Source organism: Oryctolagus cuniculus, chromosome 1, assembly GCF_964237555.1.
Source record: "Oryctolagus cuniculus chromosome 1, mOryCun1.1, whole genome shotgun sequence".
Taxonomy (NCBI): domain Eukaryota; kingdom Metazoa; phylum Chordata; class Mammalia; order Lagomorpha; family Leporidae; genus Oryctolagus; species Oryctolagus cuniculus.
The window spans coordinates 169,753,686-169,881,305 of NC_091432.1; the positions used below are offsets into that span (position 1 = coordinate 169,753,686).

Sequence of the window (127,620 nt, forward strand, 5' to 3'; positions counted from 1 at the left end):
TGGTTCACCCTCCAATGGCCGCCGCTGCCAGCGCACTGCAGCCAGCGCACCGCGCTGATCCGATGGCAGGAGCCAGGAGCCAGGTGCTTTTCCTGGTCTCCCGTGGGGTGCAGGGCCCAAGCACCTGGGCCATCTTCCACTGCACTCCCTGGCCACAGCAGAGGGCTGGCCTGGAAGAGGGGCAACTGGGACAGAATCCGGCGCCCCAACCGGGACTAGAACCCGGTGTGCCGGCGCCGCTAGGCGGAGGATTAGCCTAGTGAGCCGCTGCGCCGGCCGGATTTCAATTTTTTTGTACCACTATTTTTAATTTTCATGAACTTTCTGAAGTACCCTCCTATGATGTATATAAAGGTTATACCCCAGATCATTATTTAAGCCACAAGCTCTAATTGCTAAGATTACCCCAGTTCCACTTTGATATTTATCTACATCAGAACTATTTTAAATGTGTACCCTGTCCTGTTCCCTAAAGAAAATCTTATCAGTACATATGAACGAATCTAATCAGGTCCTTTGCTGTCTTCAATGTCCTGGAGACATGGCAGAGCAATTATTTGGTGGAAGCACTAAATACGTTTCACATTCCTCGGAGAAATCTGGTTTGTTTTTTTTATTAGCTCATATACCTATGGCATCAGAAACTGGTGGTAGGAATGATTTTTTCCTCTGACTACAAACTCTAACCCACATGATGTGAGTATCAGGTGTGAATGCTGCTGAGAAGAATCATCATGAAGGGCAGTGTGTGGCCAGTGTTACTGCCTATCGAGGAACTGGTTTCTGTAAGCCTTGGGAATTTGTTAACTACAACTGTTGTAAGGTACTGTTGGTGGTTTTTTAGCTATAAAAATCAAATTTAGAATATCCTAAATTTGTACCATCCTAAACTGTTTATTTTTTATGTATGACATAAAAATCATTCCTTACGAAGCTTCATGTTTTAATAAAGAAAGTTATATTCCTTTATTTATTATAAAGTTGATTATTACAAATCATTTCACAAAGCCAACAAATGAGGACCCTTTAATACAGGCTGGCCTATCCATGTTTGAGAATAAATTTGGTAGGCATTAAAATGCTTACATTAGGACTATGTGAGTGGAGAATATTTGGAGCAGTAGAGAATAACATTCTTTTACCACCAGAAAATTTCTTTCCCTGCTTAAGTACTGTCTCTCCCCCATTCGTGGAGGAACGACACTAGACCCTGCGTTGTTCTTTTATCTGCTCGGCTCTTCCCAGGTTAGCTGCCGGTCCCTCATTCGTGGAGGAACGACGCTGTCCCGGGTTAGCTGCCAGCCCCTCCCCCTCCGTGGAGGCGCCCCCCCCCCTCCATGGAGGCGCCCCCCCCCTCCCCCCTTTCCCCGCGGAGGAGCGGCACACTGCCAGCCGGCTCTCTCGGGGGGCTGCTCAGGTGTTCCTTCAGGTGTTACTTCAGGTGTTCCTTCAGATGTTCCTGGTGCATGTTGTCTCTCTCCTCCTTTATAGTCCTCTTCCACCAATCCCAACTCTGCTGCCCACACGCCGAGCACACTGCTGTCCTCCAATCAGGAGCAGGATCAGCTCCTGCAGCTTATCAGTCAAACTGATGAGGCAGCTGCGTAGAGGTTGTTTAGTCTCTCTCTCAGCGCCATATTGTGGGAGAGCAGATGCATAGAATAAGTCTTAATTCCAGTAACTTAGTCTAGTCTCAGTTGCTCCCCACAAGTACTTTATGTATGTGGTAGCCAGAAAATGTTCAAAAGTTCTCCCTCAACAATGTACCTGTAGAATGATGGGATATTTTGATGGGAGTGAAAGTTGCCCATCTCCAAGGAATTCCCTGACGATAGAAATTCCAGGGCTTCTTCTTAGCCTTTTTGCAAACCCTTACACAACCCTACTGATACTGGAGTAATGATTGCTTCCTTTCGTTCACACTTTGAACACATCTCAAGATAGAAGGATGGTAGGTAGCAGATTGTTCAAGGGCCAGCACTGGGCTTGAGAAGACAAACATAATCATCTAGAAAGTTGACAGCAAGAGTCCATCACTGAAATTTCCATGAGGACTGGATGTAATTTTCAGCCTCTGTTGAAAAGTGAAGATGGCATGAAAATAATATTCTTAATTATCTGGGGATGAATAGCAATGGCCTTTAGTTTTTGGCGGCTCCAGATACAAATTAAAGTTCTTAGAGAGCTCTTTTTTCCCCTCAGTTTTAGGCAATCAGCTTAAACCGTCCAACCTGCTGTTTTTTCCTCTCTCTAAAAAGGAAATTGTAATTTCCACCTTTAAGGATTGTTGAAAGGAGTGTGTGAACTGAACACCTTACCAATAGTAGGCACAAAATTAGTTTTTAAAGGATAGTTAATCTGTAAAACTATTTTTTTCTTTTCCCTCCCTGTCTAGTTTATGTTGCTCTTTTCTGGTCATGATGAAATTTTAAGTTAGAATATGTGTGTCTTCAACACTTTGTTCCTGCTAGTTAGATTAGAGGGGGCCTGCCTGTGGCTCTGCTGACCACAGGAATCATGGCGGCAGGAGACATCCTTGTTGAAAGTTGAGATCCACCTCAGTGCCCTCCATGGGCTGTCCCTGCTGACCTTGAGCTGGGTCATGGCCTCCGTGGATGGGGAGATGCGCCTTGGACATGGCCTGTGTGTGGAAAGCAGTGCTGAAGTTGGGGCTGGTCTACTGCTTCTGTATTGGCATCGCTTTCTAGAATAAATGGCTGACCAAGGTACCTAAAGGCCATGCCACTGTGCAGGGTGGGGTGTGAGGAAGTGTCTCCCCAGGTCAGCTTATTGTTTCACTTGCTGTAAAATAGTCCTAACATCTTTTAGACTTTACAGTAATCTAGCTCTCTACATTCATGATTATACTTCTGAGTGCTAAAAGTGTTGTTTCAAAGACTTTTCATAACAAACCCTGATCCTGCTCATTTCACAGGTCTGATAGTTTCCAGATAATAAAAAAGCATCTACCAAAATAGAAGGTGATAGAGTTAGATCCAGATTGCTTGGTGCCTTCCTACTTTTTGGCAGCAGTTTTTCAGGAAGTCTACTCTTGGTGGCTTAGAATACCTATGGTAGATGACATTGTGTCTCCCTTGAGTCACAGTCAACATCTAGTCAACCTAGTGTGGAAGCTTCTCAGTGCTCAGTACCCTGCAAGCTCTTACCTGGCAAGCATAGGTGTAGTGCAGTCACTTGCTTGGAGTGGTGCCCTTGCTTATGTGTCTCAACTGTGGAGCTGGAATTTACTGAGAAGAAAGACTTTACCAGTTTCCTCCATGGGACACCTTTTGTATGTGAAAGTGACTACCTTTTACTGCTTTAATTTTAATGAATATTCAATTTACATTTACTTTTCTAAGACTGTAAATTCAGCTGACAAAATTTATTTGTAACTATATAAATTTTCATAAAATAAGAACAAATTCATTTGTTCCTTAAGTTCATATAATACATAAATGTGGCAGATTAAATCTTAACCATTTTACATTCAAATAACCAGAAGTCTATTAATATTTTAAGTGATTATAAATTTAATATATACATTTCTTACAAATCCCACAATTTAATCCCCATAACTTTAATAAACCAGACATTAGTTTTGTAGTTCAGGTTCTTCTAAGTATTTCACACGTTTTCAAAAACAAGCCATTATTGTGGGGCAGTGGATTGATAGGCTGCTTGTGATGTTTGCATTCCATATCAGAGTACCGATTTGAGTCCTGGCTGCTCCACTTCCAGTCCAGCCTCCTGTTAATACACCTGGGCCCCTGCCATACACATAGCTAGGCTGGGATGGAGTTCTAGGCTCCTGGCTTCAGCCTCACCCAGCCCTGGCCATTGCAGCCATTTGGGGAGTGACTAGCACTTGGAATATCTGTATCAACCAGCTAGCTACCACCCCTGCCTCTCAAATAAATATGTAAATCTTTTAAAGATGTTTTTTAAATGAAGCAGTATTGCATCTACAAAACACATTATAAACACAGATTATATCAGGTTGATAAGAAAGTAAAAATTTTAACCAAAGAGAAACAATATTACCATATCACCTGTGAGGTTATTAAAAAAATAACAAAAGAACTTCAAGGCCTTTTAGAGAGATAGAATCTGGTGAAACCTCTGCAGACTAAACCCACAGTTTTTGGGTAGCGGCTCCTAATTAAGATTAGTTTTCATCTGATTTTCTAACTCTGAAGGCTGTGGCCTTCACTGAGACTCCAGTCAATCTCATAGGTTTTATGAGCTGTCTCTCAGGTTTATAGGGGTGAGTACGTTCCAGGCCATGGGATTTTTTTCTCATTTATGTAACCCTTGGTGTTTTTGTTTTGTTTTGTTTATTTTTGTGTTTTTGTGTTTTTGTTTTTTATATTAAAGCCTGGGGCATATTAATGAAATGCTGGATCCCTTACTTGAGTTACATTGTACCCCTTTTCTCTTTTATAAATTGTATGTATCTCACTGTTCTGTAGGTGTCATAGTGACAGTTTCTGTTTAGCGCTAATGATCTTCTGAAGAAAAATATCTCATTGCTCTGCTGTCCCATGCAGGAGATTAACTAGTTGCCATGAAGATACACTGTCAGTTACGTTTTTCATCAAATATTTATCTCACTCACTCTTATTTCTCTTTTGGTAATTATCTCAAAGTGATTGGTTTTGGGAACTTATTCCCAGGGCACAGGCTTCTAACTCCCCCCTTCCCCCCATCTTTTTCTTTCCAAGGGGACTCAAGGTATAGCATCTTATTTTCAGCCTAACAAAATCAAAATAACTATCTTGAACTTGAGGGCAGTGTTATTAATTTCCAGGACTTCATCATTTCTTCTCAGTGTAGAGCTTATACCTAAGGGTAACAGTTACCATGAACTAAATCACACTCTGTGTTTGAAACTATCCAATGACATCATCATTTCTGAGCTATATGTTGAGTATACTGTATTAGGCATCATGGGGGAGTCAATGATGCATAAGCATAGCTGTTGGAATGCAGGTGTTGTGGAGGCAAAAGAAAATACCCACATGGGTTTAGAAGACTCAGAAGCTTATACCCTGAAACATTCTGTTCTATGATATTCTTTACTATTTTTGGAACCCTGTTGGCTCCTAGACTTTGAGGTGCCTTGGCTTATCAAGTCAAATGGCCATGCAGACCTTTTTGTGGCAGATACTAGGTTGACAAGAGATAGCCCCTGTCAGTGGGGTACCATAACTTCTAGAAATCATATCTCATCCAGTCCATTTGTTATTCTGCTTCCCGTTGATGCCACTTACATCCCCATTCCTCCAACTGGAGCTGATCGGAAAGATTTTACACTAAAAGATACTCTGAAAGTTTATTAACAGTATATTCATAGATGGAAATAGTGTGGTAAATGAAAGTTTTTAAGGAAGTCATATTGAGGAAGAGAGAGATGAGTTGGACTACCCATATATATTCTGTCTACTTATATCTTAAATTTTTCTCTCCCACTCTGAAAAACATTCCACTGTAGTAATATTTTGTGTATCCATTTATCAGTTGATGGACGTTTGCATTGTTTCCTGCTCTGGTCTGTCATGAATAATACTGCCATGAACATTTGCTTTCAAGTCTTTGTGTAGACATGTGTTTTCATTTCTCTTGGGTAAATACCTAGGAGTGAGATTACTGAGCTATATAATAAGTATATGTTTGGCTTTATAAGAAACTGTCAAACTGTTTTTTCAAAAGTGGTCCCACCAGCAATGTTTGTGTTATAGTTTCTTCACATCTTCACCAACATCTCTACTGTCTTTTTGAGAATAATGAATGTGTAGTGGTATCTCAGCATTTTTAATTTGTATTTCCCTAATTACTGATGATTTTCAGCATCTTTTCAAGAACTTATTAGTCATTCATGTATCTTTGTTGAAAAGCCTACCCAGATCAGAAAAATTTTTAATTTAATTAGCTGTGTTATCTTATATTAAGTTCCAGTAGTTTTATAGTCTGTACATGAGTCTTTTAGCACATACATGATTTACAAATATTTTCTCCTAGTTTTCATTTTCTTATTAGTATCTGGAGAGTAAATTAAGTTTTCATCAGTTTATGTATCACTCTTTTGGTATCATATCTTAAGAAATCTTGTCTAACAAAATCACAAAGACTTTGTTGTATATTCTTTTCTGAAAGTTCTATAGTTTTAGATCTTACATTAAGCTCTTTGATCCATGTTGCATTAATTTTTGTATATACTATGAAGTCAAAGCCTAAGCTTTATAAATTAAAATTGTACATCTTAGTTTACTTGTTATAAAAGTTGAGTGAATATCTATCCTCGTAGTGCAGCACTTCACACATAGACATCCTCAGAAAAATGTGGTTTCTTTCTGCTCCTTGTGTGCTTTCTCCAAATGGGACAGCAAAAAGGCAAAAATCCGTAAAAGCTTTTTCTCTTAATATTCTGAGCTTGCAGAAAGCACAAGGACAGCTTATTTTCAGATCTAGTATCCCGACTACTTTGGAAATGTGTGTGATAAGTCTTCAAACTTTTATCTCAATGTTAGAATTTCTATGCTTTAGAGAGGCAGGAATAAGAAATATCAGATGAAACAGTGACTCCTTCTGCTATTACATGGTGAATGTAATTAGAGTTAATTTTTAAAACTGGAACATGTTTTGCTTTTCAAAACAAGAAGGGAGGAAAAATGAAAGAAAAATGTTTCATTATCAGTGCAGCAGAAATTAATGAAAAGGTACTTACAAAGAAATTAAACTTCCAATTTTCCATTTTAAGTTGAATTTTCTGTCATAGTTCTTATCCTAGTTGGTATCCACTAAATTTTGTGCTTTTTGAAAACAGCCAGCCGGCGCCGCGGCTCAATAGGCTAATCTTCCGCCTGCGGCGCCGGCATACCAGGTTCTAGTCCCGGTCTGGACGCTGGATTCTGTCCCGGTTGCTCCTCTTCCAGTCCACCTCTCTGCTGTGGCCCGGGAGGGCAGTGGAGGATGGCCCAAGTGCTTGGGCCCTGCACCCACGTGGGAGACCAGGAGGAAGCACCTGGCTCCTGGCTTCGGATCAGCGCGATGCGCCAGCTGCAGCATTCTGGCCACAGTGGCCATTGGAGGGTGAACCAATGGCAAAAAGGAAGACCTTTCTCTCTGTCTCTCTCACTGTCCACTCTGCCTGTAAAAAAAAAAAAAAAAAGGGAAAACAGAGCCAGAGCCATGTCTGTTTGAAGTACAATTACATAATTTGTTCTCAATATAGGGCCTTACCTACACTAAGCAGATATTAAATGGTTGTTGATTTAAAGACTAAATAAATTATTATCAATAGCCATCACTCTCAGGCATTAAATCTGTAAACAATAGACTGTTGTTTGCTTTTAATTTTGTAGTCACCATCAAATATTGCTTTTAAATTTGAATTCCAGTTCATATTTAAGTTTCATGTCCTTTCCAGGCAAAGATTATTAGTCTTTAGAGCAAGGCTGTGCTCCAGCAAGTAGTTCTTGGGAATATTTCAGCCTTCAGTGTTTTAGCTTCCATGTGAGATTTCTTTCAACAACAAGGTCTCTAGATCTGAAAAGAAAAAAAAATTGAAACTACTGTTTCGGGTGAAGTGAATTGTTATTTACTGCCCCATTGCCATGAGAGTGAGAAATCTGTCATGAGAGAGGGCTGAGGGACCCACGGTGTTAATGCAGCTGCTGGCCAAGAGCAGGACTGTTGGGAGCAGCAGCAGTGGTCTTTGGCTCCCCCATGAATATTTAGCAAGAAGCTGAATTTCGGTGACAACATTTCTAAATCTCCGTGTAGACCTGAGTCAACTTCCGTATAATAGAAAATACAAGCATAATGAAATTTCCTTATTCATCTAATAAATACATGGGCAGATGTCACTGTCCCTTCACCTCATAATAGCAGAATGTCAGCATGCATTACTGACTGTTCTCTTTCTCTTTACATTAAAATAGAACACTGGCTGTCTATGATGCAGGTTTCAGAATTTTAAATCTTTCCAGGCTGTAACTTCACTTTGATCTGAAACCCAGATACTGTAACCCTGAGTGTGTTGTAATCAGGTTGCTACATGCATGTTTTGTAAATGCTTGCAATTTTCCAGCACTGACCCTTCCCGTGGCACATTTATAAGCATAGCTTTCCGCATACAATTTCTGAAATATATAGCTCACAGCAAGAGCTTCCTGAGGTGAATAGTCAACCAGGAGCTGCCTGTGTACAAGCCATTTTACATTATCTTTCACCTCTATCCAATCCCAGGTGCTAACACATCAGGTTATAGCATAGAAATTGGTGATGCATCCCTGAAGATATGGGGGCCATAAATCAATGATGAGTTTATATCCCTACTTGACCATGGGGTTTAAACTATTCTGGTAATAACATGAGCTTAGATTATTACTTTATTGATCGATCCAGCATTGGTCCCTACTGTCCATTCTGAACAATAGTGCCTTCATTTTAGTATTTACTTTTTGCACTTATTTTGAAAGAAGTTACCTGATTTTCATGGGTAAGAGAAAACTAGTTTTCAATTTTGCCTTTTGTATTTTGAAGTAAATTATATTTTTAGGTCAGAGTATGTGGGCAAAGGGAGGAGAGTAGTGATTTAGGGAAGTATGGAGAGAAGATGCAGTGAATTTGTTTTTTGTTTTTTTTTTTTCCAATTTCTAACTGTTTCCCGTAGTCAGGGTGTTCTAGGCTAACTATTGAATGAAAAGAAGCTGTGGATTTGCTCTGTTCTTTGTCAGTTATGTGTGTTTCCAAAAATCAGTGTCCCTGCACCATCTGATTTCTTGCCTTCCATAAAGTGGAGGATATGACTGCAGTCTCTAGAAGTTTTAGATCCAGTGAAATTCAAGAACTTTATAATTGTACATTGTTTAACATCTAAATTTCATGGTAGTACAATGTTTTGAGTGATTTCATAGATGCATTTTTCAGATCAAATTAGGGCTTTCCACCAGTAATGAAAGCTAATGTGATCTCTGCCTGAAAAAGATTGCCTTTGATAGATTCATGGCTAATAACTCAGCAAAAAGGAAGGGGTAATTAAAATTATATTTCTAGTAGTATAGATAAAGGATATATTTATAGGTTATTATTTCTGGAGATGTATCCTATTTGCCCTTTTGTGCCTTTAATAAAGGAAAATCTGACCTAGTGATTCCTTTGTCTATTATATTATCTTTTAATTTCTTTTTAAGATTTTATTTATTTGAAAGAGAGAAGTAGAGCTTCTGTCTGCTGTTTTTCTCCCTTAAATGACTGCAACAGCCAGGTCTCCCAAGTGAGTGGCAGGGACCCAAGTAGTTGAGTGCCTTCCATGCAGGAATTTAGAATGAGAGGTGGAACAGGGACTTGAACCAGGCACTTTGATATGAGATACGGGCATCTCCAGTAGCATTTTAGCAATCTTTTTCTTTTGGAGTAACAGATAAAATAGATTATTTTAAATCATCTTGTCTGATGTATAGCATGAAAGAAAATGACACACAAAAAAGCAGGCTTTGTCTTTATATTCCAAGCAGCCAACACCTACAGCCCTGTGAAAACAGGAATTAAAAGAGAACTACTGAAGGAGTGTGATGTGAATGCCATTGACACTGGCTGAGATCCTATAAGAATATAAGATGTGTGTTTTATACCAGTCATCTGGCTACACTAGACCCTGTAATTTTACTGCTGCTTCTTACTAGTCCCCTTCCTTGTCCCCTACATAATCAAGGAATTCTGAAATTATTTTTATATAAGAAATTTTATTTACAGTTTTTAAATCTATTTCAGTACACACGTTTTCCTTCAGTGTTAGCACACATACTTAGATCTGGTCTTACTGTATAGCTCATTGTAATCTTCCGTAATCCCTGACTTTCCTCAGCACTTATTTATTTGATGTTATTTCTCTCTCCCGTTCTCTGCACTTGTCACCTGAGTGCTCTCCCCTGAACTTTGACTTTCTCTTTCTGTTCAGTGGCTCACTACCTCCAGGGCTCCCTCCTCATAAAACAATGTAGAGGTTAATACATTTGCTGAGAAGAGCCTTCATTTTTTCTGAAGGAGGTGGACTGTGTGACTATACAGAGTCTAGAACATTCCTCATTTTTGAGACTGAGCATTTTTAAAGGGAAAGACTTTGGTAGACAAATGTGTCTGGTTAGGAGTAGTAATTTAATAATCATGTATATACAACTGGTTACATAATGTGCCCCTGATTGGCTAAACTTCTAGAGATAGAGAAGGATATAAGACAAAAAGGATGAGTTCCTGTACCACCTGCATCTGGAAATCCCAGCTCTGCCTGTTTCTTGTATGTCCTCCCAGGATTTAAAAATATGTATATAAGCTTTGTGTGTGTCAGTGCATGTACACACAAATATTTATTTGAATGCACCTGGCATCATATTTGCATGATAAAAGCTAGGAGTCACATCCTGTGAGTTGTTAATGTTATTGTAATTGATTGGTAATTATTTGCAGGGTTGGGGTTGCAGTGGACGCTTGGACTCGCAGTTAAAATGCTCCATGGGATGCCTTAATCCCACATAAGAGTGCCTGTGTTTGCGTCCCTCCTCACTACTGATCTGTTTCACCATCTTCCTGCTAATGTGCACTCTGCAAGGCAGCAGGTGATGGTTCAAGTTGGGTCTCTGCCACCCTCATGAGAGATATGAATTGAGTTCCATGTTCCTGGCTTTGTCCTGGCATTTGGGGAGTGAACCAGCAGATGGGAGTGCTGTTTATCTCTCTGCTTTTCAAATAAATAATACAGGTAAAAATGTAAAGCTGTTTGCTGGCAGGTGCATCTCCTTTACCCTTTGTTTTCCTCTGTCTCATCATTTTATCCCTAAAATGCTGCTGTCTCCCCTCCCAATTTAACCTAAAAAGCCAGTTTCAGCTGTTCTAGTTCTGGAATTGCCTCCTCCCCTTCTTATTTTTGGGTGCTTGCGTGTCCTGGAACCTCTCCCTTTGGTGTGTTTTGGTTCCCAGTTTCCAGGATATGCAAATCTTCCTCTGTTCAGAACTATTGGCGTCCGTTTCATAGAAAACAACTAAGGATGCTAACAAACCTGTTACCTTTTTGGTAGATTGAAAAAATGTAACAGAAAAATTAATTGACTACTCACTGTTCATTAAGGATGTCAGTATTAGCAAGAATCAGGATTCAAATAAAGACTAATATACAGTATGAAAAGAACAGAGACACTCCTACTTCAAAGGTTCATTACCTATCAGAAAAGGGCATGCCATGTCCTCCGTGTAATTCTGAGCCAGGCATTCCAGGCTTGAGAGCATCAGTAAAGCTAAATTCACCGCCCTCCTTTCATGTGGTTTTAAGCCTTTGTGGATTAAAAGCTCTTGTTTGGGTAAATCTCACAATGGTGTGTTATCTGCATATCATTTTCATTCTCATTTTGTAAGACTCTACAAACACCAAAATTCTCTTTAATTTCACATTAAGATTATTTGGATTTCGCAGCTTTTTAGCAACAGAAGAATCATTTGGGGAAATTCTGAGTTCCCTTAAAGGGTAAAAGTGTTGAATTATAGATTGATGTGTTGCCCTCTCCTCACCCATCCTATTTATCTGTCTAGCACTTAGCCAGACTAGTCTCTCTTGGCGATATACTGGTAATAATTACACTCGTCCTGTTCTTCATAGACATCTGTTGTAAGTCAGAGTTAGAGGGAGGGAGAGACAGAGGAGATAGCCATCTGCTGGCTCACTTCTCGCATGACTGCGATGGACAGTGCTGGGCAAGGGCAAACCCAGGAGCCAGAAGCTTCTTCCAGATCTCCCACGTGGGTGGCAGGAGCCCAAACACTTGGGCCATGTTCCGCTGCTTTTCCCAGTCTGTTAGCAGGGAGCTGGATAGAAGTGGAACAGCCAGGACACAAACCAGAGCCCTAATGGGATGCCGGTGTCACAGACAGCAGCTTTACCAGCTGTGGCACACTGTTGGCCCCTACTTATTTGCATTTAGTCTGAAAGGAAGGACATGTTGAACTAAGAGTTGAAGCAGTAGCTTTCATGGAAGGTATTTATAGAATGGAGTTGCTCTCATTTTTTGCTGTGCTCACGAACATATTTGCAGCCTTGAGGACATTCTGGGTTATTTTCTTTGTACACATACACTCAGGATGCCTCCTTCTGAATTTTCACTTTATTCAAGCTGACAGTTTTCAACAACTCCCACTCTCATAAAATCTCTAGTTTGTCTTCACCCTTCCTGACGCTCCTTTTTAATCTCCTATTAAAAATCCTTTCCAGGTGTGCCTCATTTGTTCCAAACTTCACACTGCTGGGCCATGAAAACCTAAATCATATAAACCCAGGTCTTGGTGAGTTGTCATTTTGTCCAAGACATTTTCATTTTTTCAGTCCTTCTCTTTTAAAATTGGGACATTGGCCTGCAGGAACCCTCAGGTTTCTGCCTGTCCTGGCAGGAGAGAAAACCAGTGAGTGACCGTAGTCATTTCTGCCTGTAAGCATGGGAATGTAGGCTCAGCCAAGTTGTCCACTCCTTTGCACACATGCACTCCGCTTTCTGGATTCCCAGCCTTGATGACTACTTGCATGGTCAGTGTGAGGGAGGGAGCCCTTTGTGATCAGCTTGGCGGAGGCGGAGAGCTGAACATCAGTTGTTTAAGCACACAGCCGCCCACTATGAGACATAGAGTGTTACTGGAGTGTTGCACTATTGTTTGGTGGCTAGCAGTTTTTCTTAGGTGTCAGTTCGAGAGTATTAATTCTTGACATTTTTACATAGCTTGAAATCTTTTTGCAGTTGTCCATTTTACCACGGAAATTTTATAAAAGCCTTTTTGCACAGCAGTACGTTGAGACCCACACACCCATCTGTTTCATCCTTTCCTCTGCTTTTTGCTTTACCTGTTTGCATGTCATTGGATTGATTAAGCTAACACAGGCCTTCTGCGGGCCCACCCAATACCAAGGTGGTGCTGTATCAAACAGGGCTCCCTGGGGTGTTGAGGGAAAGGGTGCTCCATTTGTTTAACCATAGAGGAAGTTGATATTATAAAGAGCTCAAGGAATGGAGCCAGAGAGCAACTACAATTAGATCATGGGAAAATACAACCATGTGTATGTCTGATTTTTCTTGCTGTTCTTTTCCACACTGTGTTCCAAGGGCTTTGGTGAAGGAAGATGGGCACTAGAGTAGCACTTGAGAAGTTCAAGACTAGTAGTCACAGCTTTGCCCATACTGTCAATAAGTCTTCTCCTGGCCATTAAATGAGAGATTCTTGAACCAGGGGGCCTTGGCTAGAAATTCTGAGTCACCATGGCTAAGTTCAGGGTTGTTATATAGGTAAGACAAACTAAAATGGTAGTGTACAGTCCTCTCCCATGTTGGCTCTTAATGCTGCTTTCCCTTCCACTGACCCTGATCTGCGACTCCCTTGAACTTCCCCCTACGGCATGAAGTCTGCCCTACCATTGCCCTGGTGAATGGTCTTCAGGCCCATTCCAGAACACTGCTCACTGTTAGCTTTCTATGTAAGTGTTAGAAGGCATTAGTTACTTTACGTAGAATGTGAATGGTGGTTCTTGGAAACACCCAAGAGCTGGTTCTGGTCCTTGACTCTTAGAGCCAAAATGAATAACCCCATTCTCTCTTGCATATTTTTTAGGGAGCTTTCGGGTCCCTTCTCCTAAATCCTTGCAAGTCTAAACAAAACAGATCTCATTCCCCAGTCAGGGGAAGGAATGAATGCTCTAATAAACACAGTGGTTGCAGAATGCTCTTTCTTACACAGTGTCCCACTGAGAATGTTGCCCTCGGGTGTGAGAACATCCTGCCCTAAGTGCAATCTGCAACTGGACAACTCTGTTTCTCTGACCTGGACACTAAGCACTCACCAGTGCCGCTAGAAGGAAGGTTAAATGAATTATTTATGCAGGTTTTAAAAATCACAGTTTCAAAGGGTATTTAGTGGCACAGTATAATACATGGAAAAACCAGGTGCAAAATTGTATATACTGAATGATCCCAATTATGTAGAAAAATATAAATATGCAAAGGAAAAATCCTCAAAGAAAATACATTAAAATGTTACTGATTATCTTTAGAGAGTGTAATCATAGGTGATTATGATTTTCAACTTTTTCACCTTATAGTTTCCATATGAGCAGGTTTTAGTTTTATAATCAGAAAAAAAAGTTATTTCTTAAAAAGATATAAACTCCTCTGAGAACTCCTTGTATCCTTGCTCTTTTGCACTGGTTTCACTTATCTGGATCCTTTCAGATTGCTTTGTCAGTATTTCATTTTAGATCTCTCCTCTCTTGAGGCATCTTGAAGGTCTCTGTGATATAATGACCATATAGCGTTAAATACTTCTGCCCTATGCTATAGTTCCCTTATGGAGAAGTTCATAAACTTATTTAAAACCTTTTATTTTAAAAAAATTAATGGCTGTGTTTTCCACTAAAGAGTCGCATAAAGTAAAAGCCACATCTGTTTTACTCACTACTCATCCCATTGTTCCAGATATACAAGAAATGCAAAAAAGCAATGCTCAAAAATGCTGTGTTCAGTGAATAACTCCCTCCTCCCCATCTAGTTATTAGCTGTGTGCCCTGGGGTGAATCATCTTGCTCCTTTTTAGGGGATGCTGACACTTGCCCCCCTGCCTTGCCTTGGTGTTTAGTTTTACATGAGGATTACATATATGCTCATCTTTTGCAGTTCTGTGTGCTATTTAAGTTGCTCATTTTTAACATCCCTTGTCCCAAAGTCTATATCCTTGGCTTCTCAGTCTTGGCTTCACTGTTTTTAATCCCAAGGATCTCTTTCTTCTGAGGATTTTGTCCCCTCCCTACCATCCTGTGGGTGTTCCCTTTTGATAGAAATTAAATCCAATCCCGGTTCACTCAAAACTCAGCAACTGCCTTACTTTTCTATTCTTCTTTTCTTTAATTAGGTATTAGCTCTAGTTCTCCCAGTAGCTCTGCAAGATAGCATCAATATCTCAATTTTATGTATTTTATTCATTTGAACAGAGAGAGAGAGAGAGAGAGACATATGGAAAGAGATCTCCCATCCTCTGGTTCATACCCCAAAGCTGGCAATAGTCATGGCTGGGCCAGGCCAAAGCCAGGAGCCATGAGGCGAGAACTCAATCCAGTATGGGTGGCAAAGACCCGAGTACTTGAAACATCACTGCTGCCTCCCATGGTGTACATTAGCAGGAAGCTGTAATCAGAAGCAGAGCCAGCTTTTGAGCCTAGGCTGTCTAATATGGGATGTAAGTATTCCAAGCAGTGGCTTAACTTCGATGCCAAAAGCCTGCCCAGTATCCGCTTTTATCATTAAGGAAACAAGTCTTCTGACTCCAGGCAGGCAGCCTGACTATAGACCTCAGAAGCACTACCCTTCAGTGACAGACCCCAGATAAAGAAGGCACTGCAGGGCAGAGTGGGGACTGTAGATACATGGCCTGGCATGGCCTGGAACCACAGGACCGTCTTCTCTCCCCTCAGCGTTTATCTGTATCTTTCCTTTCTTCTTTCCTTTTTTAGCTTTTGGAACTGACGTTTATTTTTAGAAACCACCATGGAGAAATTCACCTCAAGCCTGTCTGTCTTCGTTTTGCAACATAAATTTTTATTGATACAATAAAATATTTTATTCCCCTCATGCATTTTCGCCCCTGCCAACCACTATAAAATGTGGGGGTGGGGAAGAATCAGTCCTGTATAAATGGAATTTTTTTCCCCTTATTTGAGTATGTGGACTTACAGTCCTGGGGTGCTTTTGTGTTAGTGTCTGCAGAGAAAAACTGCAGGAGGATGCAGCTAGCTCTGGGACATTCATCAGCACTGGTATTGGCTCTCCCCCAAGGAAGGAAGAGCTGCCGAAGTGGCAAAAAGATCTTGTGTGCATTTTTCCTCTGCTAGCTAACTCTGTGACCCTGGGCAAGGCAGTTAACACCAGTTCCCTTGTCCATATAATGGAGATAATAATAAATGCAGTCAACCCTTTGTATCCCTGGGTTTTGCATCTATGGATCCAAGTAATTGTGGATAGAAAATACTCACAAAAAGTTACATGTGTACTGTACATGTACATATTTCTCCTTTGTCATTATTCCCTAGATCAGAGTAATAACTATTTACATATTATTTCCTTGTGTTATATATTACAAATATTCCAGAGACAATTTAAAGTATATAGAAGGGTGTGTATAGGTTCTGTACAGGTATGTGCATTTATTTAATATAAGGAACTTGGGTATTCGCTCATTTTGGTGTCTGCAGGGGTAGGGCAGGGGTACCCTAACATCAGACCATCAAAAGATGCCAAGGGATAATGGGATTATTACTGAGATTCTTGAAATGCAAAGTATAAAGCAGTTAGTGTGGTGCCTAGCACAGGATAAATATGTAGGTGGAGTCTGTGGCTCTGGTGGGAGTGATACTGTTAGTGTTAGCAACCACTAATTTTTGGTCAACTCATTAGAGTTTTCTTAAGCACAAGACTTGTGTTAATACTTTTTTAATATTTATTTATTTGGGAAGTAGAGTTACAGACAGTGAGTGGGAGAGACAGAGACAAATGTCTTCCATCCACTGGTTCACTTCTTAAATGGCCGCATTGGCCGCAGCTGAGCTGAGCCTATCAGAAGCCAGGAGCCAGGAGCTTCTTCCAGATCTCCTACGTGGGTGCAGGGGCCCAAGGACTTGGGCCATTTTCTGCTGCTTTCCCAGGGCATAGCGGAGAGCTGCATCAGAAAAGGAGCAGCCAGGACTCAGTTGGCACTCATATGGGATGCCAAGGGTGCAGGCCGGGGCTTTAACCTGCACCACAGCGCCAGCCCCATTTCCTTAATACTTTCCAGTCATGTAGGTTCAATACCTTTTTTAAAAAGGACACGTTACTGAAAGAAGGCTCTAAGAGGAATTACCAGAACTTCTAATAAATTTCCCTGTTTGAGTAGCTTGTAAATCTCATGCTCCCCGTATGACTGGAGCTTCAACCCTGGAATCTTTGGAGGGATCCTTCGAGAATACTGCTAAGAGTTACGGGAAGGGACCAAGACTACAGTTCCGTCCTCCTGCTTGGTCTGATAGCCTGACCCACTGTAAGAGGCCAGCTAACATCAAATTGATGATGCCAGTGTCAGTGAGTCCCACAAACATTTCTGGCTTCTTCCTTTGACATCTGGTCTAGAGAATGGTTTAACCTGGAGAGGAGGCAAGAGAAATTGTGGTTAATCTGAAGAGGAGAAAGCCTTTGACACAGCTGATGTCATAGGAAGGTGAGGTGTGGACACGTAGAGTTCCCACCTCCCTGGCTGTCACCTTTGTTCACACAGCACCTCATACTATAGATCCTTGTGTGTATGGTGGAGTCCTCGGGGGGGGATCTGACTCCTTTGCAAACAAGGGTTCTGAAAGGACTAGGTCATTTTGTCTCTTTTCCCAGTTCCCCGTCAGTGCCAGGTCCACAGTGTACACTCCGTGTTTGCCAGAGAAGAAGGCAGTCTCTCAGAGCAAGGGAGTCAGTTTCCTCACTCTCTAGTTCCAAGAATGCATAGACTTGTCAGCACTATGGTGCCATCACCCTGTGTGCACAGGCTCAGTGCCTCTTGGGTCCCTTCTGGGGCAAGACAGTCCCCCATGCCAGCCTTGTTTCTCGTTATTAGCTTTTCTTAAATTTCCTCACTTCAAAGGATCCAGGAAGATAATTGCCAAAATAAGCTGCCTAACTTTGTACTTTCTGTGCCTTTTAAAGCTTTTTCATGCTGGAATCTCACCTGGTTCTAATATCATAAGGATGTGACTTATTTTATAAATATACCTTCTGAGGCTTCATGCTGTAATAACTTTCAGACTAATAAAATGAGCTCCATCTCTGGGCCTGCAGTACCTCTCCCAGGCATTATGTCCTCTCCTGGCTTGTAGCTGAAGGGAAAGTGCACACTAACAAATCAGCTGGGCTTCAGTTCAGTAGCTCAGTGTTAGTGCTACTCTTTCTGTGGGAGTAAAACTGTCGTGCAGAAGGAGAGTGTGGACATGTGTCAGGGCACTGGCCACCTGTGAACAGTGGGGGAGAGATTTTGGCTGCTTGAGGGAGCAAGGCAGGCATCTCTGTCTTAAAACACACAATCATAGCAGCTTGGGGTATAGAAATGTGTGTGTGTGTGTGTGTGTGTGTGTGTGTATCTTTAAACAGTCAAAGTATTAAAAAGGAAAACTGCAAATCAGACTCGGTGTTTTCCTGGAACGGTTAGGGTTTATGTGGAAGCAGCTTGGGTTGAAACCATTAACCCCAAACCTGAAATGTTCTGTAACCAGCGTGGATCACACTTAGACCCAGAAAGCTTGGGGCAGGGGCATTCCAGACGTTCTTTTAGGCATCTTAGAGGACTCTCACTGAAAAGGCATGGGAGGAAGGACTGTGGGATTGGCTGTGTCTTACACATGGAGCATGCAGTGTGCATGGTGAGAGGTCCTCCTAGAGCAGTGATTCCCAAGCTGACCACACATCAGACTGCCTGGAATGGCACCTCACACCAAATGATGCAGAAGCTTCTCTGGTGGTGAAGATGGGATTCACTGCACTGGAGAAGTGATCTGGTGTTGAATTTTTCAAAGCTGATGAAATTAACTTTTTTTTTTTTGAAGTTTTATATTTTTTTTGAGAGTTGTTAGAGTTATAGGCATATGAGAGGGAGGAACAGAAAGAAAGGTCTTTCATCTGCTGGTTCACTCCCCAAATCACCACAACAGCTAGAGCTGTGCCAATCTGAAGCCAAGAGCCAGGAGCTTCTTCCAGGTCTCCCACGAAGGTGCAGGGTCCCAAGCACGTGGGCCATCTTCTGCTGCTTTCCCAGGCCAAAGCAGGGAGCTGGGTCAGAAAAGGAGCAGCCAGGACTAGAACCAGCACCCATAAGGGATGACAGCACAGCAGCAGGATTAACCTACCACGTCGCAGCACCAGCACCAGCACCCCCAAGTAATTCTTAATCTAGGAGCTGTTTTAATATACTCAGGGGCCGGCGCCGCAGCTCAATAGGTTAATCCTCCGCCTGTGGTGCTGGCACACCAGGTTCTAGTCCTGGTTGGGGTGCCGGATTCTTTCCTGGTTGCCCCTCTTCCAGGCCAGCTCTCTGCTGTGGCCTGGGAGGGCAGTGAAGGATGGCCCAAGTGTTTGGGCCCTGCACCCCATGGGAGACCAGAAGCACCTGGCTCCTGGCTTCGGATCAGCGTGGTGCGCTGGCCGCAGCGGCCACTGGAAGTGAACCAACGGCAAAAGGAAGACCTTTCTCTCTGTCTCTCTCTCACTGTCCACTCTGCCTGTAAAAAAAAAAAAAAAAAAAGAATATACTCAGTAACTTAGATGAACATTTATTTAGAAATATATATGATAGGGAAAAATTGGAGGGACCTAAATATCTAACAAGAAGAGAATCACTAATTAATTTGTAGCATGTTCATATTGTTGCATATATTTGTGAATAAAATGCAGTTTTAAAAAGACAATAACTAAGAAAATGTTTATAATGTAATTGTAGGTGATAAATGGTAAGGTACCAAATTATAAATATCAACCAAGGGGGACAGCACCGTGGAGCAGTAGGTTAATCCTCCGCCTGTGGCGCCAGCATCCTGTATAGGCACCGGTTTGATTCCCAGCTGCCCCTCTTCCAATCCAGCTCTCTGCTGTGGCCTGGGAAAGCAGTAGATGAAGCACAGAACAAAATATTGTTAAGAAAAATGTTTTGTATCTTTGTTAATCTCTACCTAAACATGAGATATTTCCAAATAGTCTGGAGTGCTGTGTCTGACAAAGCAGCCCCCTTAATAGGCCATTTCTTAATGGCTCAAGGTGCGTGGAGACTTGCCTTAGGATCTGGAATATGTTTTACGGAGGTTTGCAGAGAGGATGTGGAGTCCCCTGCAAGTCCTTCGGGGCCAGGCCTTGTAAACATGTAGGTGCTTCCATCAGTGTGCTCCCTTCCTTTGGGGATAATTTTTCTCCTCAGCGTTTTGAACGAGGATCGGATGGTGTGGGAAGTTTTATATTCTGTCAGTAAATGAAACACTTCTTTTCCTCTTTATGAGAGGAGGGATGTGCCGTCACCCAACTCCTCAGTCAGGATAGCTGAATGGTAAGCAACAGAAACTGATGGAGATGTGCGCTCTGCAGAGATTTATCGGCAAGTTATCAGGAAGAGCTCGTGGAGTCTCTCGGAATGCAGCACAAGGGTCAGAAAATGAGGAGGCTGTTCAGTTGGAACTGTAGGCAGGATGAGGCCACAGGTGCTTTCCTTGTTGTGGAAGCAAGTGAAGCCCACAGCTGGCTTTTGATAGCATCTCGCTCTCTGTGTCTCTGATCACAGGTTCTAAATGCTGGCCAGACCCCTGTGAGTGTCTTTGCTTCTAGGGAAGCTGGGAAGGGGAGTTTCTGGCATTGTTCACAGTCTGTCATAGTAGGGCCAGCTCTGCCTCCCACTGAGACTCTGAAGAGAGAAGGGAGTTCAGATGCTGGGCCAACACACCCGTGACTGATTAGCACTGTGATTATTACATGGCTGCCAGTCAGTCTTGTTAATCCCTGCCAAAGCCCAGTAATGAGCAGGTGATTATCCCAGAATGCTTGCAGCTGTTGACATCATTTTGCTCCAGGTTACTTAAGCTTTTCCCACAGGGGCACCATCAGAGGCTCCACACTATATATAAGTCCATGAACTACTAGAAAGTCACATGCCATGTCATGTCTTCATCTGGTGTGGGTGAACTGATAGATGGGGCTGACTGTGGTTTACACCTATTAGGAGTATAGGAGGCAGTGGAATGTGAGGATAAAGCAGGCAAAATTTGAGGGTAGCTTCATGGGTCCCCTTTAAAAAGCCCAATAAGAGTTCAAGAGCAGAGTGACTTTAGAATCAAAATATTTAGGCTGTCAGTTGGGCTTTACTCTTTAGTTAGTCGAGGTTGCATAGGACCCTGGTTGAAATGGGAAATGACACAGTTCTCTTGCTGGGCTGATGCTGCAATCTTAATCTTGTAAGTAGCTGTCATAGGTAGACGTCCCCTCTTGCAGATGACTGTTATTTCAGTCTTTAATTTCCACGTCATCTGTTTAGTACTGTAGCTACAGGCTTGCTAGCAGCTCTAGACACCAATGTCCCTGTGACAAGGTTCGGGTAGATTTTAGGCAAGTTTACCCATCCCTAGAGGCAGTACAGTCAATGGCAAACAGCCATGTCATGTCAGGTGAATGCAATACCCTGCTTCAGAGGGTCCAGAAAGCAACTGAGAAAAATGGGTTAGTCACAGTCTTGATGCATTCAGTTTACCAGCAAAGGTAAACACACTAAGCACTGTATTAGGAAATATCTCTTCAGCATTTTATACCCTTTAAAATAATTGATCTTAAATTTTAAAATGCTTCAGAAAAGAAAATCATCCACATAACAGAGAGCTTGGGAGCCCTGGACTCTTCATATTTAAACTGTGCCCTCCTGCACTGGGGTCCCATGTTGAGATAGTAGTCCCTGGTTCCCCGTGGGCAGCCCCGGGAGACAGTAGCCTTGGGAGGCTTTGGAGAGAGGAAACAGAGCATTGAAACTTTGCTGAACCTTTTGTTCCAAAGGAAAATTTTTTCCCCTCAAATGTAATCTTCCTTAGAAACTCAGTCAAATCCAGGTTCTGCTCTGGTTGAAGTGATCGTGGGAAGAGTGTAGCTTCACTACACGTGAATCCCACTCCTCAGGAGGACCCTTGAGGCCCCTGCCTTGCAGAGCCGTGGGGCTCAGTGTGACGGGTCGCCAGGTGTCTGTAGGGTACCCTCTGCCTGTCTCTAGTTGAGGGAGCTAGGGGTTATTACCTTCAAAGTTTCAGACCCAGTAAGTGCCCACTAAATAGAGATGGAATTAGCAGTTGCAGCAATTCTGGGGACACCCAGCTTACCTCGTGACTCAGCAGCTCTGCTTTGGGAGGATCAGGGAAGCCTAATTATCAAACTTTGAACTCCAGTTCATCACTGCTCATGCTCCGACTTTGATTTTGGCTTCATGCTTTCTATCTCACTCGGTCTTAGAAAGTTTCTGGCAAATTCAAAATGTGAGACAGCTGATGAATTGACACCATTTTTTTTGGGTGTGTTTTTCTATAAGCTGCTTTAAATCTATTTGGAATATAGCTTGGTAGTAAATAACAAGATACACATGCTAAATAAAGCTGTATGAAAATGAAATATCCGCTTCTAACTAAATGACCTGGGAAGGTAGCCATCATGCCTAAGAGTGCCTTATGGTTGTGGAAGTGGGGGATTCACAGGATAATCTATCTTATTATGCAGTTGGTTGATTATTTTTCTATCAGTAAGGGAAAAGAGTTCTGAAAGCAAGAAGATTGATAAAATAAACTGAAGAAGTATATTTGCTAGGGTCTGATGTGAAAGATTATGAATTTGCTGTTTGTGGCTGATACAGAGCAACATTGGTGGTGAGTGAGCTACAAGGGGCTACTAGAGGTCAGGTCTTTCACTGCCAAGTTAAGATTTTTCATGAGTTAAGGGTTGACATTTAGTGAAAAAAGATACCAAACTGTATCTCAGATATTTACTTGAGTTTTGTTCAGTTATTAATAAAGCCATATTTTTATGGGAAGTTGATCAAGTATACAAGTATATATTACCTTGGTGATAATGGCGCTAAAATTGCTGGTCAGTGTTTATTGGGGAAGTTATATTTTAAAAGTTACTGAACTTCTATTGAAGGTCAAATCTGTAAAGTTAAATAGCTAAGTTATAAAGGAATGTCTTAAATCTGCCACTAAAAGTAAATGGAGAGGGGCCAGCACCATTGCATAGCGAGTAAAGCCACTTCCCGCAGTGCCAGCATTCCAATATAGGCTTGGGTTCAAGTCCCGGCTGCTCCACTTCTCATCCAGCTCTCTGATCTGGCCTGGGAAAGCAGTGGAAGTTCTTTGAGCTCCTGCTCCCACATGGGAGACCAAGAAGAAGCTCCTGCCTCCTGGCTTCAGATCGGCTCAGCTCGAGCCATTGCAGCCATGTGGGGAGTGAACCAGCAGATGAAAGACCTCTCTCTCTCTCTCTCTCTCTCTCTCTCTCTCTCTCTGCCTCTGCCTCTCTCTGTGACTCTGTCTTTCAAATAAATAAAATAAGTCTTTAAAAAAAAAAAAAAGTAAATGGAGAGTGTAGTTCCCCATTTTCCCCCGGGGTGCTGACTTGACTCTGTTGGGATTAAGGACTAAATAATGCTTCTCATCCTGCCCACAGAGAGACAAAGGAGTTAGGTTTTGGAGATGAACCATCCCCTTTATTACTAATAAAGGCAATATCGGAGAATGCAGCGTGTATCTGTGGACAAACGGGTTTCCTAGCACTGGGTCTTGGAATTAGACAGGCTTACCTAGTGACAGGTGGTATAGGAGACTGCAGGCTCCCCTGTGGAAGGAGCAGAATAAAGAGCATAGTCTCTGCCTACAGGGTGGCTTCAAAAAGAAGCGGTGAAGGACTGAACTAAAGGTCACTAAACTTCTTGACTCACAGCACTTTTAATATTTTACACATATTTTATAGTGTCCCTAGGTGAAAAGAAATACCCAACAGTATTGGATCCAAACAATGGAATGCTTTAGTAAGCTGGTCTCAGTCTCACAAGTGTCACCATGTTTACCCTGAAAGTAATCCACAGTAACCTCAGGGTACTATGGCACATAGTTTGAGAAACTTAGTCTCTTTCAGAATTCAGCAATAAAATTAAGGTCATTTTTAGTCCTCTTAAAGGAGTAAAGAAAGGCCAAGAGATTACTAGTGGAGCTCCCACCACCTGGAAGAAAACTTTAGCAGAAAGAAGCACCAAACTCCACCCCATTGCACCCACCTCTGCCTCTGTTAACAGAGCATCTGGGTTGTGGATCAGTAACCGGCAGAGCTGATAGGACTTCCAACCCTAGGCGACCAGACTCATGTATCCAGTATGAACTTAGAAGCTATGCCTACCATCATTTTCTGTATGTAGAGCTTTGGAAGGGAGATGGAAAGTGAGGTAATAAACCCATGGCCATGAACAGAACACAGTTCTACTGCCTGCCCTTTCAATTCTGCATGCCCTGAGGTCAAATGTTATGAAGGCCAAGTATAAACTTGTTTTACCTTTGACTCAGTTAGATGCACACTGTCAGTTCTACAGTGCTCCCAAGCACATGAATTTTTTCTTTGGCCATAGCTCTAAATAGAAAATAGTCTATGGTTAGAGAAATGAACAGCTGGGCTTTTCATGTATACTCAAATCAAATGGCCACTCCTTTATAATGCAGAATTTCTGTTAATAATAAAAAGTAATACATGGTAGATTTCTAGTCATAAACAACTAAATATTTGCTATGTGTGCCTCTCATTTAAACCACAGAATGTGCCAGGCTGCATTTAGAGCTTGATTGGTCAAGTGTGCATTTCAATCAGTTAGATTGGCCTCATCAGTAGAATGCTAGTATTAGCAAATCATGAATTGCTAAACATGCAAAAAATTTTTACCAAAGTAGTCAAGTATTTAATTCCTTTGTATTAGCATTATATTATGTGGTACTCAATACATACAAATTTGAGAGTTTTTAAACTAAGTCTACAGAAAAGTTTTTGTGACTTTACCTGCACCTCTACCCACCCTACTACGAAAAAAAAAAAAAAAAAACACAGCACCTTCTAGGATGAACTAACTGTGAACCTAGGGATTTGTGCTCTGTATTACTGCCCTTGGAGGTGGCAACTTGGAGCAAAAGACAAGAAGTGAGAGGTCTGTGGGTTACGGGTGCCACCATGATGACCTGTGTAAGGGAGCAGGCTGGTTGCTCAGTGGAATATTCCAGCAGACATGTGCCTGCCTGGGGAGGGCCAGGGGTCTTCGGGTGTCCTGGGCAAGGCACAGCACCCAACTTAGCATGTCCTGCTTCAGATGCATCCACTAGTCCACCTTTTTGTACTTTTGTACACCCTACCAGCCCTGATGGCACTCTACTACTTCCTCTCCCGTCTCCCACCTGGGTGTCCTTGTCTCTTTCCTGCTTAGCTTCACTTTTCCAGAGACCCTGATGACTTAAGGGAGCACCCCTCAGAGGGTCCATTTCCTTCTCAATATAATGGGAATAATTAATAATCTCTGCCAATTTCATGGAGTGATTATAAGGATCAAGTGAGATGTGTGCTAAAGCATTTCATTCACTGGGAAAAAAAAAATGCTATATAAATGTCAGGTGTTATAAATTATTAGCTGGTCTATTTCTCAGCTGAAGCAGTTTCAATGCATATTTTAGTTACCCCCCGAACAATTCTTTGTCAAATAGCAAATGTAAATGCTGCTATTTTTTCCTGCTTGGATTATGGTGGTTCCTTTGCAACTTTATGATGTAGACTGAATCTTTAAGTACCCTTTTGGCTCATATCTCTTCCCCTGAACACTCATGCGAGATCATTATCCATAAAACACAGAGGCAGTAACTCCTTCTAATTGCCAGGAGTTCATCATTTGCTAAGTTCTGAATTTAGGCACTTAGGCACTTGCCTTGAAAAGCCTGTCTTGTTTATTCCACAGAGCCGGGATTGCGTGAAGCTGGGCCCTCCTGCTGAGGGAGAAGTTGTCCAAGTCAAGTGGCCTGATGGCAAACTCTACGGGGCGAAATATCTTGGGTCAAATGTCGCCCACATGTACCAGGTGAGTTCTCCCTGTGACGGGCAGGAGGAGCCGCAGGAGACAAGTACCCAGCGTACTGCTGATCAGTAAGCCACATGGATGTGGGGCACTTCGTGTCCTACAAAGGAGACAGAGACTCAGTGTCTTATGACCCAGGCTCTGGAATTTTATTACCAAGTTGGACACTGGGAAACCCTAAGAACATTTCCTGAAGTGTTTAATTGATAAGAATACATCTTGACCAAAAAGATGATGGGCTTCCAGTATATGAGGAGAACCTAACTAACCAACTGGTTCCTCTCACCGTAAGCCAAGATAGAGATGGCTGTTCGTCAGCCAGCAGCCAAAATGCTGGCTTTTGCAGAGGGACAGATGCCTGCCAGGCATCTCATGGCACACTGGCACAGATGTGGGCAGTGTTCAGTGATTGTACACCCTCAGCCTTTCTGTTCATACCTGGCATTAAGCAGTATGCATACAATTAAAAAGTGAAATTATTTTATTTCTACCAGAAATAACAATGAGTTTAGCTCTAATAAGGGAAGCAACATGGATCGCACATGTGCATTTTTATTCATTCAGAAAGGCTTTTGAAAAAGGACACATTTATTAGAACCAGTACATGGTAGTATTTTCAGTCCCACTGTGGCAGAAATCAACATTCTCAAACTAAACAGAGGAGTGAAAACAGGAAGATTGAAGTAAAATGAGAAAAAGCAAGAAGGTTCAGGCCTGTTAAGTTGAAAAACAGCTCGAGAATGATAAGACTGCCAGTTTCAGCAGAGAAATTGTTGGAGGCCTGATAAGGAGCAAGTGCCTAAATGGAAGAGGACATTATAAGATGCTGCATCAGGAGCTGGAGCTCAGTGTAATTAAAGCTGTTCAAAGAAGTTTGAAAAACTTAGGGTAGAACATTTTTCATGTTCTAGAAATGCCTAAGGGAATGAACATTGTGTGTGTGTGTATAAGGGTTGTTTTCCTTTGCATGTGGTATTAGTGGCAGTGGTAAGTTGCATGTTCAAGTTATTTATAATGGGGTAAGTACTAGACTTTTTTGTGTCAGAATGTCAAGAATTAGACAAAAATCACAAGACAGGCTGGTAATGCTGGAGATTTTCTGGAAAAGAAGCATTACTACATTATTCAAAAGAGAATAATTACATTTAATGAAATAATAAGTACAAAAGTGAAGCTTCTTACATGTAGCAAAGCCATTTACTACATGAAAAATACCACATAATGAGGATATGTTGAAATTCAGACTAATTAGTAATCAGTGTGTTAACATCAGTTGAATTTATGATGGCCTGTCAACATAAAACTATGGGCATATTTATAGACTCAATGAAAAGTTAAGACAAATGTTAAAATTGTCTCTCAAGCACAAGTACTTTAAAAGTCCTCATTAAGCCAAGTGGCATTTTGAGATCATTTTGTGTTTTGTGTCTAATTATTCATGTTCACCATTGAATAAGTGAACACATTTATAAAAATAAATAGACCAAACACCTATCGCACAGTGCTAAATATTCTAAGTGTTTACATTTTCTGGCCTTTGCAGTACTCCTGCAAAACAGTAGTCATTGACTTCTATTTTATAAATGAAGAGAAAGAGATCAGTGAACATATTTTTGTTTTAATAAAAAGTAAAAATAAAAAAAATTAAAAAATAAAAAGTGAAAAAAAAGGGAGAAAATGATCCCGCGGAGGAAGCAGGACACACAGCAGACTCATAGAATGGCAAATTCCCAAAACAGCACTCTGGCCTCAGAATCAACCCTTGGGACATTCGGATCTGGCTAAAAGGTCCATGAGAGTCTCACAGGCATGGGAAGCCATGACACGGTGGCAAAACAACCTGAATGAAAGATCCTGGTGAACAAGACCCCAGCGGAAGGAACAGGCCATCAAGGAGGGAGGCGCCTTTCTCTGAAGGGAGGAAGGAACCTCCACTGTGAAATGGCCTTGACTAAACAAGTTCAGAGTCGGTGAACTCAAGGGGCTTCTCATAGCAAGAGTCTCAGGTGATTGCTGACATCATAAATAAGAGTGCCAATTGTTAAATCAACAACGGGAGTCACTGAGTACAGGCTCCCCATGTAGGATCTCTGTCCTTAATGTGTTTTACTATGAAACTTAAAAACAACACTACTAGTCGAACAATACCCTATACCTTGTGCGGTTGTGTGAGGGCAGCCTGTTGAAATCCTTGCTTAGTGTATACTAAGTTGATCTTCTGTATATGAAGGTAATTGAAAATGAAACTCGATGAAGGGCAGGATGGGAGAGGGAGTGGGAGAGGGGAGGGCCGCGGGAGGGAGGGAGGTTGGGGGGGAGCCACAACAATACAAAGTTGCACTTTTGTAAATTCACATTTATTAAATAAAAAAAAAAGTAAAAATTTTAATATTTGTTTAGGAGCATGCAGTGGTAAAGAGAAGGACCAGAACATACTCTCGGATCTTTCTCACCCAGGCACTGCTTGCCTTTGGGTAGCCCTGATTTTCTTACTGAAAGAGCTGCCTCTCAGTATCCCAGGCAAGCTAGGACATTTGCTCACGCCAGTCCTAGTGTAGCATACTCTCTCAGTTTTATGATTGCCTTTTTCTCTTTTAGAATTTTCAAATGATCAAAAACAAAAGGGTAGGCACGGTGGTTCTAGCTATGCTGTGCAATTGTATAAATGAGGTGACACCTTGGCCTAACCATTAAGAAGCCTTTCTGCCAAGACAAAGCCAGTCAGAGAACCCTTCCTACCCTGAGCATTCTGAGAAATGAGAGAGTTCTCCAGTGACAAAGACCTACTTCCAGCCTGTTGTTCAGTTTAGTCACATGTTATCAGTATGTGGGTAATAAGTTTAATTTTATCTTTTCAAAAGTTTTATTTAGTTGAGAGGCAGAACATGCTCACTAGAGAGATCTTCCATCTGTTGATTCACTTCCTAAATGCCTACAATAGCTGTGACTAGTCACTCCAAGCCTGTCACATAGGTGGAAAGTACCCCGTCACTTCAGCCATCACCTTCTCTGCTTCCCAGGTACACGTGCACAAAGCTGGAATTGTAAGTGGAGCAGGGACTTGAACCCAGGCACTCTGATGGGGTGTGGATGTCCTAAGTGGTTTCTTGACTGCTGTTCCAAAATTCTGCCCCAGAAGTTTAGTTTTATATTTTATCTTTATTTTAATATTTTTTTCAAATTCAAGCAGATTTTTTTTAAAAAAGCACAATTGCATGTTTTGAGCCACCTTGATTAGAAGTACAAGGATTTTTTTTTTAAAGATTCATTTATTTGAAAGAATTACAGAGAGAGGGAGAACTCTTCTATCCACAGGTTCACTCCCCAGATGGCTATAGTGGCCAGGGCTAGACCAGGCTGAAGCTAGGTCCAGGAGCTTCATCTGGGTCTCCCACGCATGTACAGAGACCCAACTCCTTGGGCCATCTTCCATTGTTTTTTTCAGGCTATTAGCAGGGAGCTTTATCAGAAGTTGAGTAGCTGGGAAACAAACCAGCTCTTCTGTGGGATGCTGGCGTCTCAGGCAGCAGCTTTACCTGTTAATGCCACCACGCCAGCCCCATATTTTCATTTCTTAAAGCGTGCAAACAGAACAGTTAAGGACTATAAAAGTATCATAATAGTTCCAAATTGATATACATATTCTACCTCACTACATTCCTTTTGTTTTCTCATAAAAGTGTTCATATTAAACAAACCTAAACTCATCTGCTCTGAATTTCTGTTACTGGCCAGTGTCATTTCCCTTTGCTCTGACAAAAATCTTCTAAAATGTTGAAAAAATTCATTATGAGATTATTTGTTCCCATTTGGTTGGTAACAAAAAAGTTTTAAACATTTTTGTTTTAAATGAGAATGTAATTTTCACACATTAATATGATTGACTTGTTATGAAGCTGAAAAGCTCATGTTTTCCTGGCCTGTTTGACTGAATTTGACAAAAGTGAGTTTGGGGAGTGTAAGTTGCATAATTTTATCTGAGAAGATTGTTATACAAGAGAAAGTATAGCATCTTTTGCGAAGAGGAGCAATTCTCCCTGTTACATTGTCAAATGTAAGAAGCAGGCAAATGGTGCTAGCTGGCCTAGCCTGTCTTGTTGCTAAATTTATCACAACCCCATATTCTGAGCCATCACTTGATCAACAGCTACTTTGTTTTTGCTTTGGAGGACAGGGTTTTCCCATCTACCTGGCCTGTTTCCAGTTCTTTGTGTGTAGTTTGTTTGACAAGGGAAGAGCACTTCCCACCGTCATGGATGCTCATTGGTCCTCTTGATCTGTGCTTAAGTCATTAATTGGAACCATTAAAGAATGGCCATTACCTGTCTGCTTTTCAATATATATATATATAATGATGTCTTTTTTCTCATTAGGTGGAATTTGAAGATGGGTCCCAAATAGCAATGAAGAGAGAGGACATCTACACCTTAGATGAAGAGTTACCCAAGAGAGTGAAAGCTCGTTTTGTAAGTGCTGGCAAATGCCACTCTATCTGCCAAGTGAATTCTTGTCTTCTCCCTTTATTTCCAAGCCCAGCAGGAAAGGTTCCTGGGCATTTAGATTAATTTGATGGACGCAATGCAACTTTTCCCATATTGAGACCTATTGTGCAATTCTCAAATTTGGCCAAAGCCAGAGAAACTAATGCAAGTGACTTTATTTTCCTTCCAGTGAAGTCAAATGTCACTTCATTGTGTTAACTTGCTGGCACACAGAAACAATGATTGAATAATACATCCTCTGTGCAGAGTTCCAGGAGCTTGTGAACAGGCCGCCTTTGCCATCTTTTCCATAGAAACAACATTAAAACAAAAGTATTCATTAGTATATTAAAGGGGGCTGGGTATTTCTGATATTTCTGTATCAGAAAAGGACTAAGATCTGTGTCAGTTTATAATTAAATGGTGCTTTCCTTTTTCATAATAAAAAGGATAAAATTCAAATACTGGTTGTGGGAATACAAAAGGAGTTTACAAAAAAATTAGTAGTTTCAAGCCCTATCTGTGCTTTAAAAGATAAATAAACACAGATACACAACCAAAATAGAAAGTGTTAAAAAGTATAATTCACAGTAATTTCAGTTTCATGTTATTGTATCATAAAATATTTAGTGGACCCTGAAATGAAATCAGTTTTACTCATTTAGAATTATATCTGCTGCATCTATGAAGTGATAAATGCCAAACGGAGAAATTTGAATGAATGGGATTTCTCTGACTAAAATGAAATTTTTTTCCAAGTAAATGATGCTCTTAGTTTTTATTGCATGCTTATGATACACTTTTCTGCAGTGATAGAGTTACAATAGATTACTTTGTTACTTTTATAAAACTAAGAGTTTTCTTAGATATTTGATTGTGTTCTTGAGTCTTTTCCTGTCAGGTGGGATTCTGGGAGCAGGGTCATGGCCTCAAGTGTGAACCTGCTGGAGAAAGTCCTTCTGAGGCAAATAGGGGCAAAGTGATAGAAGCAGGACTGCTCCCCACCCAGTGAGAAATGTAGCCGTAGGGGACCCACATCCCTGTGGATAGATTAGCACCAGACCGTACCTTCAAGGAAAGAGGAAATAAATATTCCTGTTGTAAAGACATTGACTAAGTCTTAACAAAGATCTAAAAACTCCTACATAACTTGTCAGCGTGCCAAGATCTTGAAATCCTGGGTGAAGATGTGTGAGCTGCTGGCTCTTATGCCATATTCTTATCTTTCAGGGAGTTGCTCTTCCTTATTTCCCACCTGGAGATTTAGAGGATGAGAAGCAGAGTAGGTGCCCTTTTGGAATCCTCTTAGGCCTTTGGTTAGCTAAGCTGTGTATGGCTGAGCTTCCTATTTGCTGAATCCTCTAGATTTCAAATCCTAATGCGTAATCGCATTAAAAGACATCTCTTTGCCTTCTACTCTGATCACAATCTTTCTGTTCCACAATTGATTTGGCCCTCACACCAACATGCCTTCCCATGTGGCTTTATCTGAACACAACTCCTGAGTTCTCTAGGATCCATTTTCCTGAACAGGCACACTAACATTCAACTTTTCCTTTTTAATTCTCAGGAAAAAAGTTAAATTAAGAAATAGTACCTGAAATATATAACTCACACACGTAGCGCCTGTGTCGTGCCGAACAGTCGAGCACAGATATTATGTAGAACGAAGCCCCCAGGCACCCGGTTCAGCTCGCCCTGGCTGTCGTCACCGGACTGCCGCCCCTGTGCTCCTGCTCCAGCTCGCTGCCTTGTCTTCAGCTTCTTGTAGAGCCTGTGGCCCTGGGGAGTCAGTTCACAATTGCTATTTTTTTACAGTTGGTGAAACAAATCTATTAGGGAAGCTCATGGATGGAAGCTATTTGATGGTTAGAGGAGTCTTTTTGTGTTTGAAGAGGGTAGGTTAGCAGTCCTCATCAGGAGGCTTGGGGCTTTAATGACTTCCGGCTGGCCCAGACACACACTGGTGGCGGGGGAGGGGGGCTTCGAATGTCAGCAGTCCCTCAGTTATTGTGCCTGGTTCTTCTCCACTCACTTCAGAAATGGCCCCATTACCTTTTATTGTCTCACGGAATAACCATAGCAACAGTGCGTAATTAACTAGAGCTCCTGGTAAATTGGTTTTATTATTGTATTCGAGAGGCTGACTTTTGCTGTTCCTGCACAGTGGCAACACTTGCAGAGATGTTTTATTTTCTCCTTTGATAACTTCAGTGCTTATGGAAGTAAAAGATTATTCAGAGGAGGTACTTTGCCAAGATGAATGAAACAGAATGTTTTCTCCTAGAGGCAGGGGTACCTAGCCAAGCCACAGCTTTTAGTTTTCTTCCGGAGTGAAGCCAGGTGGTGTCTGGGGGAACCCCTGGAGGGGGCTTTATCCCACAAACTGGCAGTGAACACACACTGCCCGATGAGGCCCCTGTCTCTCTCTCCTTCACACTGGAAGTTGTGTTTCATTATATGTTTGTAAAATTAGAGTTTAAATAAATATGCCCTGATGCATAGTTTTGAACTAATGTAACATGGTTTTTCCTTTTTATTTATTTATTTGAAAGGCAGATTTAGAGAGAGGGAGGGAGGTAGGCAGGCAGGCCTTCCATCTGCTAGTTCACTCCTCAAGTGGCCCAAGGGCCAGAGCTGGGCTGATTTGAAGCCTGGAGCCAAGAGCTTCTTCCAGGTCTCCCACACATGTATAGGGACTCAAGGACTTGGGCCATCTTCTACTGCTTTCCCAGGCCATAGCAGAGAGCTGGATCTGAGGTGGAGCAGCAGGACTTGAATCTGCGCCCATATGGTATGCCGGCACTGCAGGTGGCAGCTTTACCCACTGCGTCACAGCGGCGGCCCTAGTTTTTTCCTTTTTAAACATGTTTGTGTTTTCAAGTCCTAAAAGCCAGATGCTGCCTCTATTGTCTACCAGTGGGGAGAGTCTTGGTGACACATTAAGGTGCACTGTGTGTAGGTGTCATTTGAATTATTTCATTTAAGTGAAAACCATTTGGGAATGCAGTTAGGAGTCAAAATAGGGAAAGAAGAAGCAAAAATAGTGATTTGCTTTAGTCTTTAGGCTCTACCTGAGTATCACAGGAAAAGTCCCGCTGCCTTCACTACCCACTTAATGAGCAATGCCTTGATGTTAGACATGCAACTTAGTGATGGCAATGTGAAACTTGTTACATAGTCCCTAATACTGTTCCTCTTCGAAGAGTCCCTGATGGGGAGAGTCAGTGAATGATGGCCTGAGTGCTTAGGCCCCTGCCACCCATATGGGTGATCAGCATGGAGTACCTAGCTCCTGGCTTGGTCCTGGCCCAGCCTTGTATTATAGCCATTTGGAGAGTGAGCCAATCAGCAGATCTCGATCTCAATGTCAATCTCTTTCTCTCTCTTCCTCTCCCTTCCCCCTCTATTTAATGCTCTGCCTTTCAAATAAATAGATAAGTAAATCTTAAAAAAACAAAACAAAACAAAACAAAACAAAATAGAACAATTGCATGGGTGGGCTAGGGACCAAGGAATATGGGTGAATTAGAGATGACTGTGGACAAGTCTGTGAAAAAAACTTGGTTGGATAGAATCTGGGGTGATTTTTTTTTTTAAGATTTATTTATTTATTTATTTTGAAAGAGTTACAGAGAGGGAGAGACAGAGAGATCTTCCTTCCGTTGGTTCACTCCTTAGATGGCTGGAAGCCAGGAGCTTCATATGGATTTCCCACATGGGTAGCAGGGACCCAAGCAATTGGGCCGTCCTCTGCAGCTTTTCCCAGACGATTAACAGGGAACTGGATCAGAAGTGGAACAGCCAGGACTCCAGCCAGCACTCATGGATGCCAGCCCTGCAGGCCCAAGCTTAACCTGCTACACCATAAAGCTGGCCCTGGCTGGACAGAATCCCGAGGGGAGGTGTAGGGTGAAGAGATTTAATCCTGCTTTCTTTCAGGGGAGGTTCCTGGGGCTGAGAGGTGGGACGGTAGGTTGTATATCCTGGAGGAAGTGAGGCTAAACAAAGCCACCTGTCTCTGCTAGACTGCAGCAGATGGGGAGAGGCGAAGGAAACCCAGGGCCTTGGATGTGGACTTGCCACCCTAAGCAGGTGATCCTGGCCTCTGTAGCCTTCGCCTGGAAGATGGAGTCAGATCTCTGTCCATTCCTGTGATGACCAAACGCTGTGCCTTTCTGTGAGTAACGCTGAGTGCTTTCAGTCCACAGCCTCTGATATGCGGTTTGAAGACACGTTTTATGGAGCAGACATAATCCAAGGGGAGAGAAAGAGACAAAGAGTGCTGAGTTCCCGGTTTAAGAACGAGTACGTGGATGACCCTGTGTACCGCACCTTTTTGAAGAGCTCTTTCCAGAAGAAGTGTCAGAAGAGACAATAGTACACGCTGCAGGCAACAGTGCAGCTTGGGCCAGATGAGAAGAGATGAAGGGACGGCCTTGGGGCCGTGCTGTGTATTCCACTGGGGTAGGTGACGCCGTGTGTCTCTGTCAGTGGTAAATTGGGCTTCCAGAGTTCAGTCCCCAAGATTGCAAAATGCACATATCAGCAATCTGAAGCCATTCCCTGGTCTTGTTTTCACTTGTGAGCAATTTTCTTCTATGATCCCAAATAATTTTTCTGAGTGAATAGAAAAACACTGATTCCCCCACTTGAACAAAAAGCCACTGCCAGAGAGGACATGGGTCCCATGTGTGGCTCTGGCCCCTCAGCAGAAAACACATAGAGACTTCTCTCCGCAACTCCAGCAGGTGGGAGCCCTGTTACCCAGTTCAGGGGCGATGATTTATATCTTTTCCACAGTCAGGGAAGGACTCTCACTTACTTGTTTTAAATGGCAGTTTTTATAAAACATTTTTAAAACACAAATGGCATGTATGGTAATGAGATTTACCCATGTGCTATATCTGTATTTCCCTTGTACAGAACTTTTGCATTTTTTAATATTCCTATTACTTTTGATTGTGTCTGATGAGAACTGAGTTGGCCTTGTGAAATGAAACTTTTGGCTCTTGAAGAAGAATTCATATGAATTGTATGGGAATTTTATATATTTAAAGAGGGAGATCTGGGGCTGTTATTTTTAAACACTTTTTTTTCATAATGCCTATTCTGAGTAGATATTTATAAAAATATGTTTCTTTCATTATGTGTTTGTAAAATTAGAGTTTAAATAAATATGCCTTGATGCATAGTTTTGAACTAATGTAATATGGTTTTTCCTTTTTAAAACAGCCTGAAAATGTACTAGTGTTTAAAAATAAAGATTTCCATTTTCTCCAAACCTGTCTTCTGACTTGTTTGTTTATCTGGGTTTAGACCAATAGCAAAACAAGTCTTGCTGGGGAGCTGGTTCCACAGGTACTGCAGGGCAGATTGTTCAGCCTCTCCTTCTGGTGCTGACTCCCTTGTTGCACTGAGCACATTTATGGCAGGATCACTGAGGAGAAAGGCCTGCTACCTGCCACCACGCTGGTGGACGTGTGTTCCTCCACTTCGTCTACAAGTGGAATACTCTGAGGCCTCGAGTCTGGAGCACTTCTCAGCCCAGGTTTCCTGGTTCCCACCTGTCTTTGGAAGTTCCCTCCCTTCTTTCAGAGGTGAGGAGTGGGGGACAGGCAAGGAGATGGCTCGTGGGCTTACAGTCCTTAGCGCCTGCTTCAGTTAACTAGGGCCACAGTTACGCTGCATGACAAAACAACTGCAGCATCTGAGTAGCCTTGGGACAAGAAGCATTCGTTTTATACACGGCCCTGCAACTTGGCTTATCTAGGATGTGCTTGGCATGGGCTGACTCACTCATATGCCCCAGGAGTTTTCTCCTTATTCCCATGGATACAGTGGGCCAGACCTGATGCATTTCTCATGTCATTGGTAGAGGCAGGAAAGCAAGTGTGCCCAGCCATCTAAGTGTGTTCTTGTCCTCTGTGGATTAAGATCACATGGGCAAAAGCCCAGGACCAGGACTTGGGAGGACATTTCAGAGTGTCTTGGCAAAGGGTGTGGATGTATCCTCTAATTGGGTAGACAATGAAGAGCCAGAAGGACAGAGCCACAGTCAAAATTCTGTCGTCTAGACTGCCTGCTGGCTGGGTGCTTGTATTCCAGAGAGCCTGTGGCTGAACTCAGAGCTGGGGCAGATCCCACCATCCGTGTTTTCATAGAACCCAGGCACTCTACATTCTCTACCAATGTAGTCATATATTTTATCAAGTCATGAAGCTCGAGTTTCCTGTCGCTGGCTTTGAATGAAAATGACTTGCTCTCCTCATGAGAGACCAGGAAAGTGGACCTGTGTAAACCGTTAAGAGAAACTAATCTAAATAAGATCATTCATCCTGTACAAGTTTGCCTGTCAGCAAGATTTCTGATTGGCTGCCACAGGGAGAAAATGTCCAGAGCCCTTTGTGATTTCAAATACAGCTGCTCTTTATGGTCTCACTCAACTAATGTTCCTATAACCAAGTACAGCTGTGTATGGCCTCCACAGAACCGTGATGGTCACAAGTGCACTCTGGCTATCGAGAAAGGAATCTCAGTTTCACTGCCTTGTGCATAAAGTGGTTGTTAGCTCTGTGACCAGACTGACCATTAAAGCTTCTCCACTTAACTCTGTGACACTTCAATTGTAATTTTAATTTCTTTGCTTCACACTAACTGCATTTTTTGTCTGTATGTGTAGCATGAAATCAGTTAAAGTCCTTCTAGTATTTAAAAAAGAAATGCTAAGCTGTGACAATTCCAACTAATTGCAAGCGCTTTCTCTGGAGGTTAGGGGATTACTAATAAATGGCTGGCATCTTTCAATACATTGTAATTCCTTTATTTGTGTTTGAAATAAAGACAATGTGATTATTTATTTTATTAAGGAACTTTTTGTTTGTTTGTTTGAATTCCACTAGAGAAAAATTGGGAAGAAACATCTAGTGAAGTATCACTTGCATCTTGGAATGTGCTATAAACTTCTACTGGGTTATAGTAGTTATAGTATATGAAAACATGGAGATACCAGGTCAAAACCATGCCGAGTGAATGGCTCTTCTGCTTCTCCGCATGCCTATCAGATGTGAAACAAGGCTGCCCATGTTTGTGTTACTGTAAATGCCCCAGAGCTCTTATGAATAATCATTGGAGAAGTAGCTGCTGCGAGATAACATTGTGCTTTATTTTTGCCTTTAAGTAAAAGGAATCTGAAATGAAACAGTCTTCATTTCAGATATAAATCAGTGTCATAAACTTGAAGCTAACCAGAGATTCTGAAGCATTCTCATTACATGAAGTGCTTGATTGGTTACAAGACTCAATTGTACTACAGTTCTTTCTGAGAATTCAGATGAATCATCATCCCAAGCCTAGCGGGTCCTCTCACCCTGCAGGTTATAGGGCCATATAATAATAACCGTGGAGAAAATGATTTCTGCCCTCTACGGATGCCTAAACTCTCCAGCAAGTGGACTGAAGACTCAGAAACCCCCTGTTCCATCCTTAGAAAGTACAGGTCCCCTGTGGAGATTGTCAAGAACAGCTAATGCTAGTGAAGTATGGTATACCCAGACACCCAGCCTTATAGGATATTTAGTGGTGTTTATCTTATTTAACTCTCGGGATAAATAAGCCAAGTAAGTATCAGTACCTTAGGTTGTAAGATAAAGTCACTATTAAGCCATTCAACCTTTTCAATACATGAGGAAAATAGGATCCTAAACCTGACTCACACAAAAGACATTGAAAAGAAAAGTCTGAATCTCAAAAGGAAGATTACCACTAGTAGTGTGAACATGGAAGGCAGGCCTTGTCTTTATTGACAGGTCACTTGTTTTCAGAGCCATATCATACTCAGGATCTGCATTGTTTGTGTGTCTCCTGGACACCACTCTGAAAACCTGGGTGCTATTCTACGCCTTAGTTCAGTTCTCCATCCATGGACTAGTTAATGTGGGTCAGTTTCATGTGTGGGTGGGTCAGCGGGTTCCTCTGCCTATTTACAGAGTTCCTTTCTCTAGCTGCCTTCAAGATCCTCCTGTTCTCCAGCTGGGCTGGTGAGACGTCTTGCCTGATGCATTCTGGCAGGGAGGGAAATGCTGACCAGGACCTCCAGTTACAGTAAGTCAGGGGTCCTACCTGTGCTCACGGCTGGGGAGGGAACACTGCCAAGTACAGGACAGAGATCAAAGCTGCCCACTTGGCCTGCACTGACACTGTAGTGGGGACCTACTGTAATTGATTGGAGCGGGGACGTATTAGCAACAAGCTGTTCATGCGTGCTGCCCCTCTCCTGGTCCTTTGAGGAGGGACGGGCTTTTCCTGGGGCTTCTCACTCTGCTTCCACCACCACCCCCAGTTTTCTTTGCCTGTTGGTGGTTGTGGTTTACAGGTATCTCCAGTTCCGGGTCCAGGATGTATGGGAGATAAAAGAAAACCCAGAGAACTCACTCGGAATAGTTCCTTCAGTCCTGGTTTGCTTTCCTCTTTGAACGTTTCATGCTCCTCTTAGGATGGTTGGTTGTATTATGTCCAGAATCTTTAATTATACTTAGCCAGGGAGAAATAACTCTAATCCACATTGTTCAGAACAAAAAAGTCCCTGCTTTTTCTTTTTAGTGGGAGAAAATAACAAACTGCTAAGGGCAAGGGTCGAGATGAAAATCAGAGAGGGGAAATCTACAGAGAATAATTGATGGAGGAATCCTGAAGGAAGGGGAGAGAAGTACGGGCAGAGGTAGAAAATGAGGAGCTAGATGTGCCAACTACCTTGGTACTGTCATTACACACAGTTTGTACATGTACTGAATTATCACACTGTACCCTTAAGTAAGTTGTTTTTTTTTGTTTGTTTTTTTTTTTTTTTTTTTTTTTAGAACAGAGGTGGAATGATTGGTCTTATGCAGGAAAAGGGAGATTTTTATACAAAAAGACCAAATTCTAAGAGCAGTGAAGTTAACATTATGGAATTGTAGGTGGGTTTGATATAAGGAAAAGGAGAGAATTAAAGATGCTAGAGAAAACAGTTTCTTGCAACCTATTTTCGGGGTTGCATAAGGAATGTAGTTGATGTAGAGGAAACAGGGTTCTCTAGGAAGTGTGTGAATCATGACATCCAAAGGTGTCCACGTCACCTTACTGCCAAAGCGACTTCATGGAAGCCGTCTTGTGAAGGGTTTTGAGGTGGAGAGATTATTCTGGATGACTTGGCTGTACTCACTGTGGTTATAATGGTCCTTCCAAGGGGAGAGCAAAAGGCTCAGACACAGGTGCGATTGAAATGATCTGGGTTGAAGGGGCCAAGGAGTATAGGTGCTCCTGGAAGCTGGAAAAGGCAAGGAGAGGGAGTTCACCACAGCCTCAGTAAGGGTGTAGCCCTGTAGACTCCCTGCATTTGGCCTGGGAAACTGATGTCACACTTTGGCCCTCTAGAACCATAAAAGAATGCATTTGTGTTGTTTGATGCACTAAGCTTGTGGTGATTCATTACAGCCTCAGGAGGAAACTAAGGCAACTGCTAAGCAGCTGCAGTAGGAGGGAGACAGGCGGCTTTGGAGATGAGCAGCAGAGTCTGAGGGGAGATCTCTACGGGCAGATTCAAGTGGTGATAAGGTTCAGCATGCAGGCCTGGGAGTGGAGTGGAGCTGAAAGTCATTTCACGGAATTAATTTGTTTCTTTTGACTGTTTACTGTTTTTTAAATTGATAATTCACATACCACGAAGTTTACCCTCTTAAAATGTACTATTCATTGGTGTTTAGTGTTTTCACATGGTTATGTAGCCATCACCACTGTCTAACTTCACAATGAACTACTTCTCATTCTGTCTTCATATAGCCTTTTAAATGTATTTCATATGCTGCTGTAGCTTCCTGAGATTGAAGCATAAAGAGAATATTTTCATAGGAATTTATTCTTGAGAATGAGAAGTACTCCTGAATACATCATATTATTTTTATTTATTTATTTTTTTGAGAGGCAGAGATAGAACTCCTGTCTTCTTGTTCACTCCCCAAATGTCTGCAATGGTTGGGGCTGAGCTGGGGCCAGAGCCAGGAGCTAGGACGAGATCCAAGTCTCCCATGTGGGGCAGGAAACCAATTACTTGAGCATCCCAGGTCTGCATTAGCAGGAAGCTGAAGTCAGGAGCTGGGGTCTGAAATCCAACCCAGGTACTCCAATGTGGGATATAAGTGTCTTCAACCACTACACGTAAAGCCCGTTCCTGAATGTATTATTTAATACACTCAATCAGTTGAGAAGAATTCATAGCTGGCTGCCTGAGGACTTGCCTGCTGTTGGTCTGGCTCAGTTTGTGATTGTGCTGGTAGCTCTTGCTGGGTCTTCTCAGTGGGAAAAAGACTCCAGAGGAAAGAGGCACACCCTAGCCGGAGAGCTGCTCTTGAAGGTTGGCCTGGAGATAGAGGGATGGGGGAGTCTTCCTTGGCTCCAGTCTGGTCCCTAGCTCAGCCCCTGGGGACGTGGAGCACAGTTCTCTTGCAGCAGCTCTTCCAAGAAAGAGGAGACCCCCGACTGCTTTCTCCCCCCACTGCCACTAATGGGCCTCTAAACCCTCCGATACATGTTCCTTGGGTTCCGAGACATTGGTTTCTGTCACCTCACTGCACCTCTGTCCCTTCAGAGGGTGGGTCACACTGAGTTAGTCATCCACAACATTCCAGGTCAGAACCCACTTCCTTTCCCTCCTGGGTGGGTCTTCTTTTGCTGCCAGATTTTTCTTTCTTTCTTTTTTTTTTTTTTAAGATTTTTATTTATTTATTAGACAGGTAGAGTTACAGACAGTGAGAAAGAGAGAAAAGTCTTCCTTCCTTTGGTTCACTCCCCACATGGCCACAAAGAAGCCAGGAACCAGGAGCTTCTTCCTGGTCTCCCATGTGGGTGCAGGCACCCAAGCATTTGGGACATCCTCCACTGCCTTCCCATGCCATAGCAGAGAGCTGGACTGGAAGAGGAGCAACCGGGACTAGAACCCAGCGCTTATATGGGATGCCGCCGCTGCAGGCAGAGAATTAACCAAGTGAGCCATGGCGCCGGCCCCTACTGCCAGATTTTTCATTACTCAAGCTCATCTAGAAGTAAAATAACCTGACCTGCCTGAGATGCTGTGAGACTGTTTACAGTCTGTTTATCTAGTTAGTATGAATATTCAGACATATCACTACAGAATATTCATGTGGGTATTAGGTAACATATATTAGGTAGGAAATTGCCTTTTTAAAATCCTAAAAATTTTAATTTCACACAAAATAAATCTGGCCCCAGTGGTTTTAAGTAGGGATTATGGATCTGCATGCTTATTCTCCACACTCTACACACCTTCTGTGCTGCAGGACTTACTCATCTCTCTATCTCCTGTAATCCCTGCACACAACAGATCCTCAGGAACCTTGGTTGAATGCCAGCCACCTGCTTGGTCGAACGCTACTGGGGCAGACGTGTATTCTCACTGGGCATGGTGGTTAATTTTAGGCTTAACTTGGCTGGATTAATTTATGCCCAGATAGCTGAGTATGTCTGGAAGGATGATTCTAAAAGACATCCCTTACTCAGTGCACTTAGTAACCCTTAGTCCATGTGAGAGAAACCATCAACTCAGCTGAGGGTCTGTATAGAACAAAAATGCAAAGGAAAATTGAATTCATATTCTCTCTGTCTGTCTTTGTCCTGAAGTGGGGATATTCAGCTTCTCCTACTCCAGGAAAACCCAAGTTGCCCAGGCTTTTGTAATTGGGGACCAGAGGTCTCCCAGGCTCTCAACCTTGGACTAAGTAAGCCACATTATTGTCTTCCATGGTTCTCCAGCTTGCAAATGGGAATCATGGGACTTCTCAGGCTCCAAAATAGTGTGACTCAATTTCCTAAACAGCCCTCTTATCTATTTCTTCCTCTGTCTGTCCATCCATTCTGATGGTTGTTTCTCTGGAGAATTCTAATGTGCTGGGCTACTGATTGATGGCATTTGTCTTAGCCTTGGTCACTAAATTAACGTCACCGGCCTTGAGAGTCATGGCACTGTTGACTAGGGTCAACCTCTGCTGACTGAGGTTAACTGAGCACAGCAGGGCCCTTGGCAAGAAAATGCCAGCATCATGCCTTTCTGATGGCTGCCCACAGAAAGGGCCGAGTGTTGCTGTAGGCTGAGCAGGCTTGGCTGCCAAGGCAGACTCACCCTGTCTAGAGGGGCTGCTCCTTGCTTTTTTGACTCTGGAGAACAAACAGGCTCTTTCTGGGGGAAACAAAAAGGCAGGGGAATGGACCACCCAGGTAGGGAAAAACATTTTTTGTTTGTCCTGAAACAAAGAGTTTTGGAGTCTAGGGGAGAGACTGTCTGAGACTTGAAAGGCTGGAAATTGAAATAACTGTTCAGACCATAGAATGCCCTGCATTGAGGCTTGGAGGCCACCTACTGTGGACTTTCAGTGTGTGATTTCACTGAATATGAATATGAAGCTATTTATTTCATACTTTTCTCCCCCTGAAATCAAAGACATAAAGAGAAAAAAGACCTCCTAATCATTTCTGTGTATTTTGGTAGTAAAGGAAATGGCCGTTGATGATGACCATAAACAACTCTGTTCCTAAATTTGCACCCTTTGTTGCCATGTATGAAAGAAGCCTCGTGTTGTGAGCTCATTAGTAGTCAAACTTATTTTGTCAAAAGAAATGCAGTCAAGAGAGCTTATGTTTCATCTTTAATATGGCTGCTCAACAACAGTGCCATTATCCCAAATTTCAGATAAATTTAATTGAACCTTAATGAGCAAAATTAGTTGTTTTGTGCAATTAGAATCCCATTTAGAATGCGTTAGAAAATGAATAGAAGGTCAATGTGGCTGACTTGATTTTCCTCAAGACTGACTCTCTAGGCCTCTTTTTAACCCTAGAATTTCTCTCCCCAAGGAATAAATGATTAATATTTGTAAAATTACAGATGTTCAAGGTACCAGGTTTCCTGCCCCAAAGGCTGTAAAAATGGGGATGTCCAAGGAGTGGGGTGTGGAATGGAAAATGGAACTGACTGGTGGGAACCAGGTAACAGAGGAAGGTAGAGATGTCCTTCTAATCCACTGTGTCCAGCTTCTTGCACACACCTGATCTCCCTTCTTCCTGACAGGAGAACGTGGGTGATGAACAGTACCTGACACAGGGTAAGGAGGGTCGGCTTCAAGGCAGATTTGGGTGCAAATCTTCCTTCTGACATTTCATAGCATTGCGACTTGGGCTGCATCTCTTTTGAACCTTGGTGTCTTCATCAGTAAAATTGGAGTCACAAGGCCTGTTTCATAAGAGCGCTGGTGAGCATTCAGTGAGACAGTGCATATCAAGCGTGTGGCACGTGACTCAGAGCACAATGTGACAGCTACTCTGGTTATTACTATCATCACCATCCAGCATCTTCATCATCACCAATACTGCAACTTTTTGGAACCTTGATGTGCTAAAGAACATACAGCTTTCACATGCAGTTAAAAGAACTTAAGTTAGGCTGGAGTTTCTGGTCAATAATAGACTCTCTTGTGTATTGCCCAAAACACTCAACTGGAGGGGAAGGATGAGAGGAGAGCGCTGACTGCTCCGGGGACCGGCGTGGTTGGTACTCTTCTTGGGGAGACCAGTGGGACTTGGTGAGCCTTGAATGGGGAGAGGCCACGGTCATGTGAAATCCCTCAGAGGGTCACACAAGGCTTCCTAAGTTCCCTCACCAGGTAAGGAGCCGTGAGGGCACATCCCTGAGGATGCCGGCTCCAGGCACTTAGGATTCTCACTACTGCCGGCTCTCTTACCTCGGGGACCCCGTTCCAGGGAGCCAGCCCTTGCCAAGAAGTCCTTCCAGCTAGTGTCAGGACGGCCAGAGCTTCCTGCTCACTGTTTCATCCCAGCATCAGTGCTGACTCGGTGCTCCGGGCTGCGACTTCCTGAGACATAGCAGAGGTGAAAATGAGGACGAATGTGATTTGGCTCAGCTGTAATAGACCTAGCCTTCCCTGGGTAGTTCAGTATGGACTGAGGTGAGACAAAGGGCAAGGAAAATAATTATTCATGTTCCCCTCAGTCACAACAGCCTGAACATCCAAATGGCTTCTTGGTGAAAAAGCAAAACCATATTAGAAATAGTCCCAAACTTATTACAGACAGTCTCAGACTTAATTATGGTTCATTTTATGATTTTTCTACTTTATGATGGCACAAAAGCAAAATGTGTTATGTGAAAACCTACTTAAATTTTGATCTTTTCCCAGAGAGTGATACTCTGCAGCAGTGGCCACGGCTCTCAGTCAGACACATAATCAAGAGGGCAAACCACTGACACTCTATGCTGAGTCGCTAAGTTAGGATGTCCAGTAGGTTGGGTGTATTAAATGCGTTTCCACTTACGATATCTTCAACTTTGAGTGGGTTTATTGGGTGTAACCCCATCTTAAGTTGAGGAGCTTCTCTGTTTTCATTTTAACTACAAGGTACTTTTGTAGCACTATCAGATGTTCCTGGTTTCGTTATTGTTGTTGGTTCATTTTGTTTTGTTTTTTGTTGTTTTACTGAGAGTTCCCAAGGAGTATCTCAGATGTGCTCATCCATAAATTCTCTTGGTTTCCACCTAGTGGCCACTGTGTTTCTGTTTCTTCCCCACCCTAACTTCAGGAATGTCAACTTCCTGGGCTGCCCTCCAGGCTGAGGGAGAAGACCTTTCTTCTGTGCCCCGTTGATGAGGCAGAAGCTATCCGACACCATGCGCAGAATCCAATGTGGGTGATGCCACTGTGCTGTGTCTAAGATGCAGTGATGTGCCTCTGGCCCCTGTTGGCTGCAGATGGGGATTGTATGGTCGTCTCTGCCTCCCTACTGCCCCCACTGCTCTTCCTGGAACTGGGGTTAGCTGGGTTGATGCTCTCTGACTTTCCCTGCACCAGCCCTATGCTCCTCTGGAACAGGAAGAATTTTCATTCCATTCTGTGCCTCTCTCTGTGGCAGTGCTTGTCCCAGAGTGGTGCAATTTAATACTCTTCACCTTTCTAGGAGACTGTGCATGCTGGATTTTGTTTCTTGCAGTCCTTGCTCTCACTCTGGATTAGGGATTCATAGGGCTGGACATTGGAGGCTCGTAAGGATACAAGCAACAAAACTTCACTCACTTCAGTACTGGTGGTGGTTTTATTATTATTATTATTATTATTCATAAGAGGATGGAAAACCCAGTCACAAAGCTGGGCCTCACGGGGCTCTAGGAAGAAGCTGGACCTCGTGGAAATGGCAGAGCTGACACCAGAAATGTTCTTCATGCAGCTTGTTTATTCTTCTGGGTCCTCACCTTTAAAAGTTAAAGGTTCACTGATCTTTAACTTTTTCTATTTCAGCACACCTGCCCCGCCTCCCTGTTCTTTCCTCCTAAGGCCTCTGCTCCTGGCCTTCACTGGGATTATTTTTCACTTTCTGCTCCCAGAGTCAAATGGCTCTCTCTCCCAAGGTCCAGCCCAGAAATCATCAGTAGAAAGCGGATTTGAATACAGTGTGGATTTTTGTATTCTTTTTTGTTGTTTATGGATTTATCCCTAATACTTAAAAGAGTGGCTCTATTATTCGATAAATAATGAAATAATTCTTTTTGGGGCAAGTTATTTAGGCTGCCTGTATCTTAGGATTTTTTTTTTTACTTTCAAAATAATGATAGTAATAGCAGCTAACTTACAGTGTTGTTCTGAGAAGAAAATGAATGAATATTTGTAAAATATGTACATTGGTGTTTGGTGCAAAGTACACGCAATAGAAGGATTTGTTAAATTTGTTAAATAAGGTTTTCTGAAAGGGTCTACACAATGTTGGTGCCCATAAACACTTGCTGAGTAAATACATTCCTGTAGGAATCAGACTGGCCCACTCCGTTGCCCTTTCCCTCTCTAAGAACTTTTATTTTTTTCTGAAAGATTTATTTATGTATTTGAAAGGCAGAGGTAGAGAGAGGCAGAAAGAGAGAGAGAGAGAAAGAGAAAGAGAGAGATAGACAGAGACAGAGAGATATCATCCATCTGCTGCAAAAGCCAGGGCTGAGCCATGCTGAAACCAGGAGCCAGGATCTTCTGGGTCTCCCATGTGGGTGCAGGGGACCAAGTACTTGGGCCATCTTTCACTGCTCTCCCAGGCACATTAGCAGGGAGCTGGATCAGAAGTGGAGCAGCCAGGACTTGAACCAGTGCCCACAGTGGATGCTGACACTGCAGGCGGCAGCTTTACCTGCTATGCCACAGCTCTGGCCCCAGGTGAGAACTCATGTTTCTGGTCATCTCACATTCCCCTTTTGCCTCTTTTGGTTACCATTGGGTCAGTTTTCCATTCCAGGCCATTTGCTGGGTCAGATATTTGGGGTTTTGTGTTACCAGTAAAGTGACTTTAGAAAAAATACCTTTAAATGATGCCTCTGGAAGTTGTACGCACACTGGAGTGTGCCTGTGGATGAGGCACACTCCAGTGTGATGAAAACATTACATCACAAAGTCATCCGTTCCTGCCAGTGAGTAAGTTACTGTTTACAAACTCCCGCACCCACTCCTGCCTTAGCACAATGTTTCCCAGAGGATTCTCTGTCTGCTTTGTTAAGATATATGTCGTAGTCTCTCCCATTGTTCCTCTGGCAAGTTAAACACTGAGCCTCTTGCTATGCAGCTCTCTTCTTTCTCTCTGTCATCCTTTGATTTTCTTCAGCTCAGAATCTTCATATTTTAGAAAAAACAGAGCTTCTCTGCCATGTAGAATTGTGTGTTCATATACATGTGCCTGCACTTACATGCCAAAGCACGCCTTCTCTCACCGTGAGGCATTTAGAGTCTGTGTTTCTCGGCTAGGAGGTCACCTGAGAGCCTGGGATAACAGTTCTGGGGCCACTGATGAGAGATGGAGCAAAGCTCTCATTATTCCTTCTCTCCGGTTCCTAAGAGAGCTAAGTTACACAAGAGGCCCCAAGTTATCAAGGAGGAAGCTTTCAATTGAATGTTTTCAGGAAGTCGAGTCTCTTAAGTCCCTCGAGTTGCAATGGAACAGTGGAGGGAACTGGCAAGGAAGTCTCCATGACACGAGCGGGCAGAGGTGGGGAATGGGGGCAAGAGTGAAGTCTGAAGAGGGCCGGGGAAGGGCTGGAGAGACGAAGCTATTAGTCTGCGCTGGAGTGGGCTGGGATGGCTGCCGTCTGGACGACTAAATTGTTACCTTCTGGGAACTGCCATTTGATTATCCGTGCTTGGAAGCCAGGGGACCTCTCCAGACCATTTCCAGGCCTGTTAGGGCAGTGGTTCTCAATCAAGCCACATGCCAGTATCACCTGGGGAGCTATTTGAAAAATAGAGATTCTTGGTCTGCACTGCAGACCTTATAAATCAGAATCTCTTGGAGTTGGGGTCCAGGAATCATGATGCTTTAATCTTCCACAGATGGTCTGAAAGGCTGTCATGGGCCAATGAGGCACTATGTGGAAATGAATCCAGTCCCGTTGGGGTGAATGCCATTCTGGGTGAGTTATAGAAACGAATATTGCCACAGGCAGAAAGTACGGGCCAAAGGAAAAGCACCAGCTTTGGCACTCTAAAACCTGGGTTTGAGTCACATCTTTGTCTTTGAGTTGGACTTCACTGAATAAACCATTCAATCTCTTTGAGGTTCAGTGTGTGAAATGTGATGGTAAAACCCACTCTGTCCACTTCACAGAGTCATTTAAAGAACCAAAGAGATTAAATATGTAGAAGCCCTTTAAGAACTGAAAACAGAATCCAAACTTCTAATATACAAAACATGCTCAATGTAGAATAATTCTATTGATATCCTATTGATGAATTTGTAATGAATCCAGTGAAATAGAAAACTGTGGCAATACCTTTTTTTTTTTTTTTTTTTGACAGGCAGAGTGGACAGTGAGAGAGACAGAGAGAAAGGTCTTCCTTTGCCGTTGGTTCACCCTCCAATGGACGCCACAGCCAGCGTGCTGCGGCCGGCACACTGCGCTGATCCAAAGCCAGCAGCAAGGTGCTTCTCTTGGTCTCCCATGCGGGTGCGGGGCCCAAGCACTTGGGCCATCCTCTACTGCACTCCCAGGCCACAGCAGAGAGCTGGTCTGGAAGAGGGGCAACCGGGACAGAATCCGGCGCCCCAACCAGTACTAGAACCTGGTGTGCCGGCGCCGCAGACGGAGGATTAGCCCGTTGAACTGCGGCGCCGGCCAGCAATACCTTCTTGAGATGAGTTCTACCTAAAGTCAATTCACTTATTTGATCCCACCATCAGGAAGAGATCACTGGGCTCCCAGATGAACATGGGGTAAATGAACATAGGCATTTCCCCTTTTCCCCAGCCTAAAACTCAAAAATTTCAAGAAAATAATTGTTTTTAGTGACACAAAAACACAAGCACAAAGGAGTGGGGAAGAAGGCAGTATTTTTAAAGATGGAGGCTAGAATGCCAAGGAATGGCAGAAGACTTAATAGGCTTGAAGAAGTTGAGTCCTAAGTTAGCCAATAATCAATGCAATTGGCCACACAGAACTCTCCCTTGCAAAGACTCAGGATTTAGGATTCTAAGTACATCTAAAGGGAATAAGGAATAGATTGAACATAGAAAATTGTTGTTGAAAGTTTGTTCAGATAAAACTTTTTTAAACTTTTATTTTAGTTATTTGAAAGGCAGAGTTACAGACAAAGAGGGGAAAATAGAGAGATCTTCCATTCACTGGTTCACTCCGCAAATGGTCACAATGGCTGAGGGCTGGGCCAGACTGGAGACAGGAGCTTCATCTAGGTCTCACATATGGGTGTGGGGACCCAAAGATTGGGGCCATCTTCTGCATTTTCCAGAGAGCTGGGAAGTGGAGCAGCTGGAACACAAACCAGTGTCCATTTGGGATACTGATGGTGTAGACAGTGGCTTAACCCCGTTATGCCACAATGAGGTCCTTCAGGTAAAAATTTTTGTAGTGAATATAATTAAAATCCCCAGAATTTTCCCAAAGGCTCAAGAATTGACAGTCTTATTTGTCTAGAAATGAGGGTTAAGGAAGAATTTGAAATAAGATTATTTAAAAATTAGAGAGACCCCAAGTTCCTTGCATCAGGGAAGTTGCCTCTTCTCTGCCCCAAGAAAAAAATCAGAAGTGTGATTTCTGGAAACAGTAAGGTGGAGAACACTGGACCAGAGCTCAGGCAGGTACACTGGGACCAGCATATCAGCCATACTGGAACAAGGAGATTAAGTGAAAGTCCCCAATATGATGGAGACTTTTTGCCTTATTCCCTCACCTAACTTCCCAGTGCTGACAACTATTCTGCAGACAGGAGAACGGACTCCAGCCCAAGAGCAAAACCCTAATTTTCTGACGTGGGAGCATCCATCCAACAAAATAACCAATGTGGTGTACACTACAGGAAAGCTCAGAATTTCCAATCCCTTCCCTTGTGCACTGAGCTTCCAAATTGGTTTTTGTGAGAGACTATTATAAAAAGAGCATCTGATATGAAAGATACAGGCAGCAAATTAAAGACAAACAGGAAAATTCAGTTGGAGAAAAGTGTACTTAAGAAAAGGGAACTTAAGCCGGCGCCGCGGCTCACTAGGCTAATCCTCTGCCTTGAGGCGCCGGCACCCCGGGTTCTAGTCCCGGTTGGGGCGCCGGATTCTGTCCCGGTTGCCCCTCTTCCAGACCAGCTCTCTGCTGTGGCCAGGGAGTGCAGTGGAGGATGGCCCAGGTGCTTGGGCCCTGCACCCGCATAGGAGACCAGGAGAAGCACCTGGCTCCTGGCTTTGGATCAGCGCAATGCGCTGGCTGCAGCGCGCTGGCTGTGGCGTCCATTGGAGGGTGAACCAACGGCAAAGGAAGACCTTTCTCTCTGTCTCTCTCACTGTCCACTCTGCCTGTCAAAAAAAAAAAAAAAAAAAAAAAAAAGAAAAGAAAAAAAGAAAAGGGAACTTAAAACACTATTGTGGGGGCCAGTGCTGTGGCGTAGCGGGTAAAGTTGCCGCCTGCAGTGCTGGCTTCTCATATGGGTGCCAGTTCAAGTCCTGGCTGCTCCACTTCCAATCCAGCTCTCTGCTATGGCCTGGGAAAGCAGTGGAAGATGGCCCAAGTACTTGGGCTCCTGCACCCACGTGGGAGACCCAGAAGAAGCTCCTGGCTCTTGGCTTTGGATTATCACAGCTCTGGCCATTGCGGCCATTTGGCGAGTAAAACCAGAGGATGGAAGATTCTTTCTCCCTCACCCTCACCCTCACCCTCACCCTCACCCTCTCCTTCCCTCCTTCTCTCTGCCTCTGCTTCTGCCTCTCTGTAACTTTGTCTTTCAAATAAATAAATAAATCTTTGAAAAAAAAAAAACCACTATTGTGTTTGGTCAACAGACCTACTGGCAAGGAGTCAGCACGAAGAGACTGCTGCTCCCCCTGCTTCTTCCTTTCTAGGCCTCAGTTTCAAAGAGGCTATGCTCTACCTAAGTCCCTGAATCCCACTGAGTGTCCCCTGTCCCGTGGCTACAGCTCTGGCCAGGTTCTGGTAACAGCTCCCCCCCCCCCCCCGTACTGTTATGACTTTTTATTGCTGCTGTGTAGCAGACCTAAAAATGAACCAGTCCCAATTCAAACAGGCCAAAATGCTTTGGGAAAGATTTCATCTATAAAGTGAAAAGAATATTTACTATGGTTGAAGGTATGGAGAGACACACATCTGGAGGGCAGACTTGGGGCTGATATTCATAAGAAGTAAAAATCATGCAAATGAATAAAACCCCAAAATAATTATACTAAACTCAATGAAGACAAAAAGTTGTGCTGAAGGGGAAAAGTAATTGTATATGACATGACTCAGCTATGGCACGTCTATAGTCATAATTATGTAACTTAATATTGGTCTAACCCAACTTATCATGGCTTCCTGGGACAGGAAGAAGGTGAGATGTGCTGTTCATTGGTGGGAACTGGTGATTATAGTAGAGATAAAGATTTACATGTTCATCTTCTATATGACATCTTTAAGTAATTCCTAAAACTAAAAAGCATTATATAATAGAAATATTATATAATATGTAATATAATTATAATTATATTATAATATATATTAATAATAAGATTAATTTATAAGATCAGCATTGTGGTATATCAGGTTAAGCAGCTGCTTATGTTGCTGACATTCCATATCAGAGCCAATTTGAGTTCCAGCTATTCTGCTTCTGATCCACTTTTCTGTTAATGTGCCTGGGTAGGCAGTAGAGGACAGCCCAAGTACTGGGGCCCCTGCCATCCAGGTGGGAGATCTGAATGAAGTTCCTGGCTCCAGGTTTTGGCCTGGCACTGGCCTGGTTATTGTGGCCATTTGGGGAGTGAATCAGCAAATGAAAGATCTCTTTCTCTTTCTCTGACACTTAGCCATTCAAATAAATAAAATAAATCTTTTTTAAAAAGAATAATCTATAAGATTATTTAAAGTAACACCCAAGCAATCAACTAGGAGTTGTGAAAATAATTGACTTTGGAAAAGGAAAGTGTGAGATGAACAATTACTTTAACAACAACAAGAAGAAGAAGATGTAGAATTATTATCCTTATACTATGATCTGTTGTATATTTGATACAAATAAAACTTTTTTATTTCATAAATATAAATTTCCAAGTACAGTTTATGGGTTACATTGGCTCCCCCCCCCATAATTTCCCTTCCACTCGCACCCCTCCCATCTCCCGCTCCCTCTCCCAATCCATTCACATCAATATTCATTTTCAATTATCTTTATATACAGAAGATCAATTCAGTATATATTAAGTAAAGATTTCATCAGTTTGCACCCACACAGAAACACAAAGTATAAAAATACTGTTTCAGTACTAGTTATAGCATTACTTCACATTGGACAACACACTAAGGACAGATCCCACATGAGGAGTAAGTGCACAGTGACTCCTGTTGTTGACTTAACAATTTGACACTCTTGTTTATGGTGTCAGTAATCTCCCTAGGCTCTAGTCATGAGTTGCCAAGGCTATGGAAGCCTTTTGGGTTCACCGACTTTGATCTTATTCCGACAGGGTCATAGTCAAAGTGGAAGTTCTCTCCTCCCTTCAGAGAAAGGTACCTCCTTCTTTGGTGGCCCCATTCTTTCCACTGGGATCTCACTTGCAGAGATCTTTCATTTAGGTTTTTTTTTTTTTTCCAGAGTGTCTTGGCTTTCCATGCCTAAAATACTCTCATGGCCTCTTCAGCCAGATCTGCATGCCCTTAAGGGCTGATTCTGAGGCCAGAGTGCTATTTAGGACATCTGCCATTCTATGAGTCTGCTGTGTATCCCTCTTCCCATGTTGGATCGTTCTCTCCCTTTTTGATTCTATCAGTTAGTATTTGCAGACACTAGTCTTGTTTGTGTGATCCCTTTGACTCTTAGACCTATCAGTGTGATCAATTATGAACTGAAGTTGATCACTTGGACTAGTGAGATGGCATTGGTACATACCACCTTGATGGGATTGTATTGGAATCCCCTGGCATATATCTAACTCCACCATTTGGGGCAAGTCCGATTGAGCATGTCCCAAAGTGTACATCTCCTCCCTCTCTTATTCCCACTCTTATATTTAACAGGGATCACTTTTCAGTTGAAATTTAAACACCTAAGAATAATTGTGTGTTAATTACAGAGTTCAACCAATAGTACTAGAACAAAAAAAAAATACTAAAGTGGATAAAGTATTACATTGTACATCAACAGTCAGGACAAGAGCTGATCAAGTCACTATTTCTCCTAGTGTCCATTTCACTTCAACAGGTTTCCCCTTTGGTACTCAGTTAGTTGTCGCCGATCGGGGAGAACATATGATATTTGTCCCTTTGGGACTGGCTTAATTCACTCAGCATGATGTTTTCCAGATTCCTCCATTGTGTTGCAAATGACCAGGTTTCATTGTTTTTGACTGCTGTATAGTATTCTATAGAGTACATGTCCCATAATTTCTTTATCCAGTCTACTGTTGATGGGCATTTGGGTTGGTTCCAGGTCTTAGCTATTGTGAATTGAGCTGCAATAAACATTAATGTGCAGACAGCTTTTTTGTTTCCCAATTTCATTTCCTTTGGGTAAATTCCAAGGAGTGGTATGGCTGGGTTGTATGGTAGCGTTATAATCAGGTTTCTGAGGAATCTCCAGACTGACTTCCATAGTGGCTTAACCAGTTTGTATTCCCACCAACAGTGGGTTAGTGTCCCTTTTTCCCCACATACTCGCCAGCATCTATTGTTGGTAGATTTCTGAATGTGAGCCATTCTCACCGGGGTGAGGTGGAACCTCATTGTGGTTTTGATTGGCATTTCCCTGATTGCTAGTGAACTTGAACATTTTTTCATGTGTCTGTTGGCCCTTTGGAGTTCCTCTTTTGAAAAATATCTATTGAGGTCCTTGGCCCATCTCTTAAGTGCGTTGTTTTTATTTTGTTTTTGTGGAGTTTCTTGATCTCTTTGTAGATTCTGGTTATCAACCCTTTATCTGTTGCATAGTTTGCAGATATTTTTTCCCATTCTGTCGGTTGCCTCTCCACTTTCCTGACTGTTTGTTTTGCAGTATAGAAACTTCTTAATTTGATGCAATCCCAAATGTTAATTTTGGCTTTGACTGCCTGTGCTTCTGGGGTCTTTTCCAAGAAGTCTTTGCCAGTACCTATATCTTGAAGGGTTTCTCCAATGCTCTCTAATAATTTGATGGTGTCGGGTCATAGATTTAAGTCTTTAATCCATGTTGAGTGAATTTTTGTGTAAGGTGAAAGGTAGGGTTCTTGCTTCATGATTCTGCATGTTGAAATCCAATTTTCCCATTTTTCACCATTTATTGAATAGACTGTCCTTGCTCCAGGGATTGGTTTTGGATCCTTGATCAAATATGAGTTGGCTGTAGATGTTTGGATTGATTTCTGGTGTTTCTATTCTGTTCCATTGGTCTATCCATCTGTTTCTGTACCAGTACCATGCTGTTTTGATAACAACTGCCCTGTAGTATGTCCTAAAATCTGGTATTGTGATGCCTCCGGCTTTGTTTCTGTTGTACAAGATTGCTTTAGCTATTCAAGGTCTCCTGTGTCTCCATATGAATTTCAGCATCATTTTCCCCAGATCTGAAAAGAAGGTCTTTGGTATTTTGATTGGTATTGCATTGAATCTGTAAATTGCTTTTGGGAGAATGGACATTTTGATGATATTGATTCTTCCAATCCATGAGCATGGAAGATGTTTCCATTTTTTGGTATCCTCTTCTTTTTCTTTCTTTAAGGTTTTGTAATTTTCATCGTAGAGATCTTTAACGTTCTTGGTTAAGTTTATTCCAAGGTATTTGATTGTTTTTGTAGCTATTGTGAATGGGATTGATCTTAGAAGTTCTTCCTCAGCCGTGGCATTGCCTGTGTATACAAAGGCTGTTGATTTTTGTGCATTGATTTTATACCCTGCTACTTTGCCAAACTCTTCTATGAGTTCCAATAGTCTCTTAGTAGAGTTCTTTGGTACCCCTAAGTAAAGAATCATATCATCTGCAAAGAGGGATAGTTTGAGTTCTTCCTTCCCAATTTGTATCCCTTTAATTTCTTTTTCTTGCCCAATAGCTCTGGCTAAAACTTCCAGAATTATATTGAATAGCAGTGGTGAGAGTGGGCATCCCTGCCTGGTGCCAGATTTCAGTGGAAATGCTTCCAACTTTTCCCCATTCAATAGGATGTTGGCCATGGGTTTTTCATAAATTGCTTTGATTGTATTGAGGAATGTCCCTTCCATACCCAGTTTTCTTAGAGTTTGCATCATGAAAGGGTGTTGTATTTTATCAAATACTTTCTCTGCGTCTATTGAGATAATCATATGGTTTTTCTTCTGCAGTCTGTTAATGTGGTGTATCACATTGATTGTTTTGTGAACATTGAACCATCCCTGCATACCAGGGATAAATCCCACTTGGTCTGGGTACAAATAAACATTTTTTTAAAACGAGGGAAAAGAAACTAATTTATCAGTTCTCTAGTTTTATTATTATTTTAAATATTTATTTGAAAGAGTTAAAGAGAGAGAGAGAGAGAGAAGTGAGGAGACACACACAGAGATAGATCTTCCATTCACTAATTCTTCCCTAAATGGCCTCCTTGGCTGAGGCTGGGCCAGGCCAAAGGCAGGAGCAGAAGCTTTTTGGGGGTCTACCATCTGGGTGCAAGGGTCCAAGTACTCGTGCCATCTTCTACTGATTTTCTAGGCACATTAGCAGGGAGCTGGATTGAAAGCAGAGCAGCCAGGATGGTCACAAACCAGTGCCCAATATGATGCCAGCACAGCAGAAGGTGGCGTAACCCACTGTACCACAGTGCCAGTCCCCAATTCTCTATTGTTATTACCAGTTCAAATAATAGAACTCCCTAGACTTCTACGCTGCCTTCCAGAAGAGAACCCAAGCTAAAAGATTCAGGAATAAGTTGGTGTGGAGGAGGAGAAGAATTTGTATGTTGACTACTGTACTGGGATGGCTGACTTCCACCCCCCATCCAGTGACTGAGAGAGGCACCACGTTGACTCTGCACCCAATGTAGTTCAAAAGTGAAATAATCAAAGGACCCAAGCAGAATAGGCTAAATGCTTCTAGACATCAAGAGGTAACCCTAAAGGAAGGAGCACTGGAATTGTACAGAAAGCTGAGTTCCTTTAGCAGGGCTTCAAATCTACTGCCAAGCTCTTTGGCAGCTAAAAAGCAAAACTGGGGCATGAACCATTACATAATCCTCATGATCAGAGAGAATTATGGAACATTTCTCAGGGGAGGAGGAAGAGCTTTTCTTAGCTGTAAATTCTCAAAGAAATATCTCATGTGGGGTTGTTATAGGAGACATTCAGTGATGTAGAAGACAAGGCCCTCGATTTTGCTGCATCAAGTATAGGAATGAATTTCCTGTGGCTTCCTTTGACAAAGGCCCAAGGCAGAGAGATTTGTAGGGGTCAGTGTAAGAACTCATAGCCTAGATGTGGGGCACGATCAGAGAGGTGTCCGGGGACTAAGCATCAGTATAGAGAATGAGTTTTAAGAATCTGATCAACATGGAAACTGTTGTGAACAGCAAAATGAAGTGAACAATGACAGCAGGTTTCAAGCCAGAATACCAGGAAAGTGAGAAGAGTATTCTGTGGGTCTGAGAATAACCAAGATGGTTCAAGGGTGCCAGGAGGGGAACTGACCATGGTTTTGACGGAAAGCGCTCACTTCCCATTACTAAGAAGAAGGGATAAGGAGAAACACAGGTACCTTAGAAAAAGTTGCTTGGGGCCGGCGCTGTGGTGTATCTGGTAAAGCCACTCCACTCCCAATCCAGCTCTCTGCTATGGCCTGGGAAAGCAGTGGAAGATGGCCCAAGTCCTTGGACTCCTGCACCCTTGTGGGAAACCTGGAAGAAGCTCCTGGCTCCTGGCTTCAGATCAGCGCAACTCCAGCCGTTGCGGCCAACTGGGGAGTGAACCAGTGGATGGAAGACCTCTCTCTCTCTCTGCCTCTCCTTCTTTCTCTGCATAACTCTGACTTTCAAACAAATAAATAAATCTTAAAGGTCAAGGAGGAGGAGGAGAAGGAGCTGCTGAAGGCTTCATCCTTCTGTCTTGGGAATGAAACAAGAGGCCTAGTGTGTTCTGGGTCCGGTGACCAAGCAGTGTGGCTCAATTCTCCTTGTGTCCCTTTTCAGTGGGTTACTACACCAAGAGCATTCTCAACTTGGCAGGAAGTTCCTATGGCTTTGATTTGCTTCTACTTCAGAGGGACACTTGAGAAAATAGAAAGCCTCTGGGTTGATGAAATGTTATAATGCAACAAGTTTTATTCCAGTTTGGAGAGTGGAGAGACTTCCTGGAAGAGCTGGCTTTTTATTTAGCCTTGAACGGGTGGCAGTCTAGTCAGCCAACAAGGACTCAGGGAAAGAAAAGACAATACTAGGAGCAGTGGTTTAGTATGGCCAAAGTGTCAGCTATTTGAAGGATGTAGATAGAGATAAAGATTAAAATCAAGACCAGGACACACATGCCAGGTCCAAAGAGCCGCAGTGCGTCCAGTGGCTGGCATCAGCTCTCGTGGATGATGGGAAGGCTGCAGGTCCAAAAGTAAGATGGTGTAGTGGTCTGTGTGTCTTGGGAAAGCTACTTCTCTCTCTATCCACTGCCTAAAGTCCACTTCTAATACCCCGAGCAGCCAGACTGGAACCTCCTTAACAACCACGGACCGTATTTGACTCATGCTATAAATTCAGGCACTGTGCTGGCTGCCTTACATTTCTTCTCTCTAGTCAATGAAGTAGGTACTGTTTCATTGTGATTTTATACCAAGTGAAGGCAGATGGAAGTTGAGCCCATTTGGCAAGTGCCGCACAGTCGGTAATAGCTGAAGTAGGTTCAGGACCTGGATCCATGCTCTTGTTCTTTAGCCCTTGGTGCCCTCTTTGAATAACCAGACCTTCTTTTGTGGCTTACTGAGCTTGGGATCAATGCAGAGCCCAGGAATCAATGTTCAAAAGATTCCTCTTCAGCCGGCGCCGCGGCTCACTAGGCTAATCCTCCGCCTAGCAGCGCCGGCACCCCGGGTTCTAGTCCCGGTTGGGGCGCCAGATTCTGTCCCGGTTGCCCCTCTTCCAGGCCAGCTCTCTGCTGTGGCCCGGGAGTGCCGTGGAGGATGGTCCAGGTGCTTGGGCCCTGCACCCCATGGGAGACCAGGAAAAGCACCTGGCTCCTGGCTCCTGGCTCCTGCCATTGGATCACCGCGGTGCGCCGGCCGCAGCGCGCCGGCCGCAGCAGCCATTGGAGGGTGAACCAACGGCAAAGGAAGACCTTTCTCTCTCTCTCTCACTGTCCACTCTGCCTGTCAAAAAAAAAAAAAAAAAGATTCCTCTTGGCCTCATGACCGCCAGCACAACATCTCCAGGGAAGATGTGTGGAAGATCAGTCTGGCCCGGGTAGCAGAGCCTACTTCCCTGAAGACAGGCAGGACTCAGCTGCTAGGGTTGCAGCTACATGAGTATCCCAACTTGTTAACTCTGCCCCTTTCTAAGCAGAACTCATCTGGGTTAGAGCAAGGGCAACATTAGCTACTGTGTTTTAGTTCCTGGGAAGGACTGCCCACAGGAACAATGATCCCAGCAGATCTAGGTTTGTACCTGTTGAAGTTTCTGGCATCAGAAACACTAACTGGGCCAGCGCCGCGGCTCACTAGGCTAATCCTCCCCCTTGCGGCGCCGGCACACCGGGTTCTAGTCCTGGTCGGGGCGCCAGATTCTGTCCCGGTTGCCCCTCTTCCATGCCAGCTCTCTGCTATGGCCAGGGAGTGCAGTGGAGGATGGCCCAAGTCCTTGGGTGGGTCCTGCACCCCATGGGAGACCAGGATGAGTACCTGGCTCCTGCCATTGGATCAGCGCGGTGCGCTGGCTGCGGCGGCCATTGGAGGGTGAACCAATGGCAAAGGAAGACCTTTCTCTCTGTCTCTCTCTCTCACTGTCCACTCTGCCTGTAAAAAAAAAAAAAAAAAAAAAAAAAAAAAAAAGAAAAGAAAAAGAAAGAAAGAAAGAAAGAAACACTAACCATGAGATGTTCTCTCTCAGTTTCAGGCCAGGGTAGGGCTGGAAGGCAATGACATGGACTCTTCATGCTCATTCCTGCTCAGCTGCGGGAAGCCTGGCTGAACCAGCCTTACCACTCAGGGCGTGGACAATTAGATGAGTTTCCTTCCTCCTCCTATCATGGCATCTAAAGTTGCATGTTTAGAACCCTTATGTACTTTATGCCTTTGGCGTGTCCTATTAAAATGCAGGTCCCTCTGATGAATGCTACAATTTAAGTACCTATTACCTGCCTTCTTAGCTACGAATATTTGGGTGAGATAATTATGGAAAACCTAGAATAAGGCCCTAAAAGGGATGGTGTGGAGGGGAGTTTGATGTGCTGGGTAACTCACACCATCCGGCATGAAAGAGGGACACGATTTGGAGAATCTTGATGTACTAGGGATAGCTGTACATGATCATGTCAGTAAGAATAGGTTCAAGGATTTAAATAAAATAAATCTGATCCATTAAAAATTAAATCAAGAATAAGCAGTGATTCCATCCATCCATCCATCCTTCAAATCTACAACAAGGGCTAGAGGAGTTATTTGGACAATTTTAGATGATGCTTTCCCTTAAGGGGGTTCTAGTATCATGGGGTTAAGGAAGAAGAGACAGCACGTGTGTAAAAATGCTCTCCACATAAGCTAGTAAGTGTAAAGGCTCACAAGACACACGGGATTCTGAGGTGGGTGAGCCCAATGACACTAGGAGAAGCTTGTTGAAAAGGTAGCATTTGGGCCAGGATTAAAGGAATGAATAGGATTCCAGCGTGTGGAGTTAAGGACGGGCTCCTGGACACTGAAAGGGTATGATGCCAGGAAGGAAACAGAAGGTGGCCGGGTGTGTTGGGAGACCAGGAAACGGCCTACACAGCTTCATGGGTGGAAGGGCGCTTGTCTTGACTCTAAGAGCCCGGAGGGCTTTGGCTCAGTGTGGATTCCATTCCCAGGAAGAGGGTGTTGTGTTGTTGTGCTTTGGAAGCTTGGGGAGCTGGGCTCTGTGAGACACAGAGTACAATGGAAAGGGAGAAGGAGGGAAGGGCACTTTACAGTTAGATCTGAGCAGTTCTGCTTGTTTTCACTTTTCTGAGATGCTTAGAACAAGCTATTTGGTTTTCTGTGCCTTCACTTTTTTCTTTCTCTAAAAGTCTGCATTTTTTCAGCTCCAAGCATTCCAAAATTCTGGGATCGGAAACTATGGTCCTATGGCACTGGTCACTTTTTTTCTTTTTTCTTTTCTATTCTTTTCTTTTTTTTTTTTTTTTTCAGCTCTTGTGAGTCCCAGAGGGGAACAGTGTCTGCATCAGCTCCCCTGCTCCTTGTCTGGCACAGAATGGACATGCCTCCCTGAGCTGGTGAGTCTGAGGCTAGAGGACAGGTGATTCTTTCCATCAGGCGCTGTGTCTTGAATGTACAGTGGGTTCCTGTCTTGGAGTGGAATCAAGCCTAGGCAGGGGCAGCCCAACGTTGACTGGCTCTGGACGTCTTCTGCATAAAGCACAGTCAGGCTAACAGATGTAAACAGCCTGGCTTTCCCTTCTTGTAACAGTGAAAATATGGGAAGAACCAACTGTCCAACAAGACAGGATTGATTAAATAAATTATGGGACAAGCTTGCTCTAAAATACTTTGAGACCATGGTATTTATCTAAAGTTTGTTTATGAAGTGATAGTCTCATAGAATTGGCTGTTAAGGCCGGCGCCGTGGCTCAATAGGCCGGCACACTGGGTTCTAGTCCCAGTCGGGGCGCCGGATTCTGTCCCGGTTGCCCCTCTTCCAGGCCAGCTCTCTGCTGTGGCCAGGGAGTGCAGTGGAGGATGGCCCAAGTCCTTGGGCCCTGCACCCCATGGGAGACCAGGATAAGTACCTGGCTCCTGCCATCAGATCAGCGCGGCAGCCATTGGAGGGTGAACCAACGGCAAAGGAAGACCTTTCTCTCCTCTGTCTCTCTCTCTCACTGTCCACTCTGCCTATCAAAAAAAAAAAAAAAAAAAAAAAAAAAAAGAATTGGCCGTTAAAAGGTAGGAGTAAGCATTTAGTGTAGTGAGTAATGCATGCTGCTTGAGGTGCCTTTAGCCCATACCTAAGTGTCTGGGTTCTCAAGTCCAGCCTCTGCTATTGATTCCAGTTTCCCGCAAATGTATACCATTGCAGACAGTAGGTGATGGCCCAACTACTTGGGTCTCTGCCACTTACATGGGAGACTCAGAATGAGTTGCCAGCTCCCACCTTCAGCCTGGCTTAGTCCTGACTGTTGTGGGCATTTGGAGAGTGAACCAGCAGATGGGAGTGTGTGTGTGTGTGTGTATGTATGTGTGCGTTTGTCTTTGTGCCTTTCAAATAAATAAAAATTAAAATATTTTAAAATGTAGATTTTCCGGCAGTTTGTGTAGTACGAACCCACTACAAGTATCAGTACGTTCCCTCCAGTCTTAATCAATACGTGCCCTTCGTTCCAGCAGTGCCATCACTCCTCTTGTGCCCAGATTGTATTCCTCTCACCCCTCTTGGCAGGGCTCTGTTCTCTTTACATTGTAAGTGCTCCCCACTCTCCTCTGATTGTTACCATAACCTCAAAGTTGTGCTGTAGTCTGACTCGTTCAAAAAACAAAGCTAAAATGTAAAACTTTCCTTTATTCCCCATCTCCTGCCAGTGACCATGCCATCTCCATTTCCTTTCACAGTGAAACATTTTGGAACAATTATTTATTTATATTTGCCTCCACTTCTTCCTATTCCCTCTTAAATCTACTTCATTGGCATTTTTTGTCTTTTCTGCTCCAACAGAACTATTCCTGTGAAGTCATCAGTGCCAACTGTGCCTCCATATCAGCCATCAAATGATCAATTTGTTTTTAAGCTTTCAGCAGCCTTTGTTACAGCATCATTCACACCCGCTTTGAACACCAGACCTTCTGCTTTGCTGCTTAGCTCTCTGGCTATTCTTTCTTAGCTCATTTTTCTGGATTCTCCTCATTTTCCTTATGTTTTAATGTTTCTATGTTCCAGACTCTTTGCTTTTTTGTACTTTCGGTTTCTCCCAACCTACCCCCTCTTCTGCTCCCCAGCTCACAACGTGCCCTCCATCCAGGTCATGTGGACCTCTCTGCCAGCAACACCCTAGACCGTGTCCTGACTCTGCTTCCTATCAGTCCCCAGCTCTCAGCCTAGTTCCAGTTACTAACACCATTCTCTCTCTGATTCTGCTTTGTCTTGCTGCCTCCTCTCTTGTGTTTTTTTTTTTTTTTCCACATGGTAGCCAGACATCCTTAAGACATTCATCTATGTTTGTACCTCTCCAGTGACTTCTGACACACAAAATGAAATCTAAGTCCTTACCATGCCCACAGGGCCCTGTCCCCTGGACCCCACCTCTCCTCCCTGCCCTCCACCCAGCCAGCCCCTGTGCTTTCCCTGGGCACCCCGGGAGCATTCTTGCCTTAGGATTTTTACATTTGCTATTCCTCCTGCTTGAGTCTCTTCACTCAGGTTCCTGCTGAGCTTGTTCTCTTGCTTGCTTTGGGTAACTCTCAAATAGCCCCTCATCAAAGAGGTATTTCTGGCCTCCTATTCATAAAATAGTTTTGCATGCTACTTTGTGTCTGTTATCTTTACCCACTGTATGTGGTATAGGCTGTGCACAGCCCCACTCCTCAGGATGTCATTCACCTTAACTGCATTGTGATTGCCCACCCCCACCCGCAAGTTCTGCAGAGCACAAGCTAGGGAGCTGTTTATGGCAGATCCGCTGACACACATTGTAGCATCAATTTATTCATTTACTTGTTCATTTTCTGACACCTCCACTGGATTATAAGGTGTTTGAGAATGGGGTCTTGGAGTATCCTAGTATGTAGGACAGTAACTAGAACATAGCATATGTTAAAAATTACTTGAAATACAAATTAGTAAGTGCTTGGTATGTGTGTGTGATTGTGTGGATGCAAAGAGGAAAAAGATATAAAATGAAATATACCAAATGTTTGTGGTGGTTATATCTCAGCAATAGAATTATATGTGATTTTTTTCACTGCCTTCTTTTTTTAATATTTATGTATTTATTCATTTGAAAGGCAGAGGATCAGGGAGAGAATGAGAGAGAGAGCAAGAGCGAGAGCTAGAGAGAGAGAAACTTCCTCTGCTGGTTCACTCACCAAATAGCTACAAGTGAATAACCAGGGCTGGCCCAGACAGAGGCCAGGAGTCAGGAACTCCATCCAGTCTCCCACATGCATGGCAGTGGCCCGAGTACTGGGACCATCTTCTGCTGCCCTCCTAGACCTGTTTGCTGGAAGCTGGATTGGAAGAGGAGCAGTCAGGGCTCTAACAGGCACTCAGATATGGGATGCAGTATCACAAGTGGCCACCAACTCACTGCACCACGATGGTGGCCCCTTTCTTTGTCTTCTTATTCTTTCCTTTGGGAATGGGTGTTTGAATATGAGGATATTATTTTTATAGAGACAAAGGCATTTTGCAGTAAAATACACCTGAGATTGCATTCTGGCTCTACTCTTGTGTAACTTTGGCTGGGCTTGTTATCATCTCTGCGTCAGATAAAATGGTGATGTCGTCTAGCCCATTGGGCTGTTGTGAAATAGTGTTGCTATCTAGTTCACCGGGCTGTTGTGAGGGTTAAATAAAACATCTGTGTGAAAGCTCTCGTCACAGTGCCCACCTGAGAGACATTTTTGTTAATAGTATCCTTTTCGGAGCATCACTGAGATGGAGATAAAGGCCCCAAGCCTAGAGGAATGAACTGGTCTATGTTCAGCTCCTGATGTCCTTCTCTGGTGATAGCAGGAAATCGCTGGGCTAGATGATGCCAAAACAGCAGTGTGGTGAATTAGGGAAGAAAGACCGACCCATCATTCATGTAATTTTTAAATTTTAATTTAATTAACTAATTTTTTTAATTTATTTGACAGAGTTAGAGAGTGAGAGAGAGACAGAGAGAAAGGTCTTCCTTCCATTGGTTCACCACCCAAATGGCCACCAGGAGCCAGGTGCTTCCTCCTGGTCTCCCATGCGGGTGTAGGGCCCAAGCACTTGGGCCATCCTCCACTGCCCTCCCAGGCCACAGCAGAGAGCTGGACTAGAAGAGGAGCAACCAGGACTAGAACCCGGCGCCCATATGGGATGCTGGTGCCGCAGGCCAAGGATCAACCTAGTGAGCCACGACACCAGCCCATTCATGTAATTTTTTTAAAAGATTTTTTGTTTCCTTATTTGAGAGGCAGGGTTATAGACAGAGGGAGGGAGAGACAGAGAAAGAAGTCTTCCATCCTCTAGTTTACCCCCCACAAATGACTGCCACAACTAGATCTGGGCTGAACCAAAGCCAGGCGACGGGAGCTTCTTCCAGGCCATCAGCCGGGAGCTGGATTGGAAGTGGAGCAGCCTGACTCCAACTGTCACCCATATGGGATGCCGGCGCTAGAGTTGGAGGCTTAACTTACTACACCACGGTGCTGGACCCCATCCATTCATGTCATTTTTAATCTTTTAAGACTTCCAAGCCCCTGTCTGTTTTCTTTGGGATTATGGAAAGAAAATGGGCTGGGTGGGCAGGAAGAGAAAAGAGGTTCCGTGGTCTCTGTTCACCACTGGGCCTGGGAATAGAGGAAAGCTCAGTGGAAGAATGACTGAGGCAGATTGGAGCAAACAGAACTGGATCTCTAGGGTCTGCAGGAGAGAAGAAGAGCATCAGAGAGCCAGTATAAAACTCAATGTGCCCACTGGGCCAAGTGCCCAGAGCCAAGAGAACTCTGACCTTGGCCCAGAGCCTTGGGAGGCGCTGGATCGGGACGTGGCTCCATTCTCATCATGCCATCCTTCAGCTCAAATAGCAGAGGACGCATTTGCTAGTCCTAGACTTATGGGGATATTTATCTTGGTCAGAAGCCAGATTTTTGTCCATCAAAGTGATGTACTCCATTGCTCACCTGCTGGATTTTCAGAGAGCCCACAGGGGAATGTTTCAGCCAAATGGCTCAGTAGTTAATCCTGGCAATATTTCTGGCCTGAATCCTGCTGCCTTCCCACCATGGAAAGCTGTTATGTTAATTTCAATGGAAACCTGAAGGCCCCACTTCCTCTTTTGCCTTTAAAACTGGGACAAGCCTCCAGCAGGCAACTCCCTTCCCTCTGTCCTCTGGCCCACTCTCATACCTAGGAGATTTCCAGAGCCTTCCCAAGATGAAAACACCTCATGCCTTCAGAAATGAAAGTAGCAACAAGGAGGCCACAGACTGTCAGTGGCCAAGTCAAGTGTCTTGTACCTCTTCCCAAACCTTGAACCCCAATGTCTCTCCCTAGACATAATTAAAGGCAGATGCAGGGGACTGTTTCTGGTCCACCTAGAAGCATTCCCAAGTATCCTAAACCCTCAGCCTTTTGAATACCTTCCTGAAGAAAAGGAGAGAGGGCAAGGAAACAAGTTTGCCCTTCCTTGACCTCCAAGTTGGTTGTCCCCCAGATGTATGTCATAGTCTGTGATAGCCAGACCATTTTCTCAAATACACCGTCCTACCCCCGGCATCCTATTTCAGTCCAGCATGGATGCTGCCATCCCAGCTTTAGTTGGTTGGGCCAGGAGTGGGGACTGACCAAAGGGCGATTGAAACAGTGCCCGTCTATGTGACAGTATGGTCTAAGGACCTCTGACCCACCAGCAGATGGAAGGAGAAGTGAGATTTTTGCCTTCAGAGGTATCAAATGGAGCAGATCTGTTGAAAGTATGGATTTCTTGTGTCAAGAGGGGTCATTAACCCTCTGACAGTGGAATAAGCCAAAAATGAATAAGCATAGTCTGAAGAAAATGCAGCTACTAAAGGTGTGGGGGCAAGTGCTGTGCCATTAGAAGAGGGGACCCAGGTAGAAGCAGTTACTACATAGTACTGCATATTTGTCCTCCCCAGTAGAACTGCGTGCCAAGCTAGCTTTGTCAGATCCATTTTCTCTCCCGTGGTACACAGAAGAGGTAGTATCAGTGTTCCCCGTGGACCTCAATCTTCCAGCAACATCACCAGCACATTCCTAGTGTTGATCACAACACAAGGCAGTCTTATTCTTCTCCAGCCGTCTTTGGCCACCTAGAAAGCTATTTTCCACTCGGGCCCTTTGAGGCTCACCCGAAGACGCCATGAGAGGCAGTTTCCATTTTCCCTGTCTGGCTGCATGAACACGTTTAGTCTGCTGTATTGAACCCCAGCCCGTGCAGTGAGACAGGCACGTTCTCCTCCCTTGGTGGTGTCCACATTCCTGCAGGGTGAAGTCCCGGTGGATTCACAGCCTGGTCGGGCTGATTTTACATTTGGTAATGGAGCCCCGAGGGATTGTGCGTGAAAGGATGCGACAGAGCTCAGCCTCCTCAGACGCGGGACTTCATAGTGCATCCTGAGTTATGCTGCAGCTCCTTTAGTTTCTTCTCTTTAATTATGTCCACAACATAACCCTAGATGTTGTAGTCAAAGAGTTCAAGAGGATAATTGGAAGTCATTTTATCATCTCGAAGAGGCTTAGCCTTAATAGAGAGAAGATTAAAGGATTATAGGAGTCCCTATAACTCAAAGGTTTTCAAGGATACACATAAAAACAATGTTTCCATAAATTTGTATATAAAATAACAACTTATATATAAAAATAAATTTTTAAGGATTTATTTATTTGAAAATCAGAGAGGGAGGGAGAGAGGAAGAGAGAGAGGGAGAGAGGGAGAGAGGGTCCGGGGGGGAGAGGGGGCGAGGGAGGTCTTCCATTTGCTGGTTCATTCCCCCAGATGGCTGCAACAGCCCATACTGGGCCAGACTGAAGCCAGGAGCAGGCAGCTTCCTCCGGGTCTCTCACGTGGGTGCAGGGCCCAAACATTTGGGCCATGTTCTGCTGCTTTCCCAGGCCATAAACAGGGAGATGGATTGAAAGTGGAGCAACTGGGACATGAACCAGCACCTATGTAGGATGTTGGCATCACAGTTGGTGGCTTTACCCACTATGCCACGATGCTGGCCTCAATAATTTATATCTTTTTAGGAGCCAAGGAAGAAATGTCAAATTCAATGGATTAATATAGTAGTTTGGGTAGATGCAATCAATTTGCCTGACAAGATGAAAGCAATGGGAAATGGTCTTTGCCTTAGACTCATGAGGACCCATGTACCTGACCAGTATTGTGACAAAGATTCAGTCACCATTTCACAAGGAGCCTTTTTGATTGTCAATACATCACACAAGAGGGGATGGCAACCCCAAAAGTATTTAGGAATTTACCCTCAAATTGTATAGGGTTATATAAATCAGCATATTTCAACCTCAGTTTTAAAATTAAGAGTGGAATCTTTTTAAGAAAATCATTTATGCTATTAACATTCTTACAATATGGAATCTGTGGATATTTAGTATTTTATCATTTCCAAAATGTAAAATAACTTAGTTTGATAGCATGAAGTCTTTGCCTGCTGATTGTTTCTTATGGATACTTAATTAACTTATTTAAACCTATGATTTAAGTGGATGTGACTTTATAAATACTGTCTGAACATGTCAAGATTCAGATTTGTCAACCTTATACATTTATAGCTTTATGAGGGTAAAATACTTAATTTTATGTGCTAAATCAGACAATTAATGTATTGAAGGCTGTAGGATGTTAATAATTGTGAATTTAAAGTCCATACGACTAACTCCCCCTCTCTGGAAATCTCACTAAAACTGTAGGTAAAGGATGATTATTTTTCAAAAGTCAGAAATGCATAAGGATGGGGAAAAAAGGCAAGGAGACAGAGCAATAAATTTTGGAAGCTAAAAAGCAGAATGACAGTGAACTTACTTTAGCAGATGCGAGAAACTTGAATCTTAAGCCTGAAGTGGGGAAAGCCAAGAATATCCTGATGGAAACCACAGAACCCTCAACAGACTCATTACAGAGGCCGAGGCTGAAGTTGGGGGCCATGGGCCAAAAGAGGGAGGATCACTGAAAAGCAGTTGGAGCTCGAGACCTCATTGGAAGCCTTGCAAAACCGAGCCCATTTCATCCCGGCAGCATAAACGTGGAAGCTGCTAATCTGCGTAGAATCAGAGGGGCCCTGGAGCTGGGGCATCACACCACAGGTGGCAGCCCAGGACTGCCCTGAAGAAAGGGGGAGTGAACGAATGTGAGTGAATGGGGCTGAACACCAAGACCCCGTGGTTCCCCTGCCCCCAGCCCACCCCAGTCCTCCATCCCCACGCACTTCCCAAACACTGAGAGTTCAGAGTTCAGCCTTCACCCTTCAGGCAGGAGATCGGAGAATGCGCTCGGGGAACTCTGACCAGCCCAGGAAGAAGGAGTAGAGACAGTGGCATTAAAGGGCACGGGCAGATCAGCTAAGCGAAGCTCAGGGTTGATGAGCCCTGCTCTATGCTCAGGACTCCCAAGCAGCTGTTGCCAGATGTCTGAGGGAAAGCTCCACTATGGAAGGCAGAAACTGGGATAAATGGAAACCTGTGAATTGGAGGGGGTGGAGACCATGGCGGGGAGCTCAGGAAAACCACGATGGGGTGTGTGTGTGTGTGTGTGTGTGTGTGTGGCTAATTAGCCTTGCAGACATGTCACTGGTTGAGAGAGCACCTGGATTTGATCCTTACTCTTGCTCCTGACTCCAGCTTCCTGCTAATGTACTTGGAGTCCTGCCACCCAGGTGAGAGATCAGGATTGAGCTCGAGTCCTGGCTCCACTTTGGACTCCAGGCTCCTGCTAATGCATACCATGGGAGGCAGCAGGTACATGGGTCCCTGCCACCCACATGAGAGACCTGAACTGAGTTCAGGACTTCTGGTCCTGGGTCAGCACTGTGGTCTAGAGGGTAAAGATGCCCCCTGCAGTGCTGGCATCCCAGCTGTTCCATTTCCAATCCAGCTCTCTGCTGTGGCCTGGGAAAGCAGTAGAAGATGGCCCAAGTCCTTGGGTCCCTGCACCCACGTGGGAGACCCAGAAGAAGCTCCTGGCTTTGGATCAGCTCAGCTCTGGCCATTTGGAGAGTGAACCAGCAGATGGAAGACCTCTCTCTGCCTCTGCCTCTTTGTAACTCTGCCTTTCAAATAAGTAAATAAATCTTAAAAAAACAAACAAAAACAAAACAAAAAAAAATGACTTTTGGTCCTGTTCCCACTGTTGTGGGTATTTAGGGAATGAACCAGTGGATGGAAGAGCTCTGTCTTTCCAATAAAATGGAAATACAAATATAGTTTAAAGATGTATAGAAAAATTATTTTCAATTAATTTGAATAAATCCAATTTTTTATTTTTTAAAAAGCGACTTCTGAATCTCTTTCTGAAAGTGTTCAAGTCATGAATTTCCCTCATTTTGTCTAACTTAAAAGCCTGTGCAGAGTTCTGCTGGCAAGAGCGGTGGTGTCCAGAGGCGCATGGCCGACTCTGTTTTGGAACAGGAGAGGAGTCTTCAGCTGGGAATTTTCGCTGTCTGCATACTACAGAGATGGGCCGAGCTGGACACAGCAGCACCTCCCCCACCCAGGGAGCTGTGTTCCTCTACTGCACTCTGCGCCCGGCATCTGCTAATGAACAGGAGGGGCTGTTTGATCTGGAAGTTCTGACTGGATGCTCTGAATCAGCTGTTGTGCTGAGCAGCCATGGCCTTGGCTTTCAGCAACTCCCAGTGGGGTGGAAGGTAAGGCTGACAAATTGCCTTCTCAGTCCTGTTAGTGACCTTCTTCCCGGCTGTCATTTGACTTTGGGGAGAAAGAGCGGTGGCCGCTAATTAGGAATAGATTGGGGGTGGAGGGTGGAAAGACAGCAGGGGATGACTGGTGGCCGGGGGACACAGTTCAGAGACTTTTGTTTAAAGAAGTTCACAGTGAAAGAACTGTCAATCCTTCTTCAGAATGTGGGACTGGAGAGGCTACATTTAAAAAACAGGCAGGACAAGTCTAAAGGACTTCAGAAGGACTCCTTAGGACAAGGATCTGTGAACGTTTTCTGCGAAGGGTCAGGCAGTAAACATTGCAGACTTTGTGCGCGTCATGCAGTCTGTCACAACGGCTCAGTCTGGCATTTCAGTACAAAACAGCCGCAGATGGTATGTAAGCAAAGGAGTATCTGAATAATGCCTTATTTGTATAAACACGCACTGGCCTCTGTTTGGCCTCAAGTCCCTGGTTTGTGGACCCTAGCCTTAGATGGGAGGAGATAGAAATGCTAAGGAATGAGTCTCTATTTGTCAAGTGCATGACTATCAGAATCTTAGCTGTTTTAGTTACTGGAAGGCTCCACCAAGTTGGTGAGCTAAAGGTGCATTTGTTGTTGTAATTTTTTTAAAAGATTTATTTTAGGGGCCAGTGCTGTGGCTCAGTGGGTTAAAGCCCTGGCCTGAAGCACCTGCATCCCATATGGGTTCCGGATCGAGTCCCGGCTGCTCCACTTCCAATCCAGCTCTCTGCTATGGTCTGGGAAAGCAGCAGAAGATGGCCCAAGTCCTTGGATCCCTGCACCCACATGGGAGATCTGGAAAAAGCTTCTGGCTCCTGGCTTTGGATCGGCACAGCTCCAGCCATTGTGGCCAATTGGGGAGTGAACCATCAGATGGAAGACCGACCGACCGACCTCCCTCTCTCTCTCTGCCTCTCCTCCTCTGTGTAACTCTTTCAAATAAATAAATAAATCTTTAAAAAATTATTTTATGCATTTGAAAGGCAGAGTTATGAGAGGGAGGAGAGACACACACAGAGATCTTTTATCTGCTGGTTTGTTCCCCTAATGGCCACAACCTGCAGGGACAGGTAGAAGCCAGGAGCCAGGAGCTTCTTCCAGGACTCCCACGTGGATGCAGGGGCCCAAGCCCTTGGGCTATCCTCTGCTACTGTCCCAGGGCCACAGTCAGCTGCAGGTTTGATGGAGCTGCAGTGTCCCTTTCAAGGTGGCCCACTCACATGGTGGTTGGTGGGAGGCCGCCTCAGTTTTCCTCCCCCCAGGTCCTCCCTGCAGGCTGCTTGAACATCCTGACAGCATGGCAGCTGGCTTTCCCCTGAGAGATTCAAAAGAAGGACCCAGGAAGAAGTCTGCTTTATCTGATCCAGAAAGCCTCAGAAGTCACATGGCATCACTTAGGCCACTTTCTGTTTTTTGGAAGTGAGGCACTAATCTGGCTCATTTTCTTTTTATTTATTTATTTTGACAGGCAGAGTTAGACAGTGAGAGAGAGAGACAGAGAAAAAGGTCTTCCTTCCATTGGTTCACTCCTCAAATGACCGCTATGGCCGGTGCGCTGCACCAATCAGAAGCCAGGAGCCAGGTGCTTCCTCCTGGTCTCCCATGCGGGTGCAGGGCCCAAGGACTTGGGCCATCCTGCATTGTCCTCCCAGGCCACAGCAGAGAGCTGGACTGGAAGAGGAGCAACCGGGACAGAATCCGGCGTCCCAACCGGGACTAGAAGCCTGGGGTGCTGGCACCACAGGCGGAGGATTAGCCAAATGAGCTGCGGCGCTGGCCCAGTCAGGTTCATTTTCAAAGGGAGGAAATTAGGTGCCTCACTTTGAATTTAAGGATGGAAAAAAAAAAAAGAAGCAGGATCCCTATAGTCTAAATTCTCCTCCTTTTCCAGTTGTAAACCTGGTCATCATTTTCTCAGGGACGCCTTCCCTGACCTGAGCAGGATCCTCTCTTTGCAAGTTCCGGTTGGACCCTACCTTGCCCCCTGTCCCACTTCACAAGGCCCGTCACGCAGCAAGGCAGCTGTTCTCAATGTCTGGTCCTTGTGCATCACCAGTAAGTAGCTCCTGAACATTTGTTAGAACTATAGGTTCTCTTGTTTTTAATAGTTATGCAGCCAGACTTTGCCTGCTCCCTCCGTGAGGTTTTGTTGTTGTTCTTGTTGAAGATTTATTTATTTATTTGAAGGGCAGAGTTACAGAGAGAGAGTGGAGAGACAGAGAGAGAGGTCTTCCATTTGTTGGTTCATTCTTCAAAGGGCCGCAGTAGACAGACCTGAAGCTGGGAGCCAGGAGCTTCTTCTGGGTCTCTCACACAGGTGCAGGGGCCCAAGCACTTGGGCCATCTTCCACTGCTTTTCCCAAGGCATTAGCAGGAAGCTGGATTGGAAGTGGAGCAGCCGGGACTCGATCAGTACCCATATCAGATGCTGGCATAGCAGGATGTGGCTTAACCTGTTCTACCACAACAGACCGCAGAAATATAGGTTCTTGGGCCTCACCCATTCTCACTGAGTTAGAAACTCTGGGGGTGGTGGTGAGGGGCTCAGCAGTCTGTGCTTCAATAAGCCTTCCCAGGGCTGTGACTGTGGCTTGGAGGGTTAAGCCACCCCTTGCAATGCTGGCATCCCATATCGTAGCACTTGTTCTCAATTGCTCTGCTACCGATCCAGCTGCCTGCTAATGAGCCTGAGAAAGTAGCAGAAGATGGCTCAGGTGCTTGGGCCCTGCCACTGCCATGGGAGACCTGGATGGAATTCCATACTCTTGGTTTCAACTTGGGCCAGCCTTGGCCATTGCAGCCATTTGGAGAGTGAACCAGTGGATTGAAAATCCTTTTCTCTCTCTGAAACTCTGCCTTTCAAATAAATAAATAAATAAATAAACATTTGAAAAAATAATAAGGCTTCCCAATGATTCTGATGTTCTGTCAGTTTGAGAGCCATTGCTTGTGCTAATGTAATTTTCTGTTGATTGTTAGGATCCCAATCAAATATGCACTCCATGGGGGCGGGACCTGCCTTTGTCCTGTTCATTACAGTATCTGCCAAACCCACAGTTGGTGCTCCAAGATTTCTATGTGGTAGAATTCTAAAGACAGGTAAGAAAGTATGGGGACACGGTCAGAGAAAGCTGCAAGCAAGCTTCTGCCTTTCTGCTTTTATTTACTACTATTTTTTTTTTTTTAATTGACAGGTAGAGTTACAGACAGTGAGAGAATGAGACAGAGAGAAAGGTCTTCCTTCTGTTGGTTCACCACACAAATGGCCGCTATGATGGGCGCTGCGCTGAACCGAAGCCAGGAGCCAGGTGCTTCTCCTGGTCTCCCATGGGGTGCAGGGTCCAAGCACTCAGGCCATCCTCCACTGCCTTACCGGGCCACAGCAGAGAGCTGGCCTGGAAGAGGAGCAACTGGAACTAGAACATGGTGCCCACATGAGATGCTTGCACCACAGGCAGAGGATTAACCAAGTGCGCCACAGCGCCAGCCCCTTATTCACCTCTAAAGTCACCACGTTGGATGCTCCAGCCTCTTTGTCTGCATCAGCTAGGGATTCATTACCTTGCAAATAAAATTGCCTCTAAAGAGGCCTGCAGTGCTGGGTCCCTGGGCAGGCACCAGGAGCTTGAGGAAGTGCCCTGGGACAGGACAGACTCTAACACTGAGCTGGGGTGAGTGGTAGGTGCCACATTAGTGATGGATTCGGCTGAGGGATGCAAGTCTGTGTCCCTCTTTGGGAACTCTGACAGCTTGTAGAAGGCAGATGCATCTTCTCCACAAGAAGATAAGGCATGGCACAGGAAGTGTAACGAGACAAGGCGGAAGTCAGATGACTTCAAGAGAGCTGATGGGGCCAGTGTGGGGACAGGGAGGGTAACAACCAGTGACAGGGACAACAGCAGCTAAAGGACTTTTAACTGTGTTCACTTTGAGTTCTTTCTCTTCTTACTCCCTATCCACACTGTCCTTTCATTATGGCTGTTAACCATTCATGTCTTGACCATGTGTCTGGTCATTTCTAGGTAGGACAATAGACCCAAGTTAAAAATCATTTCTTAAAAATAAAGCAAGGGACTGGCATTGTGGTGTAGCAGGTAAAGCTGCTGCCTGCAGTGCTGGCATCCCATATGGAGGCCGGTTCATGTCCCGGCTGCTCCACTTCTGATCCAGCTCTCTGCTATGGCCTGGGAAAGCAGCAGAAGATGGCCCAAGTCCTTGAGTCCCGTGCGGGAGACCTGGAAGAGGCTCCTGGTTCCTGGCCTTAGATCAGCACAGCTCTGGCTGCTGTGGCCATATGGGGAGTGAACCCCTGGATGAAAGACCTCTCTTTCTCTCTCTCTCTCTCTCTGCCTTTCAAATAAATAAATAAAATCATTAAAAAAATAAAAATTAAATTAAAGCAAAACATCCACTGCACAGACTTGGATTGTGACTTCAGAGCAGTAGACATCCTCTGTGTGTGTATGGTGGGGCCACTCCCTGCCCCCTTCATCTCCAGGTCAGCCTTTGCAATGACTTTTGGTCCGTCTCTCATGTGAATGTGAAGGTTACAGGCTGTGTTCTCACACCTGTCCTGTGGCAGCCTGTAGCATAAGAGGTCTTTCCTCTGTGACTTCTCCTGAGGAGGTCAATGTTACCGATATCAGCCAGGCAACGTCAAGGGTGCTCCAGAGTAACAGGGGTTAGAGACAGAGCCTGCCACAGCGAGTCACCCAGAGAACTTCCTTCTTGGTGACCCAAATAAACGGGCATAGGCCAGATCCCACAGGGCCAGTTATCAGTTCAGAGGTTGGCAGATTGACTTTTGCGCTTGTTTTCATAAAGTTTAATTGGAGCACAAGCCTGCTCATTCACATATTCTTCAGCATCACAGTGGTCATGTGACGTCCTTTTGACAGCACTTGTTTGGCCCACAGAGTTCAACATTTGCTGCCTGACCTACTACAGATGCAGTTTGCCACCCTCTGTTCCAATGGAACATTTAGCCCCCTGCTATCCCCAGCTCCTGGCCTGTGCCTGGCTGTGTTTAAACAGCTTGATTTCACCCATGCTAGTGGACTTCTAACACATTTATTTTACGCTTTTTACTAAGGAATAATTTCAAATTTATATTAAAGTTGTAAGAATGATACCATGAAGAATATCATATGCCTTTTACCAAATCCACCTGTCATTAACATTTTATACCTTTGACTTCATCACACGTGCTATCTCTCTCTCTCTATATCTATCTATCTGTCTATCCATCTATGCACACGTGTGTACCTTACATGTATTTCATCCCCTATTTATTATGTATAGCATTTTTAATCATTGAGGCTTTACATACATGAAAGCTCTGCATGTCTAAATACTTCTATTACATGCCCAGGTTTCCTAAGAATGGGGATTATCTCTCATAACCAAGTACAGCTGTGTAACTTTAGTAACACTGACACTTTTTGGTGCCATCCATATCCTAGTGGATATGCTTTGTAGGTTTTTTTCTACTCCAGGACAGAATTCAGGGGAAGGAATTACATTTAGTTGCTATGAACCTGGGAGTTTGGAGGTTTGATTCTGTTAGAAGGATTAAGTACTTCCTTCACCTGACTCTCTCAGAAAACCATAAGAAGATGACAACCTTGTTTCCAGTACTTTACAGCCTATACTTGGGAAGTACCTTGAACAGTCTGGGGAAATTTCTAGATGTGCATTCATGGAGTGAGGCTTCCACCCACATGGTCTCCAAATGACCCCTAGGGAGGTGGATTTCCTGCTGAACTTTCCCACTCTTTGGAAGCAATAGATTTGAGAAGATCTTTCCATGATGGACCCAGGCCCTACAGGAGAAATGCACACTAGACTTTATATCATTTTGTGAATTTGGAAATGTGGGCTAAATAAGGACCCTAGAACTAAACATACAGATTTGGAAGCTGTAGCTATGAGATCAGAACCTTAACAAGGCTCATGACAAATTAAAATTAATCATATCAAGGAGTGCTACCATTTAAAGCATAGTGGTCTTTTTAAAATAAAAAGAGAAAGATACTTTTTGTTGGAATAGATTAAATAAAACTGAATTTGTACTAAATGCAATAGAGCTTGATTTGGTGTGTGTGTAACCTATCCAGTAATGTTGCAGAAGTGTGTGCCTGTGTGTGTGTGTGTATAAAATGTACCATTCATTTAGTCATGTATTCGTTGCTTTCACCAATGATTTTTTTTGTAGGTTGATTGTATACTAATTGCAGGGGACCAAGAAAGAAACCACACATTCCCAGGTAAGCTGGGAAGGGCCGTTTTGAGTATTAAAGACTTTGAATTTCTCTTTCCGAATGTTATTTTCACCATCCCTGACCTGGACAGGAGAATACAGGTTCGAAATTCTGAGCCTTTGGGAGGTGGCAGTGATCTTCTGGAAAATGTGAAACCTGGCAGCCGTCTGTGGCTGAACTGAAAACACTGGGAGAGGGTTTAAGACTCTAACGATTCTTCCAGAACAACCAGCCTGACAATGAGTAATACGCAGTTTGATGTGAAAATTAGAAAACTGGCAGACGAACCTGCAAGAGGGAAATTGGATTTCCAGAGAGACGAATGGGAGGCCATGCGGCTGAATAGAGTTCATGAGATGCAAACGCATGCAGGGGAGTTGCCACCCGCCCTCACTCCCAGTGTGCAAAATCAGTCCCTGCACTGTGTCCCTATTATTTATTTATTTATGGGTGAAAAGCGAGAGTTCCGCGGTCCTGGGGTTTATTATCAGAATGGATGGATTCAATATCAAGCAATGATGTGTTCAAAATGAAAGCCACATCATTAAATGTCACAGGCATTTATTAACACAGCTTCCTCCTTAGTTGAATAAAATAGGCATTAACCCACCAGGTCCCACACAACTCTCTCTTGCCTTCTTTTGTTTGCCTTTGGTGTCTCCATCTCTGGGAGACAGTTTGGCTGCAAGCATATTTGGGAAAAGCAGAGCTATGCAGGGGAATGCGATGCGGAATGGAAAACCCCTAGATGTGGCTTTGAACAAGGAGGATGCTACCTTCGGAAGGCACAGTCGTCTCCTGCTAACGCCCTTCCCCCCCTTTCCCCATCAGCTGTGCCCTTAGTTCACCCATTTGTTTCCCTTCACTTCTCTCCCTCGACTCTCTCTTTGCATATCATTAACTTGGAGAACTGGCTCCCATTCTCCTGTGCTGTAACATAAAAAAGATTTATTTATTTATTTGAAAGGCAGAGTTACAGACACAGAGAGGGAGAGACAGAGACAGGTCTTCCATCTGCTGGCTCACTCCCCAGATGGCCCCAACCACCCAAGCTGAGCTGATCAGAAGCCAGGAGCCAGCAGCCAGGAGCTTCTTCTGAGTTCTTCACTGGGTGTGTTAGGTAGGAAGTCAGATATGAGCTTATGCGTGTGTAACAAAGGCCTAAGGAGACATCTAGGTCCAGCATATGCACTCAGAGTCATCCCGATAACCTTCCAGGGGCAGCCCAGTATCTGCACTTCAAAACATCCTGCCCCTGATCCTGATCTTCCAGGGGGTCCTGCCCACCTTCCTCTAACCTGGTGGCCGCCAGCCAGGCTTCCTCCTGTCTGATAACTTCAGGGGGAAACTCAGAAAAGAATTTTCGTATTTACATCCCAAAAGTCCTATGTTCCAGGAGGAGCAGAGGTGGGGAGGCAAGACCCATCCCCTTAAAAACCCCTGGTCTCAACCAGACTGCGCACTCAGCCCGCTGCCTCGCTGCTGAGTTAGCCGCCTGGCCTGCCCAGGTGTATTCTCTCCACTCAACTATGTAACCTTGCTCTTCCCCAGTCTGAGTGACTGTGCACTCTCTCTCAGGTCCTGTCTGGAGAGATGCCCTACATTCTTACGATGTCCCTGCCCTAATAAACCTTGCTATTTGCTTTCCACTTACTCACCATCTCACACCTGAATTCTTTCTTGTGCAAAGACAAGAACCCTTGCATTCTCTGGTAACAGGTGCAGGGGCCCAAGCACTTGGGCCATCTTTCACTACTTTCCCAGGCCTTCAGCAGGGAGCTGGATTGGAAGTGGAGCAACCAGGACTGGAACTGGCATCCATATGGGATGTTGGCACCCCAGACAAAGGCCCAACCTGCTATACCACAGTACCAGTCCCGAATTGTAACTTTTAATCTGGACACAACAGTAGGTAGGGAGGTGGCAACATTCTTCTCTGAGAATTTTCTGAACTGCTTCATGCCCAGGGCAGCTCTATGTTAAAAAGGATGGCACAGTTTTGAATACCCATGCTCCAATCAGAAGAATTGGTAGAAACGACATAAATCCATTATTACTGCCCCGAAAATTCTTCCTGCTCCAGGCGGAAAAGATAAATTGCCACCCAAGTGATAAGTTAGCTTGAATATTTCATTGGATCAAATGAAACGCCATGTCTGGAAAACCTCTCCTCTTTTAAATTAGAATTAAAGAATTGTTATCAGGCCAATAATAGACACTATCATTTGCATACATTTCATCTCAAGAGACTTTTGAAGTTATGCAATAGGCAAGTGGTTAATTGTTCTTCACACTCCTGACATAACAAATTATGCCTCAGATTGGAGATGAACCCATTTTTGATTGTGGTGATTGACAGGAGCCTGCAAGGATAGTATCCTGAAAGACTAAAAAGCGTCTTTGTTGGCTCTCCTATGGAGACCTTGGAGACCATAGGTTCTAGATGGTTCCATCAGGTGAGGATGGAGACTTTATCCGTCTGGGTTCCCAGGTGAGTGTGTAGTAGTTTCCTGGTCAATTGGATTAGAATTATAGCAAAAACAAATCTTTGATATACGAAACCACTGAAATATCAGAGTTAATTTGTTAAGGTGGGGCAGCAAATTGGGACAAACCTGAATTGTATGATCACCTAGCAATGGAAAAGCTGGGAAAGGTGAGAGAGGATTGCTAATTTGGCTTAAAAGAACCCTGGCTCACCCCTTGGGGCTGCTGTGTCCCAGAAAAAAGTGGAGCTTCTATTACAAGGAAGAAGTACGGGTGATATTGGGTGGGTACTCTCAGTGTCTGCCAATCCATCAGACACTGGGCAGGCGAAACAAGGAAGAAGCTGAAGCCAAAAAGGCAGGGCGGTGGATATCTGGGCATTTCTGTAATTCCATGCCTCAGACCGGTGTCCCAGAAATGTCTGATCCCAAGTGGCTCCTTCTCCCTCTGAGCTGTCAAGCTGCCTGGTTAAGTGACTGTTAAACAGCCTCTGCCAGCTACCTCCTGCCTCCTACCGCCCAAAAGCCTGCCCTTGAGGTAGGGAGGGAAGTGATCCCTGCTATCCTTTTGCAGAATCTCTCAGCGAGGTTATGAGGCTGAACAGATTTGTGTTTGAAAAGGGCTTTGAGGCTCTGGCTTGAAAGGTACCACAGAAGTGCAAATGCCTGCAATTCATCGGCCTGCTGAATGGAGCAGGCTGTGAATTGCTTTAAACTAGAATTTCAGGGCCCAAGGCTGGTGTCTGGGATTTGCACAATGGTTTTTTGAAAGCGCTTTCTTCTGTGAAGACCAGCTCTCTGTTCCCACAGTTCCTCACCCCAGCTGGCCCCAGGTGCTCTTCTCACCCAGGCCCTGGAAACTTTTATCAGCATTCCCTGACCTCTTCTGGGATTTACCCCTTGCACCATTCAATAGTCTGCCCCCACTTCAGGCTCCTCTTCTTGGGAGAAAGTGAGCCTCTGTCAGCTAGACTAGGAGACTGGCTCCATGAGCAAGTTGGAGAACCCCCAGACTTGAGCTCTCCAGCCTGACAGGCAGCAAGCCAGTCACTGACACGGGGTGGTTGAAGAAAGCAGGATTTATTGCAAAGTACAGAGCAAGGAGCAGGGCAACTAACACTGAATTCCCAGGCTCCTAGAGGGGCAAGGCTGAAGGTTCTTATAGACTGAAATTGGGGTTGAGATGTGCTTGTCCAGCTCATGTCTGTGTTCCTGGTTGGTCGGCAGTGCTGGTGGCCCTCCTTAGATTAATCAGCAATATAGAATACTGGGTTGTTTTGGGAATGTTGATGATGGCCAAGTAGACTCTAGCTAGGTGGAGTTACTTCTTGTGCAGGGCCTGGGATTCCTGGAAAAACCTCAAGAGAAGACCGAACATCAAGATGTTTTCTGTAGAGGAGATAAATGACTTCATGAGTCTGTGATCAAGCACACTGTGGGGCTGGTTGCACCACCCCCTCAATTCAGTGACTTAATTTTAGGGACAAGGAAACCTCAAACTAAGAAAGGCAGACCAGGGGCCAGTGCTTGATGCAGTGGGTTAAACTGCTGCCTGCAGCACCAACATCCCATTTGGGTGCTGGTTCGAGTCTTGGCTGCTCCATTTCTGATCCAGCTCTCTGCTATGGCCTGGGAAAGCAGCAGAAGGTGGCCCAAGTCCTTGAACTTCTGCACCCACATGGAAGACATGGATGAAGCTCTTGGCTCCTGGGACGTTCTCTATATATGTCTCTTTCTCTCTCTGTATCTCTGCCTTTCAAATAAAATAAATAATTTTTTTAAAGCAGACTAGGAGAATATGGTGTTTGTGGTGGCTACTGGCTAGGCATAGTACAGGTACTTGTCTCCACATGAGAAAGATTTCAAGAGACATAGATAAGGGTGACCAGGAAAGCAAGATTTATTTAAAGCAAAAAGATTAAGTGCTGGCAAGCTTGGGAAAGAATGAGTTGCAACCAACAAGGTTTGTGATTATCTTTTATATTATCTGGAGGCATAGGGTGTGATGTCTGGGGCAGGGTTTAATTAAATATTCAAGAAGGGTGGGAACTTGGGTGGGGCTTGGGTACTGCTCATGATATTATAATGAATGGCCTAAGGGTCATCACTGGAACACCCTCTGCAGCCATATTGGGTATTTCCAGCTGGCACTGATTCTGAGTTTGCAACATTGCAGAAGTCGTGGTTCCCACTACGTGAAAGGACCTAGTTTTAGTGGTGCACTGAAAGAAAGCTTTGGGCAGTGCATGGAAAGGTTTGGCAAAGTGCATGGGAAGGAGCTCTGGGTGGTGTCTGGGAAGAGGCTTGGATGATGCAGACCAGGGTGTCACAAGGGCCAGCAGGGATCACCACAGAGGTCCAGCATGCCCTGGGCCATGCTGCTGCGTTGCAGGACATGCAGATGCATCAGGCAAGGCAGGGAGGAGGGTAGCGGTGTCGAACCTCAGCTCCTCTTGCTCTCATTACTTCCCTGCACATCACTGGGAGACTAGAACCTGATAGAACCTAGCATCTGCAGCAAAGACACTGTAGAGGGCCTGGGTTTTGATTTGACCTACCACAATAAACTGCTTGGAGCATTTGTTAAAAGTGCATTGTTCTGGGTCCGGCGCTGTGACGCACTGTGTTAAAGCCAGCATCCCATATGGACACTGGTTCTAGTTCCGGCTGTTCCACTTCAGATTCAGCTCTCTGCTGTGGCCTGAGAAAGCAGTGGAAGATGGTCCAAGTCCTTGGGCTGCTGCATCCACGTGGGAGACCCGGAAGAAGCTCCTGGCTCCTGGCTTCTGATCAGTGCAGCTCCGGCTGTTGTGGCCATCTGGGAAGTGAACCAGAGGGTGGAAGAGCTCTCTCTCTGTCTCTACCTCTTTCTATAACTCTTTCAAATAAATAAAATAAATCTTTCTAAAAAAAACCGCATGGTCCCAGGCCAACTCAAGAACTACTGATGTGAGATCTTCAAGGGAGCGCTCCAGAAGTCTGCATTTTCCCATGCGTGTGAGTGTTTGCCCATAAGGGATTATGAATAAAGATTTATTAAATGATATAAGAACTGCAGAACACTTATAATGTCCCAAGTCCTGTACTAAATGTCTTCCTTTTATTTTCTCATTTTGCCTTATCAGAAACCTTGGAGGAGCTATAATTCGCAGTATCTCTGCATTTTCCAGGTGAGAAAACGTGACCATAAGGGATTCAGTCAGGATTGGGACCCAGAGTATGCACTGGCACCCTGACATGATTGAGTTGTTTGTTTCCCGTCCCTGAAGATGAATATTTTTAGAAGGATTCGGGGCAAAAACCCAATAGAAGCGCTCTCCAGTGGTGAGGTCTCTGGCAGCAGAACTGGTGGTATGCTCTTACCCAATGCTGCAGCATCAGGAAGAGTTAAATCTTTTTGACAATTCAGTGGCCCCCTTTGGGTTTGCCCAAATGGCACCTGTTGTTGAAGTCAGCAGAGCTTGCAATTTAATTTCATCTTCCTGCAAACAATCTTTTTCATCAGAGGGTGCAATGATGATAGGACTCTCCCAGCCATGCAGTTTCACTTTCAGCAAGGATGATGCAAAGTATAGTCATTGTTTTCTGCAAAGAGAGGGAGAGTTATGGTCCACCCTCAAACCGACTATAATGAGGAAGCACGTGTCTGGATAAGGAGAGAGGGAGTGGGGAGCAAGTGAGGATGAGAAGGGGTGTGAGGGGGCCAAGCTGCACACAGGGCTCCTAAGAGACTCTTTCCCCTCCGTGAGCTGTCGGCTGTCCACTTGCAGGCTCATCATCGAGCACCACAGCATCTGAATGCTGCCATTATCCAAATGACAAGTAAGTGCCTTTCCCATTTATTAGGCATGAACTCACAGCATGGGCGTCAGGGACTATTTCTGCTCTCAACTCTGAGCTAAGTGGTCCCTTTGGTTTGGTAATAAAGGTAATAATGATAATAACAACTCCAGAAGAGCAGTGCTGCTAGAAGTCACCATTTGTTTGCTGCCATACTAGGTGTATTGCATACATTTCTTTAATTCTCACAAAAATCTGCCCATTTCAAAGGGGAGGAAAGTCAGACTCAGAAGAGGTAACTGTCCAACAACACAAAGCCAATAAAATTCAGAGGCAGGACTGGAACCAAAATGTGTCCAACCTTTCCTATTACTCCCATGTCGCTCATCCCCCAGTTGAGTTTCAGTAATGAGATAAAGATGACAAGTTCACAGTACACTGTGGATCAGAACTATATCCATGACAACCACAAAACATTGCATCTGGAGTGCTGAGAACATTGACACCCCCTTCCTCTTTCTCCAGGGAATTTCTTAGAGAAACTGGAGAGAGGATACCATTGGATACTTCATTTATTGGTAATAGAGAGTACGTGTGTATTTGTATGTTCTGGCAATACTGATGTCTGATGTGTGCACACATTTTTTTTATTGAAGTTATAGCTTTTGCAGAGAGTTGGGGTTAGTACTGATGCTTTGGGAAAGCAGGTGTCAAAGTTGGATCACTCTGGCATACTGAAGGTGATTTCTAGTTCTTTGCCTGGGAGATGTACATGCTAATAGGAAAAATGCTCTTTCTTCTCTCAGGCCAAGTTCTGAAAGATTATACCAGCTGTGTGGATTGCAAAAGGAAAATAAAAGTACAGACATGGCCCTGGGGGACAGACTTGGGAGGAAAAGGAAAAAAGAAAAGAGAGAGCAGTGTCACTGAAGAAGGCCGACAAAGACCAAAGACAGGGTCGTGTCCCTTCCTGCAGCTCTGCTGAGCGCCTGTTTCCTGGGGCAAATGCCTCGCATCTGCCTCTTTCCACAATTGCTCCTTTGTCTCTGCATCTCGCCAGATCATCAGATGTCCCTTCCCAAACCTACTTCCCTTGTTCTCCCCGGGGAAGTCTCCTGTCCCCTTGGCTCAATGTCCTTATCCTAGATTTGGGGTTCACATTTTCTTTCTTCTCTACTGCTTTCAGACTCTGCTGCTACTGTTGTGCCTGAGCAACTCCTCTTCTCTTGAAAATTGCACATGTTGCCTAGATCCTGGTCTCCTGTCTCCTACCCAGTGCCTTCTGAGTTGCCCATTCTCTGCCTGTTGGTCTGAGTCCCTGTGCTTTCTGCATCAGCTCTGGTCCTCAGTGTATTCAGTCCCTACATTATTGGCTCTTCCAGTACCTAAACTTCACCATTTCTTCGCATCCTCACAAATCTGAAGGATGTTCCTCTGCACTCTTTCAGTCACCCTGAGGCAGTCTCATTTTACACCCTGATGCTGCTTAGAACTGCTTTGCTTCTTATATTGTCAATGATTTTGTGAACTCCTTGAGGGCAAGAACCTATTTTAACCTGGATGGACTCATCTTTATGCCCTGATTTATTACTGAATACAAAGTTTTGTACCTAGTGAAAGCCAATGTACTTTATAGAATGAACGCAGCATTGAATTTAACAGGTTATTGGAACCAAAAGCAGTGAAAAAATTCAAGTCCGATCCATAACTTCCTTTTCTCTAACTTCATGTTGAACAAGCCCCTACTGTTGTGACAACAAAGAAACCTGTCTCCAGGTCGTTATGTGCAGTGGACATTTGTAGGAATCATGAACACTCCATATTTTTGCATGCTCATCTCACATTTGGTAATTTTTTTCATTGAGATTTGTACCTTCAAACTCAAGTTCTAAGCCACTCTTGGTGCTAAGGTCAAACACATGAACCAGGTCCCACTAGGGAAATGAGGCACATGGTGAAGGATTGGGTCATGGTAGTGTTTCTGCCTCCTCTGCTGATAAATCCAGGGAAAGTACGGACAACTTGGAAGTCAAAGAGGGGAAGTTGGGATGGAGGTCAGTGGGAAGGGAGAAAGCAAAGGCTAAAAAGGGGACTGGAATAGACAATTGTGTATGGAACCAGAAAATGGCCTCGAGGTATACAGGTGAAATGTACCCCTTTCATCCAAAAGATACCAAGAATTGTTTCTGAAGTTGTTAACTCAGGGCTGTAGCAGACACAGATTTGCCTACCAAGATTTCATTCTCCCTTCTTCACTATCAGACCCCTATATTGTTAGAGATAGCAGCGTTGTAAAGAGCAAGCATTTTGTTCAGGTGTTGCTTTTCTTCTCATCCTGGGTCTCGGGCCTAAGGAAGCACCTGCCTGCCATCGGAATTCTGCTCACTTTGGAAAATCAGTGCTGTTGAAAGAGCAATTACGGCCGGCGCCGTGGCTCAATAGGCTAATCCTCCACCTAGTGGCGCCGGCACACCGGCTTCTAGTCCTGGTCGGGGCGCCGGCACACCGGGTTCTAGTCCCAGTCGGGGCGCCGGATTCTGTCCAGGTTGCCCCTCTTCCAGGCCAGCTCTCTGCTATGGCCCGGGAGTTCAGTGGAGGATGGCCCAGGTACTTGGGCCCTGCACCCCATGGGAGACCAGGAGAAGCACCTGGCTCCTGGCTTTGGATCAGCGCGGTGTGCTGGCCGCAGCGTGCCAGCCGTGGCGGCCATTGGAGGGTGAACCAACGGCAAAAAAAGGAAGACCTTTCTCTCTGTCTCTCTCACTATCCACTCTGCCTGTCAAAAAAAAAAAAAAAAAAAAAGCAATTACGAACTTGTTTGTAGAAAATCCGTTTGGAATACAGCTTGAATTAATAGCACGAGACTGGGGCCTCTTTATGGCGTGGGGCATGAAAAGATCTGTCTGTTGTCTTAGCCTTCTTTCCCTCCATCTCTTCCTTCTTCCCTTGCTTCTTTCCAACCTTTCTAATACGATCACACAGCTGGTATTGTTAAGCAGCAGAGAGCAAGCGCGGATTTTCTAAAATACCCATTATAAAAAGGATTTGAGTTTATTAAGTGAGCCCAAGTCAGCTCATTTTAATCTGCCCTCTTATCTGTGCTCACTGCTGCTGCAGTCCCTTCTTCTTCCTTCTCTTCATCACGATGATGAGTTTTCACCATGCTGCTTCCCAAATGAAGAAAGATTTTAAAGCACCCAGGTACAGTCTCATCCCTCTGGTCTTGCTTTGTACCAGCCAGGCCATGAACAGGGCAGGGCATTTTCTCCTCATTATCACCTCATCAGTCAGTTCCCCTTGTCTGAGTTGGGTCAGCAAGGTGGGGCTGAGGCTGAGTGCAGGAGCCGAAGTGTTAATGAGGAGAAAGTGTTCAAGCATGGATCCTGCCCTCTCACTCGGCCCCACTGAAAATGGTAACACCGTGAGCTCATCCCTCTTCTTACTGTTCAGTTCAAATGGATTTTAATGCAGTCGTTTTCTGAAGTAAGTAGAATGTAGAGTACTTTAGTTCTAAGCAATAAACAGTCTGTCCTGGGGTTGGGGGGAGATATAAATCAAATATTAGGTTGGTACAGAAGGTTCCTCTCTTTACCAAAATAAATTTACACAAGGGGAAATGCTCAGAGAAGGAGACATAGCAGTCAGTCTGGCATGTAAATGAAGTTTCTGTTGAACAGTCATCATTGGTGCACGTGCTATGTGTTAAGCTTTGGGCTCAAGAATGCAGATCCATATTTAATATTTATTCAATGCACTAAGATAGGGCCTGTGAACATAGAGCCTTTGGATGGCTTTACACTCTGTTGACTTGGCTACATGAGAATCCTGTTTCCTAGGTTCCCTTTCTTTGATGGTTCTGAATTAGGGTAGACTACTAGAACATTTGCATGAGATTTGGAAGGCAGAACTGAAGCGGCAGGAGTTCTCGCCTGAGGTGCTGGGAGCTGCCGCAGTTCCTCCAGTCACCACTGATCTGCTGCTCACCTTGCTGTGTGGGTAGCGGCTGAGCCTGCAGAGATCTTCCAGGTCCTTTAGACCCCTTCCTTCAGACTGCTGAGCAGGTGCACGTCATCTTTGTATTGCGAGAAGCTGTTGACGAGGAGAGGCGATGAGAGACAAGTGTGGGTTGGTTGGTTCTCTGGGTCCAGGTTTATCCTTGTAGATTCCAGTTTGCCCTCTTCTCGCGGAACTTGCAGCTTTCCTTTCTATTGCTGGTCCTGCTGCCACAGATGGAGCTAACGGCCCCATCAACTTCTCCACCTGAGCCCATCCGTGGCTCCTGATTTTCTTCGGATCTTCTTGATAGCCCCTGCTGGACTTCTGCTCCCCTCGTTTCTCCAATGGAACCCACGCTGTGTAATAAACCCCCATTCCACATCACTTGTTTGTGGCAGAGGCTTGTTTGTGGCAGAAGGGTCTCCAATCAACCAGCTGAGAAGGCCTGAAGGACAGTCAGGAAGTTGGTATTGGAAACTGAAGAGAAGGCAGCCATGGTACCCAGTGGTGCAAAGTTCAGTAAGTGTTTTATGCAGTAATGTGAAAAATCAAAAATATATCTAATTAAATGGTAGATTTGGCTAAGGAGATTTCTAAGAATAATATGGAAAGTGCCAGCTGGTTTTTTTTTTTTTAGCAACCTATGAAAAAGTAGAGATAGAGATGAACTTAAAAAGAAAAGTGTTACATTTTTGAGTATAGCTTAGAGGAAATATAGAGGGCCCATGTAAAAGCCGGCAAAACGACTTCAAAGTAAGAAATCTCAGGAAAGAGATCAAGCTCAAAGCAGTAATAAAACATTGTCTTTGGGTAAAAATAAAGTCAAGGGTGTTACTGTAAAACCCAGTGTTAGGAACTGCAAAGAAAACTGAGAACCTGTGTGGAGTGCCTTTTAGACATTCTTTGCGTGACAGTCAAGCGTTTAAGATCCTTAAGGTCTTACCCAATGGAGTGGAATATAGTTTGATACATAAAAAACACATATTTTTAAAGGAATTGTATTAACTTGAAACGAAAGGAGATAATTCAACATGAAAAGAGGCCTCTGGGTCTTTAACCTCTACAAGCAGGAAGTGGGCTGTGAAAATTGCTCAGCTGTAGGTTCTAGCCGTTGCTGATGGGAAAAGAAGGTGGATTAGAGTGGGAACTGAGAGCCCAGGGGGCAGAGCCAAGGGCAGCCTTAGGTGCTTCTTCCTCTACCTAGCAGCTCCTCCCAGTACCACAGAGCTTGCTCAGTCCCTTCAGGACAGCCAAGGAGTACTGAATCCGAATTGCCTTTAAAAGCAGCTGTCAGCCGGCGCCGTGGCTCACTAGGCTAATCCTCCGCCTTGCGGTGCTGGCACACCAGATTCTAGTCCCAGTCGGGGTGCCGGATTCTGGCCCGGTTGCCCCTCTTCCAGGCCAGCTCTCTGCTGTGGCCCGGGAGTGCAGTGGAGGATGGCCCAAGTGCTTGGGCCCTGCACCCCATGGGAGACCAGGATAAGCACCTGGCTCCTGCCATCGGATCAGCACTGTGCCCCGGCCGCAGCGCGCCGGACGCGGCGGCCATTGGAGGGTGAACCAACGGCAAAGGAAGACCTTTTTCTCTGTCTCTCTCTCTCACTGTCCACTCTGCCTGTCAAAAAAGAAAAAAAAAGGGGGGGGCAGCTATCAAACAATGAAACAGTGAGGAAATGAGGAACAAGAGAGCATAAATACTTCTGGTTTCCACATTCCTTGGTAAGTGTGTTCTCCTCGGTTTCCCAAAGGCTCCCTGGTGGGAATGAGCCACAGCTGTTGTCAATAGTAACCTGTTGACATATTTTACTGGCTTTCCTCATTGTATCATCTCACTTTCACCTTTTCTTTACTTGTGCTTCCTGGAGACCCTCCTCCAAATAAACCACCTGTACCCAATCCTTGTCTCAGGCCTTGTTTTGGAGAATCCTGATTAAGACCAGGAGAAAATAATTACTTCTGACTGGGACTGCCTAAGGAGTTATTTGAGAAGGGTTCTCAGGGATTAGAACATATTTATCATGCCAGCGGGGTGGTGGGGTGGGCGTTAGTAGCAGAGAGGCAGTGCGTGTCAAGGTCTGGAGGTGAAAACTGGGACGCTAAGTCTGGAGAACAGCTAGTAGTTTGATAATACAAAGTCGTTGTATTATCAAAGTGTGCCCCTCTGTGGGTGAATACAGCTTGGTGAACATAGGGCACATTTGTTAGAGTTAGAAAAGTGTGCTCAGGGCGAGGCAGCCTTAACCACCAGAGATTAAAGCTTGGCTAGCAGAATGGGCTGGATTTCAGCTTCCTCTGGACATGTGGCCAAGTCCCCTTGTACAGTAAGAGGAGATGAGACTGAACAGGTAGGTAAAGCTGATGTGAAATGGGTTTGGGGCTCATGATAAAAGAGGTAGCCTGTAGCTAATGAGGATCTGTTAAATGCTTTTAGGGGAAGGACTGACATAATTAAGTTTGTATTTTTAGAAGATTATTGTGTCTAATAAGCAGCTTTAGTTTGGGGTCAGTAGTAAAGGCAGTGGGGATGCGGGCTTGAACTAAATGTCTGGGAATGGGAAGGAATGGACATATTTTAGGGATCTTGGAAAGGTTGAGTGGATTGGCATTGGTGAAAGACTGGTCAGGTTTGGGGAGCTGGGAATGGAGGCAAATAGACACATGGAAGACATTTTAAGCAAATGGTGGCTACTTAAAATTCCATGTGGTCTCTATTTTCTAGCACCTTGCAGTTTGGTGGGTCTTTGAGTTCATTCTGCCACATGGGCTGTAGTTAGAAGTGGTATGTGGGGGCCGGCGCCATGGCGCACTTGGTTAATCCTCTGCCTGCGGTGCTGGCATCCCATATGGGTGCTGGGTTCTAGTCCTGGCTGCTCCTCTTCCAGTCCAACTCTCTGCTGTGGTCCAGGAAGGCAGTGGAGGATGGCCCAAGTGCTTGGGCCTCTGCACCCGCATGGGAGACCAGGAAGAAGCACCCAGCTCCTGACTTTGGATCGGCGCAGTGCTGGCTGTGGAGGCCATCTGGGGAATGAACCAACAAAAGGAAGACCTTTCTCTCTCTCTGTCTCTCTCTCACTGTCTAACTCTGTCAAAAAAAAAAAAAAAAAAAAGCAATATGTGAAATATTTATCAGCCTCCAGCAGTCCATGGTGAGCATGTAATTATATGAGAATACAATTATTTCAACTGAGCCATTGTGGTTTGTTAGCACAATAACCAGGGGACCTCAGGCTGCTGTCTGGTTTCTTACTGGGACAAGTGGGTGGATGGGTAGGGCTCATGGGATGGCGAAGTGCTGTGTCAGACACAGAAATGCATTTTCACATCACTACAGAGTTGTTATGATTTTCCTGGAAATAAAAGTATCTGGCTAAGAACAACAGAAACTGCTCACTATATTGGTTTCATGGACCATCTATCGATTCAGTGTCCTGGAGTATGCTGATGCTGTGGGAAGTGAGAGTGAGTCAGGACATAGTCTTTGCCTTCTGTGAACTCAGTCTAGTTGGCGAGATGAAGCCTGCACAGACGACAGTATCAGAAAACTAAGGTGAGCAAGTGGCCTGAAGAGGGAGAGACAGCCACTGCCAAGGGATGCAGGGAGGAAGAAATGTGTGCACGGAGGGGCTAGGTTTAAGGTTCCTCCAGTGGGAGTGAAATCGAGAGGGACTCATTGGGACATAGTACACTCCAGTAGGAAAACCAAGCTTAACATACATTTAACTGAAAGACTAGAAAAACAACAGGAAAATAGAAAAAAAGCCCAAGCATGATACACATTTACCCCAATGAAGACAATTGTAATGAACATGAGGATTTTTCATGGCTAGACCAACCACCGTAAATTTCCTCCAAACTCTCCTATATCTCCAAAGATATAGGATATTCAAGTGATAAATACCTTCACTGGCCACGGGTAGAAGAGAGTACCAGTGCTGGGGTGCAAAATGCCTTGGAAAGGAGAATTAGTAATGTCTAGTGCATCTTTTATTCCCTTTCTCTGCCACCACTCTTGCCTCCAACATGAGCTTGTTCAGCACACACACACACACACACACACACACACATACATGCTTCTCCTGTACCCCAGCTGTCAGGAACACAGAGCTCCGGCCATGAGAGCACAGATTGCAAATCTCGACTCTTTCATTCCCACTATGGACCCCTTTCCAGGAAAGTAAAGCAAGCAGAAGATTTTCCCTGGAGGTTTGCTAATCGGATGTTGGTATAAGGATCTCCAGGACTTGCCATTCATTTGCTTATTTTGTTTAAGGTCTGGATGTGTGACTGTCTCAGTGCTAACTTTCCTCACTTGAGTTGCCTCTTGGCCTCCTCTCTCCTTCTGTGAACATCCAAACATCCGGCTCCCCAGTGCTATGGAGGCTATTAAATTAGTTCAGACAGCAGGTGGGCACTAAAGAAATTGGAAAACAACAGCTGATCTAAGGCATTGTGTGCTGTGGACTCCTGTGAAGGGGACATGAGTTTCAGACTATCATGAGAGACCATTCAGCAAGGGACCATCTCCCCCTCTCAGTCCCCACAACACCAGCTCTCACCAGTCACTTCCCAGTGCAAGCAAGAGTACTGAGCTCTCCTACCAATTCCTTCCGCCTTGTCTGCATGTGGAGTCATCCCCCCTGGCTGTATGGGCTGCTTGTGTGTGTGTATGCATTGTGAGGGTGCATACAGAGTGATCTTGTCTCCTATTGGCATCAAAATTAAGGCGTTCTTGTTTTACGAACACATAGGTGAGTTTGAGGACGGAAGAAAGGAAATAATAAAAGGAGCCAACATTTGTTAGTGCCCCTCTCACAGGTGGAAAGCTGATTTACCTGCAGTTTTGGCAGGTGATGTTTCATTCCGTGGGATAGGCACACAATTTATACCAATTGACAGCAGACTGAGGCTCAGAGTAGACATAACCAGCATTTGAACCTTAGCAACCTCTGTTCTCTGTTGGGCAAACAGTTAACACAGGAAGTGGCTAAGAAAGGAAATAAAGAAGTGATTACAGGGGTCGTGCCAGCGAGCGTGGCTGAGCCATGCTGCACTGAGAGTGAGTCAGACAGGACTGAGAATGGTGCATAGAACTGAGTGAAGAGAACCAGTACTGCCTTTGGGTCTTTGAGAAGCAGGATGGAGATAAGGGCTTGCCGGCTCTGCAGAAATGGTTCTGCCCTTAAGCTCTCTGCTTACTGAAGATGGAGTCTTCAGATTAGATGGTGGGGAGAAGGGATAATTTTCTCAGGCTCTCTACAATGGCTGACCTGGGAGAAGACGAAATTGAACTGACAGCTGCAGCATCACACAGAGCAGTGGTCAGGGCCGCAACAGAGGCTGGCCTGGTTCCTGTTATTGTCTTCATTGGCCATCCCAGTGGGTATCAATTTCCTGATAGCAAACACTGATAGTAGTAAAGGCACCGTGTACGTAGTATCTTCTAAGATGCAGGGCACTATTTAAAATGTTTCACCAGCTGACAACCATCACAATAACACCATCTCACAGGTATGGTTATCATGTCCACTTTGGAGATGAGGGAACAGGTACAGGGAGGTTAAGTGACTTGCCTAAATCACCCAACCACAGAGAGGCAGAGCTGGGTTTTGACAAGTGCTGTGTGGCAAAGGAATCCAGGTCTTTAAATACTGCAGGCTATGCTTCTGAATTAGCCTTTGGAGAGAGGTTGCAGATGCTGGTGAATTTGAAGTTCTCATATTCAGCTAAAGAGCTATGCCTGTGCATTGGGAGGAGGGAGGCTTTGTTCTGCATTTAAGTGGAGAAGAATAACATTGCTGGAGCAGGGTCTGACACACGAGTGGAGGACTGTGGCAGGGGCTTTCTGTGGTCCCTGCATATCCTCATGTGTGAGTAATCTGTTCCCTAGAAGAGTCTGGTTTCTTCCTTCCAAGATTCTGTTCAGGTCATTGTCAAAGGAAATAACTTCATTTTGGCCAAATGGACAGCACATATTGCCAGTTTGGATCTGTGGCTTGATTAAGCTGCAAATGCCCTATCATGATGCCCTATTCTGGGCCTTCAACCCCATTCTCTGTCCCACTGGGAATTCATTAAGGCCCAGAAGGCTGAGAGGAGAAGTGGTCAAGGGTCCCGATCTGTCCTGTGAGGGTCCCAGAGCTCAACTCCAAGAGAGAGGAGGGTCCAGTGTTGCATTGCAGGACCAAGATGCACCAAGGAGATATAAAGTAGTGTGTGAAGCAGAAGGTCTCCCGGGGGGCAGGAGCAGAGAGGCAGGCTAACCTAGGCAGGGCTGTGTGCAATCCTGGTCAAGGTGGAAAGATACTGTTTTGTGAGTGTCCATGGTGAAGAAAGGGGACTAATGCCTATTGAACATACTTTTTATGCCAGGGACCATAGATGTATCATCTCATCCAATCATCCCAACTCCTTTGTGAGAATGGTATTCTGTTGTTGTCATTAAACAAATAAGGAAACTGGAACTCAGTTAAGAGACATATTCAAGGATGCCCTACCTAGGTAAGGTAAGAGGTGAAATTTGAGAGCAGTTTACTGCAGATGCTAAGCCAGCATATCTACTGCTCTGCGCAGGTAAGTGAGTACATCCTGTTGAACTGTATGGACAACCCGAGAGCCTTCAGATACAGTGTTCTAATGAGTGGATGGGATTTTATTGGGTAGGACAGATGGGCAAGAAAACAAAATGCTTACTTGGAAAAGCAAGCTTATGGAAGAAGCTGAGACATTCCTACAGGGATCTGGTCTAGGATACTAGAGAGGCCTAGAGCTACATGTGCATGGTCTGAATGATTAGAAAGTTTTCTTGGTGGCACTTAGATGCTTTTGTCCTGAGAACAGGGGAAGCAGCATATCTGTGTTTAGGTCACAGATATGTATAATGGTTTCCAGTTGCATCCAATAGAGTCTTGAGACTAGAGTCTTCTGCCCTTAAAAACCATGGCATTTCCAGCTCATCATTTATATATATATATTTATATCTGCACAAACCCTTTTCAGTGCAAAGGAAATTACACTCTGGAGAGCATGCATGCTCCATCCGAGTGCTTTAAGCGTGAAGAAAATGCCTGTTAGTGAATGAGGGTCGGTGCTGAGTTATCTAATCCAGCTGGTTTCCCCAGCCTTAGGTTATGCGTTGTATAAGAGATACAACTCCATCCCAGACTTACAAGGTCAGATCTAAAGGTGAGCCCAGGTATCTGGGTAATAAGCACCAACAGTTTTGATGCTCACCTGTGAGACTGACATCCACTTCCGGAAGTTTTAAACATCTTCTGAAGCTGAAACTTGGGGTTGGTGTGGAGTTCACAAAGTCCTTTCTAGCAATCATTTAGCATTCTGCTAAACTAAATTTTCTATTCTATTCGATTCGATTCGATTCAATTCGATTCGATTCGACAGGCAGAGTTAGTGAGAGACAGAGAGAAAGGTCTTCCTTTCATTGGTTTACCCCACAAATGGCCACTACAGCCGGCACGCTGCGCAGATCCAAAGTCAGGAGCTGGGTGCTTCCACCTGGTCTCCCATGCGGGTGCAGAGGCCCAAGCACTTGGGCCACAGCAGAGAGCTGGACTGGAAGAGGAGCAGCCACAACTAGAACCCGGCGCCCATATGGGATGCCGGTGCCGCAGGCAGAGGATTAACCAAGTGTGCCATGGCACCAGCCCCAAACTAGATTTTCTTAGCCTGGGGTTCATTGTGGGCTTCAACAGACACAGGAATCCTGTAAAATTGAAGGCAAAATTTTGTATGGATGTATGTTTTTGCAGTTAGAATCATGAAAAAGTTCCTGATTAAAACAGTGTAACTACCTCACCTCATTAGTACATGTTTTTTAACTTCTTTGAGTCCATATATGATAATTACAAAAAAAAAAAAAAAAGAGGTTGGTTGGCACCGCAGCTCAATAGGCTAATCCTCCACCTGTGGTGCCGGCACCCCAGGTTCTAGGTCCGGTTGCGGTGCCAGATTCTGTCCCTGTTGCTCCTCTTCCAGGCCAGCTCTCTGCTGTGGCCCAGGAAGGCAGGGAGGATGGCCCAAGTCCTTGGGCCCTGCACCCGCATTGGAGACCAGCATCCGGCTCCTGGCTTCGGATCAGCGCAGTGTGCTGGCTGCAGCGGCCACTGGGGGGGGTGAACCAATGGCAAAAGGAGGACCTTTCTCTCTCTCTCTCTCTCTCTCTCTCTCACTGTCCACTCTGCCTGTCAAAAAAAAAAAAAAAAAAAAAAAAAAAGGCCCACTGATTTATAGATGCATTTGTGGTTGGCTGTATATGTTTGCATGTGTATATTAGTGTGTTTCGTGAGATACAAATTGTTATGACCTAGAGAAACCACTGAGAGTATTCGGAACATTTAGCCCAAACTACTTAATAAAAAGTTGTATCCAGTGAAATAAATCTAATCAGAAAATAAGCGAACTATGTAAACTGATGTTTCACTGCAGAAGATACGTAGATGGCAATCAGCAATGAAAAGATAGCAACATCATTAGCCATTAAGGGAATGCAAGTTAAACCATGAGCAGCTATCACTATGTACCTGTCCTACTGGCTAAAATCAAAAGTAGTGATTAGTGAGAATACAGAGAAACTGGATGGATAATACTTTGCCAGGGAATATAAACTTGTATAACCACTCTGCACAACTATTTGGCCATTTCTGATACAACTAAGCATGCAACTGCCATATAACTTATCAATTGTACTCTTGTGCATTTATCAGAGAAAAATTGAAACTTATATTTACATAAAAACCTATGCTGAATGTTAATAGTAGCCTTACTCACAATAGTGCCAGATTAGAAGCAACCCTGATGGTCTTCAGTAGGTTAATGTTTAAACTGTGGTGCATCTTCGCTCATACCAGTTTACCCAAAAAGGATAAAGGTTTGCTATCGCAGGGGGCATTCCAAAGAAAGTGCTCTGTAAGGAAAGTTAGAAAAGTGATTGGGTCTGGAGTGACAATAGGACAATGAGCCTTCTCTTCAGGGACTCTTGGGAAAGGTCATTAATCACCAGTGTGCAGCAGTTTGGTTAAATAGCCTTATTGCCTCAGCATCACTCTGGAAGAGAGAAGAATGTGGTTCTATCTATGGGATCTCATACAGTTTCCATGTACCATTTTCCAGCAATTTATTTCAATGCTGACATTTATCTGGATTTATTGTCAGATTCTACAACTTAAAGGGCTGAGACCCCCAAGACTACCCCCACTTCAGATGTCAATTGAAAGCCCAGGTTTTTCATATTCTGATCAGCTATAAATTGGGGATTCTTAAGACTCCCTCTTTGGATTCAATTATTTACTTAAATGGCTTACAAAAGTCAGGTAAATACACATGTTTACTGATTTATTAGAACAGATGCAATCCAGGGTGGGTATCTGGGTTAGCAATTGGGATGCCACTTGGGATGCTCGCGCCTCATCCTGCAGGGCCTGTGTTTGAGTCTTGTTTTGCTCCTGATTCCAGGTTCCTGCCGGTGCACACCCTGTGAGGCAGCAGGTGATAGCTCAAATAGTTGAGTCCCTGTCACCCATATGGGAAACCTGGGTTGAGTTCCTGGCTCCCAGCTTCACCCTGGCCTAGCCATGGCTGCTTTGGGCCTTTATGGAGTGAAAATAATGGATTGGAAATCTGACTTTCTTTCTCTTTTTAAACAAATAAATATAAACGAATGAAAAAAGCATATAATTCAAAAACAGCCAGAAGGAAGAGATCCATAGGGCAAGGCACGGCAGTGGAGTGGGCATGGAGCTTCCAAGTCCCCTTTGAGTGTTCCACCCTTCCAGAACCGTATTAGCCAACTCAGAGGCTTATCAAATCTCATGGCTCAAGAGTTGTTACAGAGTTTAGTATGCAGCCATCCCCCTTCCTTCTAGAATGTTGGTGAGTGAATCCGAATGTTCTAGCCTGATCACTGGTCTTCCTGGTCACCAGTCCCGTTTTGCCACTAAAGACTCCTCCTCAGTGATCTCCCTAGCATAAGCCCAGGCATGACCAAGAGAGGCTTCCTTTTACAGAATGTTCATTTTATTTGAAAGTTGTAGAGACAGAGATATATCACTTACTGGTTCACTTTTCTTTCTTTTTTTTAAGATGTACTTCTTTCCCAAATTGTATACCATTTACCCCTCCCCCCCCTTTCTTTCTCTTTCTTTCTTTCCTCTCTCTTTCTCTTTCTTTTTTTTCTTTCTCTTTCTTTTCTTACTTTCTGTCTTCCTGTCTTTTTCTCTCAAGTTTTATTTATTTATCTGAAAGCAAAGTTAGAAATAGGCAGAGGCAGAGAGAGAGAAAGAAAGAGAAAGAGGTATTCCATCTGCTAATTCATTTCCCAAATGGCTGCAACAGCTGGAGCCAGGCCTATCCAAAGCCAGGAACCAGGAGCTTCTTCTGAGTCTCCCATGTGAGCACAGGGACCCAAGGACTTGGGCCATCCTCTACTGATTTCCCAGGCCTCAGCAGAGAGCTAGATTGGAACTAGAGCAGCTGGGACTCCAACCAGCAACCATATGAGATACTGATACCGAAGGTGGTGTCTTTACTCACTACGCCACAGTGCTGGCCCCTCACTTTTCTTTTAACTTTTTTGGAAGATTTTAAAAAATGTTTCATTTTATTTTATTTCAAAGGCAGAATTACAGAGAGAGAAGGAGAGAGAGAGAGAGAGAGAGATTGATTGATTGATTGATTCCATATGCCTGTTCACTCCCCAAATGGCTACAATGGTCAGGGATGAGCCAGACCAAAGTCAGGAGCCAGAAGCTTCTTCCAGGTCTGCCTGGAATAGTGGTGTAGGGACCCAAGGAGTTGGACCATCGACTGCTGGTTTCCCAGGTACATTAGCAGAGAGCTAGATGGGAAGTGGAGCATCTGGGACTTGATCTGGCACCCAAATAGGATACCGGCACTGCAGGCATTGGCTTAACCCACTATGCCACAGCTCTGGCTCCTAAGGGGCTCGTATGAAGAACTAAAGGCCTTCCTGTCACTCAGGAGATTCCAGACTCTCTTAATTTGTTCATTCATTCTTTTAAAAATATTTACTTATTTGAAAGGCAAAGTTAAAGAGAGGAAGAGACAAAGAAAGTGAGAGAGAGAGAAAAAGAGAGAGGTCTGCTGGTTTACCCATCAAATTGCTGCAATGGCTTGGGCTATGCCAGGCCAAAGCCAGGAGCCTGGAATTCCATGCAGGTCTCTCACTTGGGTGGCAGAGGCCCAGAAGATACTTTCTTACTATACCATGTGGGTATGTAATTAAATGAAACTGCAGAGACTTATTGAGTGTGTGCTGTGTTGTGTGCGTGTCAGTGTGCCTGTGCATGCACCAAAATTCGATTTGAGTTCTAGGGACTGCCTTCATGTTTCATCCCAGTAAAGCCTCCTGAGAACACCGACATCACTCGTGTGAGAATTATTCCCGTTTTGCAGACGAGGAAAGGAAGGATTGGAAAAAAAAATGACTTGCCTGCAGTCACATGCGTAGAGTAATAGTATTTTTAATTGCTAATTGCTATTATTACGTTGAATAGTCATTTATTAGGTGAATTAAGAATAAAAATTATTTACCTTCATTTATTCCTTCTCTGAAAGTCTTCCTTTTTTAAAACTTTTTATTTGTTATACAAGTTTCATGTATTTCATATATACAAATTTAGGAACATAGTGATACTTCTCCCCCTACCCTCCCACCTGCTCACACTCCAGTCCTTATTCCTCCTCTCTCTCCTATTCCCACTCTTAATTCTTACAAAGATCTATTATCAGTTTACTTAATTATTGAAAGGTTAACCCTAAATTAAATAAAGAGTTATAGTACGAAGAAAATAATATGGAGGAAAAACCTACTGTTTCTGGACAGAAGAGACAAGGGCTGTAAACAATCATCAAATCTCAAAATGCCCTTTTCACTGAATACATTACATTTTAGGTTCTCTGTTATCCCAGATTAGGGAAGATGTCGGGTATCTGTCTTTTTTGGACTGGCTGATTTCAGTAATTATAATGGTTTCCAGTTGCATCCAACAGAGTCTTGAGAGTAGGGTCTTCTGCCCTTAAAAACCATGGCATGTCCAGCTCATCATATACAGATCTGCGCAAACCATTGTCTAAGAAGGGGCACTTTCAGCAAGCAGGATAGGAAAGGAAACCAACAGGATATTTTCTGAGCCTGTTTTAAGCTGCTGGTTTGAATGACAGAAAAATTAAAGACCAGCTGTGTCAGGAAATCCTGAACTAAAGTGAAAGGGGATCACTTTTCAGAATCTCTGTGAAGTCAAAGGCAGACTGATTTCTCTGGCCTTATCAGAACCTTCCTGGAAACAAAGTTAACTCCACTCCCTCCGGCAGAGAAAATGTGTGTAAACAGAGTATACACTGGCCAGTCACACCATACTCAGCCTGCTGTCCCCTCCTGGGCTGGTCTCAGCAGCCCACACCCAGGGACCACGTGTCAAGCAGGGGCAGACAGGACAGGAACCCAAACCTTGGAGCAGGTGACTCCAAAGTGCCTCTACCTCATCCTTTCTTGTTTCTCTGAATAGAACCCATGAAGAAGACCAATAGGTAACAGAGCAGCCATTGTTTAAAAACAAAATGCTAATAAAGCAGCAATTATACAACAAAGTGGGCAAGGGAGTAAAATCTAAGAGCTATATTACTAAAATAATGATTGACACAAGAAGAGCTACAACTGGAAATGTCATAGATTTATAATTTCATGTACTGAACATGATGTACTTGACACTAAGTATTTTGTATGGATTGTGTTCTATAATGTGCTCAACAATCCACAAGGTGTACACTGATTTTTTTTTTTTTTGTACTTAACCCAGGAGAAATAAAGACACAGAGAGAAATTAAGTCACTTCTTGAGGCCACACAGCACAGGAGGCAGCCAGAATTCGAATCCATGTAAGTTGACTTTAAATACTGCAGTCTCAGCCACAGTCTGCTGCCAACTCCAACAGCACTGGCGATGTCTGAGAACAGCATCCTCCTCCCAGATGTGCCGGGAAGATTGTGGTTTCTTCCCAGCTCGTGCGGCAGCCAGACTTCTCAGAATGCTGAATTCGTGTGTTTCGTAAACTCTAGTGGTATGATCATTTAAATTCCCTAAAATCAAACTTTAGTCACTCTTAATAACTCAGTAAATTATCGGTAAGGAGCCCCTTCACAAAAGTAAATATTGAAAATCAATGGAATTCAGCAGCATTCTGAGGATCAAAATCACTTACATCTTATGTGTACTGAGCATCAGGGAAGTTTTAGGAGCGCAGACTATAATTCAAGAAATCTAGGGAAATATTGACATACAGGACCCAAAGCGCTGCCAGACAGCTTATTTCTTCCAAACTCTCTCTGGTGAGAACCCTCAAGATTGGTTAAAAAAGCTCTTGAGACGTTTTTGTTCCAGCCAAGAATCTGTATGAATTTTCTCAGCTTAAGAAAACAAGGCCGTGTACTGCATTGCTGAGTGCAGTGGTCAGTGTCTCTAGGGACTCCATTCGGGACCACAGCCTGTGACTGTTTGGGTTCCCAACTGCAGACCAATAGCCTCTGAATTTGCATGCCTGGAAAAGGGCTAGGAACAATCTCTCACCAACAACTTAATCACATTTTCTCCACGGCCTGGAGAGACCCTTGTGGCATACAATATTTAAATAGAAATGATTTCAGGCTCTTGTTAGGAGAGGGTTTCAGTAATTAAAGAAAATAGGAATTCTATTCAGATTCAACATTTCCTATTTGTAATTATCCTCTTGAAGTCCCTTTGTAATTATTTTTTTTCAAAAAAAAGACCTTCTGTATTAGCATATTCTATCTAAATTATTTAATTAGATGGTGTTTTGCACAAATTAATGATGAATAAGTTTCCTATGTAACCCTCAAAGAAGACTATTTTGTGCTTTGATTCATCAGTGGAGAGGGTACCAAAAACTAGGGAGATAGACTGGAGTGTACAGATATTGTCAGGTCATGATTCGAACTTCACATTCATGCTTTAGGTTTCTCTGTCTTATACAATGGCCAAACACCAAATTCACCACTTTGCTCTGTGCCAGTTGCCCTAGCCTACTCACTGATCCATTGACCTTTAGTGTGCTAGACAATTGCAAGGAACTGAGGCATAAATAGCAAATAAGGCAAGTATCACAGCTTTTACAGGCTTAGTTTTATGGACAAACATTAAATAATTATACAAATGAGTGCAGTAGTCCGTCCTTATCTACAGTTTTATTTATTTTTTTAAAAATTTGGAAGATAGAGTTAGACAGTGAGAGAGAGAGAGAAAGGTCTTCCTTCCTTTGGTTCACCCCTCAAATGGCTGCTACGGCCAGAGATACGCCAATCTGAAGCCAGGAGCCAGGTGCTTCTTCCTGCTCTTCCACTTGGGTGCAGGCACCCAAGCACTTGGGCCATCCTCCACTGCCTTCCCAGGCCACAGCAGAGAGCTGGCCTGGAAGAGGAGCAGCTGGGACTAGAACCCGGCGCCCATATGGGAGGCAGGAGCCGCAGGCGGAGGATTAACCAAGTGAGCCACAGCACTGGCCCCCTATCTATAGTTTTTGCTTTGAGGTTTTAGTTACATGCAATCAGCCATATTCTGAAAATATTAAGTGGAAACTTCAAGAAGTAAGCAATTCATAAGTTTTAGATTGAGCACTGTTCAGAGTAGCTTGATGAAATTGCTCTTTCCTGGTCTGTCTTGCCTGGAACATGAATCATCTTGTCCAGTGAATCCACACTGTATATACTACCTGCCTATTCATCACTTAGAAGCCAACTTAGTTATCAGACTATAATGATACTATAGTTCTTGTGTTCAGGTAACCCTTATTTGACAAAATAGTGGCCTTGAAGCACAAGAATAGTGATGCTGGCATTCAACTATGCCAAAGAGAAGCTGGAATCTGCTAAAAATGAAAAGGTGAAAGTTCTCAACTCAAGGAAATAAGACATATGCTGAGGTTACTAAGATTTATGGTGAGTTAATAATATCTTACTGTGCTTGATTTATAAAGTAAGTTTTATCATAGGTATTTAGGTGCAGGAACATACTGTATATAGGGTTCAGTGCTATCCCGAGTTTCAGCTGTCCAGTAGGGATCTTAGAATGTATTCCACATGGATATAGGGAGAATGTCGTATTCTCTTAGAAGACTGAAGTTTTCAGACTCTAGTATTGGAACTTATGCTGCATTGCTTGTTTTTGGATGAATCACTGGGTGTGTGGCACTTGATTTTCTGTTTCTTCTGCTTTTTCTAGGAACAAATGAACACACTCAAGGCCTGTCATCGGGATGGTCACGTGTTCTATTGATGAAATCATGTGTGTTCACTCCTGAGGAAACCTCTCAGCATTCCCATTTTTCTAATGTATATGAAATAAAGACACCTGATCACTAAAGCTTAGTCATAGAACCCTGGAGCCACGATGGTTGCTGATGGACTCTCACCCACTTGAAGGGTCTATAGATTTCACTTTCATTGATGAAATGCAATAGATAATTTGGTGTTTGCTAGGAAGCACTTGGGTAAAGTGGCAAGACCCTTATAAAGGGAGTGTGGGGCTGAGAGAGGAGGCTAAAGTTGATCCACAGTATTACACAGCTGAAAGCTACTGTAGGGCCTTTCAGCCAAGTCCGTCTGATATAAACATTATTACGAGTTGGCAGCCCTGGGTTCAGGTCACAGGTCATGACTGACAGGCTATGTCTTTGGGAAAATCCTTTAAACCTCTTAGACTCAGTTTTAAAACCTATGCAGTGACTCTCTCAAGAGGAGTGGATGCCATCAACTGGAGCTGAGATGTTTGATAATAGACACCCAGTCCCAAGTTGTGGTGTTAGCAGCGCCACAGTCTACCTTTCTGACATGTCTTGACAGTATGTGGTTCCATTTCCAATGTCATCTCCTGGTCTAGAATGGCTGCTGGAAATTAAGTCCTCTTCACCAGCAGGAAAGAGAAAGGGAAAAGATAAAAAGATCACATCCCACTGGAGAGTCAGCTCCTTTGTAGCTAATATGCCTAAGTATGCGTAGTGGACACCGAGAAGACTAGATAGGTTCATGGCTGCATCCCAAAACAAGTGTTCTGTTAGTAAGGAAGCGTGGTGATGGTGGTGTTGATGAGGATAGATTCTGGATAGACTACAGATAATTTTCTGGGCAGTGATCTGGCCTGGATGGGGACAAGAAGTAGTCATCAAGGGGTCAGAGTTGGGGGAGTTGTCCAAGAGAAGTTGTGTTGTTTTTTTCTACAGCAACTTCATGTCTTGATTTTTTATTCTGTCAGTTAAACATGAGCATGTTATGCCTGCAGAAAAGGGACTTTTGCAAGGCTCTGTGTGCTCCAGTGTGGAAGATGGGAGGAGGTTTAAACAGGAAAACAACCCAGCTGGATGCTGGGCACGTACAATAGATAACTATTGGGTTGTGGGCAACAGGCAAGGTGCTCTGAGCAGTAATTCTCATCTTTCTTTTTCTTTTATGGACACAAGGCCACGGCAAGTCCTTCACAGTGATTGTTGTTTTACTACCAGGTTTCTGAGTGGCTGACTTGTGGGAATTTTTGAATAGAATGTTTCTTGCCATTTGTCCTATGTGGAAGATGAGACTGGGACAAGATAGTGGGACAAGATAGTGGGACAAGTGTTAGTTGGGAAATTTTTGCTATAAGGGCTCAAGATCTTCCCCACTTCCTTCTTTTTTATCTTCATACCTAGTTGATAACATTGATAGTTTTTTGTTTTTCTTTCAATTGTTGCCTATGTTCATCCTTTCCTCTTGATCACATTGCTAATGGGTCTGTATTTCTGTCTTACCAATCTTCTAACTAACCTCCCACACTCATCCTGACCAAGCTGTCCAATCTATAGGACAGAGAGCTCTTCATTAAATATATTTTTCATTCTATTCCCTACTGGCTCAAAATTCTTAGACTATTTCCTCTTTTCTTGGCATGAAATTATGCATTTATTCATAGGGATAACAGCGACAATTGTTGGGGGTAAAAGTACAGATTACTCAGAAGATTGTTAGGTGCTTAGACTTTGTTTTCTATGTTGATGAAAAAATAATTAATAGTTAACATTTGTTCCTAAAGAAATAGAATATTTTTCTGTTCTGTACCACATGCAGCTTATGTTACACATATCTTGTTGTATATTCCTGTCAGCTGATGTGCAGTTATGTGTGTTTCTTCTTGGCATTTTGGTGGGTACATACTCCTCCTCCTCATAGTATACTTCTTCCTTCCTTCATTTACTTCTTATTCTAATGAGTGTTGGAAAGTTGCTTTTATTTTATTTTATTTTTTTATTTTTTTACAGGCAGAGTGGACAGTGAGAGAGAGAGAGAGACAGAGAGAAAGGTCTTCCTTTGCCGTTGGTTCACCCTCCAATGGCAGCCTTGGCTGGCACGCAGCGCTGATCCGAAGGCAGGAGCCAGGTGCTTCTCCTGGTCTCCCATGGGGTGCAGGGCCCAAGCACTTGGGCCATCCTCCACTGCACTCCCTGGCCACAGCAGAGAGCTGGCCTGGAAGAGAGGCAATCGGGACAGGATCCGGCCCCTTGACCAGGACTAGAACCCGGTGTGCCAGCGCCGCAAGGCGGAGGATTAGCCTAGTGAGCTGCGGCGCTGGCTGGAGAGTTGCTTTTTTAGAAGTTTCTGCCCAGCAGGCATTGTGGTAGCTGCAGAATTTACACTTGTATTTCAGTTGTAATGCTATGACCCCGGTTGATGTGGTCTACATTCACACCTGCATTGTACTTAGCTAAATTCTACCATGTATCGAGTCCCCATTGTAGTTGAACTATTACTAGCAAGTAATCCCTCCAGCCTACATGTATTGATTCTGAATTTCTAGAGGCATGTGCTACAAGTGTAGTCAGAGCTGTTTCAGAAACCCAACTCAAGTCTAAAGTATAAACTTCCATAACTAAATGTGGGAAGGTCAGAAACCAATCCTTTGAGTGATTTGAACTAAGGAACTAGAAATCTCTTGGGGCTCTCTCTCTGTTTTCTTCTTTTCATTTCTGTATTTTCTTCTCCCTTCCTGCTTGTCTTCCTTCACTCCCAGAGCACACTAACGGGGTACTGGATACAGTTGAAATATGATCTATATAAGCTTTTGGTTTACAGTCACATGGCTGTGTAATCAAAGAAAAGGATCCCAGGGAAGGGTAATGATCAGCCCAGAACCGATCTCTATGGACTGTTAATCAAAGGAAAAGAGTTGACAGAAATAGTAGCCCTTGCAAAAGTGACCCCCTCCCCCCAAATTAACCTACTCTTATCTTGGGAAAGGTAAAGAATCTTGTTTTGGTTATTCACAATCCTTTGGTGCCAATTATAGCCTGCAGCTCAAAATGAAATCCCTGAGGACAGCAACCAGAATTCAAATTCTGTTAGATCGGGTCTAGTGCTGATTTGAGTGGGACTTACTAGACTTACTCATTGTAAGGAAAGAGATGGATCATGAGGGGTCACTGGTGTCTCATTCGAGGATCACAGAGTTTTGGGAGGCCATGTCACAGGGTCTTCTTTTTTTATTTAGGTAAAATTTATGTTTTTTATTAATATAGAAAGAACAGATTTCATGTATTTCATAGATCCAGTTCTAAGAAGATAACCATACATCCCTCTCCCCACTGTTCTTCCTCAAAAACCCCCTACTTCCCTCCCTTTTCATTAATTTTTGCAAAGGCCCAATTTTAACCCATTCTATAATCACAGACTTAATTCACCACTAGCCATAGTAATCAACAAATAAATCATAGGAATACCACAGTTCCACAGAGTATAAACAAGGGCTAAAAATGACAAATCACAAGATGTCTGTTTCATTCCTATACATCTGTTTATTTTCTATATTAACTGCCACGTATTAGAAAAAATGTAAGATAGTTGTCTTTTTGAGATTGGATTGTTTCACTAAGCATAATGGTTTCTAGTTGCATCTATTTTGTTGCAAAAGATAGGCTTTCATTCTTTTTTATGACTGAATAATAGTGCATATATACCACATTTCCTTTATCTAGTCATAAGTTGATATCTGAGTTGATCCCATATCCTTGCTATTGTGAATTGAGCTGCAATAAACTTGGGGGTATAGTTAACTCTTTCATATGCTGATTTAATTTCATTTGGGTAAATTCCCAGGAATGGGATAGCTGGGTTATGTGGTAGATCAATTTTCAAATTTCTGAGGAATCTCCATACTGTCTTCCATAATGGTTTTTCAAGTTTATATTCCCACATCCTCAGCAGTATTTATTGTTTTTGAATTTGTGATTGATAGCCTTTCTAACTGGGGTGAGATAAAACTTCATTGTGGTTTTGATTTGCATTCCCTGATGGTTAGTGATCCTGAATATCTTTTCATGTGTCTGATGGCAACTTGAATTTCATTCTTTGAAAACTGCTTGTTCACTTCCTTTGTCCATTTTTAAAAAGTATTGTTTGTTTTGTTGTTGAGTTTCTTGAGCGCTTTATATATCTGATATTAATCCTTTATCAGTTGCATAGTTTGAAAATATTTTTTCTCATTCTGTCAGTTGCCTCTTTACTTTGTTGAGTATTTCCTTTGCAGTGGAGAGACTTCTTAGCTTGATGTAATCCCATTTGTCTATTTTGCTTCTTATTGCTTGTGCTTCTGGGGTGTTTTCTAAGAAGTCTTTGCCTATGCCAATGTCTGGTAGGGTTTCCCTGATGTTTTTCTCTAGTAATTTGATGATATCAGGTCACAGATTTAGATCCTTGATCTATTTTGAGTTGCTTTTTTTTTTTTTTTTTTTTGATAGGCAGAGTGGACAGTGAGAGAGAAAGACAGACAGAAAGGTCTTCCTTTGCCATTGGTTCACCCTCCAATGGCCGCCGTGGCCGGCGCGCTGCGGCTGGTGCACTGCGCTGATCCAATGGCAGGAGCCAGGTACTTCTCCTGGTCTCCCATGGGGTGCAGGGCCCAAGGACTTGGGCCATCCTCCACTGCACTCCCTGGCCACAGCAGAGAGCTGGCCTGGAAGAGGGGCAACCGGGACAGGATCCGGCACCCTAACCGGGACTAGAACCCGGTGTGCCGGCGCCGCAAGGCGGAGGATTAGCCTAGGGAGCCGCAGTACCGGCCTTGAGTTGCTTTTTATATAACATGTAAGGTAGGGATCTTGTTTCATCTTCTGCATTCATGGATCCAATTTTCCCAGCATCATTTGTGGAAGAGACTGTCCTTTCTCCAGGGATTGATTTTAGCTTGTTTGTCAAAAATCAGTTGGTTGTAGGTGCATAGATAGATTTCTTGAGTTTCTGTTCTGTTCCACCGGTCTATATGTCTATTTCTGTGCCAGTATCATAATACTGTGCCAGTATTATAACCGCCCTGTAGTATGTCTTGAAATCTGGTATTGTGATGTCTCTTGCTTTGTTTTTGATACATAAGATTGCTTTAGCTAGTTGAGGGTTCTTGTGTTTGCATGTGAATCTTAGCTTCATTCCATTGTGGTCAAAGAAGATGCATGATATGATTTAGATTCCTTCAAATTTTCTAAGACTTGCTTTATGGCCTAGCATATGGTCTATCCTAGAGGAAGTTCCATGCACTAGTTAGAAGAATGTGTATTCTGCAACTGTAGGATGAAAGCTATCTGTATGTAGCTATCTGTCAATTAACTACTGTTTAACAGATGGGATACCAGCACTGCAACCTAGGGCTTTAACACACTATGCCACAGTGCCAGCCCCTGAATCTTGTTTCTATACTTATTAACTTTGATATCATGATAAATTATTTTGTCTACCTCAGTTTCCTCAACAGTGAATCAGAGATAACCTTTGTGAGCACCAAATAACTTGACCAATTACAGTGGACATAGGCCATAACACCTGAGCAGTTGCTGAAGGACCTCTACTAATTATTTCACTGCTAAACAAGAGGAGGTACAGAGAGCCCTAGGGAGGGGTGATGGAGTGTCTGAGGATTCAAGTATTGAATTTTTTACTGCCACTCATTATTTCAATATGTTAAAACAACTGGTACTGCTAAATTTGTTGGATTGGCTAAATACTAGCTCAAGGAATTGCATTTCTCTCTTGTCAGGGACATCAGTTACTGTTGTGAAAGCCATGTAGTACCCAACGCCAGGAGCATAATTTCTATGAGTCATTGTAGATGTGCAGAGTGTAATGACAATTTTCCAGCAGAGAGCAGTAAAGGATCTCTGGGAAAGAGTGCCTTCTCTAATTTGTAGTACATTGCCACATGGGTTAGTGGAGGGACTAGCTGCTGTGAAGATAAAATGAAATAATCCATCCTGTAAGCTTAGAATAATGCAGGTGTATAGTAGGACCTCTGTGTAAGTTGTATTCCATAGAAATGAAGTGATACTGACTCACTGCCAGCATTCCAAAAAGGAGTTACTCATCACTCAGCTTCAAATTTGCTGCACCACATAGTGAGCTGTGTACGATGAATTCACCCTTAAAAAATTAGTTCTGTCTTTATCTTTTCCCCCAAGCCGTGCAAAATCTCAAACATCAGAAGAGTTGACAGAATTATATGTTGAACATCCAGGTGCCCATAATGTAAATCTTAAAATCAACATTTTGCTGTATTTGCTTTATCTACCTATCCCCCTATCTATCAATCCATTTTTAAATGCATTTCAAAGTTGAAGATGTCAGAATACTTTATTCTTAAACTCCATAATGCATATCATTGAGTTCAATGTTTTCTTAAATATTTGAAATACTTTTACTTATTTCGGAGGCAGAGAGTGAGAATGAGAGAGCTCCCATCTGCTGGTTCACTCCTCAAATTCCTGTAATGGCTAGGGTTGAAGTCAGGGGCTGGGAACTCAGTCCTCATCTCTCACATGGACAGCAGTGATGGAATTACTCCAGTTGTTGCCTGTTCTCTCCCAGAGTATATATCAGCAGGAAGCTGAAATTGGGAGTTGAACTGGGACTTGAACCCAGGCATTCTGTTGTGGGATGTGGGTGTCCCAATTGCTATCTTAAGTGCTAGGCCAAACACCCACACATATTCTTGACTTGACTTTGACCTATTTTTCAGAATTTTTGTTTTGCACAAATTTTAGAGTTATTTTCTTTTTTTAACTTTTATTTAATGAATATAAATTTCGAAAGTACAGCTTATGGATTACAATGGCTTTTTCCCCCCCATAACTTCCCTCCCACCCGCAACCCTCCCCTTTCCCGCTCCATCTCCCTTTCCATTCACATCAAGATTCATTTTCAATTCTCTTTATATACAGAAGATCAATTTAGTATATATTAAGTAAAGATTTCAACAGTTTGCACCCACACAGAAACACAAAGTGTAAAATACTGTTTGAGTTCAAGTTATAGCATTAAATCACAATGTACAGCACATTTAGGACAGAGATCCTACAGAAGGAGTAAGTGCACAGTGACTCCTGTTGTTGACTGAAATGAACACTTTGAGAAACAGTGACATGATCAGCCCTTGTCCTGACTGTTGATGAACAACTTAATACTTTATCCCTTATAGTATTTTTTTTTGTTCTACTTAATACTATTGGTTGAATTCTGTAATTAATATACAATTATTCTTAGGTGTTTAAATTTAACTGAAAAGTGATACCAGTTAAATATAACAGCGGGAATAAGAGAGGGAAAAGATGTACAATTTGGGACATGCTCAATCGGACTTGCCCCAAATGGTGGAGTTAGAAATGTGCCAGGGGATTCCAATTCAATCCCATGAAGGTGGCATGTACCAATGCCATCTCACTAGTCCAAGTGATCAATTTCTGTTCACAATTGATCATAATGATAGGACTAAGAGTTAAAGGGATCACATAAACAAGACTAGTGTCTGCTAATACTAACTGATAGAATATAAAAAGGGAGAGAACGATCCAACATGGGAAGCAGGATACACAGCAGACTCAGAGTTATTTTCTCTTATGTTACCTTGTAGAGTTTTGTTTTTAGGTTTAGATGTCTGATACATCTGAGCTAATTTTAAGAAGTATGTAAGATCTTTGTCTAAAATAATTACTTTTCATGTGGCTCCAGCACCATTTATTGAAAGATTGTCTTTGTGCTATTTTGTTGCTTTTGATCTTTGTCTAAAATCAGTTGACTATATTTATATGGATACATTTCTATTCCATTGACCTATTTATCTTTTCTTTCATCTGTATCACTTGATTACTGTTGCTTTGTCATGTCTTGACTTCAAGTAGTGTCAGTTCTCTAACTTTCTTCTCCTGTAGTATTGTGTTGGGTATTCTGGGTCTTTTTTCCTGTCCATACAAACTTTAGAATCAATTTATTGATATCTACAAAATAACTTTATGAGATTTTTACTGAGATTCCACTGAATCTATTGATCAATTTGGGAATAACTGATATCTTAATGATATTGTACCATCTACTCTAGGAAGGTAGAAACTATCTCCATTTATTTAATCCTGGAATTTTTTCCATCAGTTTTGTAATTTACTTCATATAGATATTGTACATATTTTGTTAGACTTATACATGAATGTTCCTTATTTTTTGGGTGCTAATGTAATTTATACTGTGTTTTTTAAGTTTAAATCCTGCTTGTTCATCACTGGTGATTGGCTTTTGTATGTTAACCTTTTTTCCTAAAGCCTTGCTGCTATGGTTTGAGTGTGTCCCCCAAATGTTCATATGCTGGAGGATTGGTCCTCAGCATGATTATATTCAGAGTACAATTTTAAAAGGAGAAATCTAGTAGGAAGTAACTGGGTCATTGAGGGGACCACCAGTGGAAGGGATTCAGGAAGCTCAGCTGTGACCATGGCTAGTTCCTGTGATTAGATTGTCATAAAAAACAGTGGGCCTGGCCCTTGAATCCCTCTAGCTTCTTGCCTTTCCGTGTGATCTCTCCCTTTTGCCCAGGCTCCCACCATAAAGCCACCTGCTATGTTATGGCACAGCTAAAGAGGTCCTTGCTAGAGGGTGACCAGGTAGTGCTACTCTCTTTTATCATAGCAACAGAAAACATACCAATACACTTGCTATAATCACTTATTAGTTTCAGGAAGTTTTTTTTGATTCTTTAGGATTTTTGATATAGATAATCATGCTGTCATAAAAATGCCATCTGACAACAAAGACGGTTTTATTTCATCCTCTCCAATCTATATACCCCCTTTTTTCTTATTGCATTAGCTAGAATGTGCCATATAATATTAAAAAGCTGTAGTTAGAGGGTTCATCCTTATTTTGTGCTTAATCTTAGTGGGACAATGTCTAGAACTTTTAAGAATTGTAATATCGCACTATTTTCTCTTCTGTGAGTTCCACATTTTGCATTTAAGTCCATGAAATGTTTGAGTTAATTATAGGAAAGGTGTAAAATTTATGTTTAGAGTAATATTTTTTCCACATTATTAAATTGTTTATAGCTATTTTGTAGAAGTTGTTTATCAATCGTGAAAGTTTATTCTTAGGTTTATGAGAGGTTTTTTTTGAAAGATTTACTTACTTACTTGAAAGTCAGAGAGAAGGAGAGGCAGAAAGAGAGAAGTCTTCCTTTCACTGGTTCACACCCCAGTTGGCTGCAATGGCTGGAGCTGTGCTGATCTGAAGCCAGGAGCCAGGAGCTTCTTCTGGGTCTCCCATGTAGGTGAAGGAGCCCAAATACTTGGGCCATCTTCTACTGCTTTCCTAGGCCACAGCAGACAGCTGGATCAGAAGTGGAGCAGCTGGGACCCAACTGGCACCCATATGGGATGACAGCACTGCAGGTGATAGCTTTACCCACTACTCTGAGAGTTTTTAAAATAATGAATGTGTGGGGATTTTGTCAAATGTTTTTTCTACTTATGGATATGATCAAGTGATTTTTCTCCTTAAGCCTATCAGTGTGATGGATTACATTAATTGATTTTTGAATGTTGAACCAGCCTTGAGTATCTATAATAAGCCCCAGGTGATTGCAATTGTAATTCTTTTTATATGTTGTTAGATTCTATTTGCTCAAGGACTTAGGTCTCTGCCACCCATGTGGGAAACCTAGAAGGAGTTCCAGGTTCCTGGCTTCATTCTGGTCTGCTCCTGGCTGTTGGATGCATTTGGAAGTGAACCAGCAGATGAAAGACTCTCTCCTTGTCTCTCTCTTTCTCTTCCTATGTTTTGAAGTAAAATTAATAATCATTTTTATAAACCACTAAGCTATATGATGCTTAGAAGAAACTCACTTCATTTCTAAGGACATTTATAAACTGAAAGTTTATAATAGTTACATCTTCTTATTGAATTGATCCCTTAATCATTATATAATGCCCTTCTTTGTATCTAACACATTTTTTGTGTTAACTCTATTTTGTCTGCTATTAGGATGGCTACACCAGCTCTTTTTTGGTTTCTGTTGGCATAGACTATCTTTTTCCATCCTTTCACTTTCATTCTGCATGCATCTTTGTTGATGAGATGTGTTTCTTGTAGGCAGCAAATAGATGGGTTTTGATTTTCAGTCCATTCAGCCAGTTTGTGTCTTTTAACTGGAGAGTTGAAGCCATTCACATTCAAAGTGACTATTGATAAGTAGTGACTTTGCCCTGTCATTTTCCCATAAATATTCCTGTTGTTTACTTTGGAGTTCCTTTGTACTTTGAGTGATTTTCTTCCTTTACCTTCTTTCATAGTGATGACCATGTTTCTGTGTTTCTGTGTGTAGCACATCCTTAAGCATCTGTTGCAAGGTGGAAGGGTGGTGACAAATTCTTTTAATTTCTGTTTGTTATGGAAGGTCTTTATTTGACCTTCATTCATAAATGAGAACTTTGTGTGGTATACTATTCTGGGTTGACAGTTTTTTTTTTTTTCTTAAGACTTGGAATATATCTTGCCATTTTCTCCTGATCTATAGGGTTTCTGATGAGAAGTCTGCTGTGAATCTAATTGGAGATCCTTTGACAGTAGTCTTATGTTTCTCTTGTGCACATTTTAGAATCTTTATGTTTTACTGTGGAGAGTTTGATTACAATGTGTCATGGTGAAGATCTTTTCTGGTCATGTCTATTAGGAATTCTATGTGCTTCCTATACTTGAATGTCCCTTTCTTTCTCTAAATTAGGGAAGTTTTCTGTTATTATTTCACTAAAAGGCCTTCTAATCCTTTCTCTCTTTCTGTGCTTTCAGGAACTCCTACAACCTAGATGTTGAGGCCATTTGGGGAAGATGGAAGATGGAAGATCTCTCCTTTTCTTTCCTCTTCTCTCTGTAACTATGCCTTTTGGAAAAATAAAAAATTTATCTTAAAAAAAAAAAAACACCAAAGCCCAGAATCCTCTTGTGTATTTCAGAATAGTTCCTTTTCCCCTCCTCCTGCAAAACCCTGAGTGGCTTTTCTCCACTACCACTGTGAAAACATGGCTGTACTCCTTGAGGTAAAACTTGCAAAACGCTTGAGTCCTTCTGTAACTGAGTCTTCCTAAAGTTCTTTTTTCTTAAATTGTATTTAAGTTTTTTGCTTTTTAAAATTTTTTTCTTTACTAAAATTTTTTCAGATAAATTTTTAAAAAAGGGTTTATTTGAAAGGCAGAGAGAGGAAGAGAGAGAGACAGTAATCTTCCATTTGCTGGTTCACACCCCAGATGGCCACAATGGCTGAGGCAGAAGCCAGCAACCTGTAACTTCACTCAGGTCTCCCACATGAGTGGCAGAGGCCCAAGTACTTGGACCATTTTCTTCTGCCTTCTCAGGTACATTAGCAGGGAACCAGATCATAAATGGAGCAGCTGGGGCTTGAATAGGTGCTCATGTTGGTTGCTAGCATCAAAGGAAATGGTTTAACTGATTGTGTTACAATGCCCTGAGATAACATAATTCTTTAAAAATTTAAAAATTTTAATTTTAATTAGCTTTGAGAGATTTAATGTGATTTGTTGATACAATTCAAAGAACATCATGATATTTCCTTCCTCCCTCTCTCCCTAACCCTGTCTCACCCTTCTTCCTTTCCTCTTTTTTTTTAGTTTTTAAGATAAAATTTTAAATTTATATTACAATAAAAAGGCTTAATACTTCACAACATAATAAGTTAAACAAATAAAAAGCAAAAATACTCCAGTTTAGTGGTAATTTAGAAAATGCTATAAACAATAATTGAATGAAAAAATGACCATTTCACCCATATATAGTAAACTTTAATTGATTTGGGAATGTTGAACTACCCTTGAATTTCTGGGGTAAATTCCACTTGATTGTGATTTATGGTCTTTTTGATGTGCTATTCGATTTGCTATTATTTTTTTGAGAATCTTTCTATGTTCATTAAGGACATAGGTCTTTAGTTTTATTTTTGTGTTATATCTTTAGTTTTAGTACTAAAGTAATTCTGGCCTCATGAAAAGAGTTTCATAGAGTTCTGTCCTTTTCAGTAATTTGAAATAGACTGAAGAGTATTGGGGTTACTTCTTTTTTCGAATGTTTTATAGAATTTAGTAGTAAAGCCATCAGGTCCATACTTCCATACTTTTTTTTTTTTTTTTTTTTTTTTTTTTTTTTTTTGGTGAAGATTTCTGATTAGTGCTTCAATCTCATTGCTTGTTATGGGTCTGTTCAAGTTGTCTATATCTTCTTGATTTACTCTTGGTAGGTTATATGAATCCAGGAATTTATCCATTTCTTTGAGGTATTTCATTTTATTAGCATGTAGTTCTTCATGGTAGTTTCCTTTGATTCTTTGTATTTCATCTATGTCAATTGTAATATCTCCTTTTTTATCTCTATTTTAGTTTTTTCTGTCTTTTGCTTTGTAAGTCTGTCTAGAGATTTACCTATTTTCCTTATCTTCTCAAAAAATCACATTTTTATTTTGTTGATTTCTTTAGTTTCAATTTCATTTATTTCTTTAATTTTTTACCTCCTGCTGATTCAGAGTTTGATTTTTGCTTTTCTAAGTCTTCATGATGCATCATTAGATCTTCGATTTGAGAAATTTCTCTTAAATGTAAGCATTTAATGCTATAAACTTTCTTAATACTGCTTTTGCTGTATCCCACATGTTTTGATATGTTGTGTTTTAATTTTTACTTGTTTCAAGAAAGATTTTGATTTCTTTTTTAATCTCTTCAAAGACACATTGATCGTTCAATAGCATGTTGTTTAGTGCTCTACTGTTCTTGTTGATTTCTAGTTTTATTCCTTTGTGGTCTGAGAAGATACATGTTATGATTTCAATCTTTTTTAAATAGCTGAAATTTAATTTGTGGTCTAATATGGGGTCTATCCTAGAAAATGTTCTGTGTGCTGATGAGAAGAATGTGTATTCTGTAGCTATTGGGTAAAATGTCCCATACATGTCCGTTAGGCCCATTTGCTCAATAGTATGATTCATCTCTGATGTATATTTACTGATTTTTTTTTGTTCTGGATGATATTATGACAGTGGAAAGTTGAATTCACTCACTGTTATTGTATTGGAGTGTATCTCTCCCTTTTGTTCCAATGGTGTTTTCTGTGTATTTCTGGGTGGTCTTGTGTTGGGTTCATATGTTATGTTTTCTTGCTGAATTGAACCTTCTATCAAAGCATAATGCTCTTAATCTATTTTTATAGTTTTTGATTTAATTTTTTTTCTGATATCAGGATAGCTACATCCGCTTGGTTTTTGTTTCCATTTGCTTTTTATATATTTTTCCAACTCTTCACTTTCAGTCTGTATATATCTTTGTGAAGTGAGTTTCTTATAGGCAGCATATAGTGAGGTATGGATTTTTATTCATTCAATCAACCTAAGACTTTTAGTTGGTGAATTTAAACCATTTATGTTCAAGGTTAGTAATGCTGGATAAGAACCAAGACCTGTCATTTTGTTGATTGATAATGTTTCTACCTGCTCTGTTAGTGAGTTTGGTGGTATCATGTGTTTTCCTGTTTACTTCTAATGCAGGACACCCTTCAGAAATTCTTGTAAGGCTGGTCTGGATGTGGTGAATTCTCTTTTGTTTACCTGGAAAATATATTGTTTCTCCTTCACTTTTTTTTAAAATTATCTCTTAGTTTTAGTTAATTAATTAATTTTTATTTATTTGACAGGTAGAGTTACAGACAGTGAGAGAGAGAGAGACGGAGAAAAGTCTTCCTTCCGTTGGTTCACTCCCCAAATGGCTGCCAAGGCTGGTGCTGCGCTGATCTGAAGCCAAGAGCTAGGTGCTTCTCCCATGTGGGTGCAGGATCCCAAGCACTTGGGCCATCTTCCACTGCCCTCCTGGGCCACAGCAGAGAGCTGGACTGGAAGAGGAGAACTGGGACTAGAATGCGGTGCCCATATGGGATGCCAGTGCCACAGGCGGAGGATTAACCAAGTGAGCCATGGCACCGGCCCCTAAATGTCTTTGTTCATTTCTCTTAAATGTGGAACTTTACTTTGAGGTATATTTCACCTTCTTCTGATATTTTATAATCTCCTTCACTTTTAAAGGATAACTTTACTGGATATAATATTTGTGGTTGGAAAGTTTTTCCTTTAAGACTTTGAATGTATCATGCTACTCTCATCTGGCCTGTAGGGTTTTCACTAAGAAGTCTGATGTTAGTCTACTTGGTTTTACTTTATATGTAACTTGATGATTTTCTCTTACTGTGTTTAGGATTAACCCCTTGTCTTAACTTTTGACAATTTGACAACAATGTGCTTTGGGAAATAGTTTTTTGGTTGGGTTTGCTTAGGTTTCTTTGAGCTTCTTATATCTGAATGTCCATGTCTCTTTGAAGACCTGGGAAATTTTCAACTGATGTTTCATTTAGCAGGTTCTCAATGCCTTTTTCATTTTCTTCTCCTTCAGCAATACCTGTAATATGAATATTTGATAATTTAATGTTATCCCATATTTAATGTAGATTTTTTTACCTTGAAATGTCTTCGTAAGTACACTTACCTAGAGACATAAAATATTCAGGAACAAAGTTTGACAATAAATTTAACAATAGGATCTATTAACTATATACAGCAAATATTTTCTTTGTATAAAAATAATAATTTTAATACTGTAGTGAGTTGAACATTACGAACATTATCATAAATTAAGTAATTTCTGACCATTTTTAACTTTTCCAGCTGACACTGTTTTAACTACTTTGGACTACTTAATGGAAGGCTTATGTTCAAAGTTAAACAATATTTTAAGACCATGAGGGGCTGAGACTGTGGTGCAGTAGGCAAAGCCTCTGTCTGCAGCACTGGCATTCCATATGGGTGCTGGTTTGTGTCCTGGCTGCTCCTCTTCTGATCCACTTCTCTACTTCTGGCCTGGGAAAACAGTGGAAGATGGCCCCAGTGTTTGAGCCCCTGTACCCACATGGGAGACCCAGAATAAGCTCCTGGATTCTGGATCCTGGCTCTTGGCTTCAGGTTGGCCTAGCTCTGGCCATCGTTGCCATTTAGGGAGTCAACCAGCAGATCGAAGACAATTCTGTCTCTCCCTCTCTCCATCTGTAACTCTACCTCTCAAATAAATGCATAAAATTTTAAATCAAAAAAGAATATGAGGGGCTGACATGGTGGTGCAGTAGGCTAAATGGTCACCAGTGGTATCAGCATCCTGTGGGTCTCAATTGCTCCACTTCTGATTCAAATGCCTGCTAATGCACTTCAGAAGGTAGTGGAGGATGATTCAAGTACTTGGACCCCTGCCATCCATCCAGGAGACATGGCTGGAGTGCTAGGCTCTTACCTTGGCTGGCCCTCCTCTGGCCATGGCAGCCATTTGGGGAAGAGCTTCACCACTCCTCACCCTAAAAAGCATCTTTCAAATAAATGAAATAAATCTTAGAAAAAAAGGAATATGAAAAGGCATGTAAATTGAGTTTTCACAATAACATATACTTTGTAAGCTACAGATTTCAGAATGTACAACTAGCAAAATACTTCTGTAACAATTTAAATTATTTTATAATAAAGGTGATTCACAAAAGAAAATAACCTGTCTAATCTTTTAACAGCTTTAAAAAACAGTATCTAAATAGGTATATAATCCTGTTCTGTCAATGGTTAGCTCTGTAACCTAGGGTAAATACCTATTCTTAGATTCAATTTATTTCTGAACTAAATCATATAACTTGTAAAAGTTACTTCGAAGTCTAAAATTCTATGATTACAATTATTTGTATTCTTTAGGTACATGCTATGTGATTTCTTTCCATTTTAGCTAAGTATGTTGATCAGGAAAGATGCATAGTAAATAAAAATACCCTAATCTCCCTGAAAAGTAGAAAAGAACACATACGCACACGTATTTTTGGAATATATATTAAAAAAGGATTTAATAATCCCTTCTTAAGTAAAAACAGAGTATGGCTACAGAAGAGAAAATAACCAGGTTATTGTCAACACAGATTGTTTACTTATTTACTTAAGGCTTTATATTTATACTTGTGCATAAACATATCAGAACACAAAAACACATGTCATCTGGTGCTCTTAAGATACAAGGCGCATCAGACCGGTAGTCCATGTCCATTGAGTGGGTCATCTCTAGATGTCTTTACAATCAGTGTAGGTGTGAATTCAAAATTTCCATGGGTCTCTCTCAAGGACTCTTCTTTCTCTTCAGTATTTCTATTCCCTATTTTCCTTCTACTTATAAAAATTGGCATTATGCCATCTGATGTCCACTTTTCATAACTTGTCTCATGACAGTTCCTTGGAATGTTACTGCCCATGAATCATGACATGTACTTTCTAAAGCAGGAGCTATAAGATGTTGACATTGCAATTTAATGGCTGTTTTAAAAACAGAAAATAAAAATTCAGTCACCAACTTAAAGGATTTTATACATTATTAAATAATCTATTATTATTCCACAGTCTGAATTAGTATTCTATTTTTTTTCCATGGCCTGACTTTTATTTCTTACTTGAGAAAACAGACTTCATTTCTAAACACTTATTTTATCTTTCTTCAGTAGAAACAGTTTTCTCTTTGGCAAAATTGTCCTGAGAAACAAAATAAATACCTTTCCAAATTAGAGTGCAAGTCTTCCTTACATGGAGTAGCAGTTTTTTTAAAATTTCATAAAAGCTACTATTATGATGATGAAGGTTTTGGCCACTTTGCAGATGGTCCACCTGGACTAGTTCTGTTGTCAATGTTATTTTCATCTTCTGCATCATCTTCGTTACCACCATCCAAGGCCTCATCTCCAGCCACCCCCACCCAGTCCTGCACCGCCTGCTGCACCAAGAGCTAGATTAGCAGCTCCCTCATCTGGGTCATGCCCATCAGCAGGCCCTCAAGGAGGGTGGTGGTACACAGCGACTCAGAAGATGCCAGCAGCCTCTGGGGCTTCCCGTCCTGCCCAAAGTACTCTCCCACTCTAGACTTCCTGCATTCTTTTTAATTATTATTTTTTTTATTTTTGTCTGATTGGGTTATTTGAAAATTTAGAAATTTAGGATGAATTGTTACAGTCCTGGTGTTGCAGCGGATAGTGGGGTCGTTACCTAGATCTCTCAGTGTGAGAGCAGGTTTTTATGGGCTACTTCTGGTGTTAGCCCCCGAAGCTAAGGGCAATGCCCCTGGCTCATATAGTGCGTGAACATAGCTCTGAGGCTAATGCCCCCAAACTCCCACACTTGCAGGCTTCAGGGAATCTGTCATACGCCCCACATGTTGCCCTGACTCCGACTAGGGTGCTGGTAGGAGCAGAACAGAGGTGCACCTTAGACTTTTCCCTGCTGAGTATGGTGCTCTGTGGGAGTGGGGGAGGAGAGGGTAGCAAGATGGCTTCCTGGCTCTAAGCCCAGCAGTTGCTCAGACCCCAGTCAGCTCTCCAGCCTGAAGTAAAAGTCAGTGGGTGACTGTGGAATTCCCTCTCAGCTAAAACTGCGAACAGTGGGGTGTGAGACAGTTTCTTCCTACCTTGACGAGGCAAGATGGGAGCTCACAGCTGGCAACTGGCAGCTGGCCTCACAGTGCGGCTGGCTGCAGTGATGTTTCTGTCTTCTCTTTTCCCGTGGAGTCTTGATTTTTTTTTTTTTTTCACTTCTTTGCTGAAAATTTTCAGCAGTCAGAACCCTGGAAACCTAGCCCTTCGTTTGTCCTTTTCATATCCTAGAGCAACTAAAGTAAGTGCGGCTCTACCCTATTCAGTCATCTTGGATCTCTAATCACAATAATGTATTTTAAATTTATAGTATAATCAAAAGCTCAATGGCTCCACTAAATAAAGAGTTCAACAAATGAAAAGTAAAAAGACTCTTGTCCATTAGGAAAATAGGGCGAGAAACTATAATCAAATAAAAAGTTTTCCTAAAGATCTTAACTCTTAGACTTGTCCACAAAGAGCTCCCAGAAATTTGTCAATTAGAGTTCAGGTTTTCCTACCTGGTACTGTTCCCCACAGGGGTTTCTGCTCTGTCTCTATCCAAATCTAAGGACAGTGGCTTTCCCTGTGTCCTCCGCTCTCTTACAGGTCCCATAAGAGCTGTTGGTTGTTTGGTCTATTCAGGTTTTTACTTGTTGGGAGGGCATGGTGACTTCTAAGCTCCTTACATGTAAAACTGGTAATGGGAAGTTTGTTCTCTTTTTTTCTTAATCAGAGGAGGTATCAATTTATCAATTTTGTTGTTTCCTAAATCTTTGGCTTTTTAATTTTTGTTTATTTTCACTTACTTTTGCTTAATCTAGGTTTATTTTGTCTTTCTTTTTTAACCTGTTATGTATGAGTAGTACATTGATTTTTTTTAACAGATTGTATTTTCCAAAAATGGTTGTAATATTATCTCTCCTTGTACCCCCTTTTCTAGAACTTTCTCACAGTCCATCAGGAGAGAAATCTAGATTCCTTCCCTTCAAATTTTGGAGGCTCATGATTCACTTTTTTTTTTTTTTTTTTTTTTTTTTTTTTTTTTTGACAGGCAGAGTGGACAGTGAGAGAGAGAGACAGAGAGAAAGGTCTTCCTTTGCCGTTGGTTCACCCTCCAATGGCCGCCGCGGCCGGCGCACAGCGCTGATCTGATGGCAGGAGCCAGGTGCTTCTCCTGGTCTCCCATGGGGTGCAGGCCCCAAGCATTGGGCCATCCTCCACTGCACTCCCTGGCCACAGCAGAGAGCTGGCCTGGAAGAGGGGCAACTGGGACAGAATCCGGCGCCCTGACTGGGACTAGAACCTGGTGTGCCAGCGCCGCAGGCGGAGGATTAGCCTAGTGAGCTGCGGCGCCGGCCTTCATGATTCACTTGTAACCAATACAACGTGGTAGAGGAGATGCTATGTGACAGCCTTGGCCTTGTTGACGGTAAGTTTTTTGTTTGGAACCAAATATTCACATAAGAAGGCTGCCTGCTCCAAGGCCTTAGTGCTGAGAAAGCCAAGTTACGTGGAGAGGCAGAGGCTGCTGTTGGTGACCCTAGCTTTTGACTCCTCCCAGCCCAGCAGCCAGACATACCAGTGAATGAGCATTCCCATGGTTCTGGCCCAAGCCTTTGTCTCCTCTCCAATCTTCAGATCAGTCCACCTGATGCTCCTTTACTTTCCTGTTGGTGTCATAGCCAATATTCACCCTGTGTGTTGTTGCTGAGTTGTGCTCTAACAACAGTCTGAATAGGAAACAAAATTTATGCAAGATCGGTCCATTCTAAGTGTCATCCCTCATCTCATTTTTACTTGTTTTCTGGGACTTTGATGCTTGAAGGGTTGGTTTGATAGAAAATCCTCAGCCATTACTCAAAGTGAAACTCAGCATATACATTTTTTATACTATTTGTTGAACTCTGTACTTAGTGTAGGGTTAATCTTATGTGTATAAAGTTAATTGAAAATAGATCTTAGTAAAAAATAAGTATAGGAATAGGAGAGGGAGGAGGAAGAAGGGTGGGAATGTAGGTAGAAGGGAGGGTAGTGTAGGAAGAATTGCTATGTTCCTAAAGTTGTATATATGAAATGCATGAAGTTTCTAGGTAAAAAAAGATTAGCTACTTAATATATTGGAGTGCCTATATATATTGAACAAGTACAATAATTAAAGGCATAGGTTGCATATATAGACATAGAAATTCTTATTCTATTCAGAAATTTCTGTGCCTTTTGAAATTATATCAGAATGTTATTTGTACCCCATTTATTTTTATTTTTTAATTGACATACAATAATTATATCTATTTATGGGGTACCAGATAGTATTTCATACATGTTTATATTGCATCAAAATGTTATTTAAAAGTTAGTGTCCAAACATTTTTTGAAAGATCATGAATGCTAAAATTATGTTTATAAAAAATTATACTTACAAGTTATAGTAGTAGAACAATGAGTGTTTGTTATAGTTTTAGGTAAAAAACAGCATAAACCTTTATACTTTATATTATGATTAGACACAAAAATAGAAAAACAAGTAGTGGATTTAAAATTCTTAAGTATAATAAAATTTATTTTGAATGTTATAAGTAGCGCTTGTTTGTTTCTCTACTTTCCAAGTTTTCTGCAATAAACATGCATTTTCTTTTTTCCTTCTTAAAAAAAGATTTATGTATTTATTTGAAAGGCAGAATAACAGAAAGAGAGACAGAGATATCTTCCATCTACTGGTTTACTCCCTAATTGGCTGCAACATCCGGGGCTGAGCAAGGCCCGAGTCAGAAGACTTCATCTGGGTCTTACATTTGGTTGGCAGGAGCCCAAGCATTCGGGCCATCTTCTGATGCTTCCCCAGACACATCAGTGGGGAGATGGGCTGGAAGTGGATTAACCAGGATTTGAATCGGCATTTCAGGAGGTGCTGTCATCACAGCACTTCCCACTACACATCAACGCTGACCCCACCACATAAATTTTAAAGCCATCACATTATAACAGAGACAATTTTTTAAAAAATACTTAGTATTGTCATAGGTTTTAGTGGACATGTTTAGAAATATTTTTTATTTTTAAAAGTACTTCTGGAAGGCTCAAGTTTCCTCCAGCCCAGGTGTACATTGTCCAGAGCTGAACTTAGCTGCTCTCTCTCGGGCCACATGGGAGGCCCATGTGTCCATTCTAGATAGTAGGCTTGAAAAGCCTTAGCCGTTGCCTTCCTTCTGGATGCAATTTTAGCAAGTAGATATAGCCCAATAGACCTAACAAACAAGAAGAGGTGAAGAGCGAAGACTTCTGAAACTCAAAGGGAATGAAATCATAAACTATCCTCTAGAAAGAGATCTTTACAGCCCTCAGCTGGTGCGAAAGCCTGAGTCCTGGCCTCAGCTCCTATACCAGGAGGGCATTTACCTCTTTACTCGCGGCCCCTTCCAGGCTGCACTGAGCTGGCCCCAGTGGCGCTGAATTCTGTCTGCTTCTCTATAATAATGTCAGGTTTCTGCTTAGAGTACTTTTGCCTGAGCTAGAACCTACGGTCTAGCTCTTCTCCAGGAGGTGGGGACAGAGATGGCTTTATGGGAAGCAAAAATGTGGTATAGTTTTGAAATAAATTAGAGTCTGTTGTTATAATTTATTAAAAGTGCAATTCTGTCCAGAAATGAAATGGAGGACAATGGCTTAACAGGATCATAAATGAAGAGTTGAATCATGCACAGCTGAAAAGTGACTCAGGATAGAAGTAGAGAAGGAGTAATGGTGCACACAGAGGACTGAGTTTTTGATTAAAGTCACACCTAATCAGCTGTGGAGGTTATAAGCAAGAATTCAGGACACTATGCTCTCAAGGGGACATCTGCTGTCAGGGGAGCGGAAGAGGAAGGGGGAGGGAGTTAGGGTGAGAAGTGGATGTAGGAAATATGTAGTATGAAAGAGTGGGTTGGCCGGCGCTGCGGCTCACTAGGCTAATCCTCCGCCTGCGGCGCCAGCACACCAGGTTCTAGTCCCTGTCGGGGCGTCGGATTCTGTCCCGGTTGCCCATCTTCCAGGCCAGCTCTCTGCTGTGGCCCGGGAGTGCAGTGGAGGATGGCCCAAGTGTTTGGGGCCTGCACCCCATGGGAGACCAGGAGAAGCACCTGGCTCCTGGCTTCAGATCTGCATGGTGCGCTGGCCGCAGCGTGCCAGCCACAGTGGCCGTTGGAGGGTGAACCAATGGAAAAGGAAGACCTCTCTCTCTCACTCTCTCTCTCACTGTCCGCTCTGCCTGTCCAAAAAAAAAAAAAAAAAAAAAAAAAAAAGAGTGGGTTAAAAATAGAAACTGGAAAAAAACTTGGCATCTTCCCACTCTCCCCTTTCTCTCTTTGATCTCTATACCCATTTTTTAAAACTAGAATCTCAGATGTAGCTTTCTTTGTTGCAGTTTTTCAGCATTTGGTTTCAAGCAGCCCCATCATTTCTATGTATACGGCACCATTTTTCCAATCCAAATAATGGGGAAACAATAAACAAATCTGAAGCATTCTTGTGACAACTGAGATAAACCAGCCACAAGCACTTGGTTCATTGCTTGGCAATAGTAGCTGTTGAAACTGGCTGAGTTTGCACTCACTCTCATCTCCTATTCAGCCAAGCAGCTTCTTTCACCCCCTATTTCAGTACCAGTTGGGTTGTTACGGTTCTAGAATTTCTGTGGTGCATAGAATTACAGACTCAAATAATAATCTGTGATGCAGAAGGGATTATATAGTTAAAGGACTTGTTCATTATCTTTTTTTTTTTCTTTTTGACAGGCAGAGTGGGTAGTGAGAGAGAGAGACAGAGAGAAAGGTCTTCCTTTTGCCGTTGGTTCACCCCCCAGGTGGCCGCTACTGATGGCGCGTAGCGGCCGGCACACTGCACTGATCCAAAGCCAGGAACCAGGTGCTTCTCCTGGTCTCCCATGGGGTGCAGGGCCCAAGGACTTGGGCCATCCTCCACTGCACTCCTGGGCCACAGCAGAGAGCTGGCCTGGAAGAGGGGCAACCGGGACAGAATCCAGCGCTCCGACCGGGACTAGAACCCGGTGTGCTGGCGCCGCAAGGCAGAGGATTAACCTAGTGAGCCACAGTGCCGGCCCATTATCTTTCAATTTGCCATTGAGTCAACAAGTATTTATTAACATCTTCCATGTGACACTGTGCTAAGTATTGGGGTGGGGAAGGAAATGATATTGGCAAAGTCCCTATTGTCTGTGGAGCTTACAATGTCGTATGGGAAAAAGACTAAATAAAATATTGCACAGATCATTCATCAGTTGGAATCTACAAAGTGGGAAGAAGGCTAAGTGAAGAGTTCAGAAGAAGAGTACAATGAAGGAACTTGGTGTAAACTCAGTGTCACAGAAAGGAACCCCAGGAGAGAGGCTCTGAGTTGAGACCTGAAGGTTCAGCAGGGGTTAACTTAGTAAACAGCGGGATTAGAGGAGGGCAGACACCTCTGAGGGACTGCAAGTGTAGCTGGACAGAAGTGGGCAGAATGCGGAGTGGTTGAAGGAGTTGTGTGAGTTGTTTGGTTGGGAGTGGCTGAGAGGGGAAGCTCATGAGAGACTGAAGAGGTGAGGTGATGCTGGAGGACAAGTCACGGCTGTGATAGGACAGTGCAAAACTAGTAGTATAGACCTGGCTTTCCTTTCCTCTCATCATTGGGATGATTCTCTGTTGTTCTCCACGGTAGTGCAGAGCTGCGGGGTCCCGTGTCAGGAATGCTCACAGGAAGCTCTTTGAGAGCCTGAAGCTAATGTTTCAAATGAGTCAAGATTTATGTCTCCCCCCACCAATGGATTAATGAAATACCAAACAATGAATCTAAGTCTTTCTAGTTGAGGACTAGCCAGAGTGGACTGTTGATAGCAAACTTTTTACCTGTACAATTTCTTATTGTCTTGAAAAATAATATACTTAACCTGTTCTTGAGAATGGTCTCAACGAATGCTTCTTTAGACTCTCAGTACACAGTTCATATTAACTACAGGGAATCCCTAAGAGAAACTCGTAAATAAGCACTCTGAATTAAATTAGCCCCCAGCAATCTTAAGCAAATATCCTACAAGGGAAAATGTGTTATCTAACTGGCCAGTTGATTCTTGGCTTTTTTCAGCTTCAAGAAATAATTTAAATGGCATCCCTGTGTGTTCCTCTCATTTCAAATCCTCTGGAGCAGATAAACATTATCATGAAACTGGCCAAGGATAAAATTTAAATAAGTAGTAATTGGAAAGGATGACAGTAAGAATTTCCACCCCACAAAAACAGACAAATTAGTTTAATTAACTGCAAAATTTGGAGGACAAAGATATGGGGGAAATGTTTATGTTGATGTGCAATGCATACTCAATATTTTTGTAAACAAATATATTAGAAGAAAGAAAGCTACCAGAATAATTACCCCTTAGAATGTACCCTCAAAGAGCAATTTGGAGTCAAGAACATGTTTTTATTCTTGTGAGTTATTGTCCCTTTATATAGTAGTGTAGGTGACAGGTCTATCCACGCCAAAGTGGGTCTCATTGCCATCACATTACTGGTCCAGTCTGCTGGTGGCTCAGCCATCATGTGTATTTTTGTAGGGATTAATATGGTTTCTTATGTGATGAAATCATTGTCTATGTAGAAGAAATGGAGGCTGTTTTCATGCCAGAAACAGTCATATTTTCCTGATGATTGGGCTACCGGGGTAGGGGAGGGAAGGACTTCCAATAGATAGCAGAGTACACTATGGTATGATGAAAATCCATAACATTTATCCAATAGTTAGCAAGAAAGGCCTTTAAAGCAACGTGTGGAGCTGAATTCTGCGAGTCCATTTCCCCATCATGCAAACGGTGTGCTCATTAAATGATTCTGTTATTCATCCACACACATGTGGACTCCACTTTGCTCTTCTGTTACTCGGAGTCTGTAAACGAAGACCCATCCTGATGAAGTAAATTAGAGATCAGTATACTCTAAATGTGGATAACTAGGGCAAGACAAGGGTGCTGTGTAGTTTGTAGGGAAGGTCTCTTGGTTTTGTCTGCCCAGCAATTCTTTTTTTTTTCTTTAACTCTTCTCTCCTTCTTTTTCCCCCCCCATATCCTCTGTTCCTGTTCTCCCTCCTCCCCTCTCTGCCTTTGTCATCTGCAGTTTCCTGTGGATCACTTGGAATTGTCAATCACAATATACCCTGGCTATGGACTCTAATTCAGATCATGGGTAGTCATAATACCCTCTTTTTTTAAAACACATGATTAGTCTTTCATTAGGTCCATGATCCAAGTAGCATCCAGCAGAATTCCTTCCTGGCAATGATAAACAGACAATTGGAGAGGGAATATCTTTTTTATATAGATTTATTTATTTGAAAGAGTTACATAGAGGAGAGGGAGAGGGAGAGAGAGAGAGAGTGTGCTGGAGCTGCTCTGCTCTGAAGCCAGGAACCAGGAGCTTCTTCTGGTCTCCCACGTGGGTGCAGGGGCCCAAGCACTTGGGCCATCTTGTATTGCTATCCCAGGCCATAGCAGAGAGCTGGATCGGAAGTGGAGCAGCCGGTACTTCCAGCACTGCAGGCAGTGGCTTTACCTGCTAAACCACAGTACTGGCCCCGGGAATATCTACTGGAGGTGATGGGCTGGAAGTGACTATAGGGCTGCTGCTGCCTTCCTTTTTTGCAACCTTCATACATGTCAAGCTAAAAAATCTAAAACATTTGTCATAATTAAACTTCCAATCTCAGTTTTTGAGGCTCTGATTTTTACAGCCTGTCCCTTTCTTCCAGTAATTATTATTGAGAATTCATGATGTTTCAGATGCTTTTCTAAGGGTTCAAGGGGTCACAATGAACAAGACAGATAAAATCTTTGTTCTCTTGATCCTTATATACTTGGGAGAGCAAATTGACAACAGATTGGTAAGCAAGTCAATCATTATAATAACTGAAAATCGTGCTAAGTCCTGCAAAGATATAAACAAAGGAGAATGTGATACAGCCTACTCAGGGTGAGGATGATAGTTTAGCTTCAGTGTTCAGGGAAAGTTTCTTCAAGAAAGTGACAATTGAGCTGATGCCTGAAGAAGAAGAAAGAACTAACAATGTGGCGTTAGGGCAAGAGTCCAACAGAGGGAGCAGCTGAACAAAATCCTTCCAAAGGAAAGCCTCAGGGTGTTAAAAGTAGAAAATATTGGGGCTGGCACTGTGGCTTAGAAGGCTAAGCCTCTGCCTGCAGTGCTGGCACCCCATATGGGTGCTGGTTGAAGTTCCAGCTGCTCCACTTCTGATCCAGCTTCCTGCTAATATGCCTGGGAAAGCAGTGGAGAATGGCTCAAGTGCTTGGGCTCCTACCACCTATGTGGGAGACACAGAAGAAGCTCCTGGCTCCTGGCTTTGGCCTGGCCCAGCCCTGGCTGTTGTGGCCATTTGGGGGTTGAACCAGTAGATGAAAGATCTCTCTCTCTCTCTCCCCGGCCTCCCCTTGTATCTCTGCCTTTCAATAAATCTTAAAAAAAGTAGAAAATATAATTGATGGCTGAAGAAAGGGAAGTAGGAAGGAAAAATGAAATAAGATGAAGTTGGAGATGATGACAGGCTTATAGTCTCTGGCCAAGAGATGAGATTTTATTGTAGGAAATGAAGGGAGACTCCTAAAACTTATTTGAGAAGTAGAGAGAGAGAGAAGGAGAAGTCAAACTAGAGGGAGAGGAAGAGAGAAAGAGAGCACATTCCCAAGTACTCCCTGTCTCCTGGATGACTCCCCAAATGCCAGGGAGCCAGGAATTCAATCC

The 127,620-nt window shown here is 43.2% G+C and overlaps 1 protein-coding gene and 2 long non-coding RNA genes across 9 annotated transcripts in view; all 3 read left to right on the forward strand.

Annotated features, from left to right (window-relative positions):
• Positions 1 to 35,463, forward strand: part of KDM4C (lysine demethylase 4C) — a 350,839-nt gene extending 315,376 nt beyond the window's left edge. For all 4 annotated transcript variants that reach the window (XM_051858176.2, XM_051858178.2, XM_070051918.1 and 1 more), the window contains 3 exons: positions 25,582 to 25,701; positions 30,072 to 30,164; positions 34,384 to 35,463. In XM_051858176.2, coding sequence (XP_051714136.1) covers positions 25,582 to 25,701; positions 30,072 to 30,164; positions 34,384 to 34,560 — 390 coding nt within the window. In that variant the 3' untranslated portion in view covers positions 34,561 to 35,463. The remainder of the gene's footprint in view (positions 1 to 25,581; positions 25,702 to 30,071; positions 30,165 to 34,383) is intronic.
• Positions 35,464 to 69,153: 33,690 nt separating this feature from the next.
• On the forward strand, positions 69,154 to 116,954 carry LOC138844313 (uncharacterized). Its single transcript, XR_011379941.1, has 6 exons — positions 69,154 to 69,454; positions 71,384 to 71,547; positions 75,707 to 75,758; positions 81,364 to 81,408; positions 82,009 to 82,060; positions 115,073 to 116,954. It is a non-coding gene; the product is annotated as an uncharacterized lncRNA (long non-coding RNA).
• Positions 85,231 to 112,302, forward strand: LOC103347846 (uncharacterized). 4 transcript variants are annotated; one of them, XR_011379938.1, is made up of 4 exons: positions 85,231 to 85,501; positions 98,845 to 98,923; positions 100,863 to 100,996; positions 112,172 to 112,302. It is a non-coding gene; the product is annotated as an uncharacterized lncRNA (long non-coding RNA). The 4 variants fall into 4 exon arrangements; XR_011379939.1 differs by lacking the exon at positions 85,231 to 85,501 and adding an exon at positions 85,955 to 86,533; XR_516353.3 differs by lacking the exons at positions 100,863 to 100,996; positions 112,172 to 112,302 and adding an exon at positions 101,280 to 101,420.
• Positions 116,955 to 127,620: the final 10,666 nt, after the last annotated feature.